At 46.3% G+C, this 144,179-nt stretch overlaps 1 long non-coding RNA gene across 1 annotated transcript; it reads left to right on the top strand.

Moving 5' to 3' along the window:
* Positions 1–71,283: 71,283 nt before the first annotated feature.
* LOC146775974 (uncharacterized) lies at positions 71,284–124,228 on the top strand. The gene is made up of 3 exons (XR_014972395.1): positions 71,284–71,380; positions 113,925–114,041; positions 120,600–124,228. It is a non-coding gene; the product is annotated as an uncharacterized LOC146775974 (long non-coding RNA).
* Positions 124,229–144,179: the final 19,951 nt, after the last annotated feature.

Genomic DNA, 144,179 nt, shown 5'->3' with positions numbered 1-144,179 from the left:
GACCATTAATGGACAGCGAGCCGAGGCCTTGCGTGACACAGGCGCCAGTGTGACGGCCGTCCGCTGTCACCTGGTGAAGCCCGAGCAGATCCTGCCGAACATTCTCTGCCCCGTCCGCTCGGCAGACAACTCTGAAAGTATGTGTCAAATGGCCTGCGTTCCATTCGAATGGGGAGGGGTCTCCGGCCTGTTGAAGGTGACGGTCCGAGACGATGCCCCCGTGGACTGCCTCCTGGGGAATGACCTCGAGAATTCCCCGTGGGCCACCGTTGAGAGAAGAGAGCACCTGGGGATGCTGGGCCTCCCGGACTGGGCCTGCATAACCACCCGGTCCATGGCCGCCCGTGCCGTCCCTCGATCAGAAGAACCAGAGTGGCCAGCACCTCCGCCCCCAGTCGCCCCAGTAGAAGACAACGACGAGGCCAGCCTCCCAGACCCGACGGCCGAAGGGGACGCGCAACCCCAGGACCTTCCTGACCTGGCTCAGTGGCGTCAAGAGGGGGGGCCCACCCAAGCACAGTTCCGCCAGGAACAAAAGACCTGTCCCTCCCTCGAGGGACTCCGCCAACAAGCCAGCGCCCAGAACGCAGGGGACTCCACCGGAACTCACTGGGTCTACTGGGATAACGACCTGCTATACAGCGAGCAAAGAATCGCCGAGCTGGGGGCCGGTCGAGTACTGGTGGTACCTCTCCGCTTCAGAGACTTTCTGCTCAACCTGGCCCACGATGTCCCCCTGGCTGGACACCTGGGCCAAGATAAAACGTACAGCCGCCTAGTGACCCACTTTTTCTGGCCGAAGATGAGGAACGACGTCCTGAACCACTGCCGATCTTGCCCCACATGCCAAGCCAGCGGGAAGAGTGGTCGGAAGCTGAAAGCCCCTCTGCAACCCTTCCCGGTGGTCACCACCCCGTTCGAGAGGGTGGGGATAGACATCGTGGGGCCTCTGGACCCCCGCACGGCACAAGGACACAGGTTCATCTTAGTACTGGTGGACCATGCCACCCGCTACCCCGAGGCGGTGCCCCTACGGACCGTGACAGCTCCGGTGGTTGGCCGGGCCCTAATGGGGATCTTTTCCCGGGTAGGCTTCCCCCGAGAAGTCGTCAGCGACCGAGGCACGAACTTTATATCCAAATACATGAAGTCTCTCTGGCAACAATGCGGGGTCACCTACAGATTCACGACCCCCTATCACCCCCAAGGGAACGGACTAGTGGAGCGTTTTAACCGCACCCTCAAGGGGATGATTGGGGGATTGGAAGAGCCCCTCCGTCGCCAGTGGGATGTACTACTCCCGTGCCTCCTCTTCGCCTACCGCGAAGTTCCCCAGAAGTCCCTCGGTTTTAGCCCTTTCGAACTCCTGTACGGGCACCCTGTGCGAGGACCCCTCAGCCTAGTAAAAGAAGGTTGGGAGATGGCCCCCCTAAAGACCCCTCCAGACGTCTTCAAATACCTCCTGGCCCTACGCAATCAGACCCGGCGCTTCAGAGAGATGGCCAAGGCGAACCTCGAGGCCAGCCAGGAGGACATGAAGAAGTGGTATGATCACAATGCCTCCTCCGTTGAGTTCGAGCCTGGACAACAAGTATGGGTGATGTCCCCCACCGAACCATGTGCCTTGCAAGATAAGTGGACGGGGCCCTTCAAAGTGGTCGAGCGCAAAAGCCCCGTCACTTACCTCATCGACCTGGGGACCTCCCGGAACCCCCTTCGGGTCCTCCACACCAACCGACTCAAACCACACTTTGTGCGCTCAGAACTCAGCCTCCTGATGGCTACGGACAGTGGGGCAGAGGAAGACTCCGAACCCCTCCTGGATCTTCTGAAGACTCGGGAGAATGACGGCTCCGTGGACGGGGTCCGGCTCTCTGACGCCCTTACTTCGGAGCAACGCCAGGGCTGCCGGAACCTCCTGCTGCAGTTCGCTACCCTGTTCTCCCTCACCCCCGGGGTCACCCCTTGGTGTTTGCACGACGTGGACACCGGGGACAGTCCCCCTGTCCGACACCGGGCCTACCGCGTACCAGATCGGGTACGGGCCTGCATACAGGAGGAGGTGGCCAAGATGCTCACAATCGGGGTCATCGAGCCCTTGGACAGTCCCTGGGCCAGTCCGGTTGTATTGGTCCCCAAAGCCGCTGCCCCCGGCACCGCACCTGAACTGAGATTCTGCGTCGACTACCGGGGCTTGAACGCTGTCACCCGGACCGACGCTCATCCGATCCCCCGAGCAGACGAGCTGATCGACCGGCTGGGGGCCGCCCGCTACCTCAGTATCTTCGACCTAACAGCGGGCTACTGGCAGATCGGCCTCACACCCAGGGCTCAGGAACGGTCAGCCTTCTCTACCCCCGATGGCCACTACCAATTCAAGGTCATGCCCTTCGGCATGAAGAATGCCCCCGCCACGTTTCAACGCCTCGTGAACCAGGTCTTGGCGGGGCTCGAAGAGTTCAGCGCTGCCTACCTGGACGATATCGCTGTATACAGCCGCCACTGGCCCGACCACCTCCGTCACCTCCAAGAGGTCCTGCAGGCCCTCCAGCGGGCCGGCCTCACAATTAAGGCCGGCAAGTGCCAAATTGGCCAAGGGTCTGTGACCTACCTTGGGCACCAAGTGGGAAGCGGGCTGGTGGCCCCGCTACAACTTAAGGTTGCTGCCATCCAGTCCTGGCAGCCCCCCGTCACCCAGACCGAGGTCCGAGCCTTCTTGGGGCTCACCGGCTACTACCGGCGGTTCGTGAAGGACTACGGCAGCATCGTGGGGCCCCTCACGGGTCTCACGTCCAAGAACCAACCGAAGCGGATTAACTGGACCCCCGATTGTCAAGCGGCCTTCGAGAAGCTGAAGGCCGCCCTGTGCACCGCCCCTGTGCTCCAGGCCCCCGATTACGGTCGGGAATTCGTGGTACAGACCGATGCCTCCGACCACGGCATCGGAGCCGTCCTTTCTCAGTTAAACCCCGAAGGTCATGACCAGCCGGTGGCCTTCATCAGTCGACGTCTCCTGGCCCGAGAACAGCGCTGGAGCACCATCGAGAGGGAGGCCTTCGCAGTGGTGTGGGCCCTCAAAAAGCTCCGGCCCTATCTCTTCGGTACCCACTTCCGGGTACAGACCGACCATCGACCCCTGCAGTGGCTGATGCAGATGCGGGGGGAGAACCCAAAACTCTTGCGCTGGTCCATTTCCCTGCAGGGAATGGACTTCACTGTAGAGCACCGACCAGGCCAAGACCACGCCAACGCGGATGGCCTGTCCCGCTTTTTCCGCCTCGACGAAGAGAGTCCCCAAGGAGATGGGTGACTCTCCCCGCCTTCAGCTGGGGGGGACGCATGTTGGACAGGCCACACGAAGGGCTTGCTCCCTCCCCGCACGACAGGGCCCGAGCTCCGGCCCACCAGGCATAATCCACGAGAAGCACCTGTACCCCCTCTCCGGACGGATCTTCTGCCCTCGGACCTCTACTCATCACGGGGCCCAGCCCCACCGGCTCCCCCGGCCGGTTCAAGCCGCCATCTTGGGCCCTGCACCACGAGGCCACGTGGCCTCGCCCCGACCCTAACCCCGGGCCTGGCCGGCCCCGACATCCCGGCACCACCATCCACCCGGGAGGTGAGCGGACCACTTGGCAGGTCAATAGGAGGACGAAGTGTCAAGAGCTCCTCCCCCGCCAGGTGCCGATCGCCTCCAGCCCCCCAGGCGCTGGCTCCACCCCCTGCTGGGTGTCTGGACACCTTCATCCCGGGCCCTCCGACCTCCAAGTGCGAGGGTCCGGACATCAAAGGGCGCCTGCCCTATAACTGGGGCAACTCCGGAGCAGGAAGGCAGTTGTATCCTGGAGTCGAGAGACACCGAGAGAACTCAGCCTTGACGGACTACTGGCGCTGCCGTAGCCCGCTCTTGTGAACCATCGTCCTGCCTGCTGGCGCTGCCGCGGCCCTCTACAACATCCATCCTCGTCGGGACCTGCTGGCGCTGCCGCGGCCCGTTGTAACGACCATCCTCACCGGGACCTGCTGGCGCTGCCGCGGACCGTACATCGACCATCTCTCCGGGACCTGCTGGCGCTGCCGCGGCCCGTTGCAACGACCATCCTCACCGGGACCTGCTGGCGCTGCCGCGGACCGTACATCGACCATCTTTCCGGGACCTGCTGGCGCTGCCGCGGCCCGTACCAACTAAGCTCGAGGATTGTGAGCTAACCATCATCTCTTCCAACCTACCTGACTGGTAGACAGACTGTCCCGCTACCCCTTTACCCTGCTTTGAGAGACTTGAATCGAGGGGACCCCTGAGTCCAGACCTCCTTGTACCATTCAACCGTACCTTAAGAAGTGCTTATAAAGAACACTGAACCTTATCCGTGTGTGGTATCTGTCTGTGGGGGGGAAGTTACTTGTCTGTACGATCGCTGGAGACGGCTCTCCCCGGAGACCTCTCCTCCTGACCCCGGCCGACCCTCCCGGTCCGTCTATCCTTTCTAACAGGGATTGACAAACTACTTTTGGTGGCAATGATTTCACCCATATAGGGATCTTTATTGAGGATGTAGTCAGGCAAAATTAATGTCCAATTTCCACAGTGTTATCTTAGTGATTGACTTTTAGAGAAGGATATAAAAAAGCAGCCACCAATTGCATATCAGTTCTCATGATGACACAGGACACCTAGGGAGCCCCACCAACAGAGCCACACTGCTGCAGAAACCAAGAAGGCATGGCACCCAGCTAGGATGATACCATACTTCTCACGTATTGCTTTACTGTGAGTGCAACAAGGGCCTACCCTGTCGCCAGCACACACTACAAATCATAGTGGCAATTCCCGAGCTGTGTATCCCACACCTGTTCAGTCTCAAAATGCCTTGGTCATCACAACACCAGGCTTTTGCCACATTTCTTCCCCTCTTCCAAGTTATTCACTGCCTTAGCAGAGTCTGGGATATCACAATTCACCCAACACCGAGGCTCCCATCTCAGAAGTATTGCTTCACAGTCTCTGATATGAGGATCAAGGCTGTAGGCAAGTAAAGAGGTGGCAGCAGAGGGCTAATTAATAGAGTTCTGAAATCTTCTAGACAAAGCGTGGAAATCCTCAAGTTAGTGCAATTCCAGAAGCAGCATTACCTGGTAGTCAGAGAGGTGAAACTTCATTGAGGCATGACCATTGTTGCATCCGGATAACAGTGGATTTCAGAGGAAGGGAAGAAATACCGCAACATCACATCCAATAGACAGTATTGTTTAGTACGAAGTTTGGACTTTGTATTTGTGGTGTAGGTGTAATTAGATATCCCATTTTTTTATTTTTTTATTTTGAAACAGAAAAAACAGTACAAAATAGAGCTTCAATTCCGCACCAAAAGGAACCCCCACCCCACGTCTGGAAGCCATGACAATATGTATTTGCATTACAACAAACAAATGATGGACGGAATGCTGACAATGCAGACATTCTCCCCCAGTCAAGAGATCTGGGTTAAATCCATCGTTCTTTTGCCCACTACGCCACCCCAGTTCAGACATGGCCATATGCAAATCAGTCTTGACCCTGTGCCTCATGGGAACAGTCCAGCCCGAACTGCCAAGCCATGTCTTCCCTGGACCGGAATCAAGCATCCTAGGACCGGTTTCTGGCTATCAGCCGTCATCAGCCAGGATAGCTTGACTCCAGTGGCGTAGTGAGCACGGGTCCCACGTCTGGGAATACCCATCCCACTTAGGGCGAAAAGCGTTACAACAAACAAATGATGGACGGAATGCTGACAATGCAGACATTCTCCCCCGGTCAAGAGATCTGGGTTAAATCCATTGTTCTTTTGCCCACTACGCCACCCCAGTTCAGACATGGCCATATGCAAATCAGTTTTGACCCTGTGCCTCATGGGAACAGTCCAGCCCGAACTGCCAAGCCATGTCTTCCCTGGACCGGAATCAAGCATCCTAGGACCGGTTTCTGGCTATCAGCCGTCATCAGCCAGGATAGCTTGGCTCCAGTGGCGCAGTGAGCACAGGTCCCACATCTGGGAATACCCATCCCACTTAGGGCGAAAAGCGTTACAACAAACAAATGATGGACGGAATGCTGACAATGCAGACATTCTCCCCCAGTCAAGAGATCTGGGTTAAATCCATCGTTCTTTTGCCCACTACGCCACCCCAGTTCAGACATGGCCATATGCAAATCAGTCTTGACCCTGTGCCTCATGGGAACAGTCCAGCCCGAACTGTCAAGCCATGTCTTCCCTGGACCGGAATCAAGCATCCTAGGACCGGTTTCTGGCTATCAGCCGTCATCAGCCAGGATAGCTTGACTCCAGTGGCGTAGTGAGCACGGGTCCCACGTCTGGGAATACCCATCCCACTTAGGGCGAAAAGCGTTACAACAAACAAATGATGGACGGAGTGCTGACAATGCAGACATTCTCCCCCAGTCAAGAGATCTGGGTTAAATCCATCGTTCTTTTGCCCACTACGCCACCCCAGTTCAGACATGGCCATATGCAAATCAGTCTTGACCCTGTGCCTCATGGGAACAGTCCAGCCCGAACTGCCAAGCCATGTCTTCCCTGGACCGGAATCAAGCATCCTAGGACCGGTTTCTGGCTATCAGCCGTCATCAGCCAGGATAGCTTGACTCCAGTGGCGTAGTGAGCACGGGTCCCACGTCTGGGAATACCCATCCCACTTAGGGCGAAAAGCGTTACAACAAACAAATGATGGACGGAATGCTGACAATGCAGACATTCGCCCCCAGTCAAGAGATCTGGGTTAAATCCATAGTTCTTTTGCCCACTACGCCACCCCAGTTCAGACATGGCCATATGCAAATCAGTCTTGACCCTGTGCCTCATGGGAACAGTCCAGCCCGAACTGCCAAGCCATGTCTTCCCTGGACATTTGTTTGTTGTAACACTTTTCGCCCTAAGTGGGATGGGTATTCCCAGACGTGGGACCCGTGCTCACTACGCCACTGGAGTCAAGCTATCCTGGCTGATGACGGCTGATAGCCAGAAACCGGTCCTAGGATGCTTGATTCCGGTCCAGGGAAGACATGGCTTGGCAGTTCGGTCTGGCCTGTTCCCATGAGGCACAGGGTCAAGACTGATTTGCATATGGCCATGTCTAAACTGGGGTGGTGTAGTGGGCAAAAGAACGATGGATTTAACCCAGATCTCTTGACTGGGGGAGAATGTCTGCATTGTCAGCATTCCGTCCATCATTTTTTTGTTGTAACGTAATATGTATTTGCAAGCAGTGGAATCACTGATCAAATTAACCAAAAATCGATAAACAACAGATAAGTATATAAGAAATAACAATGCGACACAGAAAAACTCATGGCCAAAAATAAAAGAGAGGAAAGGGATAGCAGGTCCAAGCGGATGGAAAACAAGCGACGGGCGAGTGAGAGGGCAGAAGGCAAAGAGAGAGGAGAAGAAGAGATGAAAGAGAGAAAAAAAAAAAGGATATCTCATTTTGACAGATCATTAAAGTATTAAAATGCCCCAAAACTATAGAATCAAAAACACAATGTTGTGTAAGTTTTTTTTTTTAGTTTTCTCCATAAACATTTGAAAGATATAATAATGTAAAAGGTTTTTGTGTAAACCATGTAACACAACTGTTCTGTCTAATGATGAATTGGTTTTATTGTATCACAATCGCTTAAACATTTGCAAACTGTCACCTAAGAAAGGAAAAGAACCAAGACTCGTTAACAAGTAATAAATGAAAATGAAAATGAATTGAAGCATCGCCTGAAATCAGTTGCATTGTCCTCCTCAGAGCAGGGTCTCTGGCTGATGACCAGCCTTAACCTCAATTGTGAACTATTGAACTAAAATAGCTTTTGAGCTATTACAAAGGTAAAACATTTATTTCAATTTCACTTGAAGTGCCCTAAGATATAAGTGTTTCAATATAAACCGGGTGCAGAATAGATTCTACACCATAATAAAAAACGAGTCACCTTTAGAATAAGTTTCTAATGTAATATTTTAAATGTCTTGATTTTGACATATTTCAGCTGAAATATATATCTGTCACAAATTCATTCTATAGGCACTAAGCACAAAAGACACAACACCATTTCAGCTTCAGTCTACATTAAACAGAGAATTGGCAGACAAATACAAGTGCACATAGATACTGATAATTAAATGTAATTAAAAAAACACCAATGAATTATTATATACACAGCTCAGGCTAAAACTTATTTTACACTGATGAAAAGTTGCACTGTGTAATGCTGGCACAGCAATTCATGGTAAATAACACATAACTGTACTAATCAAAGATGCCCAGAACATTGCATACTCTGTAAGATGGTTTATTGAACAGAGGTACAACACCACACCGCAGTCCTGCAAGCCACAAGTGTTCAGCCAACTGCTAGATCACGCCATAAAACAATCCTATGTCATAATGGAATACATAGATGTCATAATGAGCTGCAGCCCCAGTCTAGCTGAGACTGCCTAAGTACATTACAACACATCTTCCTACCTTATACAACATACAACCATAGCACAAAACTCAAATCAAAGATACACATTAAATCTCATAACTCTACAACATACATAACAAACACACAACATCTAACATATATCTACATTTCTCCAATAATAAAGAAACCCACTTTGAACACAAAGCAAACTAATTGCTAACTTATGTTAAAACAAAGCTAGTGGTGTTACTCAGACAATCATCCAAATAGCCTGGTGGCCTTCTCATACTTGCCTACCTCCTGGCTTGCACTATGCCCACTGTCTCATCTCCTCTTCCTATCACTGACGTATCTCATCTCTCCAGTAGACTAGCAGCTTCCTGAAACCTACTACCACTATATTTGCTGGTGAAATCCCTGTCATTCATCACCATGATGATAAGTCACAAAGATCTCCCGTCTCCATTGACCTTTCTTCCACACTTCCTTGTCTCTAGTACAGAGCCACACATCTGAGGTTCCATGTGTGACCATATTCTAATTCGTCCTAATTACCTCCAACAGCCTTAAGTCTAAAGGGCCCCCTGAATTTGATCAAACACGTTCCACTGCCACCATGCCTCACCTTCACCCAATCTCCCACTTCAATAAACCGTTTTTCCACATTTGCATCAGAACACACAATTGTCTGTCTCTAAAATAGAGGACCTGATTTTTTGTTGGCAGGAGGCGCCTGTCCATCAGGATGCTGAAAAACATTACATTCACCACACTGATGGACTTCTGCCCACCATATTGTGAGATCACCGCCAGCCCTGCAATAATATATGTGCCTTCAAAGAAACCACTGCAAAGGTGGGTCCTGTCAAGGCATGGAATGTTTCTTGTGTGGCCACCATGTTTGAAAGAGGGAGTTTGTTTTTGAAAAACAAAATTCTGTTGATTCTGACACCCTGGGGATTTTCTCCACGGTAGTGGGGTTCATTAGTATTCTTTATTGCTTGGGACTGCCAGGTGTTCCCCTTTTGGCCCTGAACAGTAAAAACAATACCTCAGACTGTCAACTATAAATAGGGTGGGCAGGTGGCCTGATGTTCTTACACTGATGTCCCCTACTTCATTTTGTTTTTTAAAACAAACTTTATTGGGTTTTGTCATAGAAATTGTGCAGCAGCAATGCAATCACGATCATTCAAATAAACCTGCAGTGGTCAAACCCCATTAAATGGTACTAGCATAACCCCAGCATTACATCCGCAAAGTGGTAAAACATCTGCTCCATATGGGGGGGAAACAGAGCGATGCAGGTGAGCTGCTATCCCAACATCCTACAGCACAGGTCTGCAGTTACTTGATGAGCGGTCTCATAGTAACTCACTCTCCCAGTTACCCCCTATCAAAACCCCTCAAAAAGACAAAAACTCCACACCCCCCTCCCCCAGGCATGTCGCTTGAGTATCCCCATCTATGTGTAAGAATTCTGGGCAGTGCTACATGGTACTTGACTTGCTGACCCCAATGGGAAAAATGCCATTGCTGAGTTACTCATCACCCTCATGCTCCTCTAGGTCGGCATAGGTCCCTGGGACTGGGCCGGGCCAGGTCACAGGGCAGGTTCTCACTCCCCAGTCCCCTGTTCCGCACTGGCAGGGGGGGCATCATCATCATCTCTTGGTTGCTTCATCATGTCTACAAGTGCCACCCAGACCCTCGCCCCGTCCAAGGTTTTGTCGCTCCCACTGCGATTGGCCATTGCCAGGCGTAGGGTCCCTTCACAGTCCGCCCACCTTATAAACTCCCTCAGCAATCTGGTCACTGTGGGTGCATTCTTCACTTTCCAATTTTTTTGTGATTTCTCTTTTAGCCAGCACCAACCCCAGGTCTATGGACTTGCTGGTAACCTTATTTCGGGAAATGTATGGGGAAACCAATGTAATAGACAGCACCTCGGTGCCCTCGCTACCTCCCGCTCCGTCACCTCTGTTAGGCTGGAGGTCACCTCCCGCCAAGAGCCCCCTAATGTCGGGCAGTCCCAGAACATATGCAGGAACCCTGCAGCCTCCAGGCCACACCTCGGGCAAGTAGACCGGGTCCCAAAGTATTCAGTAATCTTGCCTGGGGTAAGATACGCTCTATGAAGGATGAAGAACTGGATCAGCTGAAAGCACGTGTTTCTGGTGCACTTCCAAGCGCGTTCAAACAGCTCCTCCGATGGCTTCCCTGCTATGTCCTCCCCCAGGTCAGCCTCCCATTTCAGGCGCAAGGCCGTCAGGGGGCTCCGTGTCTCCCGCGTGATGCACCTATAGAGGCAAGTGACCGCCTTAAACGTCCCCGCAGCCATTACTATGTATTGCCCCGGCAGGGAAGTCGTTGGCTCCACCAAGCCCTACCGCCAATGTTTACGGTTGGCTGCCGTCAAAGCCGCGTGGAGGAGAAAATCCCCCCTCAGGAGGTCAAAGCGCTCTACCAAATCATTAAAAGGGAGCAGTGTATTGTCCTCAAATAGGTTTCCAATAGTGGATATCCCCACCTCTTCCCAATCCCTCAGTCGCTGACAGTCCCCTCCGTAGGGGAGGGACTCGCAGGCTGTCAGCGGGATCTCCAGAGCATACGGGGAGCGTATCCGTGCCCGTCCCAGGGACCTGTTCCAACAGCGGCACATCACCCACAGGTCTGAAGGGATCGCTCCCTCTCTCAGAGGGAGATGTAAAAACACCTTGGAAAGGTGCTGCAAGCTCGGGTCCGAGCCTCCGGGGAGTCGGATTCCGAAGGCGACCAGCCATCCACTTCGTGAACCACTGCAATTGTGCCACATGGTAGTAGGCCTCAAAATCCGAGACCGCCAACCCCCCCGCCCTAGGGCCCATCATAGTGGACAGCGCCACTCTCCTCTGACTAGAGCCCCATAGGAATCCCGTGATCAGGGTATTAAAATAGGCGAAAAGCCTACGCGGGATCCATATTGGGAGGGAACCAAAATAATAACGCAAGCGGGGCAGCGTGACCATTTTTAATAAGGCCACCCTACCTGCCAGTGACAATGGGAGGGAGCCCCAGAATTCAAAGTTGCCTTTGGCACTCCGCATTGCTCTCCCCACATTACCCTCCAGTAAGTCATTAGGGTCATGGTAGATTTTTACCCCTAGATAAGTCAGACACCTGTCCTCCCATCGCACCTCCTCCGTCGTCAGCGGTCCAGCTCTTTCCACCACGGCCAGGAAAAGGCATGATTTAGCCCAATTAACCTTTAGGCCTGAAACTCTGCCCAATCTGCCCAGTAATGCCTTAGCTCCCCTCAAAGCATCTCCAGCGTTAGCCAGGAACATCAAGAGGTCGTCCGCATACAGGGCGATGTATTGGGGCCGCCCCAGCGCTTCCAGTCCCTGATATGAACCTCCTAATCTAGCATGGACTGCCAAAGGCTCCACTGCCAGTGCAAACAAGAGGGGAGACAACGGGCATCCTTGTCTCGTCCCCCTGCCCACCAGACATGCATCCGAAATGATGCCTCCCGTCTTGACCCTAGCAGTGGAATTCTTATATAATAGTGCCGTCCAAGCTATGAACCCCTCGCCCAAACCGAACGCTCTCAGGACTCTTGTGGTAAATTTAAATTACCTAGACTTAATTTATGCGGTAAAGTTCAATAAGAATAACTCAGTAAAAATAAGAGGCAGAATCCGTGGTATTTGAGGTTTTAAAATGGGTTTATTCCTTACAAAGGAATTGGTTCGAACCAGGCAATCGGATTCCGTCACCACGAAGGTTCGGGAAGGGATAGAGCGCATACTTTATTGACAGGTTGTCATATATATAGTCAATGCATTACAGTAAAAGACATATGCAGAAGGCGTAACAGTTGAGAAGAGAGATAAGAATACACATACGTAATGAAAAAAGGCGTTACAATAGGCGTGCATGAGGGCGTGTACTAGAAACGTCATTATGATGATGACACAGGTGGGTGGATCCATAAGAGAATCCTGCAACGTCAGCAGAAATACATGGCAGAGATGCGCGCACGGCAGCATGACGTGTGATTGACGTGTAACTGGAGGGTGAAGGGGACTTGACATTTAGCCCTACATGAGGAGACAGAAGTCTGGGATGTCAGAACAACCTAATCCCAAATCGTATCTAATATCTTGTGTTTAAGGAACTTTATTATCTGGAAGGAAAGGTCTCTCAGGCAGAGGCTATCCTATACTGACTTCTAATGCGTGTATAAGCGTCTACGTGTCTACATGAGATGCGAGGGGGCATGGGCCTACCATGGCAACAGAAGCTATGAATTACTTGCACGGAGACAGTAAGGCCGGGCCCTTTGCTCTGTAGCTGGAAGGATGTTTACCTAAACTACTAGACAGGAATGTATTTCTCGAGGAGCGGAGCAGATAACTTGAAGGCTGAATGCAGTCTTGGCAGGCAACAGGCCGGGCCAGGCACCGTTAGCCGCGCAGGAAGTAAGACAAAGGTCATGGATACAGATGCAGGTCCAGGCTGGTGCATTCAGAGGCAGAAAGCAGGAAAAGCTCGATGGCAGAATTCAGGGCCTAACTTGCCAGAGCTGAAAAACGTGAAAAGTACACCATATAAAGACGGTGGCAAGGCATACTTAGGAACGGAATATTCGACCCATTCATGGTGGATCTGAAAGAGGACATGTTAACGTTGGACGCATATGTATTTGCGTCTTCATAGCTGGAAGTGGAGGGAACATACATGTACTTGTAGTATGTACACGGAGCCGTTGGGGTCTAAGATAGGGGACACAATTGATCATAAAAATTCATATTTCCTCATTCCCTCCTTGTCCCCTACGGACCCTTCATGAGATATCGATCCTCAGGAATCCATCAATCTGTTCATGTAACATCATTTGCTCTTCTTTCTTCTGCCGGGATTTTGAATGAGAACTTGAACGTGAACGTGGAATACATGATGTGGCACACAGGCCGCAAATCGCTGGTCCACATTGTAGACACAGGCAGCAACTGAATACTATGAGAAGGCCAATACCTAGGAAGGATAGGACTTTCCATCCCCAGGCTGACAACACGCTCCAGAACCAACCGGACCACGTCCAGGTGCCTGGATTCTGGTGTATCTGACTTGCAATCTTATGAAGACGAGTTATGGCTTTATATACTGATGGCGCGTTTTCTGGAATGAAAACACAGCAACTCGATCCGATGACTCTACAGGCTCCGCCCCTATCGGCCAGGATGACGTCAAGGACAAGACGATTTTGGAGAACAACAATCCGCATCGCAGACTGCTCCTCTGTTAAGTTGCCTAGGGCAGAGGTAGTTTCATTCACTACTGCTTCAAGGGTTCTGGTTAATCTGCGTATCAGTTTACTATTAGAGACAACACCTATGTAGGGAAAGAGACCTTTATTGAAGTCTGTGTATTGTTCCCATGCCGTTTCAGTGTAGTCGACAATCGGGAGATCTCTCTGGGGTCTATTGCGTACTAGATGGGTGTTTCTATGATAATCAGGAGGGGCTAGGAAAACAGGTGGCAGAAGGAATGCAATGTAACAGGTACCATCCCAATCTAGAGGTAAACGTATATATGCGGTGTGATCACAAATGAAGTAGGAATGACGGGAAGCTCTAAATGTAGACTTGCCTTGATCACTGAATTCGATCACAGTAGTACATTTACTATGACCCAGGTGTACTGAACCATTCTTTCTTACACATAATTCACCTTTGACTGGTAATACGGACATAGCAGGCAAGACTAGTGCAGCTTCGGATTCAACATTCAGAATCATGAGGTTAAGTGTAAAATTACCTAATCCATATACTTCATTTTCTAGGTCAGTTCCTGTCCTTTTGGGAAGTCCCTCCTTGTTAGGGTAGCAGGCTTTAAGCAATACTAAGTTCAGGTTTCCCCATACCCAGTTGCTCTGGTAAACTACGGTATTTGAATCTAAAGAATTAATCAAACTAAACCATGCACCACAGGAACCATTGTGTGTGAATGGATACGGAAAGAGGGGCAGAACTCCCTTGTATTTCTGATAGGGAGGGAGTCGGCCACATATCCAACAATTTGTAGCGTTGTTGGCCTGATGGGAGTGATGTAACATACTAATGAATGTGTTGCTGCGCAGCGCAAGTCTGTAGGGCAACTCATGTGGAGGTAATTCGCTAAAAGAGTGTTCGGCAGTAACATGGTAAGCAGAATGAGCACGCTTGAAAATAGGGTAGTATATGTGCAACAGTACACTTGCAGCAATAATCAGAAGATTTAGAAAAAACATAATCAACAATGTTACGATACAGTGACTATGAAGTGATTTACAATATGCACGTTTCTTGAGCTGTTTCTGTCTATCTCTCTCTCGATTTCGGTCTAGAGGATACATGTCAGAGACTAATTTAACCGATTCACCTAGGAGAGGACTTAAACAATCAAATTGTGTCATGATCGCACTCAGTACAGGCGCTGAGTGCCTCGCGCGCCTCACCCGGGGACGAAACGACCCGTGCGTCCACGGACTACATATCCCAGAAACCCTCCGGACATTCCCGAGCTTATGTAATCAGGTCACATGGCCAAACGCATAAAGGCTCGACCCGCTAACAGGCTGGCGCCGAATATTCCCGGATGTATCCAGTGACCTTCGGTACGCGTAGACGTACACTCGGCGAAGAAACCTCTACAACCCTTGACGACCCGAAACTCTCCGCCTCGGCTCTCCCGGAAACCTCACCCGCCCGGGGAACCGTGGACACCCAAGGCTGTTCCTGCCTTGCAAGTGTGCTCCTCCCATCCCGACTCCTCCGAGAGGGGGCACTGCAAGATCCTACTCCTCCCCAGCGGCTAGCCGTGGGCTCCTCCTGAGACCGCGCTCCCCGGCTCCCGGCTCCTCCGAGAGTTGCGAGTAGCAGCGCCGTGTCTCCACCACAGCCCACGGATCACAGGGCTGCACCTAGGCGGGTTACGCTCCTCTGCTTCGGGCTTCATCGGGAAGCATCGAGTGGTAGCGTTCCCGCTCTGCCCTCGGATTTCCGGGCCACAGAGAATACAGGGTGTCGCGCTCCTCGGCTCGCAAAACCTAAAGGAGCCTTGCAGTAGCAGCGCCGTCTAAGACACCCCCACCAGACCGCCTCAGAATAGAGGCGCAAACACCCAGCTGGGGGTCGGAACCTGAGGCCGTGCATCCAGCACTGCCTGAATTCCACCTCATTCCTTTGCCACAGAGAAGGAGCTACTTCCCTTCGCATACCCCAACAACAAGGCGGGAGGAGACGTCAGGTAAGCGAGTCACCCTCTAAAGAAGATCAGGGGAGACAACTAGCGTAGGCATTCACTCATTGTATGCTTATCTCATTTCAGATCTCCCTCCCAGCCGTCCCTATCCTTCCTTCCCTCGCTCACCTGCCCCCTCCGTCCGAGTGTGTTATACATCCTCCGGACTAGGGGCAGATGGGAGGTGGACCCTTATTAGCATCAGCGTCATCCTGAGGAGAAGAAACCAGCGGTTACACGACAGAATATTCGGCCCACGACTCATTATCCTCCTGATCACGCTGATCTAGCTATGGCCTCCTTAGACGACGTGTTGGTCGCTCTAGCCAACATGCAGGCGGAGTTAGCTGCTTCCCGGTCCGAAACGGCCGCCTTACACGCACGCATGGATCGTATGCAGAAGAACCCTTTCGATGAAGGAACCCCGTTTTCCCCGCAGACCCCGCAGGTAGTGGTAGAAGTACCCGCCCATGTTCCATTGGCTCCACCCGAACGTTTTCATGGGGACATACACAAGGTCCAAGTCTTCATGACGCAAGTCATGCTACACTTCCACTGCAAACCAAAACTCTTCATAACCAACCAGGCCCGGGTTGCCTTTCTGATATCCTACCTGGCAGGAGACGCGGCACAATGGGCCGTTCCGATAGTGCGTAGGGACGAAGCCTTGCTATACGATTGGGACGCCTTCCGCTGTGCGTTTGAAGGGACCTTCGATCGCCGAGCAGACACCTTTTCAGCTGACCGCGACCTCCTAACCCTCCGGCAAAAACCCAACGACTTCATAGGTTACCTCAACAGTTTTCGTCGGTTGGTGGCAGAAACCGACTGGCCTGAAACCAAGCAGTCGGCCATCTTCTACCAAGGGCTCACGGACGAGTTGAAGGACGTCATCGCCCAAATCGACCCGCAACCTCAGACCTGCTCTGCCATGGTCGAATTGGCTTCCCGGTTGGAGCATCGTCTCCGGGAAAGAAAAGGAGACCCGAAACGGAGGGACAAAATGCCGTCCGCCTTTGATAATCCCCGAGCTCCCGACCCAGCAGGTCCCCGATCGGATCCTATGGAGATCGGGACGGTTAGGGCCTCGCTGACTTTGAGCGAACGCGACCATCGCCGCAAACAGGGCCTCTGTTTATACTGTGGCAAAAAAGGCCACTTCCTGAGGGAATGTCCAGTCAGACCCAAGACGAACAAATCACGTCCCAGTCAAGCCGCTCTCACTACAGAAGAAGAAGGGGCCAAGGGAAACTACAAAGCTTGAAGGACCAGGGAGGGAAGCCTTCAAGCCCACACTTCATCCCTTCGATGGAATCCGCCCAAGCGCAAGAACCAGACCATTTCTTTATATCGCTGAAAGCGGTAATTAACCAACGAACACGAACCATCAGAGCCATGATAGACTCCGGAGCTACCGGATGCTTTCTGGATAAACTCGAAGCAGACCGACTAGGGATTCATTTAACGCCCAAGGAACCGCCCGAACTTGTTTTTGCGGTCGATGGGAAGGAACTGGAGTCGGGGCCCATACGATACGTCACCCCGTTTCTCTGGATAACCATCGGAACAGACCACGGCGAGTGGCTGCAGTTTAACATCATTCAAGCCCCGCGATGCAAGCTCATACTTGGGTTACCCTGGTTAAGAAGACATGAACCCACGATCGAATGGTCCACCAACACTGTCTCGTTCCGGTCCACGTTCTGTCGCCTTCACTGCATTCGCGAGGCCGACAACCTAGTCACCGGTCTGCCTACCGCTCAACATGTATCTACAGCCGCCGAGAAGGAGGTCCAGCTCCCGTCTTGGTATTCGTCATATCAAGAAGTGTTCAACGTGCAAAAGGCCGAAGAACTTCCCCCGCACCGAGAATTCGACTGCCGCATCGATTTAGTACCGGGTGCCATAGTCCCGTGTGGCAGAATCTACGCTCTCACCGGGCCAGAGACAAGCCACCTCAGAGAGTATCTGGACACCTACTTGAAGCTGGGGTTCATACGTCCCTCGCAGTCGCCGGCCGCCTCGCCACTTTTCTTTATCCCAAAGGCCAATGGCGAGCTGCGCTGTTGTATTGACTACCGCGCTCTCAACGCCTTAACGATCAAGAACAGATACCCCTTACCACTGATACCAGTGCTGTTGGAGCAGGTGCGCGAGGCGCACATTTACACCAAGTTGGACCTCAGAGGGGCGTATCATTTGGTGAGAATGAGAGAAGGCGACGAGTGGAAGACCGCATTCAAAACACGATTTGGACTCTTCGAGTACTTGGTGATGCCCTTTGGGCTTTGCAACGCCCCGGCAGCCTTCCAGTTCTTCCTCAACGAGGTGCTGCGGGAATTCCTGGATAGGTTTGTCGTGGTGTACATTGACGACATCCTGATCTTTTCCACCTCTCAGGAAGAGCACGTCGTTCATGTGGGGCTCGTGTTGCAAGCCTTGAGAGACCACCACCTATTTTGCAAGCTCACGAAGTGCGAATTCCATGTTACCACCGTGGAATTCCTCGGCGTCCACCTAACCCCCACCGGACAGGTGATGTCCACCCGTAAGGTACAAGCAGTGAAGCAATGGCCCAACCAAGGTCGGTCAAAGACATCCAGAGCTTCCTGGGCTTTTCGAACTTTTACCGCCGGTTCATTCATCACTTCTCCCATCTGGTCTCCCCTCTCACCAAACTGACGCGGAAGAACGTACCATTCCACTGGTCTTCCGATGCCCAAAACTCCTTTGATCAACTTAAGGAAGCCTTCACATCCGCTCCTATCCTGAGACATGCCAAACCCGACCTCCCCTTCATAGTGGAGACGGATGCGTCAGACATAGCGGTGGGAGCGATTCTCTCCCAACGACATCCGGATACCGGACACCTTCACCCGGTTGCATACATGTCTCGAAAGCTGAACACCGCCGAACAAAACTACCCTGTTTCCGAAAAGGAACTCCTCGCCATTCGGGAGGCCTTCCGGGAGTGGCGACACTGGCTGATGGGGGCCCAACATCAGGTCACTGTCTTCACAGACCACAGAAACCTCCAGTTCCTGAGGGAGGCTCGCCACCTCTCTCCCCGGGAGAGAAGATGGATGCTTTTCTTCGCCGAATACCACTTTGTCGTCACCTACCTGCCAGGCACGCTGAACAAGAAGGCCGATGCCTTGTCCCGACAAGACACGAACCGCACCCCCGCGGTGGAGCCACAGCAGGCTATCCTGTCCCCTGGACAAGTGATCGGAAGAACGGAATCTGAAACCTTCCTCAGCGAGGTAAAGCGAGGGGTCGCCTCGTTTTCATGGATCTCGTGGCTGAAAAGACACAAGGACTGGCGCCATCGGAACGGCATCCCCATGAGAGGCTCGCAAGTGCTGGTCCCCACGCTCAAGCTCCGGAAGCTTGTCTTCCATTGGTGTCATGAACTGCCCTGTGCCGGGCATCTGGGAGGCGCAAAAACCCTCGAAAAAATCCTTCGACACTTCTGGTGGCCCTCGGTCAGACCGGACGTTCTGACATGGGTCGCTCACTGTACCATCTGCTCCCGAATGAAAGTCGACCATCGCAAACCGCAAGGTCTCTTGCGTCCCCTGCCCACTCCCCGTACGCCCTGGGAGAGAATCTCGGTGGACTTCATCGTTGGATTGCCTAAAGACCAGAACTGTACAGCCATCGTGGTGGTGGTCGACTACCTTACGAAAATGGGACACTTCCTGGCATGTAAACAACTACCCACGGCCAGTGCCCTCGCAAGACTTCTGTTGGTCAACGTCGTCCGTCTCCACGGCCTTCCTCTTGGCATCGTCTCGGACCGGGGTTCTCAATTCACGGCAAGGTTCTGGAAGGTATGGTGTGCCGAACTAGGGATTCAATCCTCCTTATCCACCAGCTTCCACCCACAGACCGATGGACAGACCGAGAGACTCAATCAAACCCTGAAACAGTATCTCCGGTGCTACGTGGACCAGGCCTCCAACGCTTGGGTGGACTGGTTGTGGGTCGCTGAAGTGGCCTATAACGATTCCGTACACGCTTCCACACAACACACCCCGTTTTTTCTCTCATCAGGGTTCCATCCACGATTCACGCCTTTTTTGCTCCCTCACACTGATCTCACCGTACCAGACGTACAAGACAGGTTAACCTCCATACGTTCAACCCTCACGAAGGCGCGCGCGAACCTTAGGTCCGCAAAGGCGCGATACAAACACCAGGCCGACAAGCGGCGCAGGCCCGATCCGGTGTACCATAAGGGGGATAAGGTATGGCTGTCCACAAGGCACATCAAGTTTAAACATCCCAGCCCATTCAACCCAAAGTACATAGGCCCCTATCCAGTCGTGAAACACGTAAATCCTGTGGCTGTGCAATTGAAACTTCCGGCACGGTTACGTATCCACCCTGTGTTCCACGTCTCCTTGCTTAAACCCTCGCTCGGCCCAGTCCGTAGACTCCCTGCTCCTGTATGGGTCCACCATGAACGTGAATACGTGGTCCAACGGGTGTTGGACTCCAAGACGGTGCGTGGAAGGATCTGGTATCTCCTGGCCTGGAAGGGGTATGGACAGGAGGAGAACTCATGGGAACCGGCATCGTCGCTCCACGCAGACCGTCTGGTGGCTGCTTTCCATCGCCGATGTCCGGACAAACCCGGTCCGGAGCCTCGAACCCGCTGAGGGGTGAGAGGGGATATACTGTCATGATCGCACTCAGTACAGGCGCTGAGTGCCTCGCGCGCCTCACCCGGGGACGAAACGACCCATGCGTCCACGGACTACATATCCCAGAAACCCTCCGGACATTCCCGAGCTTATGTAATCAGGTCACATGGCCAAACGCATAAAGGCTCGACCCGCTAACAGGCTGGCGCCGAATATTCCCGGATGTATCCAGTGACCTTCGGTACGCGTAGACGTACACTCGGCGAAGAAACCTCTACAACCCTTGACGACCCGAAACTCTCCGCCTCGGCTCTCCCGGAAACCTCACCCGCCCGGGGAACCGTGGACACCCAAGGCTGTTCCTGCCTTGCAAGTGTGCTCCTCCCATCCCGACTCCTCCGAGAGGGGGCACTGCAAGATCCTACTCCTCCCCAGCGGCTAGCCGTGGGCTCCTCCTGAGACCGCGCTCCCCGGCTCCCGGCTCCTCCGAGAGTTGCGAGTAGCAGCGCCGTGTCTCCACCACAGCCCACGGATCACAGGGCTGCACCTAGGCGGGTTACGCTCCTCTGCTTCGGGCTTCATCGGGAAGCATCGAGTGGTAGCGTTCCCGCTCTGCCCTCGGATTTCCGGGCCACAGAGAATACAGGGTGTCGCGCTCCTCGGCTCGCAAAACCTAAAGGAGCCTTGCAGTAGCAGCACCGTCTAAGACACCCCCACCAGACCGCCTCAGAATAGAGGCGCAAACACCCAGCTGGGGGTCGGAACCTGAGGCCGTGCATCCAGCACTGCCTGAATTCCACCTCATTCCTTTGCCACAGAGAAGGAGCTACTTCCCTTCGCATACCCCAACAACAAGGCGGGAGGAGACGTCAGGTAAGCGAGTCACCCTCTAAAGAAGATCAGGGGAGACAACTAGCGTAGGCATTCACTCATTGTATGCTTATCTCATTTCAGATCTCCCTCCCAGCCGTCCCTATCCTTCCTTCCCTCGCTCACCTGCCCCCTCCGTCCGAGTGTGTTATACATCCTCCGGACTAGGGGCAGATGGGAGGTGGACCCTTATTAGCATCAGCGTCATCCTGAGGAGAAGAAACCAGCGGGTACACGACAAATTGTCTGACTTGCTAGACCTTAGTTTCAGTTTATATTCTTGGGCAGCAGTTTTCTCGACCAGGGGGAGTTTTGAATCAGTCTGTGGAGGAGGGTAGGGCTGAGAGTTCAAATCAGAAGGTAGTCCGTGAAATTTCTTGATATGGCTCGAGTGTAGCCAACCCTTGCGACCCTCAATCTTCACTGCTGTCCTCGTGGTCAGAAGTACTAATTTCGGCGTTTGCAAGCGAGGCTCCAGCGGGCTCCTCCTGTCGAAATTTCTTATGAAAACAAAATCTCCGGGAACCACTTCATGGGGCTTCACCTCGGTGTTGTCGGGAAAGGCTGCAGCTACCTGTGAACGGCAAGATTGTAGTGCAGACATCAAGGAAGCAAGGTAATCTGTCAGCATATTACAATCAACATCAGTGATTTTGCGAGGTATAGGCGTCCCCCACATATTTGGTGGCCTACCGAAGACCACCTCGTACGGGGATAGCCCTGTTCGAGAATGTGCTATCATTCTCATGTAAAAGAGTGCAACTGGTAAGGCTACTATCCAGTCGACGCCTTTCTCTGTACAGATTTTAGAAAGTCGAATTTTCAGAGTCTGATTATGACGCTCCACGAGACCTGCTGCCTCGGGATGCCGGACACAGTGGAATTTCCATTGATAGCCTAACAGGAGTGAAATGTGTTTCATTAGCTCGGATGAGAACGGTTGGCCGTTATCTGAATACACGATACGGGGCAATCAATACCGTGGGAAGAATTCACGAACCAGCTGCTTGGCAGTGGTCGGGGCAGTGTAATCTGAGACTGGATATGCTTCTGTCCAACGGGAAAGTGCGCATACAACTACGAGGACATATTTGAATCCTCGACAACGTTCCATTTGGATATAATCCATCTGGAGGACTTCAAAAGGGTGATCGGGAGGTTGAAATCCACCTTGTTCTACAGGAACGCCTTTACCTGGGTTGAACTGACAACAAATCATGCAAGTACGCACTTTCTGTTTGGCTGCAGCTCGTAAGTGTTTATTAAACCAAATGTTTTGAATACTGTCTAACATAGCTTTCTCTCCTAGATGCGCTGGACTATGTATTGTGTTAATGATAACTTGAACCATGGAGTCGGGGAGAAACCATGTAGATTTTCCCTTCGTCATCCATCCCTGATCTGTTTGGATCCCTCCTAGTTCAATCCATTTCTTGATTTCCTCTGGTGTAGCATGTGTCTGTATATCGATTACATCAAGGGCGGGATCCCTAACTGTCATGCAGTGTGTCGATGTCGGAACTATTGTCTTTGTCAAGTCAGTTGCATGAGTCCGATTCTGTGCTGTTTGCTTAGCTGTTCGGTCTGCTAGGTCGTTACCCTGGGAAATGATATCGGTAACTTTTGTATGGGCCTTGCACTTCATGATAGATATCGAAGTAGGCAGATGTATTGCATCTAACAGGGCTTGAATGAGGGGACCGTGTTGAATGTTGGCACCGTGAGAAGTCAAATAACCTCTCTCTCGCCAAAGGACTCCGAAGTCGTGTACAACTCCGTATGCATAACGTGAATCTGTGTATATGTTGACTCTTTTATTTTTGGCTTGAATACAGGCTTGTGTCAGAGCGATGAGCTCTGCTGCTTGAGCTGACAATGTGTCAATACAATTCGTTTCAATAACTTCGGTGTCTGTCGTGACTGCGTAAGCGGCCACTAACTCTCCTGTACTTGTTCTCATGCATGACCCATCCACATAAAGTGTCAGGTCCGGATCTGGTAATGGAATGTCTGTCAAGTCTTGTCTGGGTTTCGTCGTAATAGTAATGACTTCAATGCAATCATGTGCCAATGGGTCTGTTCCACTTAATGGCAAAAGTGTGGCAGGATTTAATGTACTACAGCGTCTGATTTCTATGTGTGGCTGGAACAATGTTAATTCGTAACCTGTCAGTCGTGCTATAGTCAAGTGCTGAGTCTGAGTTCGGTTTAAAAGAACTTCCACGGAATGTGGAACTTGCACTGTCAATTGATGTCCTAATACTATGGAATCGCTTTGTCTGATCGCTAAAGCTGTCGCTGCGACTGATTTCAGGCATGTAGGCAGAGCCTGGGCTACTGGATCTAATGTGCTAGAAAAGTAAGCACACGGTTTGTGTGAACCTGCTTGTTCCTGAGTGAGTACCGACAGGGCAGTACCTTCGCGTTCTGTAACAAAAAGTGTAAAAGGCTTACTGTAACATGGTGTCGCTAAAACAGGTGCTTGACATAAGGCTTTCTTTAAGTCTTCAAAAGCTTGTGTATGTGCCTGAGTCCAAGGGAGGACAGTCGAAGTCGCTGCCTCCTGGGTTGTCAACTGAATGAGTGGCTTTACTAGAAATGCATATTGGGGAATCCATTGTCTACAGTACGAAGTGAGACCTATGAAGGCCCGCACCTCCTTTTGTGTCTTGGGTGGTGGCATGTTTACAATTAACTGGATGCGGTCAGGTGTGAGCTGTCTCCCCCCCTTGAACAGCAAATGCCCAAGGTACACAACTTGCTGAACACAGAATTGCAGCTTCGAAGGGGACACCTTGTGCCCCTTGTCGGCCAGAAAATGTAAAACCGTCAGTGATGCTTTTTCACATTCCAGTTCGCTTCGGGCGGTGATCAGCAGATCATCGACATACTGAAGCAGGGTAGTGTTAACAGGCATGTGGATACTGTCAAGTTGTCTTTTCAGTGCTTGGCTATAGATGCTGGGGCTTTCTGTGAATCCTTGAGGTGCGCGTGCAAATTTGAAGCTTCGTCCATTTAAACAGAATCCGAACAAATATTGGCTTTCCGGATCAATTGGGACGCTAAAGAAGGCGTTCTTGAGGTCAATTACAGTAAAGAACGTTGCTTCTGAATCAATAGCTGTCAATAATGAAGAGATATCTGGAACCACGGGATACTGTGGTACAATGCATTTATTCAATTCGCGCAGATCAATAATTAATCGATAAACGGGCGGTGCATTTGGATCAGTTCGTTTAAGAATTGGAATAATAGGAGAATTACATACATTGGAGTCGGTTTCCACAACCACTCCTTGTGCAATGAGCTCGTCAATGATTTGCAGCAAAGCCACTACAGCATCTGGAGGTAACTTGTATTGTCGAATTCGTGGTAATACCACTCCTGCTTTGAGGGTGACTCGATATGGTGTAATATGCATACAACCTACATCAGTGGGGCCTTGTGCCCATAAATGTGCAGGGACATTCTGTAACCTGTGATCCATGTCTCTAAATACGTAGTGACCTTTAAAGTCACGCAAAAATAGTCGTACCCCTTCCGGGGAACAACATATTACAGCTCCTAGAGCTTTCAGTGTCTTTATACCTAACAAGTTTTCTGGGCATGATTTTGTTAGCAATAAATCTGTAGTCCGTGTCAATGGACCAACTGCAAGAGGAAGAGGTTGCGATACTTCATTAACAATAGGTTTTCCTGAAAATCCAAGGGAAACATTCTGTGAGCCTGAGAGGGGTGCCCCTGAAACCTCGTCGTGACTTATAGTTGTTCTGCTTGCCCCTGTATCAATTAGAAACTTTCTGTCTTTCCCTAATACTTGACTATGTACATAAGGACCCTCTTGATCTACGGGAACCTCAATAAGGGGTAAGCCAACTTCCCTCTCTAGGCTGTTTCATGTGTATCGCTGATAATCGGGATAGTCATTTTGTGCATACTGGTACATCTGTTGTGTCGTGTTTTGTGTTGCGGCAATAGGCTGTGACTGTGGTACCGCTACGGTCTGTTGTGAAGCTGACATAGGCTGTACATTCTGGGGTACTTGTTGTTGGATCTGATCCTGTCTAGGCGGACGCGGTCTCTCCTTGGTTTTACCCGTAGAGATATTGGGCCCGATTCACAGAACTAACTTAAGACAAAATCCTAAACTTACTACTTTTGGTATTCACAGAAGTTAGGATTTAGTCTTAAGTTTGTCTTAAGACAAACTTAAGACAGACTTAAGACAGACTTAAGACAAACTTAAGTTTGTCTTAAGTCTGTCTTAAGTTTGTCTTAAGTCTGTCTTAAGTCTGTCTTAAGCCTGTCTTAAGTTTGTCTTAAGACAAACTTAAGACTAAATCCTAACTTCTGTGAATACCAAAAGTAGTAAGTTTAGGATTTTGTCTTAAGTTAATTCTGTGAATCGGCCCCTTAATGTTTCAGAACTGCACAATCGTTTATATAATGACCTGGCTGTTTACAATAGTTGCATGTCCCTTTAACAGGAACCGCTGAATTACTGGACTGTGTCGCACCCTTTTTATGACTGTCAGCTGGAACTGACTGGGCGACGAGCATTTTCATTTTCGTGTCTTTCATACGTCTTTGTTCGTGTTCTTGTTCTTCTCTAATTCTATTCTGGTGGTACTGTAACATTTGTAACATTTGTGACGGGGTATTAGCCTGCCAAGAGCTCTCTACTTTCAATACTCTGTTCTTAACCTGTGGCAAGGAATTCTCGACTAATTTTGTTACAAAAAGATGTGGATATGAATCGCTACTTGCTTTCAGACCGCTATTAATACCAAAACATTTTTCAAATCGGGAATAAAAATCACTAGTGTCTTCATCGGGTTTCTGTTTGCAAGCTGAGATTGCTCCCCAGTCTTCCTTTTTCGTAGTTAATAAACGTGGCAATACTTGTACTAATAATCCTGGTAGCGCTTTAGTTTTGTCCCCAAGCCCTAGGCCTGCAGTTCGGGCATTTTCTTCGTTTTCTAATGCTGTCCAATCAATCTTTTGTTCTCCCACCTCCCATTCTTTTTCTTTGAGTTTCTCGTAAATACCGGCAGGCAATAATACTTTTAATATTTTCATAATGTCAGGATAGGTATAATCACCCATGAGTAACATGTCTTTTATTTCACGGTGAAAACCTGCTGGATCTCTGTCATGGCTGGGCACTAATTTTTTCATTTCCAATAGTTCTATTTTAGTTATAGGCGTGTACACAAACACGCGTCTAAAAGTATTATCATCATTTCTAACTGGGTGCACTTCGCGTAAGGGATTCTGTCTGTCTATGTAATACGTCTTTCTTTCCATGGAGGGAGCTGGATCAAGTTCTGGACACAGAAAGGCACTATATCTGTGCCGATATTCTAGAATTACTTTAATTAGATCGGTACCTAGACCTCTCCATTTATTCATGAGTAGTTCTATCAGTATATCAGGTAGGGGACCAGGATCGGAGTGTTGGCCTTTATATAATATAAGGAGGTGTTGTATCATGTATATACCAGCTAAACGCTGTTCGTCTGGTGAAAGATTCAAAAACGTATGTACTAGTGCGTCATCACTATATTTATCAGAACTGTCAGCCCATTGTACTGCTGACCTGGCTAATTCTTGTTCATCCATAGAATCGAGTACATGGTACCCCATTCGTTCTTGAAGTATTTTATCAGTAGCCTGAAATAAATGTTCAGGGGTCTTTGGATTCGACATGGCTGCTTGAAAAATTCTCTTACTTTCTGGACGTATCGGACGTATTGGATTATTAAAGGATCTTCCCTTACCTACGTAAGCTATCATTTCTCTAGCTGGTAGTTGTAATTGTCCTGTTGTCATTTCTAGGTGTTCCTCCTCCCCGGAGGATTCGGTCTTATCTGCATCTATTTCTCTTTCAGGACTTTCTCTTTCACATATTTGTTCTACTGTTTTTCTGATCCTTCGGTACATACTTTCTATACTATTCTGTTTATCATGTTTTCCGTCTGCTATATTCTGACCCCATTTGTTAAGTGCTTTCATTTCTTCCGGGTCTACACCTGGCCTATCTCTGTGTCTTATCAGGCAGTTTATGAAGAAGCGTAACAACAGTTTTTGCGTGTCCACTTTCTGGTATGCCATGGCCTCGCCAATACTTTCAGGACCTTGCCCTGTTTGGACAAAGTGATATATTTTGTCTAGATGATCAATCATTCCTGGTAGTATCATTAAATAGTTCGCAACTCGTCGTAGACGTACTGATGATAGCATCATTCTGTCGTCTTTACCGGGTACTGGATCATATCTACAATCTGTAAGAGGCTCTTTAAGTATGTCATAATTCGCTGTTTGAGGTGTACGTTGGTGTGCTAAATCCCTATAAGTCAATCGACGCGCTGATGGCGGCGTATGAAAACTTCCTGTCGCACCTCCTGAGGTGCTAGGTCCAAAAGGATTCGTTGGGTGTAAGGTAGGAAGAATAGGTGCAGGAAGAAGTGAAGGAACGGGCGGAAGGTTTGGGACGGACAGAGGAGTATGTTGCTGCAGAAGACTACGTGGTACATTCCTTTATGGAAGACCCAGTTGAGCCGACCATCCAGTCACTTTGGAACCTATCTCCCATCATAGGACACTACAAATGTGGATCCTGCAAAGCTTGTTCAACAACCATACAGACTAAAGAGTTTGTTTACAAACACCACACTATTACGCTGCGTGCCCAAACGAACTGCAATTCTACGAATGTTGTCTATGGGATCACGTGTCCTTGCGGTTTCCTGTACATCGGCCAAACACAGCAAAAAATAAAAGCAAGGGTCCTCCAACATCAGAGCAGGATCAGATGCCGTGTTGCAGGGGCGCCCTTGGTTGAACACTATGATTTACTGGGCCACAGTTCTGGCCAAATGCAATGGCTAGTCATTGAAAAAATCCAACTGGGTCCGAGAGGTGGTGACATTACCTCACTCCTTACTATGAGGGAATCCAAACTCATGATCCGTCTGGATACAATCAATAATGGCCTAAATGAACTCGATCCAAGTAATGCCCAATTAGCCTGCCTCAGTAGATAGGGTGGTTAGGCGATCTAACCAGCTGACTCATTACTATACTGTATATTACTTTAACATTCTTCTGAACATATTCCCGAGATGCTACCTCTTTCATTCTCTTCACCTGCTGTGTTCTAATAATTATAAGTGTCAATTGCTTTTGTCAATTTGAACCTTTTAATTTTAGTTTATTCGTAATGTTCATACAGCCCGTTTTGGACTTTTCATTATTTTTCAAAGTACCTTGACCTAAAATATTAACCAATGATGTTGCAATGTCTTATGTATCTCTATCTGATTTTAGGCGTAAATATTCGATCCAGTACACCTTTTTGTATCATGTACACTTTCTGACTTGTGAGCGCCCAGGAAGATGGGTTCTGTAAATTCAAATTGTATGCAGTTCTACGTTACGAGGGCTATTTGTTTGTTCTAAGAAATAATTATGTTTTTGGTGTCGATGCTTCGACCCCTTACTCCTTTATTCTTTAGTGTCTATTGAGTTTTTAACGCCGTTTCAACTCCACAGCAGGGACTGGAGAGACCTCTCGGATGTCTTTTTTCTATTACCCTCTTTTGCCAGCATCTAGCGGCTGCCCGCGCCGGTACGCAACGTGGCGGACGGCGTGCTTTTTCACGTCATATAATCACCCCCAGACGCGGCGCCTGTCTATCCACTACGGGTTGATTCAGCGCTTCCTCCGTGTGGCTCGGTAAGGCTCTCCCTCCTCCCTCTTTTGTTGAACTAGCCCTGGGTAACCTCGGTCCTCAGCGCCTGTTGTCTACGAGTTGGTTTCTGCCCTTCGGTTAACATTCTTGAATGCAGGACCATCCCGTTTTTCACATTAATGTTTCCACGCATTTAGTTCACAAGTTGAGAGTGTGTGATTTGATTTTGGAGGCTGTCAACTGTATGATATACAGGTCTAACTTCAGTAATTAATTTCTCCATCTCCTGACATGACCTGAGCCTCATGATTATTTAACCCTACTATATTATGAGTCATCACGGATGTTGTGAATTGGTTCCTTGAACCTGTTATCCTTTTCCTCAGTAGCGCTTTTAATACTTTATTGAAATGTTCTTTTGTAGAAGCTATAATCGAATGCGATTTATTCCACGCCTTTCACCGATGGTCCACTTCCACGGCTTAGACTGAGTTCCTAATTTGCTATCCTGAGACTTCTTCATTCAGTGAGTCATCAACTTTTTAGTCTGCTTTTTTCAGCTACATGATTAGCCTCCCCCTCACCCTGACACTTTATTTTCAGGTGTCTTCGTTCTCCACCCTGGGAGCCCTACTGCCCCGTTATTCGTGATTCAGCTAAGAATTCATTTAACGGTAACTATGGTGATTTCCTCCCATCAGTCCTATTTATGCTTGCTCTAGGACCCCAGAGTCGTTTTTAATCACTATTGTTTCATTATACAGGTGCCCTTCCCCACTCCCTTCACCCCTGCGACCCTGTCCTGATGAAGACCCCGTCAATAAGGAATCCAATTACCTATCCACCCTCTTGGGTTTAAGGGGTCGAAACGTCGACTTATCATCCATACCAGTACCTCAATAGTGTATTTTACACTGTGTTCTCTTTTATGTACATGGGTTTTCAAATGATCGCATGTCTCAATGAATTTATGTCAGTCTGAATATGTGGCATGACATATTTTGCCCAACCAATTAAGTTGTGATATTGTTTTGAATTGTTGTGTCACTTAACCCCCTCCTTTCTAAAAATATCACTATCTACACGTTACCCTTCCCCCCCCCCCCCCCTCCCTCCCTGGGCACTCTCTTGCACCTTATTTTGCTTAATTGGAATTGTTGTTGTATCTGAAATGACTTGATACCAGTGCAGAGTGTGATTAAACAACACTCACGCTTCCTTTTTGTTGATTCAATTTTTAAATTTATTCTATTCAGTGTGCTCTATATTTCATACACTCTGGGACCCCTTTCCCTATACTGCTGCAGAAGTGGGGGCAGATTATCTCGGGGTCGAGCGTCATTAGCAGGCGGTGTGCGTGGCGGCGGAGCATTAACATATTCGGGGGCTACATCGTCTAAATAGGAAGAAAGGAAAATGTCCTTTGCGGTCTTGGGGTGCAATTTAGTCGGAAGCAATGGAGGTGGCAGATCTTTCGGTACTTCCAGGGTGGCCTTAGGTAAACCCTCGGCCAGAAGCGGATACATACCATTCATAATAGTGTTTCGTTGTCTGTCTACTTGTTCTGCTTTTGCTTGGATACCTTCCTCAATTAATACGTTTTCTCGGGCTTTGTCTGAATCCTCCCTACTTTTCTCTTCTTTTCTGAGTGCTTTCTCTGTGCGTCTATGCGATTCTTTACGCCATAATTCAATGGCATCTTTCTGTGACTGTCTGGCTTTCTTTTTCCATAATGCTTCTTCTACTCTCATGATGCAATCTGCATCCCATGTCCCAGCAGCGGGCCATCTCTGATTCTCTGCTAAATCCTTGGTGTAGTCCACCCACAAATCGAGATATAATACGGCATCTAGGCCATGTTTATGGTACATAAAGTACCCTGGAGTGTCCCTAGGTGGAATGGGAACGGCTTCCTCGAGTATCCCTTTTCTAGTTTTTATCTGTCTTAATTTTGAGAATAACGGCATCTTAAACCTTGCTACCTGATTCTTACTCGGACTTGAACACAATTAATACAATAAACACAGTAATGAAGATCGAACAATCACTCATACCACAACATTTAAAACATATTAAAACATTTTAAAACGAACAATAATAATTAGAATAAAACTAGCTAACTGCATAATACTAGATATACTGCTAAACAGTACAGATACACTGCTAAAACAGTGCAGACCGGATCTGTGTACCCAAACCCGTCTTGACCGGCACAAACCAATGCGCACGTCTAGATGCGTCCCCAGCAACGGTACTCACCGGGAAGCACGGAACGGAACAGAAGGCCTCGGAAAGTCTGGACTGGACTAGACCAGACTGGACTCGACTCGACTCGTGACGTAGATACTTCGGAACTTCGGAATCTGGTGGGCCTCTGTATACCTCGGATCTTGCTCTCTCAGCTAGGCTCTGGTCGGGATCCTCCGCACTCCTCACCGCCTCGTCTGGGTGTTGATCGCAGCCTCAGTCACCTCCGTTGGCCTGAGGGAGGTACAGGAAATCCTGCGGGTACGCGTAGTTGTCCGTCCGGCTGTGGCAGGAGACCGGGTCTGCAACGCACCTCCGGCGCGTGGGGTGGGGGAGGTGTCCCTATTCGGGCGCCAATTATGTGGTAAATTTAAATTACCTAGACTTAATTTATGCGGTAAAGTTCAATAAGAATAACTCAGTAAAAATAAGAGGCAGAATCCGTGGTATTTGAGGTTTTAAAATGGGTTTATTCCTTACAAAGGAATTGGTTCGAACCAGGCAATCGGATTCCGTCACCACGAAGGTTCGGGAAGGGATAGAGCGCATACTTTATTGACAGGTTGTCATATATATAGTCAATGCATTACAGTAAAAGACATATGCAGAAGGCGTAACAGTTGAGAAGAGAGATAAGAATACACATACGTAATGAAAAAAGGCGTTACAATAGGCGTGCATGAGGGCGTGTACTAGAAACGTCATTATGATGATGACACAGGTGGGTGGATCCATAAGAGAATCCTGCAACGTCAGCAGAAATACATGGCAGAGATGCGCGCACGGCAGCATGACGTGTGATTGACGTGTAACTGGAGGGTGAAGGGGACTTGACATTTAGCCCTACATGAGGAGACAGAAGTCTGGGATGTCAGAACAACCTAATCCCAAATCGTATCTAATATCTTGTGTTTAAGGAACTGTATTATCTGGAAGGAAAGGTCTCTCAGGCAGAGGCTATCCTATACTGACTTCCAATGCGTGTATAAGCGTCTACGTGTCTACATGAGATGCGAGGGGGCATGGGCCTACCATGGCAACAGAAGCTACGTATTACTTGCACGGAGACAGTAAGGCCGGGCCCTTTGCTCTGTAGCTGGAAGGATGTTTACCTAAACTACTAGACAGGAATGTATTTCTCGAGGAGCGGAGCAGATAACTTGAAGGCTGAATGCAGTCTTGGCAGGCAACAGGCCGGGCCAGGCACCGTTAGCCGCGCAGGAAGTAAGACAAAGGTCATGGATACAGATGCAGGTCCAGGCTGGTGCATTCAGAGGCAGAAAGCAGGAAAAGCTCGATGGCAGAATTCAGGGCCTAACTTGCCAGAGCTGAAAAACGTGAAAAGTACACCATATAAAGACGGTGGCAAGGCATACTTAGGAACGGAATATTCGACCCATTCATGGTGGATCTGAAAGAGGACATGTTAACGTTGGACGCATATGTATTTGCGTCTTCATAGCTGGAAGTGGAGGGAACATACATGTACTTGTAGTATGTACACGGAGCCGTTGGGGTCTAAGATAGGGGACACAATTGATCATAAAAATTCATATTTCCTCACTCTAAAGAGATACGGCCACTCAAGAATGTCAAAGGCCTTCTCTAGGTCGATTGACAGTATACACGCTTACTCCTTGTAGTAGGTAGTCGCATCCAAAACACGCATGAGCCTGCATATGTTCATTGCCGTGTTCCGTTTTGGAATAAATCCCGCCTGGTCTCCATGTACCAGTGGGGGCATGTGGGCCAATAGGCGAGACGCCAACACACTGCTCAATATTTTATAATCCAAGTTGAGCATAGCCAGAGGCCTATACGCAGTGCGGTCCCATGCTGGTTCTCCTGGTTTCAGAAGCGGGATAATTACCGCCTCTCTCGTAGTGGATGGCAACTGCCCTTCACGGCGCACCCTATTGTATAGTGTGACCAAGTGGGGGCCCAGAACATCTACATACGTCGACGTGATCAGAGGCGTCCGCCTCAGAATGGGGCAGCCGCCATTTTAGGAGCCTCGGAGCTTGCCACTCCCGGGAGAAACGTCAGCGTTTTTTGCCCCTATAGTGGCGCTTCTCCTACTCACCCCGCACCAGCAAGGGCATCAGCACTTCCGGACACGGTTATGCAGGTAGGGGGTCACCTCAGGGATGCAGGATCATTACGAGTGGGGGGAAGCCACGGACGGAGTTCCGAGGTCCGCTTCCCCTCACATCAGCATCAAGCCATGCCCCCTGATGTCCCCTAATTCATCAGGTCATTGGTAAAAGTTTTCCAGCGGCAGTGCTGAGTGGCACGTACAACAGAAAGACAAAGAAGAATACATATGACAAGGCAAGTTTAAAGCAGACTGGCATGAGAAGTTCACAGATTTCAGAGAGTCCATGCACATAGTTGGTCACAAAAACATTCCAACCTTCACAGGAAATATACACACAGAAACACCTTTTTACCTACGTATACAAGTCCAAGTTTTAAATTCAGATGGTAATACATCTAATTGTGGTGACATGAAATTGAAAAAAATGTGTTTCTTAATATTTGAAATGTAGTTATTCCTCAAACTATAGATACATGGCATGCATTAAACGTTCTGCATGTCAATAAAGTTCTTGAAAGCATACATTGACTAAATTAAGTTTAATTTTCACAATAATCAGGTAAGTAATCATACACAAGTGTCTTAAGTAAGCCTGGGCGATGAACTCTGCTCCGTTCACGGAGTTTGCAGAGTTTCTTTGTAATCTGTGCTTCGTGGAGCTCACAGAGTTCTGAAAACTTTTCCTCGCTCGTGAATGGTAAGTTGCGAGCGAGCGTGAGTGAGGAAAATCCAATGCTAGACCACATCCCAGCGAGATTTCTCAACGCGGGCGGTCACGGATGGTCGCTACTGCTCGCATTGAGAAACATTCCGTTCAAGATAAGGAAGCTGCCGCTTGAATCGAACTTCTACTTGAACAGCAGAAAGAAACGTCTCCCTCTTGCACTGTGTGAGATGCTGTTTGCACTGATTTTACAGCACAGAACAAACACCCGGCACTAAAAATCAGTGCCAACGTCGCAATGTAACCCACTCCGCGGCTCACGGAACTCCGAATAACTTGGTGGAGATTTTTTGTCACTTCACGGAGTTCCACCTAGCACAACTCAACAAACTCCACCCAGCCTTAGTCTTAAGACAGTCACTATCTCTAAACAAACATTTATTCTCATGTTCTCAGGATTCCATGAACACTGTGAGTGTGTTCATTTTCGCAATCTGATTGGAGATGCATTTTGGAAGAGAATGGCTGTGAAATCTTTCCTCAAGAATGGAACACTACCTTTCTGAGCTTTCCAGGCTAGAGGACCACATATGTCACACATATGTGTATATCTCACAACACACATGGCTGCATCTCACAAACACACATAATTCAAGTAACATCTAAGATGGCCTCTCGCCGAATATCTGCTGCCTTCATTAGATCCAAGTTTGACGACATGGATTTGGTGAAGAAAATTATTTCTCATGCTTGAGTGCTGGCTATAATTAACAGCTATCACTGTATCACTGAAAAAATACATTGGTATTTATATTTTTTATATGGTGCATTATCATTTTGAATGTTCAAGCTTCTGTTGTATGCATCACATTTGCCTCCCATGGAAAAATAATCTTTTCATCTGTATTTGTGATCAGACTCACTAGCTTCTGAAGTTGTATACTATCTGTACTCTTTGTATTTATGGACACAAACACAGTCCTCATGGTTAGCAACCAAGGATGCACATATACTCTAGTGAGATACTGGGCAAAATCTCTGTATATTTCTCATAGATTCAGGCAACATCATTATGGTTTATACATATATATTAGCACTTTTCACGCCATTGTTATAGCTCACTTTAACACCCTGGATCTATTTACTGCATCTTCGCCAAATGTGTGCACACCGGTAACTATCACATTGGTAACATCTGTGACATAATGAGCATGCATCCATGTTTTCAGTGCTGTACAATATTCTAATCTGACACGCTTCATTTAGTTTTGGTTTCTTTCCTCTGTCTTAGAGAAGCTCCTGGCCATAATGTGTCTTTGAAAAAGAAGAATCGGCGAAATTCACGTTTAGTTATTCCTTTCTAGATGGAATTCATGAAAGTCAAATACTCAAGACTTAATCACCATAAACACTTGAGCAGTCTTGGAATAAATTATGTGGGATTTTTTAAGGTTGTTACAGCTCATTCTTTCTTGCAGCAGCATGACCAAATGGGCTGCAGTATAAAAAACAGAAAAGCTACAGAACCTCATAATAGCTACCAATGACACACCAACAACCCAGAGTCAGTTCCAGCAACTTTGTCTACCACAAACCCATTAGTTCAGCAGTGATTACAAAACTGACACCAAATCTTTTTAAACTTCGCTTCCAGGTGCAACCTTTACCATAAACCGTGACAGCCACTGGTTCTTTTAATCACTACAATGTTCGACTCCTGCAATCACTCAGAGATTGTGGTGGCTCTTACGGATGCCTTTTATTATGCTTTAAAAAAAACTTGACAGCAGAGACCTGCAGTTATAGGCTGATATTTCTCCATTGCTATCCTCCCTTTATTTAAGCGACTTACCAGAGCACTTTATTCAAGTAAAATATTCCCCTCTAAAACTGGCATTGAGTGACATACACATTTTAATGTACGCGGATGATATTGTGATCTTAGACCTTACATCAATAGGGCTCCTAAGAAACCTAATTGCACTAAGTAGCTATGCAGATGACAACTTCTTAACCCCCAATATCTCCAAAACTAAAATTTTACCCTTTAGGGGGAAAAAGCGACCATGACCTTTTAATTGGACATTGGGGGGAAAATTGTTAGAATCTGTCAAAGAATATACTTATCTTTGTCGCATTTTCTCCCAAACTCTACAGAATTATTCCCTCCTACATCATATAGGTTGTAAGGCAGAAGCCCATGTAGGAGCAATGCTGAAGTTGAACTCCTCTTCTGGGAATAGACATTTCCAACCTCTGTTGGTGGTCTATCGTATGAAAATTCCCCCCATCTTAACTTATGGTCTAGAGTATATACACATAAAAACCTGGAAATATGTAAAAACAAGAGAAGGAAATTCCTTATGAATTCGGCAAGAGTAAATCAAGCTGTCCCGGCTCAAGCATTATGCCTTGAACTCTCCCTATCCAGCATATACACAAGGACTATCTCGAATATGTTTAGATGGGCTTATCTTCTGCACGGTGACTCTAGTTCCTAAAGGCATAACTTAAAATTGGAAACTTTTAGAGAAGAGTCGTCATGGTACACTTTTAATAAGAATCTTAATGTAGTTTTTAATGCGTCTCATTGCACAGTAGCACTTTTACAATCCTGGACACCGGCACTCTTGAAGCTCTTTCTAGAAAATGTGGTTTCAATATTAAGCTTTGATCTGGACGTAGAGCATTGCACACAATTAAAACACTATAAAGAATACGCAAAATCTATAGTCTAAAAATCGCCAGAGAAATATGCAAATTTCTCATTAGATCATAGGGTTTGGCACTGTATTTTTCTGCTGAGGCTGGAAATCCTCCCTTTGAAAATGTATATAGTAAAGTGGAACAAATCTGAAAATACAACTGGGCTCTGTGATTTGTGATCTAATTCATGTTCTATCTGTTTGTCCTAACCCAACCCTAGTTGAAGCCAAGAGGAGGTATTTAAGGCCTATGAGTATTAGATGCAATGCTACATCTATACAAAACCTAATTAAGCTTTGTAAATCACTACCGGATGACCCTGCTTATTATCAATCGTATACATTTTTAAAGAGCTTTCTAAAGTTGTTTTAAAATTCATGAAGATAATGGTCTTAGGATCCCCTACTGGATAGTGGGATCTTTAATGAGTGGATCGAGGATTCCCTTGACACCGTTCTTCCCGTCAGAAAAACAGTACTAAAAAGAGCCCAGGAAACTGCTCCTTGGTACTCAGAAGAACTAAGGGAACTCAAACGTCAGTGTAGAAGGATGGAAAGGAAATGGCGCCTTGAATACTCCACCACTGACAAAGCCAGATACAAGGAAACCATAAAAGCATACAAACTTGGGATCACTAAAGCCCAATCCACCTACTACAATGGAAAAATTATTTCCGCCAGATCCAAGCCCAAAGAAATCTACCAAATCGTCAAAACCCTCTCCAAAATCTCCCCCCCTTCAGTGCCAGCCGATAACCCTATCGGCCGATGCAATGATCTAGCCGATTTCTTCCACCAAAAAATCAACAAAATATACTCCTCCTTCACCACCTCCGCATCCGACCCAATCATCAATGAGCCCCAGCTCTCAACAGATACTACCCCTCTGCGTCTAGCAACCATGAGTGACATCCCACCGTTAGACCTGGAATCGCTTCAAATTCTTGCACTTCAAATAAAGTCTGGCTCTCCCTCTGACCCAGCACCCCCCCTCACGATGACCATGGCTAGCCAAACAATTTTCCCCACCCTTTTAGAGCTACTGAACTGCTCCTTGGAAAAGGGAATAGTACCCCCATATGGAAAAAGGCCATGGTGAAAGCACTTTTAAAAAAGCCCAACCTCAACGTGAACGACGCTAACAACTATCATCCCATTTCTCTGTTACTCTGGGCAAGTAAAATACTGGAAAAGTATTTTAATCACCATCTAACCAAACACCTCGAAGAAAATCTCCTATTGGATGTCACCCAAACAGGATTCCGCCCAAAACATGGCACGGAAACAGCCCTCCTAGCCGTGGTAGAAGAATCAAGAAAGATCCGGATCGAGGGGGATCAGTGGCAGTGGTTCTCCTCGACCTCAGCACCGCATTCGACACGGTATGCCACAAAACTCTATTGCATCGACTTTTCGATCTTGGAGTCTCTGGAAATGCTCTTGCATGGTTAAGATCCTTCCTGAGTGGAAGAACCTTCCAGGTCTTCGCTGGCGACTCCTGCTCCACCAGCAAACCTCTGAGCTGCGGGGTGCCACAGGGCTCCTCCCTGAGCCCCACGCTGTTTAATGTCTACATGGGACCGCTGGCTGGGATCGTTCGTCAATATGGTATCAAGATCATATCATATGCGGACGATACCCAGCTCGTGGTCTCCCTGGCACAGAAGAACAGCAGGCTCCAACAAGTCAACATGGCATCCTGCATGGAAGAGATAAAAAGCTGGATGACGGCATCCTCTCTAAAACTGAATGGGGACAAAACCGAGATCCTGCTCCTCGGCCCCCCTTCCCCAACCACCATTGCACAGCTATGGCCCCCCAGCTTGGGCCCACCCCCATCTCCAAACGAGGACATCAAGAGTTTAGGAGTCTGGCTTGATAAATCCCTGACTCTTAATACCCAGGCAACCAAGACCTCAGCAACTTGCTTCGGATTGATCCGGATGCTGAAAAGAATCCTCCCTATCCTACCCCTCGAAGCCAAACAAATCGTCATTCAGGGCCTCATTCAATCTAGGCTTGATTTCAACAATGCCCTCTACCTAGGAGCACCAGAATATGTATTAGAAAAACTTCAACGGACCCAGAACTGTGCAGCCAGGACACTACTACAGATACCCCGCAAAGAATCAGTCAAGGCAGGGATTCGATCTCTCCATTGGCTCCCTGTCAGGGAAAGAATAAAATTCAAGGCCCTCTGTATCTCCCACCAAGCCTTCTACAGAGCTGGCCCCCAGATCAACCACCCCCTTCTCACTCCATACCACCCCGGCACACAGCTCCGATCATCTAACGCCTGCCTTGCCACAGTTCCCCGAATCAAAAGATCTAGGGCCGGAGGCAGGTCCTTCGAGCTCAACGATTCCAAGCTTTGGAACTCCCTTCCCCCCTCTTTAAGATCCAATCAGACTCTCTCCTCATTCCGCAAAGAACTAAAAACCCTCCTTTTCAGAAACTAAGCACCTCACCCCCTCCTCAGAGTACATTGCCCTCTACTCAGCGCTTGGACGCCCTCGGGCAGCAGCCGCGCTATACAAATCACCTTTTCATTTCATTCATTTCATTTCATTTCTTAAAGTTATAAATATTTAAAGTTTATATTATGAACTAAAACTTTTAAGTACAACCTGTCTTCTCAACTGACCTATTTAAGCTTTGGGAAACCTACTGGGTGAATTTGTCTGGTACTAACCTTATAAATATCTAATGAATTTTATTTTAAAAATTTTGGTGAAATGTTTTAACCTTTGAAATGCTAAAAGTTGATGTTATGGCTGTCACTATAAATGTATTAAAATTGTGTTTGTGTATTTGTTGACCTCAGTGGAGGTCTATATCAAATTTAAAATAAACAGTAAACAGAAACACTAAAAACTCCCTTCCTCTTGTGCTCAGTGGCATTTCCCTACACCCCTGTTTTCATTCGTCATGTGGCTTGTCATCAACCTTGTCAGTTTAGTCAATTGATGAGAATTATTTTATGTCTGGGGAGCACTTCTTCCTCTGGAAATTAGATGGACATTTTGTCATTGAAAACAAGCACACATTTTGCAGATCTGTTGTTTTGATTTATCAGTCACCCCTTGAGTGTCTTCGGTAGTTTTAGAAGATAGAGCCAAGTGACAGAAATCATACTACATGGTCCCCACTGCACTGCATTACTAAGCCACCCATTCTCTTTCTCAATTACTCCCTCCCCACCAGCACCTCATTCATTTGTGCCTATCTTGTGGAGTTTCAATTTGATGGCCATGTCAGGGAAGGATTACACAACATATATGATTTTAAAGTGAGTATGGACTTTCTTTGTCTCTACTTTAATGTTTTTCACAATTATTCATATTAACTTAAATGTTCTGATAAATGTAATTGGCCGAGCAATGATACAGATTTCTTTTATGTTTTTTATGTACTTGAAACACATGGTAAATTTCAAACCTTTAAAGTAGTTCAGGTAGAATTGACAGTGGCCTGATAAAATAGGTTAGTCACAAATCATCTGTATGATCTATACCCACATTGGCAAAGCCAACTGGCTGTTTCTCTAGAATGCAGAAATATTGGCTTTGCCAGTTGTTGTTTTTCATATGCACACATGCATGCACATGCGTCAAGACTCATGTACACCCATGGCTAGAAATCTTGAAATGGGTTCACTAATAAAGAATATCCTTTCAAGATGGCCACCTGTGTGCATGCATGCATGTAATATGACATGTGAATGATCTTGCAAAAAAACATAGGCCGCTTTTTTTGATTTACCAATCTAAAATAGCAGACAACCATGTTATACCGGTATATTAAAAAAATTAAAAAACATAAATCAAATCTGCCAAAGCTCAAAAAAAATAGTGAACTGGTAAACAAAAAAAATGATTGAACAAAAAAAATAGGTATGTGGCATGAGAAGCTTTAGGGAGGCAAGATGACAGCTTTTAAGAGATGAAAGAGCATGTGATCCAAAATATAGGGATCATGACGGGTGTCCGGAGAATCGGGCGGGGAGTGAGAAAGTAAAATAGAATGCACTGGGGGGTACAGGGGAAAAGATAAAGGAAAAATATGCACTTCCAAGAAGTGCTCCATAGAAAAGCAAAAATAGTCCCCTTAGGTATGTAGTTGAAGGAAATAACACATCTAAGCAAAATAAATTAAGACCGAAATGTTCCTGAGTGGGACAAGCACAATAATTGAAAGAAAACCCATCAAATCCATGGAAGGCAACTGAAATAGAGAACATAGTCATCTAATCATGGGCAAGAAGGTCACTGAAATCCAACTTCATGTGTATTGGAAACAATAGGTCTGGAAAAGAATCGGCTAAAGTTGTCTGTAGCCAAAACCTATAAAAGGATGGTTTCAATGTGAAGGGGGGGGGTCTGATTTTTAGCTTAGTTCTCCCACAGAAGTGTTTCTCTTTCACCCTAACCAATTTGTATAAAACTCTAACTTTTGCAGCTTAGAAAATGATTGTATTGAATGGAGAAATGACAACAACAAAAATCTACATGGCATTAAATAAACGTACATTTTTTTAATGTATCTATTTTTTAAATATTTTGGATCAATTAACGCGAAGTTGCAGATGTAATATATTAATAATATCAACACCTATTTGAAAATCAAAACGTTTTGTCACATAGAAAGTACTAAAAATGTTAAAGGTACAATATCTGATCCATAATTCCGTAATGAATGTTTGTATATTTTATAGCGTAAACATAGCCAAAAGGGAGAGGATCAATGTATATGGTCATTACAATGCTAAATATACAAGTATTATTTTCATGCATATGAATTTATTTTACATTACATTGGCTTGTATGCTTAACTTATGTCTTTTTATTTTATGTTTATTTACGGTTCTTTACTCGGATTTGGATGGATTTTAGGAGCCATGGCTGGGGGAGGTCTGCACGCCCCATAGTGCTGCTCACCAACATTGTTGTCAACATACTGGAAATCAATCTGAGGAGCAATATTGCCAAGTACTTTGTGAAGTCAGAGGTATTTTTCACATGTTTCAACATGAAAACTTTATAAGATCAAACCCCTGGGTGCAAAAATCTCCTATCAATTACATATGAATCAGCAGTCTACCCTCAAATCAATCAGGCCAGGCCACGATCTCTTGCAATAACACAAGGAACTGAAGCTTGGAGAAATCCTTCTAACAATGTTCAACGGGCTGAAACCATTCGGGATCACATCCCAACTGACTACTTCATGAAGTACTGGAGATGAAATATGTGAGGAAAAAAAAACAGTCTCAATTGAGGCCCTGTTTGGACAGTAGGAGCCATACACAGAGTAATTGTCATCTTCAGCTGCACTCTGATTGCACTCCCTATGTCATTGTGATCGAAGGCGTTCCACATTTGACAAACCGAAAGAGTGAAGACTGGTCTGATTTAAAACACAAGGCGGTCCATTTGCTCCTAACCAATTCTGGGTTCAAAGGTGATTTATCTGGGGAAATTCTTCTAGTACGGAGGGAAGGATGGGTTGGTTACCATCAAAAGGTAACAAAGGGGACTGTGTTGTAGTTAACTGAGAAAAAACGTCTTACAACACATAGCCTATCTAGTGAATAATTCAGACAGAGTTTGTGATCAACCTCTAGGCTACTTTGATAGGCCAATCCCTCCAAACACACAATCATGTGTCGATTCTTTATCAAATCCGCAACCACAGGGTTCCAATCCATCAGTTTGCAATGTTAAAACCAGGAATTGATTTGCTCATCTCAATAACTAAGAAGACATTGATTGACTCCCAATAGTAGCCCCTCTGGATAAGGTTCAGTCTTATTCACGTAGTAGCGCACTAACCATAAAGCAGGAACCCCCACAAGATTTATTTGTCCCTACTTTTGTACCATGGAGGCATCCTGACATTATAACCTTAGAATGTTTTTCTGTTTTTAGCTGGAGCCGCACCAAATTATCTAATCAAGATTGGTTGAATTTCATAAGATATTAAGATATTGTCCTTTTTCAAGAGACCTGGATAAAAGACACTTACTGTGTTGATGATTACCACACATTTTGTAACCCAGCAATTCCATCAGCAATGGGCAGGGCGAAGGGGGGGTTTAACCCCCTTAGTCAAGCGTTCACTTATGAAAGCCAAAGTAATCTGGTATAGTACCCATTTTCATGTCTTTTATACGTCTGTGCTGGGAGTTGTAGATATTGTGTTGATCAGTTTTTACTACAATATCTTTGATGCTACAATGACTGATGTAATAGATCAATTTGATGAGTTAATCGGAAAACCTTTTGCCTGGTGCACACATCAAATATTTTTTCTATCAGCAAGGGACTTTAAATCACTGTTTGCAAATACAGTGGCAAGTTGGTTTGTGGTTTTGTTGATATGAGTGGCGAGAACATTAATCACTTTGAGTATTCCCCTTATGAGGATGCTCAAAATAGGTTATTATATCAATATAATTTGGAGTTTGCATGTGTAGGAAAGTGCCCTATGTGCATGATCACCCCCCCATACTTTTTGCTCCAATGCTGATGGTTATGAATCTTAAAGAGCACTGGAGAGTGCTGCCCAAGCCCCAGTGCCAGTGCTCTCTCCCAAAAACTGGTACATGTAAATTGGTAACCCCGACTGGTAAGAAATGTAACCCTCTTATAAGTCCCTGGAAAATGGTACCCAGGGCTTGGGAGTTAAAGTGGTCACCAGGGCCTGAAGCACTGTTCGCATCACCCTGAGTGAGCCAAGTAAACAGATGACATCGATCTTGTCAATTCAGACTGTAGGAGCCCGTACTCGACTTTGACCTCACCATGTGTGGCAAGGTCAAAGCACTATTTTTAATACATGCCAGTCATCCCTAAGGAAGGCCTTCAGAGCCCAAGAAACAGGTTGTACTATACTAAAGGTTTGGACATATAAGTGCAAGCTTATATGTCATTAGAGTAACCGTTTCCGTTACAGATACATTTCGGCTGAATTACCTTTCCAATGTTTACCTGGGAAAACTGTGGCAGATGGGGTGCTTACTACACAGTTCGTCATTGCGAGATGTGTGGTAACAAAATTACTGAACAAATCAGTATTATTTGGTACTGCAGTAATCAGGATCTTTGTCATGCTTATGAATGACCAATAATTAATGTGATTCATGTAAATTATATTTCATAAAAATTCATTAACATGCTCTAGTAACAACTCTTGTCTGTTCCTTACATTTTTTATTAATACTTCGGCAGAATTTTCTATTAATGCAATATAAACCATCTGGGGCTGTATTATAGATTGAGCCCTTGGGGCGCAACAGGCATGTGTGCCCTCTTTGATCGCCCCTAGGGGACAATTGCATTACAGGAGGGGCTGCAGATGCTTGTGCTTCCCATTCTGTAACACTGATAGTAGTGACACACATGTAGTTCCAGCGTTATCATGAGAGGGAGTTCACTCATTTGCATGGGGGCATGGCTCCACGCAAATGGGAGAATCACTGTCCTTCTGCGCATGCACCACATTGCGGATGAGGGTCCAGAGGCAAACATGCTCCCATTACTATCGATAATGGCATTACTCCTAGTCCTACTCCCTCGCCTTCCTTCAGCACAAGTGAGCCCGGCCTCCCACCCAGACCTACCACCAGCCCATAAAAACTCTGCCCACCCCCACCTCCACCTGTACGTAAACAAGCCGAGCTAGCACTCAAATGTACCGCACCAGGAGGCAGGGAGGATCCTTGAAGGAAGGCGAGGGAGTAGGACTAGGAATAATGCCATTATCGATAGTAATGGATGCATTACTTTCCGTCCCTCCCTCGCCTTCCTTCAGCACAACTGAGGACATAGCAAGCATCAGAAAACAGAGATGGACAACTGAGTGATAAAGAACACCAAAATGTAATAACGTGCCCCCAAACACAGAAGATCAACATCCCTGGTCCTGCTTAGAGTACAAGACCCTCTGGCCCAGAACAGTATCCAAACGCTCCAGACTAGCAATCCGATAGTGACAGACAAACGTAGAGGGAGAAGACAAGGTCGCAGCCCTACAGATCTCCACCACAGAGGTACCCTGCAACTCAGCCACCGTAGCCACCATACTGTGAGTGGAAGACCTACGGGAAGACAGCAAAGTAACGGCCAAATGGTCAGGAACACCCAACACAGCTAAGCCCTGCCGCTCAACTGCCAGACCGTCAGGTGTAACCTCCGCACAGAGCACAGGGGAAGGGCCGGAAACTCCAAAGGGGACGGAACCACTGGAAGGACCCACTCCCGGTCGCAACACAACCCGGTCAGGAGAGGAAACCAATTCACCCGAGGCCAATGGAGAGCAACCAACAACACCTGAGCACAGTCCCTTCGGACCCGCCCCATGAAGGCCCGGAGCAGCGGAAAGGAGGGGAAGGCATACAGAAGACCCTGAGGCCAAGGAGAGGTCAAGCCGTCGACCACCAGAGCCCCAGGACACCGGCCCAGAGAGCAGAACCAAGCCACCTTGGCATTCCCTGGGTCCAAAAACAGGTCCACCACAGGGATGCCCAACGACCCACCAACTGGCCGAACACACTGGGAAGGAGAGAGAAGTCCCGGGATGAAGGACTGTCCCTTCTCAACAGATCCGCCTGTACATTGTCCACCCCCCCGAATGTAGAGAGCAGACAGACCTAGCATCCAGACCTGAGCCCACAGAAACATGTCGCTGGCAATCAAGTTCAAGGAACTGGACCTGGTCCCCCCCTGACGGTTGACATAGAACTTCACCACCAGATTGTCCGTCTGAACCAACACAACACCCAATGGCCTTGCAGAGAGTCCTGAAAGTGCACCAGGGCAAGCCCAATCGCCCTCAACTCCCGCCAGTTGGAGGATCTTTGTAAGTCCAGCAGGGACCAGCACCCCTGAACCTGATCCGACCGAGCCAAGCAGCCCACCTGGACTGGCTGGTGTCCGTAGTCACCACAAGCGGAGCCGGAGGAGCCAACAGAATCCCCGCCAGAAGGAGTCAGCTCACTGGAGGGGAGAAAGGGGGTCCCATGAACCCCCCAGACATCCCCTTGCAGGTGGGTGCAGCCACTCACTGCACCTGCCATCAAGATGATCTCTCTACCCTCTTCAAAGTGCAGGTGCCATCCTCCTGCACAAGCTGATACATGGAGGGGCTTTGAGGCAGTCACTCAGTATTTTACTTGAATGAGGTGCCCTGAAGGCAGCGTGAGTTCACGGCTGCCCTGAGATTAGCACATTCTTTGTCAGAGTGTGGCCTGTCCCCGTTTGCGCACCTTTTGAACGGTGTGCTGTAGCGCAAACAAGGAAAGTGCACTGTATGCGTAATACGGGCCCGTGGTGTACATTACCTGCACTCAGGTCATTGCAGTTCAAAGGAATGCCTTTATCAACTACCACCACAAAGCAGTGGACAGCATTTTGACCTATTTACAGCAATCGTATTGTTGCCCCAGCGGCTGCTATTTAGTTTGTTAAGCTAAAGCAACGCGTTTGCCGAATGCATTAGTTGCAGGATGACTCACGCCTCAGATATATTTGGAACGGTACCCTGATGCCATAATGTGGGAGTTTGCTAACTCAAATAAAGCGCCAATGCTATTCCTTAAGAGCGCCTGCAAAAGTAAATTAATATTTCAGCTTGGCAAAGGAATGACAGGCACCAACCCACATAGGGGGCGTGGTGCCTTTAGTGGCAGCAAGGGGCAGAACCAGGGTAGGAACTCTTCCGGGTTAAGTTACCCGGAAGAGCTTGAGCGTTGCAGACCCCCCCCCCCCCCCGGAAGTGCGTCAGGCGGCAGGAAACTGGCGGGGGGTTTAAAAACTTAGGGGGCGAGGTAGAACTCCCTCTTTGTCCTCTCGCCGCGTGGACGGCAACATCGGGCGTCGTGAAGTTACGGAATCGAGCAAGCGGTGCCGGAGCTGTCGACAAGGTGAGAGGGCCTCATTAGAGTAGTAGTTTTGAGAGTTAGAGTAATTAGGGAGAAATATTAGGCGTTATCGGGATCCTCGCCATACCGGCGGTAAATGAGCGTGCGGCGCAAAAGTCATGTTGGGGCGGGGACTTTGCTGAAGTCGTAGAGCGCCCGTTTTAGCATGCAGCGAGGTAGAGGACCGATGCCCAAATTCCCCAAGGTGCATCGTTCGCTTTAAGGAGGTTGCGTGCTCCGGTAGCTGGCAGACGCGCTGAGGGATAGGCACCGGTACGGGAAGACGCGCGGCGCACAAAGGTCGCGTTGAGAATGCTTCGGGTGGAAGACGCGCGGCGGATGGCATAACGGGCCAGGATCGGATATTTCATTGTGGCCGAGTACAGTTAATTCTCATTTGGGTTAAAGGAAAAATGCGCTGGGAATGCTTCCTGTGGGAGACGCGCGGCGGATGGCATAAAAGGCCAGGGCCGTGATATTTCATACCGGCATTTTGTAAAAAAATTTTAAAAAATAAAAAATAATAACAGCTGTTCTGAGCCAAAGGTCGTGCCGGCACATGGAGAACACATCGCGTTGACAAATTGTCTCCTCGAATGTCAATGAGGGGTGAGATTTTTAAAAGGAACGTATGTGCACAACTTCAGATTGCCAGCTAGCACATAGCTGATTTCAGATTGCGTATGTGGGACATTTTTCATAACCTTAGTGTAATTATGTGAAGGTTACAGATTCAATTCCCATTGAGGCTGTTCAGTTAGATCTCTGTTAGGAAGAACGATCAAACCAGGGGTGTACAGGGGAGAGTATCACAGCGCCGGTTGATGGGGCACTGCGGTATGGCGCTGTACAGCATTACAGCAAACGCACACTTAATCTGCGGGGCGCTGGCGAAAGATAGGACACAGCGTGCGCGGACGTAAGAGTTGGTTGATAAGAATAGTGATTAACAGGCCGCATCGTGGCAGAGAGTACCCTAGTGAGCCTTGGGTCAAATTTTGCAGGGGGGAAGGGGCAGCATCTAACTTTTATGTTTGTTTTATTTAAGTACAGAATGCCTCCAAAACGGGCCCAGAGGGCAAAGGCGCCTCGGCCAGCAAGGATGATTTCCGCTCTGTGGCAAAGCTCTGGGAGGTCGCAAAAAAAGGGGGCATCGACTGGGCGCTACGCACGTTGGCCGAGAAAGGAGAGGCGAGCGGGCAACAGGACGTTACACGGGCCAAACGGGCAAGGCGGACACCGGAGCGCTTCAAGGATGCCCACCAAGACAAACGCTCTAAAGTTATGGACTCTCAGACTGGTACCCAAGGTGAGGCAGGGTTGAGGGGGCAATCGGCCTTGGCCACGGACATGATACAGCCGACAGGCTCAGCTCCCTCAGCGCAACTGAACGGGACAACCACACAGGCTTCAGGAAATCCAACGTCCACCAATTTAGCGCAGGTGGTGAGCCCCCCAGTGATGCTGGGGCAAGGTGGGGGGGGGGCAGGGACAGCAACACCAGGTGCAACGGCGCAAATGGGGGCAGTAGGGCCCCCAACACCACAGGCTGCTCCCCCGGTGGTAGCACACCAGGGCAGTGGGATAGCCCAAGTGTGGGTCCAATCTGGAGGGGTGGCACAATCCCCAGTAGTAGTGGCGGCAACGTCCCAGGGACCAGCCAATAACAGCGGGGCATCAGGGCCGGTGGGCCCCATAGCAGCACCACCCCTTGCCTTGGGAACAGTATTAGCAGGGCAGCCCCTTCTCGCGAATAATCCGCTGATTTATGGTTCGGCATCTCTGGCGGTGGCCCTATCAGCGGGGATCACTTGGCATGTACCAGCGGAGACCCGGGAAAAAATATTCAGAGGGGAGTTCGTTGATGTCTTCGACCTGATCAATGCTGGGGTAATTCCGGGCAAAAGCAGGACAGGGAAGGAGGGGGAGCTGAAACAGAAGAGAGTGTGGGTGGACTGGACTATTAAGAATTGGGTCACTGGGTTCGCTATTTATGCGGCTATCATGGTCGAAAGGTATCCCCTAATGGCAGCTCAGTTAATCAGTTGCATTTCCATGATTCATGGGGCTGCTTCGGAATACCCAGGAACGGGTTGGTTGCAGTACGACAACAAGTTTAGGCAAATGAAAGCAGTCCACCCGGCAGTAGCTTGGGATCAGCGGGAGATAAACATTTGGCACTGGGTTTTTTATTCAACGGGGCCAGTTAGCAAGACGACTCAGCCCTTTCGGGTGACAGGGGGACGGGTGACAAAAAACAGGCCTGTTGGCAGTTCAATAAGAACGAGTGCAATAGGGGCACAGCATGCAAGTTCAAGCATTTATGTTCCTTCTGCAGGAAGCTGGGACACCCAGAAAGTAAGTGTTACAAAAAAATGGGAAGGCCACAAGAGCAGCCTACACAGAACCAACCCCAGACCAGGGGACGAGGTGCGCAAGCATCCTAAGACATTACCAACTCCCATAAAGCACCATGTATTGACACACCTTCTTAGTAAATACAACAAGATAGAAGAGGCTCAGTTCTTACATCAAGGTTTTAAATTTGGTTTTCGCATCCCATCCGATGCTACCCCATCTTCCACCCACCGCGCAATCAACGCTCAGTCCTACGAAACCTAGAGGTGGCTAGACAAAAGATTAAGAAGGAAGTGTCCTTAGGGAGGGTGGCAGGCCCCTTCCAGCAGCTGCCTAGGCATGACTTAGTCTGCTCACCCCTGGGTTTAGTACCTAAGAAAGAGGAAGGGAAATTCCGGTTGATCCACAACCTGTTAAGTCCCCCAGGGTTGTCAGTAAATGATAAACTTGACCCAGACTTATGCACGGTGCGTTACACTACCTTTGATGCGGCAATACAGAAGCTACAGGGGCTGGGAGAGGGAGCGTTGATGGCGAAATCAGACATTGAGGCGGCCTTTCGCCTCTTGCCAGTTCACCCAGAGGACACCAGGCTTTTGGGTTTCACCTTTGAAGGGGAGTTCTACATTGACTTATGCATGCCAATGGGTTGCTCTATAGCCTGCGCATTGTTTGAAACCTTCAGCAGATTTCTGGAATGGACAGTGAGAGAACTATTACCGTCAGCTGAGTTGGTGCATTATTTGGATGATTTCCTATTTCTTGGGCCGCCGGGTTCGTCGACTTGCAGGAAGGCCCTGCTGGGCTTCCAGCACCTGGCAGAAGCACTGGGGGTCCCCTTAGCTGCAGGAAAAACAGAGGGGCCGGCGACACGGTTAACTTTTCTTGGGATTGAAATTGACACAGAGGAGGGAGTGTGCAGACTCCCCCAAGAGAAAGTAGCATCTTTTGGGGCTGCAGTAGAGGCTTGTTTGACATCACGCAAAGTGACACTTCATCAATTGCAAATCCTGGTGGGGCAGCTTAATTTTGCACTCAGGGTGATACCTATGGGCCGTGTGTTTTCTAAGAGCATAGCGCGGGCAATGTCGGGTCTGAGGGCTAAGCACCATCACACCAGGCTTTCTGCTGAAGTCAGAACCGATTTGGGGATATGGAAGGAATTTTTGGTAGGCTTCAATGGAGCGGTCATTTGGCAACAACCCAGTCAGGCAAATGTGGAGTTAGAATTATTCACGGACGCGGCGGGCAGCGTAGGATTTGGAGCGGTCTTAGGGACCAGGTGGGGCATGCAACTTTGGCCGAGAGAGTGGGCGGTTTCAGGGCTCACCCGCAACATCACCTTTCTTAAGCTATTCCCAATCATTGTGGCAGTACATTTGTGGGGTGACATGTTAGAAAACAAACGCATTATATTTTGGTCTGATAGCATGTCGGCGGTTATGGCCATCAATAATCAGAGAGCTACTTGCCCCTGGGTCCTGCGCCTGCTGAAAGAATTAGTGCTAGGGTGTTTGCAGCGCAATGTATACTTTACAGCAAAACACGTGCCGGGGGTGGATAACTCAGTTGCTGATGCCCTGTCCCGTATTAAGGTGACAGAGTTCCGCGCCAGATGGCCTCATGCAGACAAACAGATGACGAACTTCCCGGAGGAGTTATGGAAGCTTGGTGCCCCACAGCTCCCGAGTTGATAACCGCGTCATTGGCCCCCAAGACTAAGAGTATGTATGAGAAGTCGTGGCAGGCATACTTGTCTACCATTGGGGGGTCAGACGCGATAGAAGGATTGTCACCACGAAGTGTTCTGGTATTCATAGTAAGTCAAGAAGAGGGCAGCAAATCACTGTCCATGGTGAGGAGGCAGCTATCAGCAATAGCCTTTTACGCAGGTCTGGGGGGGGTGGCAGATCCTACAAAAGACCCAAGAGTAAAAATGGCGATGAGAGGGTGGGAACGCCTGGTGCCAGCGATCAAAGACAATAGGAGACCGATTGATGCTAGCAGATTGTCCAACATCCTAGAAGTTTTACCGCGCATCTGCTTCTCACCGTACGAAACACATTTGCTGAGACTAGCGTACTCATTAGCTTTCTTTGGGGCTTTCAGGGTTTCAGAATTACTCCCCGGGTCAAAGTCAGATAAAGAGGGGGGCTTACGCCTGGAGGATGTGATCTTAACTAGGGATGCAATGCAGGTCAGAGTTCGGAGGTCCAAGACAGACCCGTTGGGCAAGGGGACGTGGGTCCAACTGGGAGCGGTGGTAGGGGCCAATTTCTGTCCGGTAACCCTGGCCCACGGGTTCTTCCAGATTAGACCGAGTGGGGTGGACCAGAGGGCGCTGGTGCATGCGGATGGTATCCCCCTTACTAGATTTCAATTTACCAGGATATGCAAGAGAGCTTTGGAAAATCTGGGGGTGGAGACGACACATTTCACGTCTCATTCATTCCGCATCGGGGCAGCCACAACGGCGGCAGCTTTGGGCCTTCCGGGTGACACGATTAAGAGGGTGGGATGATGGAAGTCGTCATGTTTTGAACGTTACGTACGCCCTCACCTCGCGTGAAGCCTGCCCCCCCCCCCTCCTCCCCTTTCCCCCCGGTGGCTGATTCTGTCTCTTTTGCAATTTTGATCCAGGTACCCCGGGTCAGAGAACACGGGTTTGTTGGTGCGGCTCTTCTTCAACAAAGCACGCGAAGGCAGAGGGCTGAAGGGTGTCGACCACCATTGGGTGGGGGTCAGCGGACAGCGTTTAGCAGGCATGCCAAAGAACTTGCGGGACGCCTTGACCAGGGGCAAGCCGGTTCCAGACATGCTGGTGATTCATTCAGGTGGCAATGAAATGATCCCAGCGGGAAGGAGGGGAGTTAAGGAAGCGATGTTCTCTACCCTGTCGGCAGTGAGGAACATGTTACGGGACGCAAAAATATTTTGGTCGGAGGTGATCCCACGCCAAGTATGGGCCAATGGGGCGCCGGCTAAACCAATTAATAAATCAGTGAAAAGGTTGAATCAGTCAGTGTAGGAGAGTAGGGTCTGCTTTCTATGTTCACCCCCACTTTTTGCTTTTCTTCACTGGTTTTCGACTTAGATGTGGCTGTGGGCCTGCTAATCAGACCCACAGCCCAGCTGTTCTCTCTCTAAACTAATACTATGTACTTTAGGTGCATAACCCAATTGGATAGGATCACCTTATTGGCCTCTGTACAGTGTACCTTAAGTACCCAGGGCTTAGGTGTACCCTAGGCCTACCAGGGGCTGCAGTATGTATTATGCCACCCCTGGCCTGGCCTTCCATTATGACACAACTGGCTGATCACTCAGCTGGGGCAAGGTCGTGTAATCACCCCTTGCTTAGGTGTAGTATTCCTATACCTACCTTATATATAGACACATGTGTACCTATCAGCCACTCCTATGGCAGGCCTTAACAATCCTGGAGGCAGAGTGCTTTGCAACATGTGAGATGGTGCTCTAGCATGAGCTGAGCCTGTCTGCAGCTTTCGGAACCATGTCCTTATAGCTGTTCTATGATATGGCCTACCATATACTCTTAAAGTACCTTATAATCTTAAACGGTTATGGTAACTATGGTTTGGCTGTATCAAAACATGTCGTGTAAGGTATCTAACACTTTGGAATAACACCCCCATACCATTTCTGGCAATGAGGATATTATTCCTCCCTTCTAGAGGGAGAAGACATGTTGAAACCTACTTACCCGGTTAAAGTTAACCAGAGCCCCAGCATCACAAAATGGATGCTGCTGCCACAGACACAAGTCTGACCTCCTGCTGCTGGGAGTCCTTCCAGTGAGGGAGGCCTGGACAATAGGTTTCCTGCCTCGGGAGGTGCGAGCACCACCCTAGACAGGATTTAGTGTATTGGGGCAGGGAGGGTTGAATGAAACGAGACACTGCCTGGGGCACACAAGGTGTCCCATGCATAGTCCAGTTCAAACCGGTGCTGGGGCACTCATGCCCCAGCTCTGGTGAGAAACTGGACAAAGGAAAGGGGGCGTAGCCACTCCCCTTCCTGGTCCCACCCATAGGAGGGACCTTGCAGGTAGCCCAGCCCACTAGCCCAGTATATTAGTAGCTAGTTGGGCCCTGCTAAATTAGATTAACCTGAATCTGCAACTTGAACAGAAACTCTGGACCTTCGACATTCGACCTCAGGAAGAAGACTGAAGAAATCTCCCTTGTGGCCAAGGAGTGACCACCCTGGGCAACCAGGCACCATCCAGCGACCGCTGCTTGCTTTGCGACTAAATCCTACGAGGGACGACTGCAGAGACTGACCAGCGCCAAGACTTCCAGACACCTCTGAACCAGATCCACATCTCCAGCGAAGCTGAGACCCGTGGAGGCGACGAGGGACGTGGGACCGGCGACTTGGGAAAAGTGGCTAGTAACTGACTAGCGCGACTTCTGAGGCTTCCTCGAGGCTGTGGAATTGAGAAGCCACACTCCCGAGCACCGTCTGCAAAGAAGACCAGCTCCCCACACTTCATGTGTTCTGCGTGGGGCCCTTCTGCACCTGTGTTGCTCGACGTGTTGTCCGGTTGCTGGCCCGTTGGCTAGTAGCCTCTGCGACGACGAACCTTTACTTTCAACTTGCTGGTCCGGCTCCTCCAGACTGGCACCCGCTCCTCTGTGAAAGAGAAGCACCCCAGACCTTCCTGGTCTGTACCAGAAGCAAGTCCTCCATCCTCCATCCTGCATGGGTTCCGCTTGCCAAGGCTTGTTGGGTCCTGACTCGACTTCGACACCGCCGACAGCAAGAGCCTTCGTGGGACAGCTCACCTCCTGGTCGTCCTCGACGTCTCCTGGTACCCATGGCTGCTGCGACTAGCTTCACCTCTTCACCTGCATCTTCACAACATCGCCTGGTTCCTTCCTGGTTCCTTCCCGGCTCCTGGCTGGTGACCTAGACTCTGCCCCTTCTGCTTGCAGGTTCCTTCCTTCTTGATCCCCACCTTGGGATCCACCGGACACTCTTCACTGACTGCCTGTCAGCAACTTTCCTTCAGGCATCCATAGAAGTCCACGACGAAACCCGACGCAAGTTCACACCTATGCACCCGCAGCCCGTGGGCTAGGTAACTTGGGTACTTCGGTGCTCACAAGGGTATTGACTATCCTAGGGTCTAGTTTCCGAGTCTCGACTTTCTAGCTATACCAGAAGTGTCCTAAAACTGCGTATTTCTAACTGCTAGTGATTCTATCGACTTTTACGCATTACGCGGGAGTGTTTCCACTCTGCACCTGAATCCCGTGGGCCTCCCACTTCCTAACTGTTGGTAGTATAGTGTAGCCCCAGCGATTCCCTAGGCCTAGGCCTATCCTGTGTTTGTGACAGTGGTCCTTATACCACTTACTTAGTATATGGTTTGCGTGGCCCCTAGGGCCTAACTGTATTACTTACCTGTGTGACTTAATGTATGCTTAAATAAGACCGTGTTGTACTTACCTCGAATCTCATAAAGAGTGCTGAGGGTTTGCCTAGAATAAATACATTACATTTTTATATATATCAGCTGTGGTGTCCTTTCATTTGGTATTCAAGGGATTACATATGGTATAACAGATGGCTTCACATGCCATTCAGAGTTTAGCCTAAGACTGCTCTTGTCCATGCTACCACTAGGATAGCTGGTCTATAAGGTTGACTTTACAACCAATCACCATAGGGGGTTGTTTGGACTGATACAAGGTGTACACTAGAATTAGTGACATCATATATCAGGCCAACTTCTCACATTGGTGAGCAGCGGTTGGGATCTGAGCTTGCTGTTGTAATACCATTGTAATCTTGAGATAATAAATTGAAAGATCACAAAAGATATTATTTAGGTACATATAACATAGATTATAAATACTTAAGTCCTACTGGACTTAGTTGTTGTAGGTTGAAGGGCCTAGCACACCCTGACTACAACTACTAGAGAGGTTGAGTAGATACAACTAGTGTAGGTAGGTGCACACACCACACCCTCACTAGATCATGTCTCTGAGAGGAGATCAAGGTGATTCTCTCCCAGGAGGGGTAGATCTTAGAAAGATCCCCTCTAGATATGATACCCTAACTTTTCAGGAGATGAGACAATTGTGTACCTCTAGAAAGTTAAAACAGGGTGCAAACCCTACCCTCATTCAGCTAGTAGAGATCCTAGAGGAGTATGAAGCTCTTAGGGCCTCCCAGGCTAGTACCCTAGGTACAGGTGAGGGTCTACCCACTACAGATGAGTCAGATGAGACCACAGATGAGGAGGTAGACAGCCAGGTCGAAGTAGGAAGACTTATCCAGGCTAACTTAAGCTTGCATGGGAGTCTGAATAGGGTCCCCCCATACAGACCCCCAAGTGGGCTTAACCAGAGAAACAGGAGAGACAGATCCCCTTCAAGGAAATCCATCCACTCCCATGTCTCTAACGTCTCCAATGCCTCTTCTCACAGGGGAATGACTTCCCCACACAGAAAAGAGCATGAAGCCAGAATGAGGGAAGCTAATCTAAGGATTAAGAGGGAAGAACTTGCCCTTGCCCAGGAGAAGCTTGCTCTGGCTAGAGAGCAGAAGTTAAGTGGGTTAGAACCCACTGGTGGCAGCAATATCCCTAAGGATAGAGACAGGACCTATGATAATAGAAACCTGAGCAAGATTGTCCCTTCCCCACAAGTGTGGGGATGACATCCACAAATGGATAACTGCTTTGGAGAGAGCTTGCAAAGTACAGCAGGTACCTCAAAGTCAGTGGGCAGCTATCTTGTGGCTCTCCTTCTCTGAGAAAGGTAGAGACAAGATCCTCACAGTTAGTGATGAGAATGCAGACAATTACACTGTCCTGAAGAGTGCTCTGATTGATGGGTTTGGCCTAACCACTGAACAATACAGTTTGTTGTTCAGGGATACCCAGAAGACACAGACTCAGGACTGGACTGACTTTGTAGATTGTGCCACTAAGGCTCTGGAAGGCTGGTTATTGGGTAGTAAGGTTAAGGACTACACAGGATTGTATAATTTGATCATGAGAGAACAAATCCTTAATAACTGTCAAAACCAGTTGTTGCATCAACACTTGATTGACTCTGACCTAACTTCTCCCCAGGAATTGGGAAGGAAGGCAGATAGGTGGGTCAGGACTAGAGTTAAGCAGAAAAAACAGAACCAGGGCGGTGATCAGAAAAAGGCAGACCAGAAGGGTAATGATCAGAAACAAAAAGACCAGAAGTCTTTACCAGGCCCCCAAAAGGCTCAGGGGGAGGGTGGTTCCAAAAAGGATAAGAAGAAAGATGGCCAAAAGAAACCATGGTGTAACTATTGTAAGTCCAACTCACATTGGTTTAGGGAGTGCACCAAAAAGGATAAGCCCCCAGCCACCATTGCCCCTAAGGCCACTGTACCCCCTAGTCCAGCTGTAAGTGGTGGTTCCCAGCAAAAGGGTGTAGTAGGGTTAACCCTGGGAACTGAGGAGGGTCCTGGCCTAGTCAGGATACCTACTCAGGCTGTTCTAATCTGTGATGGGGACATAGCTTTGTCCTCTACTGTAGGCCCCAGTAACCTGGGCAAGTACAGACAGACTCCTTTTATCAATGATAGAATGGCTCAGGCCTACAGGGACACTGGGGCTAGTGTCACAATGGTGACACCTGCCTTTGTGGACCCTGGACAGATCATGCTAGGTGAGAACTACCTAGTGACCAACGCTAGCAATGCCACTACCTCCCATAGTGTGGCAATTGTTAACTTCTCCTGGGGAGGGGTAACTGGCCTCAAGAAAGTTGTGGTAAGTTCAGACCTTCCTGTAGAGTGTCTGTTAGGAAATGATCTTGAAACTTCAGTTTGGTCTGAAGTGGAGTATAGTACCCATGCAGAAATGCTTGGGATAGATGCACATGTCCTTGCTGTGACCAGGTCACAGGCCAAAAAGTGTAACACTGAACAAGTGCTGGATCCTGGGACAATGGACCAGACACAATCCAAGAGAAAGAGCAGTAGGGTAAAGGCTGTGCCTTCCCCCCTGCCTCACGTGGTGGATCAGCCCTCCCAGGAGGATGATTCTGAGAGCCCTGAAGGAACTGTCCTGGAAGAACTGGAACCTGATCAGGTTGAGTTTCTTGGGACAGGGGGACCTTCAAGGGCAGATCTGAGGCAGGCTCAATTAGACTGCCCCTCTCTTGAACCCCTCAGAAAGCAGGCTGCTGCTGAGGCTGCAGGGAATGCTCAAGGTACCCATCGAGTGTATTGGGATGAAGGGCTACTGTACTCAGAGGCTAGAGACCCCAAGCCTGGTGCGTCCAGGAGGTTGGTAATACCCTTGAGTTTCAGAGGCTTCCTTCTTACCTTGGCCCATGATATTCCCCTTGCAGGACACTTAGGCCAGAACAAGACTTGGGACAGGCTTGTCCCTCACTTTCACTGGCCTCACATGTCAGAAGATACCAAGGAGTTTTGTCGCTCCTGTGTCACCTGCCAAGCCAGTGGCAAATCAGGTGGCACCACAAAGGCCCCCCTCATACCACTACCAGTGGTGGGGGTTCACTTTGAGAGAGTGGAGATAGACATTGTAGGACCAATAGACCCCCCTACAGCATCTGGGCACTAATTTATACTGATGATAGTGGACCATGCCACCAGGTATCCAGAAGCTATTCCCCTGAGGACCACAACAGCCCCTGTTGTGGCAAGAGCCCTACGTGGAGTCTTCTCCAGAGTGGGTTTTCCAAAGGAGGTGGTGTCTGACAGAGGTGCCAACTTCATGTCAGGATATTTGACTGTAAGGTGGAAGGAATGTGGTGTCAACTACAAGTTCACTACACCCTATCACCCACAGTGCAATGGGCTTGTGGAGAGATTCAACAAGACCCTAAAAGGGATGATAAAAGGTTTACCAATACAAGCTTAGGCGAAGATGGGACATCCTTTTACCCTGCCTTCTGTTTGCTTACAGAGAGGTCCCACAAAAGGGGGTTGGCTACAGCCCTTTTGAGCTTTTGTTTGGGCATCCTGTAAGAGGACCCCTATGTTTAGTAAGGGAAGGATGGGAGAGACCTCTCAGACAACCCAAACTTGATATAGTGGAGTATGTACTTGGTCTCCGCTCCAGGATGGCAGAGTATATGAAGAAGGCTTCTAAAAACCTTGAGGCAAGCCAAGAACTCCAAAAAGCTTGGCATGACCAAAAGGCTGTGCTGACTGTGTACCAGCCAGGGCAGAAAGTGTGGGTGTTGGAGCCAGTGGCCCCATTAGCACTCCAAGACAAATGGTCTGGACCCCACACTATTGTTGAGAAGAAGGGAGAAGTCACCTACTTGGTGGACCTTGGGACTCCCAGAAGCCCCCACAGGGTGCTTCATGTCAACAGATTGAAGGCATATGTTGACAGGGCAGACATGGGCTTACTCATGGCTACAGATGAGGGGCAGGAGGAAGAGAGTGACCCTCTCCCAGACCTGTTGACTCAGAACCCTGATGATGGCTCAGTTGATGGTGTGGTATTTTCTGACAGCCTCACTGTCCATCAGCAACAGGACTGCAGGCAAGTTCTGCAATCCTACAGACATATGTTCTCTCTGACCCCAAGTCAGACAAACTGGTGCACCCATGAGGTGGACACTGGTGACAGTCTGCCTGTGAAGAGTAAAATCTACAGGCAACCTGACCATGTCAGGGACTGCATAAAAGTTGAGGTACAAAAGATGTTGGAGCTGGGAGTCATTGAACCTTCAGAGAGCCATTGGGCTAGTCCTGTAGTTCTTGTGCCAAAACCTCACACCCAAGATGGTAAGAGAGAGATGAGGTTTTGCGTGGACTACAGAGGTCTCAATGCTGTCACTAGGACAGATGCCCACCCAATACCTAGGGCAGATGAGCTCATTGACAGACTGGCAGCTCCTAAGTTTTTGAGCACATTGGACCTGACAGCAGGCTACTGGCAAATCAGACTAGCTGAGAATGCAAAGGCCAAAACTGCTTTCTCGACCCCAGGAGGACATTATCAATTTGTGGTAATGCCCTTTGGTTTGAAGAATGCACCTGCCACTTTCCAAAGGTTGGTGAATCAAGTCCTTATGGGCCTGGATGACTACTGTGCAGCTTATCTTGATGATATTGCTGTCTTTAGCTCCACCTGGGAGGATCACCTGGTCCACCTGAGGAATGTTTTAGAGGCCCTGCAAAAGGCAGGCCTCACTATCAAGGCCACTAAGTGCCAGATAGGGCAGAGCAAGGTTGTATACCTGGGCCACCTAGTCGGTGGGGGTCAGGTTCAACCACTGGAGAGCAAGATCCAGACCATAAAGGACTGGACTCCTCCAACTACCCAGACTCAGGTCAGAGCTTTCTTGGGCCTGACTGGGTACTACAGAAAGTTTGTTAAGAACTATGGGTCCATTGTGACACCACTTAATGACTTGACCTCTAAGAAGATCCAGCGAGGGAGGCCTGGACAATAGGTTTCCTGCCTCTGGAGGTGCGAGCACCACCCTAGACAGGATTTAGTGTATTGGGGCAGGGAGGGTTGAATGAAACGAGACACTGCCTGGGGCACACAAGGTGTCCCATGCATAGTCCAGTTCAAACCGGTGCTGGGGCACTCCAGCCCCAGCTATGGCGCGAAACTGGACAAAGGAAAGGGGGCGTAGCCACTCCCTTTCCTGGTCCCACCCATAGGAGGGACCTTGCAGGTAGCCCAGCCCACTAGCCCAGCATATTAGTAGCTAGTTGGGCCCTGCTAAATTAGATTAACCTGAATCTGCAACTTGAACAGAAACTCTGGACCTTCGACATTCGACCTCAGGAAGAAGACTGAAGAAATCTCCCTTGTGGCCAAGGAGTGACCACCCTGAGCAACCAGGCACCATCCAGCGACCACTGCTTGCTTTGCGACTGAATCCTACGAGGGACGACTGCAGAGACTGACCAGCGCCGAGACTTCCAGACACCTCTGAACCAGATCCACATCTCCAGCAAAGCTGAGACCCGTGGAGGCGACGAGGGACGTGGGACCGGCGACTTGGGAAAAGTGGCTAGTAACTGACTAGCGCAACTTCTGAGGCTTCCTTGAGGCTGTGCTTGGGGAATTGAGAAGCCCCACTCCCGAGCACCGTCTGCAAAGAAGACCAGCTCCCCACACTTCACGTGTTCTGCGTGGGGCCCTTCTGCACCTGTGTTGCTCGACGTGTTGTCCGGTTGCTGGCCCGTTGGCTAGTAGCCTCTGCGACGACGAACCTTTACTTTCAACTTACTGGTCCGGCTCCTCCAGACTGGCACCCGCTCCTCTGTGAAAGAGAAGCACCCCAGACCTTCCTGGTCTGCACCAGAAGCAAGTCCTCCAGCGCGAGACGATTCCTGCTCGTTGCCCGAACCCTATGATCTCATTGTGGAGTGACTTACCCGTCATCCACACATCCCAACGGATTTTACCCGCCATTTCTGTCTCTGCCGTAATTTTGAGCCAGAGACCACTTGTTGTTCTTTCTGCGCCTACGTGTCAGATCCGAAGTTCCTAATTTACCCTACATACCGCGGTCGTTACGGTGACATCCTCACCCTTCTCCACCATTTGATCCTACGACCTGGTTACGTTTCCAGCTTTATTCCTTTCAGCCCTGAAGAGTCACGGGTTGTTTCCCGTTGACGAAACACGTGTCGGCTGGTTGTTCTCATGTTCCCTTTTCATTTGAAGATACGCACTATTAAATCTACAAAGACATTTCTGGTGTAGACCTCCTTCGTACTTTGACCATACCCTTCGGTCTCACTACATTGTGTTTATTCTTAACGTGTGCGCAGAACCTGTTTCCAAGTCCTCCATCCTGCGTGGGTTCCGCTTGCCAAGGCTTGTTGGGTCCTGACTCGACTTCGACGCCGCCGACAGCAAGAGCCTTTGTGGGACAGCTCACCTCCTGGTCCTGGTCGTCCTTGACGTCTCCTGGTACCCGTGGCTGCTGCGACAAGCTTCACCTCTTCACCTGCATCTTCACGACATCGCCTGGTTCCTTCCCGGCTCCTGGCTGGTGACCTAGACTCTGTCCCTTCTGCTTGCAGGTTCCTTCCTTCTTGATCCCCACCTTGGGATCCACCGGACACTCTTCACTGACTGCCTGTCAGCAACTTTCCTTCAGGCATCCATAGAAGTCCATGACGAAACCCGACACAAGTTCACACCTATGCACCCGCAGCCCGTGGGCTAGGTAACTTGGGTACTTCGGTGCTCACAAGGGTATTGACTATCCTAGGGTCTAGTTTCCGAGTCTCGACTTTCTAGCTATACTAGAAGTGTCCTAAAACTGCTTATTTCTAACTGCTAGTGATTCTATCGACTTTTACGCATTACGCGTGAGTGTTTCCACTCTGCACCTGAATCCCGTGGGCCTCCCACTTCCTAACTGTTGGTAGTATAGTGTAGCCCCAGCGATTCCCTAGGCCTAGGCCTATCCTGTGTTCGTGACAGTGGTCCTTATACCACTTACTTAGTATATGGTTTGCGTGGCCCCTAGGGCCTAACTGTATTACTTACCTGTGTGACTTAATGTATGCTTAAATAAGACTGTGTTGTACTTACCTCGAATCTCATAAAGAGTGCTGAGGGTTTGCCTAGTATAAATACATTCTATTTTTATATATATCTGCTGTGGTGTCCTTTCATTTGGTATTCAAGGGATTACATATGGTATAACCGCTGGCTTCACATGCCATTCAGAGTTTAGCCTAAGACTGCTCTTGTCCATGCTACCACTAGGATAGCTGGTCTATAAGGTTGACTTTACAGCCAATCACCATAAGGGTTGTTTGGACTGATACAAGGTGTACACTAGAATTAGTGACATCATATATCAGGCCAACTTCTCACAGTCAGTGGCCGAAATCCTGAAGAAATCTAGAATCAGTGCCATTAGGCACAAACTAATACAGGTGACAAGTCCGGGACTGTACGCACCCGATGGGGTGCACCTATCACAGGCAGGGATGGAGTTGTTTGTACACACCATCTTGGGGGCCCTTGCGGTGGAAGTAGAAGGAATAAGGGGGGGGAGGGTGAGTCCGCCAGGGAGCGCCTCGCCCTGTGGCGGGGTCCTGGACAAGAGATATGTCAGGGACTCCGGTTGGCGGCGGCTGCTTGGCCCCAGAACAGGGCGCGCAACCTATTGTGGGCTCCGGGCTGGCGGGAGAGGGGGCTGACCTGCTGGTGGCCCTGGACTCTCTGGCCCTACCCAGGAAGCCGGTGCTAGTTCTCAGCAGGGATGAAACTACCTGCGGCTCTGTTGGCCGGTGGGCGGTCAGCACTAAAGAGAGCAGGGTATCTGAGCGGCGCCACCCGCACCTAGGGGCGTGGCGCCCTTAGTGGCATCCCGAGCGGGAGCCAGCTTAAGATGTCGTCGAGGGGGACATGTAGGAGACAGCCAGCGAGGTAGAAGAGGTAGAAGGGGAGGCGTGCCCATGCGAGCACAACGTCATCGGAAGAGGCAGGGTCGTCCTCCCCTCCTCTTGGGGTATAAAACTTTGGGAACAGCAGAATTAACCCTCTTTGTCCTCTCCAAGCAGCTCCGGCGGCAGCGGACCAGCGATGAGTTAGGATGGTAGCTGGGTCGCTGCACGTGGCAGCAAGGAGAGGGCCGCACAGCATAGTCTCTTGGTGAGTCGATAGAATATGTCTGTGGGTATTTACGGGAAAATTCTCACGGAGCACCAGCATCGGCACACGTACAGAAGTGGGATATTCGTTATAGCGCTAAACTATTCTCTGCTTCTCTTTACTTCGAGGAAATGGTGCGCCAAACAGAACGCCAGTGGCAGAGGACTCATGGCTTGGACGTTGACTGGCAGGCTCTAAGGAGGCAGGTCGAAATAGCTCAGTTGGGAGAGCCATAGACGGAAGATCTGAAGGTCCCTGGTTCGATCCCGGGCTTCGGCAGATGCTGTGTTTCGAGTTGTGCAGCGGGGCTATCCAGGTGAGGGGGCCTCACGCGTAGTTTGGAGTGAAGGAAGCTCAATTCATGGGTAATTTTCGGCGTTTTCAATTGCTTTTAAACTAATTGCGATATAAACTATTTACTTATAGAGGGGATTTAGAGCGAGTAACATACAGTAGAATTAGATATAACGGCTCAACAAGAATGTTATAGAGTACAGCAAGATGATGCTGATACCTATCAATTGACATCCCCTAGATCAGGTTGTATGGTCAGTTTTTACCGTGTCACTCAGGGCTATATGGAAAGCATATGTTCATCGCTGCAAAGTGGCCTCATACCATTGATGACACCTAGAGAAAGTCTTGGAGTGTTAGCTAACTACACGTTCCATAAGGGCACCAACAGTTTTATAATTAGCCTAAGTTATTTGTACATCAAAGTTGACAGACGGTTACGCATATTGGTAAAATGCACGTTTGTTGAAATTAAAATGCGGTCAGCCTTGCTGGAAAAAGAAATAAGACTAACAATGAGGCCGCTGCAGGCCTTCCTGCTCTAGCATCGCGCCAGAATCGCAGTACTGAAATGCGGTGGGAGCGGCGGTAGAGTAGAAGCCGCTGCGATATACGGGGGGCACGCCCTCTTTTTATGGAGTGGTGGCATGGTGTCGCGCAACAGTTTGCAAAATGTAAGGTGGAACTCTAGCAGTTTAGGAGGCCGTCCCCGTATGATAGGGGCATGGGCAATACCATTACATACATTCGCGGGATAACGAGGCCGCTGCAAGAGGCGGGGCTGCGCCCGTACATGGGTGGCAGAGGTAAAGGCGGCTCGCGCACCACCCAGTATACTTTTTGAGAAAGGCGGGGGAGGAGGAGTACCAGTGACGTAGCCTGCAGCAAGGCTGCAGTAATGCAACTAAAGTGCAGTAAATAATTTGGGGGGTTCACAATACAATGGTGTAGGGTATCATATTCATGGCTGTTTTTTCTTTTTATTTTACTTTCATGTCGGCGATACCGGGGAGGTGCACCACGCCGGGAGGGTGGCAGAATGGTATCCGGACGTCGACCTGTTTGGCCAGCCTACAGCTGTGGCGCGAAGCAGGGTGACAACTTCCGTAACACCATCAAGGTGTCAGCTGCCATGGTAAAAGGCTCTGAGACCGAGGATTCAGTGCGGTTTGTATCGCAATAGGCAAGCTGTAGGTTACCTGTATGTTAGCAGGATTGTGAGGCTGGTTGAGTGGCATTTTCCGAGGTTTGGTGGTGAGGTCCGCATTTCTTTGTCATTCAGACGGGCCGTGGTTTTTCACCCTTCCTTTTAATCAACTCTTTAGAGCGGGTGAAAACCAGGTAAGGCCCGTCATGGTTGGCCAGCACTGGGTAAATTCCCCCAAAAATTGATGCATTGCGTGGCGAACGAAACATGATCAAACTTGCCGACGGAATAGGACATCTAGGTAGGCCATCACTGGAGTTTTCAACTGCGTTTCCCCCAGTTAGCCTCAGCCAAATGAACCCAGATTACAGCTCCCAGAGTGCACTAGGCCCTTAAAGGAGTCCCTAGGAGTGGGCAGTGGTGTCTCTAAGGAAGGTCCCTAATGGCATTAATTGTTGCTCTCCATAATGCTTAGAGGGCTGACACTGGGAACGGATGTAATCAGCTTATGGGGTAAACCACATTGGCTGATCTGCCTGTGGAACAATACGGAGGGCAAGCGAGGGGAACAATACTACGGAAGGCAGGCAGGGCAGGGCCTGGCTCACTGCATTGGGGGACACAGCCTGGGGAGAAGGAGTAGTGCGCCAGGGGAGGCAGGGGAAGTCCTCGACGAGCAGTGCTTCTGAGCCAAAAAGGGGAAACTCGGGGGCTCGGCACCAGCACGAAGGCATGGTCCATTACTGTTGCACAACCAACCTGAATGTTTTCCATTTCTTGACCAGTTTATTCAAGTTCTTCAAACTTCGTAGGGGTCCTGCTGCTCGAAGTGGTTTTTTCATAATAGAGTTTTGTGCCTTCTTGGGCAGGAGAAGCACATCTTTTCACTTTGCTTAGTAAAACGGGAAAGGGATGCTTTGGTGAATGTCTCGGGTATAAAATCTATACCGGCCACTTAAGCTTATGAATACGTACAATTTCAAGAGCACCGAGTTCGAAAATGATGAAATCCAGTAGAGGGTTCCAAAAACAATATTAAAAAACAATATTGTCCTTGTCATGAAGGGCCATGTTCAGACTGTTAAAGACTGCGGAAGGGTCGTGTGCTGCGGCAACAGGCAGAGATACCCCCTGACGCCCCTCCTTTTTTGTGGCCTCGCCTTGTGAACTAGGATTACGGGCATGTACGTTTACTGCGTAAGACTCTCACTATAAGGACCACAATACTTGCTGCGAAGTTAATAAGAGGCCCCTGACATTAGTGTTGGGCAATTAAGCCACTTTAGAGGCGGTCGAGTGTACGGCCATCAGGGAGCCCCATAAAACATGTCATGGTCTGTCATGGCTCTAAGAGCACGGACAGGAGCAGGAAAATATTTAGGGGGTATATCTCGAAACAGGCATCAGAATCATAATTATAGGGTTACAAGTCTTTAACGAGCCGGGAATGGCACCTTTTTATTAGGCATGTTCAGCGTGGTCGCTATACCAAGGTCTCCCTATATACCAGCTGTATGTGATTATTGACATAACCCCGATGTACGTCAGTACAGCATTTGGTTTTGCGTTACAGCGAGTTACATTAGCCTGCAAGGGAGGAGTACTTGCCACAAGAACAGCACATTGAGACGGTCCCGAATCATTCCGAGATGCGATGCATTTTCCTTATGTGTAATCCCGGCTTGTCCTTGGATGGAAAGGAAACAATTTAGCCCCATTGTCATTTGATGCTTTGGCAGAAGCATTAGGGCCTTCAGGATTCTGGCAATCGTGCATTTTGTGTTCCAACTTTTGGTGCTCGGTCAGGGCAGCAAGTTAGGGGCGGGTGTGGTCTGTAGCGCACCGGGTATCCTGTTCCACCCACGTCCGGGAATAGTCGAGTGGTTAAGCAAAAGAAGGCAAGTAACCACTGGCCTTATGTCGTTAGGTGGCTACGATCAGTGGGGACATTCTTCCGTAAACATGGACATGTGTACACAGGTGCCTTTAAAAGATAGGGGCCCTATCTTTGATGAGTATGCCTTAATGGAGGGGGTCGTTAACCTGCACCTCCATTGGATTCCAGCATCACTTGGGGCACGTGGCAGCAGTGAGTGCACAGCGGGGAGCAATACTTCAAACAACTGTGCTGCTGCATTGGGAGACCATCTTGAAGGTGTTTGCTCCATCTCCCCTGGCAGACAACGGACAATAATGGAAATCTTGTGAAATAAACTCTCCGCTTCATGGGGCCAGGAGCCAGTTGCCCTTGCCAGCGGGGCACACCCTCGGTAGGAAGCAAGCATATTGCTCACATTGGTGAGCGGTTTGGGATAGATTAGTGGGAGTCTTGGATTAAGGGAACCAAATTAGTTAAGATCTATATGATGGAAAACGAGGAGAAAGGGACTAGGCGTTCCGCAAGATACTGCGCATCGTGACTCTCCATCAGGTGCATTGATTATTCACGCTGGTATCGCAGCGACTGTGGGTATAGTTAATTCTGGCCTGGCCAGTTAAGCATCGCGCAAACGTCATGCTGACCTAGACCTAGCTAGCATCCATCCCCTGCTCCCTTCAGCCCCATATCTAGTGGCAGGGCAGGCTCTTAAGACCGGGGCAGTCACATAGCTGGTTATGCTAACGGGCAGAGATAGACCAAATGATAGGGCAGGGTTGCTTAAGCTGGCTTGCGGGGAAAGCCTTTTCACGCAGCATAGGTATACCCGGCTGCCGTTTGAAGAACGCGTGTGAGGGGACAGGGTTGCACAGTCCTGCATATGTGCAAAGTTTCTTAGTGGTCGGGGAGGTCAATCCCCAGTTAGTTCACGATCATCTAATACGTTTTGTGGGGGGGGGCATTGTCGTCATTTATTAGAGGACCCATGTGGTAAGGAATAGGAGGTTGGGTTTAGTAGTGAATATTAGGTTTAGGTGTGGGAGGATACCCTACAGCCCGATCCGTGATAAGAACATCACATGGAGGGCATAGCAGAGACTTTAGAAAGGCCCCAGGCTGGCTCCTAGCATTCGATGCAATAACAGGGTTGGGTATGTGGTGGTTTGTACAAGTGGTACTGTCATGTGATGGTGGGCCCTGGTGGAGGTGGGAGGTACAGCCTGCCGGTTTTACCTCAAGGGCTATTTATGTCAGGCAATCGGCGTTATAAGTATACCAGGGCGGTCAGAAGCCCGGTAGCTGGGGGATACCACTAATCAAGAAGCTAAACAGGGAATGATCATACCACCATGTCCCATATGGATTATGTTGGATCGGCCCCCTTGTTTGGTCCGGCGGAGGGGTTTTTTGCCCCTCAGCAATGGTTGTGGAGAAGGCAATAGGGAGATATAATTTACGGGCCTCACCGCAAGGAGTTATCAGACACTCTGCATGGCATTCGCCGCAAGGATTTATCAGGCACTCTGCATTGCAGTATCATTGGGCGGTCAGATAATCTGTAACCTGGGAGGATCATGAAACAGGTAGATGTCCAGGTTTTTTGAGGCTCATTGAGAGATTAGGGAGGGGGGATGCCCTAGGCAGACAGGTCATCCTGGTTTGGGGCATTGACAGGCCATCGGCACAGTTCTGCCCGGTTGGGCTGATGGATAAGTGGTGAACCATAGGTGGCCAATCTGATACCAGAACAGAGGCATGGTTGAGGGCACCGGTGAGGGGTCCAGTCGGAGTAGTCGAAGACCGACTGGCTGGGGCCGGAGTCTTGTCAGCACTACCTGGGTTACCCTGGAGTCCCCCGGTAGGATGGAAGCTGTTGGGGGTTTGGCCACAGCATAAGCACCATGACGGACGTTGTGTTAAGCGGGTCCTAGGATGCGCTGGTGGGGGGCCTAGTAGTTGCCATCAGCCGGTAAGTAGCGGGTGGTTGGTAAGAGCGGAGGCTGACCCGCAGGCAGCACCGGTTTCCTGATCATACCCGAACAAGTGAGTGCTGTAGAGGCGGCACCCAAGCAGTTAAGCTCGTTATGATTTGGGGGAGGGCGAGGCCGCCAGTAAGCTCCTCGCCCTGTGGCGGGGTCCCAGGCAAGAAAATGGTGTGGACTTCCTTTTTGCCATGGACTGGCTGACCCTGGACAGGGCAAGCTTTCATTGTGGGGCTCTGGGCTGGCGGGAGGGGGGACTGACCTGCTGGTGGTCCTGGACTCTCCTGCCCTACCCAGGATGCCGGTGTGTAAGTCTAAGAACATTTGAGGGGGTATACCCCGGTACGGTGGGGCCAAGGCGGAAGCAGTGCCCCGGTGGTAGTGCCTCTCTCTGGAAGGAGGACTAGCACGGAAAGTTACAACTGAAACAGTGCAAGTTGGGGCCTGCTGGCACAACAAGCACAGGGGGCCAGGACGAAGAGATATGGCCATGATTGGATAGTAAATAAGATTGTGTATATCTTTGCCTTGCAAAAATGGTCAAGTACCTTAATCAAAATGAATAAAGGATTAACTACACTGCTTTAAGATTTAATAAAGACTACGCGGTGAACAACAACAACCTGCCTCATGTCTTTATGTGGCCACATGTTTTGGAGAGGGTAAGGGCGACTCGCTCAGTGTATGCACACTATGAGCGGCGCCACCCGCACCTAGGGGCGTGGCGCCCTTAGTGGCATCCCGAGCGGGAGCCAGCTTAAGATGTCGTCGAGGCATGTAGGAGACAGCCAGCGAGGTAGATGAGGTAGAAGGGGAGGCGTGCCCATGCGAGCACAACGTCATCGGAAGAGGCAGGGTCGTCCTCCCCTCCTCTTGGGGTATAAAACTTTGGGAACAGCAGAATTAACCCTCTTTGTCCTCTCCAAGCAGCTCCGGCGGCTGCGGACCAGCGATGAGTTATCCACCCACCCATCCCTACAAATAAGGACGAGCATGGCGGGGTCCCAGGCAAGAAAAGGGTGTGGACTTCTTTTTTGCCATGGACTGGCTGACCCTGGACAGGGCAAGCTTTCATTGTGAGGCTCTGGGCTGGCGGGAGGGGGGACTGACCTGCTGGTGGTCCTGGACACTCCTCCCGTCCCAGGATGCCGGTGTGTAAGTCTAAGAACATTTGAGGGGGTATACCCCGGTACGGTGGGGCCAAGGCGGAAGCAGTGCCCCGGTGGTAGTGCCTCTCTCTGGAAGGAGGACTAGCACGGAAAGTTACAACTGAAACAGTGCAAGTTGGGGCCTGCTGGCACAACAAGCACAGGGGGCCAGGACGAAGAGATATGGCCATGATTGGATAGTAAATAAGATTGTGTATATCTTTGGCTTGCAAAAATGGTCAAGTACCTTAATCAAAATGAATAAAGGATCAACTACACTGCTTTAAGATTTAATAAAGACTACGCGGTGAACGACAACAACCTGCCTCATGTCTTTATGTGGCCACATGTTTTGGAGAGGGTAAGGGCGACTCGCTCAGTGTATGCACACTATTGGTTGGGGCCTGCTGGCACATCCCGCAGCAAACGCCCTGTGGAGAGTCAAATGTAAATACAAATGTAGAGATGAAAATATATAACCGGATATCTTATTGGCGTGCTGTGGTGTATTGAATAAAGCAATAATACAGTTGGTGAAGAGATTAACAGTGATTGAGCCAAAGTTTAAAATGGCGGTAGCATGTTTACAAATTAATAAAGACTACGCTGTGAAGACCAAATACAGCCTAGCGTGTTTTACTGGGGATATTCTACACGGCAAGGGTGGGGGAAGGATAAAGTTGTGGTGAATTTCACAGTGTCTGCCAACTATGACAGGCACCAACCCACATAGGGGGCGTGGTCCCTTTAGTGGCAGCAAGGGGCAGAACCAGGGTAGGAACTCTTCCGGGTTAAGTTACCGGGAAGAGCTTGAGCGTTGCGGACCCCCATCCCGCAAGTGCGTCAGGCGTCAGGAAACTGGCGGGGGTTTAAAAACTCAGGGGGTGAGGTAGAACCCCCTCTTTGTCCTCTCGTTGCGTGGCCGGCAACATCGGGCGTCTTGAAGTTACCCACCCACCCATCCCTAAGCTCAGAGTTTGGTTAGGCGGGGTCCTGGACAAGAGATATGTCAGGGACTCCGGTTGGCGGCGGCTGCTTGGCCCCAGAACAAAGACTACGCTGTGAAGGCCATATACAGCCTGGCGTGTTTTACTGGGGATATTCTACACGGCAAGGGTGGGGGAAGGATGAAGTTGTGGTGAATTGCACAGTGTCTGACAACTATTACAGATACTGAAATCAATATCATTCTACTACACTAGCAAGAACACAGGATTTCCAAGGAAATTGAAACATTAAAAAATAATTTTCGTTTGTCATCATCTGCTGTCTGATTTACATAGAATTGTGCTACCGAAGTCGCAGAGGTTGTCTGCAGTGGTGATTGTTTTCTCTCTTGTAAACAATATAACTACTTTTGAAAAGTCTCTATTAGCCCCATTTCGATGCTGTTGTATTCCTGATAAAAAGAGATGCCACTTCCCATTAGCGTTAAAATAAACTGTCTAAAACTAATTGAGACCATTTTAATTGAAACGGTGGTTTTCTTGCATCGAGCTACTCTTTATTATTTTCAATAAATAAATATTTGATGAATGCATTACTAATAAAGAAAGAATAAAAACGCAAAATGAAAGAAATCCAAATCGTGTGTGACCTTTACTTTTATAGCACGGACTATGCTGTCCCAGTAGAACTGCAGGTGACCCTCCCTGTCAAACAGACGTGCTTCATGCTGTGTGCCACAAAGTAGTGCAATAAATATGTCAGTCGTTATTTGGAGGTAGTTATAAACGTGAATTGCACCAAAAAATGACATAGTTTTCCACAGGCCACTTGTGTGAATTGAGCTGATGGTGACTTGGTTGAAACATGATTTGCTGTTCACAGTGAAGACAGCTTCTCTCTAGGATTAAAATAACTTTGAAAGCGTCTTGATAGCTCAATGCATGCGAAATCTGATAAATCGTTGCTGTCATAACGGACATCAAATGTTCTTTAAAAAGCCCAAAAAGTGTACAAAATATTACTTGGGTCCTGCTTAAAGGGATGCACTCGCCCAGCGTGACTGTAGGGTCACGTCTCCTGAACTGTTGTTGTCGTTTTTAGATCAAGCTAATAATGCGCGCATGCGCTGCTAGCAAGACCTGCTGTCGTCAATGATCCGACTTTTTCCCACCTGCTACTTACCACTTACTTACCATTGGTTCCTTCTTCTTTTCTGCCTCCCAATTGGTTGGATTTGCCGATATGTCACTTCCCTTCAATGCTGTGGCACACCGGTAAAGTACAGTTTACCTCCGCTTTGTTATTTTTTTAGCTGTTGCGAGGAAGAACTTTTTGTTAAAAAAAGAAATTGTTCACTTTCCGCCGTTGCTCGTCGGTGTTTGTAATTTAGTATTTGCTGCCCGCCGTCGCCGCTGCTGGTCAGTGCTTGCTTGTTTTTTCATCCTCTCCATGCTTTGTATTCCCTTCCCCAGCCTCCTTTTCTTTCTGGACACGCACACTCTCTCTAGCCTTTTTCGTGCTCTCTTCATCTCTTTTATTCCTTTTCACATCTCTCCTCCCTACTCCCCAGCACCATCTGCACTTTCTTCTGGAATGATCCACAACACAAAAACGTCTGGAACTCGCCAGCCTCGGAACAGCACCTAGAAGCCGAGTCACTTGTCAAGACTGCGCTGGGCAAAAACAATGTCAAATATAAACTTTCGCTATGTTGACAACACCAAGCGTGCTGCTAATAGTGAACTGTATAGAGAGTGTATATTTTCGATTCCTTTTATTTCTAAACACCGCCATCGATAAATAAATTATCTTGCTTTTAGAAATGAATTGAACCTACAGCTGTTCAACCTCCAGATATGTGTGTGTTCGGGAGAGGGGTGGGCCTGGCTTTTCAGAGAGGCCTCTTTGAGCCTCGAGCCTTTACTCTGTATTTCAATTATTCGGAGATGAAAGGAGGTCGGCCTCTTTCATCAGATGCTGGACCCTTCCTATTTTCTTGGGGTGACTTCTGCTGCTGTGGTCAGCCCACGTCAGCTTTGTGAAGGTGTGCTCTGTGTCAATCAATTCCTCTCACACCCCCCTTCCAGCAGCTCCTCAACCAGGAATTTCACCCCGAATAATACAGCACCTTTACCACAAATTAAATTGTGCACGTTCTGTTAAAGGAAACCTCAGTTTATAGAATACCTTCTGAAATGTCAGAACATGTATGGTTTTGGCAACAGCTTGGAATCTTAGCTTGGTGTCTCTTCTTATACAATCTAAAAATCCTACATGGATATGCATGACTTTATTGAAAGTAAACTGCTTGTTATATCAGGTAATTTCTTCAAGCACAAATCAGCGTGCAATCCAGTTTAACTCCAATGTAGTGTCAACTTTGTACTATATTATTTCTGCACACAAGCATGCGTGTCAATAGTACTTTAGCACAACACATATTCGTGCTTTATGTCCAAACTTTTTTAAATGTTTTTTTAAAGTTGACAGTGCTTGTTTGTTGAACTCGTACCTGAATACACTCGCACACAATCGGGCATATCAGCAAGCTGGCGTTAAAAAATTATCGCCGCTTTTGCGTCCGTGTTCGGACGAAAAGCGGCGATAATTTTATCGCCTTATCTGCAAGGTCACGCTATCACGTGAAACCTTGCCTTATCTCAATTTCCCTTAACGCCCATCTTTGCATCGCTAATGAGATGCAAAGTGGGCGTTCCTTTCCAGGATAACGGGAGAAATGTCGCTAAGCAACACTTCTCCTATTATCAAGCCTCATGCAAAGTAGCATAGTAACAGGAAAAGTAGTGATAACCTCTGTTATCGCTACTTTCCTTACGCCTGCTTTGAAACTGACTTAGCCATGATATCCTATGGAAGGCGGATATCATGGATAAGTATGTGAGGCCCTATCAGCAAGCTATCGCCAAACTTCGTGGGATTATCGCTGGGTTTCCAGCGATAATCACACGTTTGGCAGTTAGCGCTAGGACTTTTATCGCTTTTGAGAAAAGCGTTGCTAATAGCACTCTATCTCAGCGATAAAAATCCACGCTAGCCGGCGATAATTATCCTAGCGTTAAGTGTGCTTAGCGATAATTATCGCCGGTTGTTGCTGATATGCCCCAATGTTCGTGAATGACTGAATATCGCACAGTTTTCGTGAGCAATACCACTAAAAGATCCTGTAATTGACAACATCAATGATCTATGTCATTTAACTAGATCGAATAAAGTTTTATTGATTGATTATTGACAACATCCATTCATCCGACAGTACTTCAAATACAACTCTCTAATGCAATATTAGCCGACATTTTCATTATTTTATAATCGCACATATGAGTCACCCATCATGTCACACTTTATGGCAGATTATTTTCTCCAAGTTCCACGTCGCACTTCTCAAAATTCTTAAATCGGTTTTTGTGGGGAAAAAAATGAACACAGAATTCTGCCCACTAATTGACATTTGTATGGTGTGTTTGCCATTCTTATGTTAATTTGTGGTGTTCTAATGGTAGCCAGTATGCTTGTGTGCTAAGGGACTTTCTAAGGCTATTGTGTAGCAAGTAGTCTGTTTTTGCCTTTGTTAACACCATAGGCAGCTGGTTATGTGTTTTGTTCCCTGTACCCTAGTGACACTCGCCTCTACTGTACCTGTAATCTTGGCACATTCATGTTTTTCCATTCAGCAAGTAACTGTTTTCTTGGAAAACTGCATTTTATGTCCTCATTCACAAATTGTACCTATCAGATGTGCTTCTTATTTTTTTATTGGTTGACCTGCTGCGCTGTGAGATGTATTCCACCACCCGCTCCACACCAGTGGATTGTGTACAGTGATCTTCTGAGCCGAATTGTAGTTTGTTTACTACTTATTGTACTTCATGCTTGGTCTGCTATGTTTGGACAGCATAAGGTTTTTTTCAGGATTTGGTGAACACTACATTTCCTGCAGCCTACTAATGACCTGCGCCTGTTTTTGTTCCTTCAAATCGTTATTAATAATTCATGTGACTGATTGCCTTATATTGAAATTTCAAGTTGGGAACTATTTATGCCATAATTTGTTATCATTTGGAAAAATTGTTTTTTTGTAGCCCTTGGTCTCAAATTAATATAAGTTGCTAGTTGTAAAACAGCAGGTCAAATCATCTGTGTTTTCCCTCCTTTAGACTAACCCTGGGCGTAGTTTGCGTAGTAGTGCTACGCGTAGCTACGCAAAGGGCACTTCTCACTACTTGAGATACGCGTAGCACTATGCGAACTGCGCTTGTCCGCACTGTGCAATCATTGAAATTGCATCTTGCACAGTGCGAGCTGTCGTTTTCTGCCACTCGAGTAGATTTTTACTCGAGCGGCAGCTTTCTCAACGCGGACTGGTAGTTTCTCATCATGAGCGGTCGTGAGCATACGCGACCGCTCGCAATGAGAAACCTGACGTCCCCGCGTTGAGAATCTCACCGGGATGTTTATTTTCCACGCTCGCAATCCTGAACCTGATGTTGCTGATCGCGAACGAGGAAAAAGTCTTGCCGGGATGTCATTTTGCTCGCTCGCGGTCGCCAACTTGACGTTGAGGACCGCGAGCGAGCAGAAAATGCCAACTATGCTATGTGTTTTTGCACTGTGCTACGTGCAATTCAAGTAGCGCGAAGTAGCACAAACTAGGAGAGCGTAGCGTAGTTGTCCGCCCAGGGTTACTTTAGACATGCCAAGAGTAGTTTTTTCTAACAAAGTAAGAGGCCTTGTGACTCCTTCTTCAATTCTCAATGTATGCCCTCTCAAAGGGTAGTTTCCTTTTTTAGGCCGAGCCTGGGCTGCGCATGTGCTGCTCTGCCAGGCATGCTGTATTTGAGTATGGACCTGAAGCTCCGCCCACTCTCCGTCCTTATTTTTCATTGTCTTGTGTCATTGTGCTTGGTAAATGCTGGCTTCTGATTCGTTAATAGGCTTGTTAGTCCCTCATTACTACCGCATTGTCTTCATATATAACCTCTCATGAGGACTGGGCCTTTTACTTCGGTTGTTACACTGTACGTCTTATTTAGTTTGTAAACACTATTTTTTTCAATGCGTTTCTCCTACTGCAGGCGCGACATGCTTTCCTGCAATTTTCAGCGTGCCATGCGCGCTTTCACTTTCCAAGCAGCCCGGGACAATGGCGGCCGAGGCCTGCCATTTACATGAGTTTGAGCTATTGGCATTGTAAATGACAATACCTTTTATTTATGTGTTATTTATCAAAACAGATCATTAAAAAGCATTGTCTTTTACAGTGCCAATAGCTTAAACTCTCATAAATGCTAGACCTATTGCATTGCGAATGCTTGTTTTATGAGCCACCAGCCAGTGGCATAGCAAGGGTGGGTGGTCCGCCTCAGGCGGCACGAATTTTGGGCCGGCAGCCTTCACACTCCCTCCCGCTCTTTCATTCGGCAATGCCAAAACTGCCTTCAACCCTCCCCCCCGCCCAGTTTTTCAAACACCTGCCACGGGCACCAACAGCAGCAACTGCCACAGGCAGCACAAGGGCTAGCTACACCACTGCCACCAGCTTCACAGAATGGGAAGTAAGTCTTGCCATAGTCAGGTTACAGACATGGTTCAATAATCTACAGTGTTATTCTGCAAACTTGCTCCTAACTAGCCCAGTGGAATGCCAACCACCACAGGGTATCCGGGTAATATTCTGAATCAATAATACTTTGTAGCTTAGCATAAGTAGAGACATTACTGCTATGACAAAAGCAAAAAGTACAATAACTACTGCCATATGTGCACCTAAATAAATAACTAAAACTGTCTGAAAGTGAAAAACAAAACTTACGGCTAGTTTGCAGCAATTCCATAACCTTTCTAAATCTGATTTTGCGTCAGGTAGCAAATAATAACAGAAATGTCACAAATCTAGTATCACGGGCCAGTCTCTATGCAAATTGTAATGTGAGCACCTGCTCACCTTATCTAAGCAATAACTGGAGATGCTGGAGAGTATTTGTATGACTGAACTTGTGCTAGGAGCGCCTAGCCCATGTTTATTGCTCAGAGATTTATATAGCGCAAACTTGACTCAAAGCTATTAGAGCATTTTACATGAGCATCAGTTGCGTTACATAAGGGCACATTCATTTTTGTTAGGCACTGGGAGATTAAGTAATTTGTTATAATCAAAAAGAGAGAGGCGAACTAGAGAGGCTAGTCCGTTTCCCCAGTTTATGTGTTAGTAATCAATGAGAACTAGCTCTGGTTTAAATTGTTTGTATGTCTGCGGGTGGAAAAAAAAACATTAGGTTTTTTATGAAGGCCCTCACCCACCAACCTAGTTGGTGGCATGCTTCATCATTGGGCCCCACCCGAGGTACCGAGTGTACCTCAGGTGTGCTTCGACGCCAGATTACTGCGGAGCGGGTTTTTTGGTTCGTGAGGGTGCTGTTAGTGTGCTCTGAGTGAGGTTTAAAATACTGTCCTGGGTGTCCCAAAGACTGTTTTAATGGTGGGCCCCAGGCAGTCGATAAAAACAAAGGCTGTGGGATGTGCACGGTAGGCTTATGGCCTCCGACGTCCTGTGCGGTGAACTAGTTTCAGCCAGGCATTTTCTTCTACTGGCTTTCGTCAGGACCTTATATGTGTGGGGTGTTACAGGGGTAGTTATGAGTTTGTCAGTGCCCTGTGTGTAAAGCACACGCTACGGTGCTTATATGTGCAAGAGGTGTTTCCTCTCGGGTTGTACCTGTAGGGAGTAAAAAAAGGGGAGAGGGACAGACATAAGATTTAAGTAAAGGCTCCTAGAAGTGGGCTAAAAGCTTTTAGTGAGGCGGTGCTAGGTGCCTAGAGGTGACCACGGACAAAGCGGTAGTGTTAGCGTCAGTGGCGGGTGGTGAAAAAGTGGCCAGTCTCACAATATGCGTTATTGTGTGTGAAATTAGGCCGATATACTGTAACCAATGTTGGTGAAAACAGTAAAGTGGAGTTGCTTACACCTGATTGTAGCGAACAACTCAGCATGGAGCTCAGCCGGGGGCCAGGACCATGTGCACTCTAAATTGGGGGAAGAAAAGGAAAACCGCTGTTGGGGGAGGGGGGTAGTATGCACCCAACAAGGTAACGGTAAAAGGATGCACACACAGACACGGCCGAGGGCAGCATGAAAGGTGGCTGTACCGTTAGCTTGGTCGAGTACAGGTACTTACTGCGCGATGTCGCTGGACCCTCAATGAACCTGTTGTCCGCGCAGAGGCTCCGTAAGAAATGAGCTTCAATGTAGAAAGCGCTTAAATACCTGTGGAAAGCGCCAGGTGTTGCTTGTTAGCTGTGTCAGGTGTTCTGGCCTGGGCACGAGTGACGGGGCGTATTCCGCTTCCTGTTGTCTCGAAGAGGTGCCTGTAGTAGAGGAAATGGAAGAAAGACTCGCATGCAGGTGTATGTAGCGCTCTCTCTATTAATTTCCATGGTGCAATTGGATGTCTAAGTTGCTAACATGCCTGTGCAAATGTGCGGTTATTTAGGGGAGTGCCAACCCAATTGGGGGAGTCGCGCTCCATCTGTGCACTGTAATGGGAGGACACCATCTCTATTTAAATGGAAGTGGCAACCAGGCGGGGCTAAGTAGGTAACGTACGTTAATGTGCAGAGATGTTATTGCATATTGGTCCTGCAAAAAATAATATTAAGGGTGATGAACCTACTATGTGGTGTATGTAGGGAAGGACCTGTGAGTGAGAAGGTCGCCACCTGGATGTTTGAGCCAGTATGACGCCCAGAGGACGTTTGGTGTTGGGACATGGTCATCCCGTGCCCTAGGCGGGCCCTGTTGATGAGGTGGCACTCAGGAGAGTGGAAATGATCTGTCAGGTGTTGGGGGCCTCATCTGCTGAGGCTGTTCCATGGAATATTATCATTGACTCCCTCTGTGTGGGTGGACAATCTGTAGATCCAGCGTTGTTCTTTGGACAGTAGCTGCTTCTCGTTTTCTGTAGGGTGGGCAGGGATCTGTTCAATGACCGTCCATCTGAGGTCATTGGTGGTATGTCCAAACCTAATTAAGTGGTCTGTGAGTTTTCTGATAGTCTTCTTGCACCAAATCGTACTTCTGTGTTCAGTGATTCTGGTGCGTATTTTTCTCGTGGTCATACCCACGTAACGAAGCTGGCATGGGCATTCAATCAAGTACACTAGATTGGTTGAATTGCAGTTCATGTGCTTACGCTGGTGCCATGTTTTTCCTGTTTCCAGGTCGAGGGTTTTGGTATGTGTCGTGAGGTGGCAGATACTGCAGTCGCCACAGGGGTAGTGACCTATAACTTTAGGGAGGTTCCACACTTGGTAAAGTGTGGGGTTGGTGATGGTTTCCGTGGTTCTCGGCCGCGTAGAGATGAGTTGATCCCGTAGGCTGTTGGATTTTTTATAGGCAAAAAGGGGCAGGTCCCAATCTCGTTTGCCCGTGTTGATGATTCTCCAATTTTTCTTGATGATTTTGGCCACTATATTGGAGATAGGGTTGTACATGGTGACACAATTCAATGGTGTTATTGTTTTTTGACGGGTTGGTGTTTCCAGGAGGGCGTCTCTATTCTGGTTCTTTGCCCGTTTATTCGTCCTGTTGATGATCCTTGTTGGATAACCCCGTTGTTGTAATCTGTGGGAGAGGTCTGTGGCCTGTGTGTTGTAGTCTTCCTTATTGCTGCAATTGCGCCTTATGCGTAGAAATTGGCCATAGGGCAGGTTCTCCCTTAGTGGTCGTGGGTGGAAACTATCAAAGGCCAGTAGTGATTTCCTTGCCGTGGGTTTATAATACGTGGTGGTTGACAGTTTACCATTGGCGGCCTTGATCAGTAAGGTCCAGGAAAGGTAACTGGTCTTTGCTGCTGGTGTACGTGAAGCGTAGGTGAGGATCACATGTGTTGAGCCAGGTCTGGAAGTTCTTTAAGGATTCCTCCGAGCCTTCCCATATCATGAGGACGTCATCAATGTATCGACGCCAGAATAGTATTGATTCCGTGTATGGGTTGTTGGGCTCGAGGATGTGTGACTGTTCCAGGTGGTAGACGTATAGTCCCGCCACGCTGGGAGCAAAAATACTGCCCATGGACGTTCCATTTGTCTGGAGATAGTATGTGCCCTCAAATTCAAAAAAGTTTTCTTTTAATGCCAGTCTGGCGCAGTCTAGGACAAATTCTCTTGGTGTAGTGTGTTCCCATTGTGAGTTGGTCAGAGTTTCTTCAAAGACCTTGAGGGTGTCGTCTTGAGGCAGGCTTGTGTACAGGCTTTCAATATCTAGTCCCACAAGTAACTGGGTTGTGGGTTTAAAATCCAGGTCTTGAAGGAGGGACAGAAGATGTTTGGTGTCCTTGATGTAAGTGGTTGCAGCTTGTACTAGAGGGTTAAGGAAAAAGTCACAAAACCTAGAGAGGGGCTCTAGGAGTGAGTTGCAGCCTGAGACAGTCGGACGTCCCGGGGGTGGTCTTGTTTCCTTGTGTACCTTCGGTACTGTGTAAAAATACGGTATCCGGGCTTGTGTGTTGCAGAGGAAGGTGGCCTCCTGTTTGGAGATGTGGTTATTGTTTGCAGCTGTAGTCACCAAGTTGGTGATTGTAAGTTTGAGTTGATTGGAAGGGTCGCTGTCAAGGCGTCTGTAATTGCGGTCGTCTTGGAGGAGTCTCTGGCACTCTGCTCGGTAAGCCTGGGTGTCCTGAATCACAATCCCTCCGCCTTTGTCGGTGGGTTTGATGGTAATGTTGTCGTTGTCTCGGAGGGTTTTCAGAGCTGCCCATTCTTTTTTAGATAGGTTGTTGTAAGTCATCGTTTGGTTGGTTTTCTCTACTTCATTGTAGACGGCCTGCTCGAAGGCAATGATTTCTGCCGGTATACTACAAGGTGGAGGCATGAATGTTGATTTAGGTCGTAGACCCGTCTCATTGGTTTCCCTTGTGTCATTGTTGGTGTCCTGTCTTTCAAAAAAGGCGCGGAGCTTCAGCTTTCGGAAGAACTCAGCTAGTTCAGTGTGTAGGAGGAATTTGTCAACTCTTTTGGTAGGGACAAAGGAGAGGCCTTTATTCAGTACTTTTTCTTCAGTAGTGGTTAAATCTATGGAGGATAGGTTGAAGACCAGGGAAGGTGTGTCTAATTCCCTGGTTAGCGGCTGGTGCTCGGTTGTTGTTCCTTGCCCTTGTTGCGGGTGTTGGCGCTGACCGGTCCGTCTTCCTCTGTCCAGTGTACATGGGGTGTCTGTTGTGTATTTCTTCTGCGGCCTCTTATTCGGCCGCCCTGCCCTAAAAACGGCGGTCTGTAGGGTTGGCCATAGAAGTTCTGGGGTGCTTGGTGGTACAGGGGTGGCCATCCGAAGTAAGGGTTCTGTTGCGGGTGGTTGAACAACGGGGGTCCATAGGCCTGACTGGGCTGTGGTTGTCTTCCCCATGGTTGTTGCCAGCGACGGCCCCGGCCTCTGTTTCCTTGTTGTTTTACAGATCCTGAGCTGGAGTCGCTGGACATTGAGGTGTTGTCCCCCGATGAATCTGAGTCTCTGTCTTAGAGGGGAAACATAATCATTCGCTGTGTAAGGGTAAATTTTTGAGTAATTGAATTTCTTTAAATCTTTATCAAATTTTTCTATCTTTGCTTGGGTCAAGTACTCTTTATACTCATTCAGTTCTTTATTAGATTCTTCCAGTTTCTTTTTGAACGAGGTTATGGTAGTTTTGAAATGTGATTCGGTGGCCTGTATATCGATGATCATTGCGTCCGAAAGGCGTTTGGCAGTTTTGATTATGAGGACCAACCAGTCGCTTGTGCAGTGCCAAGCTATCTGTGCCCAGTCCTTCCTAAATCTGGCATCATCTAGGAAGATCCTGGGCACATTGGTGACTAGCAGACCTTTAGGTGCGCTGTTTGTTCGTAGGTATTGAGTTAGGATCTCTCCATGTAGAATGGTCCTGATCTTGTTCCTTTTCTTTTCTGTGAGTGCGTCCCAGTCGGTGGTTTGAGCTATGGTCTGGGCGATGTTAATGTCCAGTGTGAATGGCGGATCAGCGAGGAGTTCGCTGATCTCAGTTTCAGAGAACGTGAGGCCAGGGTTTTCGGCCATGTTCTAGAAAATCTATCACAGCTGTGCGCTGTCAAGGAAATGTTATCATCAAAAAGAGAGAGGCTAGTCCGTTTCCCCAGTTTATGTGTTAGTAATCAATGAGATTAAGTGATTTGCCAAGAATCACAGGATGTTGAGGGTCGTTGCCGAGACCGCCCCGGTTCCCCAGATTTGAGATCGACCACCCTAGCTCTTAGGCCACATCCTCTCTCCCATATGTTCACACATATGAGCTGAATGTTAAAAACATGTGTACTCCAAGACTCTACCAATGACAGTTACACGCCGTAATCAAGACGTGTCCCCTACAGGTTGGATCTCATGGTTGATAGTCCTCAAGGCCTTTTATGATTCAACCATTGGCCAAAGACCTGATAGGTCAGCAAAAATATAGAAGCTAAAGACAGAATCAGTCACTTAGAATGCCAATAGAAGGAATCATATGATCAAATTGACAAATTAGACGACCAGTGTTACACCAGGATCTGCAATTTATCAATAAAAATGGAAGAACATTACTGCCACATCTTATCTTCATAGTAAAAAAAACAACCAAGGAGGGACACAACATTCTCTGAGAATCTGAAACACAGAGTACACTAAATCCCTAATTTCAAATTGTTCTGTGATGCTATCTTGGGTCCTCTTGTCACAAAAGCCAAAAGCCTGGAAAACCACCTCAGAGCAAGAAATCTAGCAATCCTTTTCCTCAAACCAAGAAAAACAAGGTACAGACCACTTGCAGATAACAAACCTGTCCTACTTGCAGCAACCCAGTCCCAAACTGCTCCCTATCAGGACCTCACCCAATTCATGATTCTATGGACATCCTACTTGCCACAAACACTGTTGCCTGTATGAGCAATCAGAAACCATTTCATAATGTCAGGTATATTCACTGCCCTGAAAAACTCATTCATCAATCTGATCATAAAGATGATTAAATATTCATCCAGCAGACCAAGCTCCAATGACTCAAGAACACTGATTGAAAGGGTGACCTTCATTCAGATCTCATATTTTTTGAAGACAAAATCTTACTCTGCATCCACCAAACTAGCGTCCTCTCTGGTAGAGAGTAAGGCAATCCAGACTGATTTCTATCTGGACTGACCGAAAGACCAGAGTAAACAGAACTGGAGATTTTACCATGCTACCTCTGATCCTGTCTGAAGACTTAGGATTTAGCATTCTGGGAACCATCCTTTTCTAGATCTCTCCCTGACGCTTTTGCAGATAAAGAATCATCTGACTCTCCCTTTAGCATCAACTCCTTTATACAATAACTCTTAGATGCCCGAGTCTTCCATCATCCTTTCACTCTTTGATGCCCACTTCAAACGTTTAATAGACCTCAAGCGGTCTTTCAACTTAATCTGCTCCAGTTATGTCAATGACACAAACAACATCATTAAGAAAAATTTGAACTGAGCAAACAGACTCTACCTACTTGCATTACTCTGTGTACTGTGGAGAATGGAAAGAATATAAAATGCAGCAGTGTTATAAATGGGGGTCTCTATTTGGCAGTGGTTTGTACCCTGTCCAAGTAGAGACCCTTATTCTGGTCAGGGTAAGGGAATTACACAGCTAAAATAATCCATCCTCACCACCATGGTAGCTTGGCACAAGCAGTGAGGCTTATCTCAGAAGCAATGTGTAAAGCATTTACACATATAAATACACTGTAACACAATGAAAACACTACAAAATGACACCACACCAGTTCAGAACAATAACCAATATTTATCTGAGTAAAACAAGACCAAAAGATATCACTTTTAAAAGGTTCAAAATAGTTCAGTAAATAGGAAACTATAGATGCATCTCTTTGATCACAAAGCACCTGAGATGGGTCAAAATCAAAGACGAAAACAGGCACAGGGGAGATGAGGCACCAGAAATACAACGTGATGCATAATTTCCCTACTGCCAGGTGAGGTGATGCATCGATCTCCGGACATGCAGCCTCACTTCCCTACTGCTGGAAAACGTTGATAAAGAACTTAGTGCACAGGGGTGATGCGTCAGAAATCCAGACACGCTGGGTCGATGTGGCGGCACAGGCACTGTGTCGATTTCCCAGCCACCAAGCAGGTGATGCGTCGATTTCTTCAGCCGCAGAGCAGGGTTTGCTTTGGAGCCAGACCGGGTGCCATGGATGTGAGTGACACAGTGCTTGGGACTTGGGCTGTGGCACTTTCAGCCACATGGCAGGCACTGCATTGATTCTTCAGCCGCACCAAGGTGATGCGTTGGTTGGTGATGCTGCATTGGGAAAAACAGGCGCTGACAGTCAATGCGTGATTTTTCTTGGTTCTTTTGGAGCAATGCCACCTCCAAATCCCAGAACTGGCACAATGTGGCAAGTCAGAACTCCCAGCAGAAGAGTTCAGGGGCTGCAGATGAAGTCTTTGATGGCCCTGAGATGTCTTAACAGGAGGCAAGCACACACAAGCCCTTGGAGAACCTTGACAAGCAGGATGTAGAAAACAAAGCCCTGTCCTTTCATTGCCCAAAACAGAAGCAGCAAGCAACAGGCAAACACAGAAAAGCACACAGCAAAGTGTTTGTCCCTTCTGACTGCTTCTCCAGCTCTTCTTATTGGCAAAATGTCCTCCTAGTCCAGAAGTGTTCTGAAGTTATGGTGCCACAGCTCCAGTACTCATACCAGTTTCTGCCTTTGAAGTGGGCAAACTTCACCGGAAAGTCTTTGTAGTGCACAAGACCCTGCCTATGTATGAGCTGGCTCCAAACACACTACAGCAGGCATGGAGACAGCTTTATGTGAGGACAGGCACACCCCTATGCAGGTGTCAGTGACAACTCCTCCCACCGCTCTAGCTCAGGAAGACCCATCAGCTGGTGATGGGCCATTGGGATATTCAGGGCACACCTCAGCTCCCTTTATGTAAGTGTCTGAAGTGAATGCACATACAGCCCAACTGTCACCCTCCCTCAAACGTGGATTCCACAGGCAGGCAGTGGCTAAGAATGGTAAAGCAAGAAAATGCCCACTTTCTAAAAGGGGCGTTTTCAAACATGCAATTTAAAAACCAACTTCACCGAAATATGTAATTTTAAATTGAGTTCAGGGACCCTAAACTCCAAATCTTTATCTCTTACCAATTGTAAGCTACACTTGTAAGAGGTTAAAAGGCAGCTCCAATGATAACCTATGGGAGAGAGAGTCCTTGAAATAGTGGAAAGGGAAATTAGCAGTACTTCACTATCAGGAAATGTAAAACACTCCAGTACATGTCTTACCTTTTGATTACACTGCACCCTGCTCATGGGGTTACCTTGGGCCTACCTTGGGGTGCCTTACATGTAGTAAAAGAGAAGGTTTGGGCTTGGCAAGTGGGTGAACTTGACAGGTCTATGTGGCAGTTTAAAACTGCACCCACAGACACTGCAGTGGCAGGCCTGAGACATGTTTGCAGGAATACTCATATGGGTGGCACAATCAGTGCTTCAGGCCCATTAGTAGCATTTGATTTACAGGCTCTGGGCACACACAGTGTAGGGTCTTACCAGTAAATCAAATATGCCAATCAGGGATAACCACTTTTAATCACAATTTACACAGGGAGCACTTGCCCTTTAGCACAAATCAGCAATGGTAAAGTGCCCAGATTTCTAAAACCAGCAAAAAGTAAATGTGGCACACAGTCAAAACAGGAGGTCCGAAGCAAAAAAGACAGGGGAAAAACACTCCAAAGATGCCAGATCTAACAAACAGTCATACAATTACTATACTTAGCCACAAGTTCTAGATGGAAATACTCTATTCCTTGAAGGCACTCATCATTGTCCATACAGCCATCTACAGCAAAAGACCAACCTTCATTCAATTGAAGTTTCACATATACAATCAGGATAGAACTATTCTCTTACCTCTTCTCCACAGGAGCACCATCCGTCTCACGACCAGCACCGACAACTCCCTGACCACCGCCGAACACCTGCATTTCCAGATCCACACCAACCCGAACACCACCCTCAGAGGCACCCTGATCTACCGACCCCCTGGACCACGCACACAATTCGGCGAGGACATCGCCGACTTCGTCAGCCCGCATGCCCTCCCCTCCGCTGACTACATCCTCCTGGGAGACCTCAACTTCCATCTGGAGAACAACAACGACCGCAACACCAGCACCCTGCTCGACAACCTCGCCAACCTGGGACTCAAGCAACTGGTGTCCACCCCCACCCACCTCGCCGGACACACACTCGACGCTGTCTTCTCATCCAGCAAGGACATCGACTTCAGCCACGCCACAGAGCTTCAATGGACGGACCACAGCTGCGTCCACTTCACCTTCAAGAAAACAACGACCCACCACCACCAGCAACAGGCCGCCCGCAGAAGCTGGAACAAGATCACAGCAGACCAGCTCGCCACCTCCCTGAGCCAGCACCCTCCTGCCAGCTCAGCGAACCCCAGCCAGGCCGCCGACAACCTCACGAAGTGGATCAGCAACTGCGCGGACGAACTCGCCCCACTGAGGACCCCGCCCAGCAGACCCGGCAGCAAGAAAGCCCCATGGTTCACCGACGAACTCAAGAGCTCCAAGAAGAACTGCCGAGCCCTCGAGAAAGTCTGGAGAAGGGAACCGACACCGGACAACAGGACCTCCTTCAAACTTGCCACCCGGAAACACCACCAGCTGATCCGCGCCGCCAAGAAAACAGCATTCAAGGACCGGTTGGACAACAACGCACACAACTGCAAGGAACTCTTCAACATCGTCAAAGAGCTTTCCAACCCCAGCGCAGGAAACAACGACATCACCCCATCGCAAGACCTCTGCAACTCCCTGGCTTCATACTTCCACAACAAGATCACGGACATACACAACAGCTTCAACAACCAACCAACGCGCACCATGACCGAACAACCACCCCCCACCACCACCCTCCACGCCTGGACCCCGATCAGCACCGAAGACACCATCCGCACGATGAACTCCATCCACTCCGGATCACCGACCGACCCCTGCCCTCACCACGTCTTCAACAAGGCCGACGCTGTCATCGCACCCCACCTGCGTGACATCATCAACACATCCTTCGACACCACCATCTTCCCCGAGAGCTGGAAACACGCCGAACTCAGCGCTCTACTCAAGAAACCAACAGCGGACCCCACCGACCTCAAGAATTACCGCCCCATCTCGCTCCTCCCGTTTCCAGCCAAAGTCATCGAGAAGACCGTCAACAAGCAGATGGCCGCTTTCCTCGAGACGAACGGATCCCTCGACCCCTCACAGTCCGGCTTCCGAGCCAACCACAGCACCGAGACCGCCCTCATCGCCGCCACCGATGACATCCGAGCCCTGATGGACAACGGAGAAACAGCGGCCCTCATCCTCCTGGACCTCTCCGCGGCATTCGACACGGTCTGCCACCGCACCCTAGTACGGCGCCTCAGCAACGTCGGAATCCAGGACAAGGCGCTGGAATGGATCATCTCCTTCCTCGACGGGAGAACACAGAGAGTCCGCCTACCACCGTACAAGTCAGAGGCCACCGAAGTCATCTGCGGCGTCCCCCAAGGATCATCTCTGAGCCCCACCCTCTTCAACGTCTACATGAGCCCCCTCGCGGCCATCGTACGCAAACACAACCTCAGCATAATCTCCTACGCCGACGACACCCAGCTGATCCTCTCCCTGACCAACGACCCCGCCGCCGCCAGAGCCAACCTGCACGAAGGGATGAAAGAGGTAGCCGAGTGGATGACGACCAGCCGCCTGAAACTGAACTCGGACAAGACGGAGGTCCTCATCCTGGGCTCCTCTCCCTCCGCCTGGGACGACTCCTGGTGGCCTCCCGCCCTGGGCACCGCACCCAAACCGACAGACCATGCACGCAACCTGGGCTTCATCCTGGACTCCTCCCTCTCCATGACCAGGCAAGTCAACAACGTCTCCTCGGCATGCTTCAACATCCTACGCATGCTACGGAAGATCTTCTGGTGGATCCCCACCGAGACTAGGAAGACCGTCACCCAGGCCCTCGTCACCAGCCGACTGGACTACGGCAACGCCCTCTACGCCGGTACCACCGCCAAACTCCAGAAGAGACTCCAGCGGATCCAGAACGCCTCAGCCAGACTCATCCTCGACATCCCACGAACCAGCCACATCTCCGGACATCTGAGAGACCTTCACTGGCTCCCCGTCAACAAAAGAATCACCTTCCGCCTCCTCACCCACGCACACAAAGCCCTACACGACCAAGGCCCGAGCTACCTCAACAGCCGGATCAACTTCTACGCTCCCAAACGCCACCTCCGATCAGCCAACCACGCCCTCGCCGCCGTCCCCCGCATCCGAAGAGCGACTACAGGAGGAAGGTCCTTCTCCTACCTGGCCGCCAAGACCTGGAACTCCCTCCCGACCGACCTGCGCCTGACCCAAGACCACCTCTCCTTCAGGAAGAAGCTGAAGACCTGGCTGTTCGAGCAGTAGCGGCTCCCCCCCCCCCAGCGCCTTGAGACCCTACGGGTATGTAGCGCGCTTTATAAGTGTCACTGATTGATTGATTGATTCTCTCCACTTAACACTCAAATTAAGCACCAAGACCACTCTATAAGGGCATGCTTTGGGGAGTCAGCTACAGTACCACAGCTTTTCCAAAAAGGCCAAACTTCCAACCACAGACTTCTAACAGTGACATGCCGTCTCAAATATACAGCAACAACTAGTGCAGTAAACATCCCCCAACTCTTTCTCCCCAATTGAAATCCAGGTTGAGGCTGGGTAACCAATTTATGCATAAGGTCAGTTTGAATTTGGTACATGGATCAGATCGCGACATTTATGTTAAGTTCATTTTGCCCTGGTGTCCAAATGATGTTCATGCACTAGTGTCAGTCCAGTTTACCCCTTCATAATAGATTTGACATTCTCTCCTCTTTGGAAGATATCGATTGACTTACCCCTGTAGCGGGACCTGCAGCACATAGTAGGCCATCAGAGACCAACAAGCCTAGTTCTGAATTGGCTACTACACCTCTGATGGAGCCTCTTCGGAATGATAAAAGGCCTAGTGTAACCGCAGAGGGGAATGTTATTTCTCAAGGTACGAGGTCACTTAGTGACACCCAGCAAGGTAGAGCTACAGCTGAGGATCATCTTGTATCTGGTTCAAATAAGCAGGGTTCTCTATCACCCATCGAAAATACTTATCCTGCATATTTTACAAACACTACCGTTTCCCATATCGACGACCTTAATGTGGATAGTGGTCACCCCGAGTCTGCAACTAAGGGTGATCTCCGGTCTAGCCTGCTGAATGTTCTTTCATGGTATGTGGCTGGTCTAGCTCCCAAACTATCTAATGCAGACTGGCTTAAATGTATCTATGATTTTGACATTTTATGTTTGCAGGAAACCTGGGCAGTTGAAACGTTACACATTAATGGGTTCAAAACATGTTGTACTCCGGCTGTGCCCTCCAGTCATGGGAGGAATAAGGGCGGCTTTTGTATTTTCATATCCCACAAATTGAATGCAAGTATGGTGGACCTGGTGGCATCTAACATTTATCATCAGATACTAAAAATTGACATTGATAAATCTCACTGCACTGTTATTGCAAATTTTTATAATAACATCCCAGCCCTTTTGGTGGGGGGAGTTATTATGCAGTTGCAGGAGGACCTGGACATTATTTATAGGAACACAGAGAAAGATCTCTGCCATAATCTGGGGAGTAGACTTTAATGTGGGCCCACATACCTTTGCGGATGGGGGACACTGTGTTCTATCCTTAGAAGAGGATAGAGACATCTCTCACTTTGTGCATAAACCTGTTGGGGAGTTGCTAAACACAGTTAAATATTCAATGGATTTGGGTTTGTAAATGACCTCTGCTCCCCAGCCACTTTATTTAGCAGCACCTTTAATGATCGAGGGATGTCTTCCATTATTGATTTCTTTTTAACATCTAACAGATACACCAATAGATTATATAATTTGAAAACTCATTTGGTACCCTTCAGTGATCATTTTCCTATTAACTTCACTCTAGACTTGCCGTCTGGAGTGCTATCTACCAGATCTATGTCCGCCGAGCCCCTCCAAGATATTGCCATTATTAGACAAAATGGTTACACGATTAGATGGGCCGGGGTGGACACCTTGCAATTAACTAAGCTACTTCTAACACAGTATAATTCGGACTTTTTAACGTGTCTAAATGAGATGCATCGGATATAAATATCTGCAATTCATATCATAATATCTCATTAGCTATCCAAAATAATTTGACAATAAAATCTAAAGCACCCCCAAGGGTAAGCTAGGCTGGTTTGATTCGCAGTGCAGCAAGTCACATGCTGCTCTTAAATCTTTGTTGCACGAGTCGAGGAGGGACCAAGAAGCAATTAAAAGGGCCAGGGTGGCGTGCAAGTTGTCCATCAAAAAACGTAAAGAGGCCATTAAATTAGAACTGTGGCAGGCCCTTAAGCAAGCATCTGCCTTAAAGGATAAGAAAGGATTTTGGAAGGCAGTAAGTGCCCCTTTTTTGTCCCCCAAAAATACACCTAGTTTCGTAAATGCAATGGGGAAGACAAATGGGTGTCACACTTTTCATGCTTATACTGTAATAATGCTACCCCCATTATTTGTGAGGAACCTAGCCCAGGTCCCGAAGGCTATCTCCCAATTTGCATCAATTTTAATGTGGTTGAGGTGATGCTGGCTATTAAAACAAGAGTAGGTGAAAAAGTTCCAGGCCCAGACAGTTTACCAGTGGACCTTTATAAATCTTGCCCTTTGCTTTGAGGCCCACTTTTAACCCTTGTCCTAAGGACCGGTTGCACACATGGCTTTACCTCAACTTGGGTAGAGTCCAACCTTGTCCCTATCTTCAAGAAAGGTGACAGAAATGACCCGGCCTGTTATAGACTGATTTCTTTACTGGACTCCCGAGTGAAAGTGGCCGGGCGCGTTGATTTAAATAGACTGTTGTCATGAGTGGAGGACTAAGGCATCATATCAGAGGTCCAGTACGGATTTTGCTAAAGCCTAGGCACTGTGGAGCTGGGCCTGAACCTGAGTCTCATACTGGGGAGACATTGACTGACCTGTGAGCGCGAGCTCTGTCCTGCGAGGTCCTTCCTGTTGGGCTGTTTGTTCTGCTGCTGCACCTCGCGGAACCCGCTCCGCGGGTCCCGCTTCGCCCGTGTGCCTGGGCGCATCGTTGCTGATTCCTGACAGGGGAGCTGCCTGAATCTCGGGGAGCAGGGCTGCGAGCGCCAGGTGAGGATCAGGGACTCCATTGCCCAGGAGTCCCTGTGCTGCCATCATTTCCTGCACCTGGACGCTCTCCCTGCTGGCCACGCCCCCTAAGCACAGCTGAAAAGAGCCTGCTTGTCCCTAGCTTTTTGGGAGACATTGACTGACCTGTGAGCGCGAGCTCTGTCCTGCGAGGTCCTTCCTGTTGGGCTGTTTGTTCTGCTGCTGCACCTCGCGGAACCCGCTCCGCGGGTCCCGCTTCGCCCGTGTGCCTGGGCGCATCGTTGCTGATTCCTGACAGGGGAGCTGCCTGAATCTCGGAGAGCAGGGCTGCGAGCGCCAGGTGAGGATCAGGGACTCCATTGCCCAGGAGTCCCTGTGCTGCCATCATTTCCTGCACCTGGACGCTCTCCCTGCTGGCCACGCCCCCTAAGCACAGCTGAAAAGAGCCTGCTTGTCCCTAGCTCTTTGGGAGACATTGACTGACCTGTGAGCACGAGCTCTGTCCTGCGAGGTCCTTCCTGTTGGGCTGTTTGTTCTGCTGCTGCACCTCGCGGAACCCGCTCCGCGGGTCCCGCTTCGCCCGTGTGCCTGGGCGCATCGTTGCTGATTCCTGACAGGGGAGCTGCCTGAATCTCGGGGAGCAGGGCTGCGAGCGCCAGGTGAGGATCAGGGACTCCATTGCCCAGGAGTCCCTGTGCTGCCATCCTTTCCTGCACCTGGACGCTCTCCCTGCTGGCCACGCCCCCTAAGCACAGCTGAAAAGAGCCTGCTTGTCCCTAGCTCTTTGGGAGACATTGACTGACCTGTGAGCGCGAGCTCTGTCCTGCGAGGTCCTTCCTGTTGGGCTGTTTGTTCTGCTGCTGCACCTCGCGGAACCCGCTCCGCGGGTCCCGCTTCGCCCGTGTGCCTGGGCGCATCGTTGCTGATTCCTGACAAGGGAGCTGCCTGAATCTCGGGGAGCAGGGCTGCGAGCGCCAGGTGAGGATCAGGGACTCCATTGCCCAGGAGTCCCTGTGCTGCCATCATTTCCTGCACCTGGACGCTCTCCCTGCTGGCCACGCCCCCTAAGCACAGCTGAAAAGAGCCTGCTTGTCCCTAGCTCTTTGGGAGACATTGACTGACCTGTGAGCGCGAGCTCTGTCCTGCGAGGTCCTTCCTGTTGGGCTGTTTGTTCTGCTGCTGCACCTCGCGGAACCCGCTCCGCGGGTCCCGCTTCGCCCGTGTGCCTGGGCGCATCGTTGCTGATTCCTGACAGGGGAGCTGCCTGAATCTCGGGGAGCAGGGCTGCGAGCGCCAGGTGAGGATCAGGGACTCCATTGCCCAGGAGTCCCTGTGCTGCCATCATTTCCTGCACCTGGACGCTCTCCCTGCTGGCCACGCCCCCTAAGCACAGCTGAAAAGAGCCTGCTTGTCCCTAGCTCTTTGGGAGACATTGACTGACCTGTGAGCGCGAGCTCTGTCCTGCGAGGTCCTTCCTGTTGGGCTGTTTGTTCTGCTGCTGCACCTCGCGGAACCCGCTCCGCGGGTCCCGCTTCGCCCGTGTGCCTGGGCGCATCGTTGCTGATTCCTGACAGGGGAGCTGCCTGAATCTCGGGGAGCAGGGCTGCGAGCGCCAGGTGAGGATCAGGGACTCCATTGCCCAGGAGTCCCTGTGCTGCCATCATTTCCTGCACCTGGACGCTCTCCCTGCTTGCCACGCCCCCTAAGCACCCTCCCCCTATATCAGGTGCAGCTTCTTCCGCGGCGCAGGAGCGCGCGGGAGGGCGCCGGGAGAAGCCCGGGACAAGGGCGGGACCGTCTGTGGCCGTCCGGGGCCGAAGGTGGCCGGGCTGGGCCTACCCTCTTGGATTGTGCTTCCGATCCCTGGTCTCTTACACTCGGTGGAGCCGCCCGCCGAGTTTAATTTATTGTGAACATTATGCCGTCCCCTGCAAGGGAGAGCACCCCACTAAAACCGGGTGGAGCAAAGAATAGGACTCTAGAGAATTATTTCTCCCGGGCAGTGGGGGAGGGGGACAAAGAGTGTAATCTGTCCAGGTTAAGGGCAGAACGGAGACGCTCAATAGATAATATGAAAAACACGCCCCTCGGAGACCAACTTATTTTACCAAGGGAGGAGTTGTCCCGAATTGATGATGTCCCACTATTGCTGAGGGATTGCACTAACATATCACCAGTTGAAGCCTTGAGTATAGCCCCAGAAATTAGTTTTAGCCCCCCAAGGGTGACCATTGATTTAGTGTCCCAACCCCCTCCGGCCCCTCCAGCCTCGAAGATTAGGAAAACTAAATCTAAGCCAACTAACACACAAGTAGCCTTTGGACCTCCTCCAAATAAACGCAGGAGGAAATCGAGGGGAGTTCAAGGAAAGAGCAAACCCAAGGTTCCACACTCGGATTTTAGGAAGTTTTTAAAAAAAACCCACATTAGTAGAGAAACCATTGGTCGATTTACACCCTAAACCCATTGCTCATGAGGATCCAGCTCCTATTATGATAAAAGACACAGGAGTTGGTATTGCTAATATTCCCTTGTCTGTTGTCCCGCTGGGAAACCTAGAATTTTTGCTAAGGTCCCTGTTATTACCGATCAGCGAGAGTATTAAAAAGATTGAGATCAGACTAACCATTTTAGAGGCCACATTGGGCAGTCTGAAAACTCCAGCTGGCAGACAGGGAAGGCAATCAGAGTCCACTCCCTCCACTGTAGCCCCTAAGCAGTCGGCAAATAGTGTCGCCAATCCAGTCCCTCCACAAGCTGTGAATGTGGCACCCTCGCAACAACCCACAAGGCCAAAGCCTGCAACAGCTAAGCCCCCTAACACCAATATGCCCAACCCTCCTTTAGGATCTGTACACCCGGCACAGCCGGTAGACAAGAGCACCCCGACCCCTTTAATGAAGCTCACCCTGAGACCACGCAGACCCAATTTACCTCCAGAGACCAATGCTTTTACTGTCGTTATGGCAGGTGTCCCCCCACTTGAGGAAGGTGAAACGGAGGATTTTTGTGCCCTAAAAAGTAGGGTAATCAAGTGGTTAAACATAAATAGACCCCTCCCGACACATTTTAATAACGAAATTATAATGGTAAGAAGGGTACCATGGGTGGGAAGAACACAAAAATCTATTAAAGGGGACTGCATACTGGTGAGTTTTAGGGACACAGGAACGGTGTCCCATATATGTCAAGGGAAAAACAGATCTAGGGAATCCACCATCCAAACCCTCCATGTGTCGTTCTTTTTTCCCATCATCCCAGTCCTATCTCAGCAACCCCAAACTCATGACAACTGGGAGAGGGTTGGCAGGAGGGGGAGTCACCAGGCCTTTAACCCTAGGCCGTTTTTTGGCCGACCTGAACAACCCTTTTTTTCCTATAACCGGTTCCATTGCCTAAATGGCCTTGAAGGGGTCGATTGACAGACAGACAATGCCCCCCAGGGTTGTATAGAAATTGGAGGTACGGTAGAAAGACTGGAGGAGCAAAGATCCAAGGCTCAGCAAATCCTGGTGGTTGGTGAGGGGGAACCAAACTGCGTTGTGCCAAAGGAAATAGTTGTAGACAAGACAGGAGGGGGACATGGGCAGGGAATGCAAAGATCAATGTGGGAAAGAAGACCAAGGGCCCAGGGGGGTGCTGAATGGAGTGGAGAGGGTGTGAGACTTATGTCATGGAATATAGCGGGTATAGCGGGTAAATTCAACAATAAGGAATGGGTGGACTTCATTAGAACATTTCACATTATATGTGTACAGGAGACATGGGCTGTGGAGAATAACTACCATCTGCAGGGGTACAAGTGTTTTTTTGTTCCCGCCCGAAAATCTAGCTCAGGGAGAGCAATGGGCGGTTTGTCCATCTATGTAGATTTAGACCTGCCAGGCACCTGGTCCTTTCCAGACTGGTTCTCATATGGGATACAGGCGGTTCGGTTCCAGGGAAAGGGGTTACGTTTCTCTGTTTTTAACATATATAGCACCGAGTTAGAAAATAGCCACACCCCGGTATTAACTGAACTCGACCAAAGGTTAGGAAAAGAAATCATATCCCAGAATAAGGGACCGTCTGGTGGACTGCTTGTGGTGGGGGATTTTAATTGTCACCTTTGTCCGGTACTGGTCAAAAAGAACACAGATTGGGCGCAATGCCCAATTGAGAAGGGACCGCATTTTTCTCACTCGCCTACTGGGTCGGCTCTTAGGTTGCTTCGGCTTAAGTACGACCTAGAGCACACCATTAATATGGTAGACCCACAGTCGGATGGTACACTCCCACCAACTTTTAAGGGCAGGGGCTGCTCGTCTATTATAGATTATATTCTGGTCTCGAGATCCCTGGTTAATAAAGTAGTCAGTGTAGGGATAGACTGGAACACTTTCAGCGACCATAACCCGCTTGTTTTAATGCTCGCATATAGGGCGGGTATTGGCTCCAATGCCCATCGTTCAATCGTGGAGAGGGTCACCGATCAAGGCAGGAGACTGAAATGGTCCAAAATAGATGGGGCAAAGTTCTATAAAAACCTGAGCGATAAGGGTCTGCTGGCCATAAATGAATGTTTGGATCTGGAAGTCCAGGGACCAAGGTTATTAGAAGCATTTAACCACATTGCCAACCTGATAGACGGATTACTAAGGTCCAGTGCGCCCACGCGTAATCTGGTCAATCCCCGGTGGTTTGATAAAGATTGTTCCAAGGCACTGAGGGAACTGAAATGCTCCCTTAAGTCAAAACCACGAGATCCACAAGTAATCAGGGCATGCAGAGAAAAATATAAAAAAGAGACCAAAAGGAGGAAACTCACCCTGCAGGCAGAAGCTTGGGCAGATCTGAGAGAGGCAGGGGAAAGAAGGGACCTAGCGGGGTTCTGGAGAATCATCAATAAACCGACCTTTCAAGAAAATGATTCTCCGGAGATAGGGGCTAACATCCTCCCGGAGCAGTGGGTCACACACTTTAGGAGCCTGTATAACCATGAATCGGGTCCCCACGTAGAGTCATCAGTAACCCCAAGTCAGGCTCCTCCGGTAGTATTTACCCTTAAGGAGATCACGGCAGGGATGGAGAGTCCAACTAAGAATAAAGCCCCGGGCCCAGATGGAATTCCCCCTGACCTTTTTCTTAGTAATATAGATCTTTGGGCCCCACTGATGACCAGGGTCCTAAACACTGCTATCACCTGCGGTCTCCCTCCATCATGGTCTAAAGCGATCATTGTGCCAATCTTTAAAAAGGGCAACAAGGACGACCCCAAGTGTTATCGGCCTATTTCCCTGATTGACGTCTCGGCTAAACTTCTGGGAAGGGCACTCCTGAACAGATTGTCCGAGTGGACCGAAGAGAACAACATCTTCTCGGACACTCAATATGGGTTCAGGTCAGGGAGGTCCACCAGCGACCAATGCCTGAACCTATATATGCTGACTGCCAAATATACTCTGGCCAGTAAGGAACCCATTTATATGGGATTCATGGACCTGGCAGCAGCATTCGATCACGTCAACAGAGGGAAGTTGTGGGACATGATGGCAGGGATGGGGATCGAGAGCGGCCTAATTACCATACTAAGAGAGCTGCATAGCGACACCACGGCTAGAGTTAGATTTAACAGGGAGGGAGGTTTGACGGACTCCTTTCCATGCAAAAGTGGAGTCAGACAAGGTTGTATTCTTGCCCCTTTTTTGTTCTCCCTTTACATTAATAATTTGGAACAGTTTCTTTTGGGCTTAAAGGCAGATTCCCCAAGGGTTGGGACGCGGCAAATCCCTGTCCTGCTTTACGCAGACGACGCGGTCTTGCTGGCGCGTACACCACGAAGCCTACAGATTCTGATAGATGGGTTCGTCAAGTTTATGAGCGATCTGGACTTATCTGTCAACCTAAGCAAATCTTACGTGCTCCTGGCAGGCAAAAAACCTTCCTCAAAATTTTCTTACACAATAGGCTCCCATTGTTTAGAGGAGGTTAAAACGTTCTCCTATCTCGGAGTAACCTTTGATGGTGCTCTTCAATTTAACTCCTTGGTGGAAGAGCGCTGTAACAAAATGATTGCCTCTAACGGGGCAATAGCCGGATATGGCAGGAGGTTGGGCAGATGGAGTCCGGAACAGGTGATGAACCTGTACGGCTCCATAACATGCGCTAAAGTAAGCTATGGGGCAGAAGTTTGGGGCTTCGTGAATACCTCTAGAATTGACCAGGAAGAGAACAAACATCTGAAATCTATCCTGAGGGTACCACCCACCACTGCTGGACTCATAGCTCACAGGGAGCTAGGGAGGCCATATCTGGTCGATTTGTTAAAACTTAGGCCAATTGTGGCGTGGCTAAAAATCTGGGTAAATCCAGACGCGCATCTAAGTAGAAAAATCTTACTGGACTGCCTAGGTAGGACCCACTGCATGCGCATCCCATGGCTCAAATATGTGAGAAACACTCTTGAGGAACTAGGGTTTGGAAACCTCTTCAAGAACCCCACCACCATTTCAGCACAGCACAAGAAACAAGTAGGGGAAATTTTCCTAGAGCGGAAAACCCAATGCCGTGCTCTGGCTGAAGGGGGAAAAAAAAGTCAATAAGGGCTCATACTTTGGTGAAGAGTGTGGAGGGTATGGAGCCCTACCTGTATCTTGTACACAATACACAGGACAGATTTCTTATGTGCCGTTTCAGACTGAGCCTACTTCCTTTTATGTTGGCCTCGCCAGCAGGTTTTACCATGTCAATCGAGCAGAAGGGACCCTGCGGCTGCGACAATCGGTCTCCGCAGGACTCCCTTCATTTTACTTTGCTCTGTCCCTATTATTCAATGCCCAGGCGTAGATTCCTAGTAGACATCCTAAAAAAGGCCCACCTGGAACATGCCAGAGATGCACTAATCTACTTGCAAAAAGCTTCTGACCCGCTAACCTTGTGTTGTGTTATGAATTTTATCAAGGTTGCGGTCCGACTAAGGAAGATGAGGGGAGAGGATTAAAAGACTTGTGACTCCCTGTTTTAAATTTACAGCCTTGTATGTTAGTATTTTATTGTTATTTATGCACAAGGATCTTGACTAATATTTAATGCCGTTTTATCTATGTATATGTATGTGTGCTTTTATGGTGTTTTTTAATCACCGAATAAAGATTCTTGAAAATTGAAAAATTGAGTCTCATACTGGGAAAATACACCCGGGCAAAAAAAGGGAGTCTCTTTATGTGCTTTGCTGACTTGAGTTTGGCTTTTGACTGTGTCAATCACCAGAAACTTTGGCATATTCTAGAGGATATGGGGGTGAAAACTCAACTAATTAATTTTTTAAAACAGTCTTATTTAGAGGCACGGGCAAGGGTTCACTATGGCAGAATCGGTGAGCTCAGTGACAGCTTTCCTATTGGCAAGGGGGTAACACAGGGGTGTGTCTTGGCCCCCCTTCTCTTTACCCTCTATATTAACAGTCTTGGTGATATCCTATCCAAGGACTGCCAGGATTTACCCAGGATTGGCAAGAGGTCAATTGGTACGCTGCTATATGCTGATGATGCAGTCTTGTTTGCCCCACTCCAATTGGCCTACAAAGAATAGTGACACGTTTTGCTTCCTTTATGTCAAATCTTGATCTAAAAGTCAACATCTCTAAAACATTTATTATGAAATGAAGCAAGCCCAGCGTAAAGTGTCATGAAATTTTTATAAATGGTGAAAAACTTAACTTCACTGACCACTTTTTATATCTGGGAAATGTATTCGATCAAAGGGGTTCCTGGTCTAAAGCTGTTAATTGTAGAAAATTGCTTTTTGCAAAAGCAATCAGTGCTTTAATAAACTTCTCCCGGAAACTGGGAAAGCGCCCTATTGATGACCTGCTGGTAATCTATAAAGCTAAATATGTCTGAGTCGCTCTGTATGGAGCTGGCATCTGGGGACATGTAAATGTGGAACCTATTCAGCAAGTTGAGAACGGGTTCCTGAGGTATCTCCTAGTTGTGCCAAATGGCACAGCTACGTATACCTGCCATGCTGAGTTGGGGCTGCCGTACCTGTCCAACCTTATTAAAATCCAGCCGATCTTGTTGTGGCATAGGGTATGGACAAGTGCGACCACAGGTCTCAATCGGAATGTTATAAAGGACTGCCTGAACCTTCATCAGGTAAAATGCATTCCCTGGCTTGCCTACAACAAAAATGTTTATCAATCTGCGTTCTTTGATAATCCCGAGACCCTGTCCTGTCTCACGAGAAGGGACTTGAAGGCATTATGTTTAAATCACTTATAGTCTATCAGGCTACCCTCTAATATTATGAAACCATCGTTTCGGGCCAATCAATTGCTTTTGACTAAGGCGGGGATACAACCTTATTTATTATTTATCCATGGTAATTATGATAGGTTATTATTGACGCGTTTACGCCTCAGCAACTTTCATGATCTAGTTACCTTTCCCCAGCCAAATGATTAGTCACGCCCTCTCTGCCCGTGGCCCTGTGATGACACTGCAGCACAGTCAACAATCCACATCATATTTCTCTGCAAATTTTACACCTCACTCAGGAAAAGGTGGATTTTGCCTCATTTGAAACTGCAAAGCATGAGACTCTGTCGAGCTGCTTTCCTTAAGTTGTCGTTTCTGGATTGATGACATTGTTACTGACCACATTGCAAAATATCTGAAAGGGGTGGTCAGAACCAGGAAAACAATGCAAGGCCCGATTTCATTTTAACTGATTACTATTTTACTCATGCTAGGGTTGTATATTGTATATTTTTTTTGTGTTGAAATTTTTTATTGAGTTTTATAGGACAAATACATCAGAGCATAAACAACAATAAATAAAGAGAAAATAAATCCATGTTGAGAGAAACAATGCAAAAGGATACTGATGAATAAATATGATATAAATATGCATTTAAATAAATAAATACTAGTTGAAGTAATAATTGGGTCAAGGCATAGAATGATACATAATAAAGAAATAACCTATAAGGAAAAGAAAAGGGAAGAAACCTAGACAATAAAAGTGCAGAAAGTATAAATAAATAGAACGAAGAAAAAGTAATTAGATAAAGACAGAAGAACGCCTCAACGGATAAAGCAAAGGATAGAGAAAGCAAAGAAAAGAGATAAACAAAGGACAAGAGAAGGCAAAAGCTGATTAATGTGCTTGGATAAAAGTGGAAGCAGGGGATTCAGCAGCATTTGATTTAATAAATGGAGACCAAATTCGGAGAAAGGTGTCAGCTTGGTCCTGAAGATTATAAATTGTGCGTTCATGTGAGGCTGTCTGGATCATCGCTACCAACCAATCTTCCTGAGAAGGAGGTAAAGATGATTTCCAATGACGCAGGATAAATATTTTGGCAGTAGCAAGTGAGGTATGAAAAAGGCGGAGTTGTGGTTTCGAGAGCTTTGGGGAGTGACGCAAATCATGCAAGAGAATGTTAGTTGGTGTGAGTGGCAATTTTAGGGGCATAGTGGAATTCAAAGTAGTACCAATGTAAGCCCAATAAGATTGGATACTAGGACATTCACAAATGATATGAGTAATATCACAACCTGGATTGGTACATCTCCAGCAGTTAGAATGGGAGAGAAGACCAGCTTTGTGTAATTTGACTGGAGACCAATGCCAATCATGTAGTATTTTGAAAAGACAAAATTTGAGCCTTGATTCACGGGCTCCCTTGTTTAAATTCTCTAGAATCAAATCCCATTCAGTATCGGAAAAGGAAATTGAGAGGCGAGATTGCCATTTACGCTGAAGATCGTGTGAAAGAGATTTAGAAAAAAGATGAGACGAAAATTTTTTGTATATACCAGAAGTAACACCTTTAAATTTCCCCCAAATGTGCAAATAGTATAAAATAGGGGAGTCTTGCAGTAGCCACGGCGATGACCCCATATGGGTCTTCAGACACTGCTGGAGCTGAAGGTATTTAGAAGAATGATGTAGGGGAAGATCGAATTCTACCCTAAGCTGAGAGAATGGCTTAAAATCCCCATCATGCAGAAGTTGATCCGGATAGAGGATACCTGCAGCTCGCCATTCAGGCCAGGATAACATACGACCATTGATACGAATGCCCGAATTATTCCATAGGGGAGCCTTGATATGAATTCTTGGATTTGAGCCTAACAACCTATGACTTCTCTGCCAGGATTTATGCATGGCAGATAATATCGGATTTTTCGGGTCGAGACGACTGGTGCCACTACCATACAGAGGAGTAAGATTCGATTCCGAGGATAGAAGATATCGTTCTATTTGAACCCATTGTGGCAAGTCTTTGATACCAGGTAAAAAATATGAGAGTTGGGAAATATGTAACGCCAAAGAGTAGTGTTCAATGGATGGAAGGCCAATTCCACCAGATAACTGATGAGCCTTCAACTTAGTTATAGCAAGGCGAGGCTTAGCATTACCCCAAATGAAAGTTTTAATCTGGGCATCTACTGACCGGAGTAAGGATAAGGGAATCTGTAGGGGAAGCATACCCAGAATGTATATAAATCTCGGAAGAGTAACCATTTTAACAGCCTGGGTTCTACCCCAAAGAGAAAGACCCAAAGCCTTCCATTTATCAGAATCCCGTTGCATTTGGGAGATAAGAGGAGACAAATTATCTGCAACCATATCTTGTAGCCCTTTATTAACTAGGACACTCAAGTATTTAAGGCGTGAAGGCTGCCAGTGAAAAGGAAATCCAAAAATGGCTGCTTTTGTGGTACCGTTAGAAATAGGTAAAGCCTCACTCTTGTCCCAATTAATCTTGTAACCTGAAAAGGAAGAGAAATCATTAATAATTTGAAGAAGAGAAGGGATCGACCGAGGAAGATGAGTAAGGGTGAGTAAAATGTCCTCAGCATACAGGTATATTTTGGAATGTCCAATTGGGAGGGGAATACCAGAAACCTCATCAGATTGACGAATGGTAGCAGCCAAAGGCTCCATAGCCAAAAGAAACAGAAGGGGGGATAATGGACAACCTTGGCGTGTCCCTCTCTTAATCGTAAAGGTGTCAGACAGAAACCCACCACAATTCACTTGAGCAGAAGGATGATTGTAAAGTAAGCGTACTTTATCAATAAATTTCGTACCTAAGCCAAATCTATCCATGACCGTGAAGAGATAATTCCATTCGATGCGATCGAACACTTTTTCTGCGTCAAGTGAAAGGGCTAACGCATCATCTGTAAGATGTTGAGCCGACCACAGTGCATGGGCCAGAGAACGCAAATGGTTCCGGGAAGAGCGTCCCGGTACAAAGCCTACTTGGGAATGATGTATCAAGGAAGGCAAGACTTTACACAAACGAGACGCAAGGATACTAGCCAGGATTTTAATATCAGAGTTCAACAAAGAAATGGGACGATAACTGCTGCAAAGCTGGGGATCTTTACCTGGCTTCGGTAGCACAACAATAATAGCTTTGTTAGAAAGGGGGCCTAATGAAGATGCATTATCCGCCTCCTGGAATGCGGCATGTAGAGTGTCAATAATATTGTGACCTGCCCATCGATAAAATTCAGGAGGAAATCCATCCTCTCCAGGGGCCTTGTGGTAGGGCAGGGCAGCGACCGCACTGGAAACCTCATCCCTAGTGATTTCACCCTCAAGAATGGCTTTGCCATCCGCTGAGAGAGAAGGAAGATGCACCTTTGCAAGAAATGCTGTCATCTTATCCGAATCCATTCGATTATCAGAAGTATAAAGGGATTCGTAAAAGGAGGCGAACTCATTGGCAATATCTTGAGGCTTTGTGCACAAGTGTCCTTGCGCAGATCTGATGGCCGGAATGGCCATAGATGCCTCCCTCTGACGCAACTGCGCGGCTAATAACCTTCCCGCCTTTTCCCCTTGCTCGTAATGTCGACCATTCATTTTCTATAAAGCGTATTCTGCTTCAGATGTAAAAAGACTGTTTAAGGCCATTCGGGCTTGTTCGAGCAGTTTACGATTTTGTAAGGACGGAGAAGTGATGTACAGGCGAGAATAGGTTTGTATGTCATGTTCGAGCTCAACTTGTCTCCTTGCATTTTGCTTATTAGCGATTGCTGCATCACGCATTAATTGTCCCCTTAAAGTAGCCTTAGCTGCAGCCCAAAGAGTCCTGCTGGAGGTCACGGACCCCTGATTAGTAGAAAGATAAGTTTGAAGGTGTGATTGCAGTTGGGATTTACCAACAGGAGTCCTGTGGCGCTGAATATTCATTCGCCAGGGCTTACGTCCAGGACTAGAAAGTCCCAGCTCAAGGGAAAGGAGAACCGGAGAGTGGTCAGACAATGCCGCTTCCAGAATGCAGGAATCTGTGACCAACTTAACTGTGTTATGTGAGATGAGGAAGTAGTCAAGACGAGAAAACGTACCATGAGCCGATGAAAAGAAAGTATAGTCCTTATCCGTTGGATGGCTGAAACGCCAATGGTCAACCAACCCGATGTCTGAGATGATGTCACCTAACAAAGCTCTATCTGACGCATTGCCCCTGTCTAATGGGCCAGTTTTATCTAGAATGGAATCTTGCGTCACATTCCAGTCTCCACCAATCAAATATTGCGATGCATTAATTTCGAGCAACAAGCGGGATAATTGAAGAAAGAATGTTTTTTTGGTACCCGTAGGGGCATATACAGACCCTACACAAATGTGAGACTCACCAATTTTAAGTTTAGCAAATACATAGCGGCCATTTACATCTGACCATGTTTTAGAGACAGTGACCGGAAGGGATTTACGAAGGAGAATTGCAACTCCACACTTGCGGAGGGGACCTGCGTCCGTGGATTCATCTTGTTGAATGCTGCTATGTATAACCTTGCCCACCCAATCTCTACAAAGTTTGTCTGATTCTAGAGCATCCAAATGGGTCTCCTGAAGCAAGGCTACATCTACATGCTTAGTCTGAAGGTAGGAGAGAACTTTCTTCCGTTTTATGTAATGGGTGAGACCGTGTACATTCCAAGTAATTGCATTAAGAGAATGTGTTTTTGCCATATTAGAACAATGCAAATATCAGAAACAGGAGAATGAAGCACAAAACAACGTGTTGAACCAAACAAAAGAAAAAAGAAAAAGAAATGACAAAAAGAAGGGGAAACAGAAATAAAATAAATGGAAACGATACTCTGATTTAATTGGGATGCATGAAGGAGACAATAAGAAGAATAATGAAGAAAGGAGATGAGATTTAGAGAAGTGATACAATAATAAGGAAAACTATGAAATATTGAATAGTAGCAAGGAAAGATCAAGAGACCGTAAACTGTTACCCGCGGGTCTGGGCGCACTAAAGCACCGCCACGGGAAAAGACCCCACAGAAAAAGAGAAAGGATTAGGAGAGTAATAATGATATAGAAGGAAAGCCCAGCAAAGCATTGTGAAAAGAACATAAGTACGATAGAAGGGTAGAAAGAGCAAAAATAGAGATTAAGAAGCAGCATTACTTAAAAGGAGGAATCTAGTAATAATTAGATGTAAAGTAACCTAAGAGCATAAGGCATACAATGCGTGTATAAATAAGCATAGACCAACATGCAAGCGTGCAAGTAGAGTAATAAAACTGTAATCAAACCATTAGGCGCCAAGGCACCCAAGTAAATGCAGAATCATTAAGAAATATATAAGCAATAAATTATAACATGAACAGCAATGAATACAGGGAGAAGAAAGAGTAATATTATTAGGCAGAGAAATAACAAAAAGCAGAGTGAAAGAGAAAAGAAATAAAGTAGAGGACTAGTAAGAAAGAGATAAAAAAGGGCAAACAGACATTATAAGAACAGCAAAGCATGTCAAAAATGCGGTAAGTAATTAACAATAGAAATAAGACTCTCAAGGAAAAGGCGTCTACAATTAACTGCCAATTGGATTAAAGATAACAACTTTCAGGAGTGAAAGAATTATTCAGTCCGCATCTGAAGGAGTTTTAAGAGGAGAACGTGACTTGTCTCTCTGCAAATCTTGTGAGAACGTAGCGGCCGAAACCGATTGTATTGCAGATTTCCTATCTTCTTGTGAGCGATGAAGTCGTTCAAGATCCCTACCCCGAAGTCGAGGGCTACTAGGAGGGCGCCTGTTGCGATCTGACAATGGAGTAGAAGACTTAGAGGGTGATTGGGACTGAACTTGCTGTGAAGATGTAGTGAGAACCTCCATCTCTTGAGGGTGAAGACAGTCCAGAAATTGCTGAAGATGCTCTGGGTCAAAAAAGTCCTTAGAGACTCCATCTTTGGTAACGCGAAAGCGTGCAGGGTCAAATAGGCCATACTTGATGCCTAATTGACGTAATTGAGGTCGCATGGAGAGAAAGGCTTTCCGCCGCTCATTAGTTTCCTTGGAGAAATCAGCTGCCATAAAAATGCGATGACCTTCAAAGGAGAAGGAGGCTTGAAGCCGAGCAGCAGACAGTATTTGTCTTGTTTGTTCATGTCGAAGAAAACAGGCAATAATCGGTCGTGGACGCGCAGCAGAATCACCACGTGGAGGGCCAATTCTATGAGCCCGCTGTATCTCCAGAGGTGGATTGAAAGAAATGCCAGTCAGCTTTGGGAGTATACGACACAGAAATACACTGGAACTCTGCCCTTCAATGCGCTCTGGAAAGCCAAAAAAACGGATGTTGTCCCTCCTACTTCTGTCTTCCAAATCAATGAGTTTACTATGGAAGAGTAAAAGGTCCCGGTCTTGATTTGGAAGAGATTCCAATCGATTCTCCACTGCCAGAACTCTAGAATCAAGGGATTCAAACTTCGTATGAAAGCTGGTGATTTCTGTCTTAATTGATTTAGTCTCCTCAGCTAATGATGTAATTGTAAGGTTCATGTCATCTAATCGACGACTAACCTCGGATATTTCGTGCAGAATACGTTGCAAAGTTGCCGCCGACGCCTGCCCACCATTAGAGGCCGAAGCCTGAGGTGAAGCGGAAGGAGAGGAGACATTGCCTTTTGTTGGCATATTGGTGGACTGCTTGAGAGCTTCTGCAAAAAGAAGTGGTTTAGAAGCCTTGTTTCCTTGCTTAGGAGCAGACATTTGAGGAGAATGTTTGATAAAAACTTTGAAAATACGTAAAGACGTCTTGCTGTTAGGAAATGCTTATATGTAATTGCAAAAAAAAAAAATACCGTGAAGTTCCAAGACATGCAAAAGTAATACAATTAATAACTGTATATGTATGATATTAATAAGCTAAAAGGAGCTTATATCGCATTTCTAGACACTAAAATGTAAAAGTACATCGTATAGAGGAGAAATCACTGCTTAGTGACCCCCAAAAACCATGAGTACAGTGTCATTACATTTGTGAATATAATATCTACTGCCGCTATATTCAAAGGCACGTAAATAGAACTGAGATAAAATGAAACAGCATATGCGCGCTTATGGCGATAATAAACACAGTTACATTTACAGCGAAATAAACAAGGCTGCAGAATGAAAGGTAATCATGGTCCATATCAAAGCAGAGAATACACAGCCTGACTGAAAAGGTTGACAAGGGCACTATAATGGCATTGGAAGAAGGCACACTCTTATGTGAGACATACAGACTGCGCTAAAGAAAGCCATGAAGCACCAACTGTAACCAAAGTCAAAAGGCGCAAAACTGCAACTGTAGCAAAGGTGAGACAACTCCTGAAAAGGCAAAAAAGTTCAGCTTGGAAGTTCAGTTTAGTGTGATGAGTCATAAATTTACTTGCTAACCTGATGAGGCGTACATTATAGAAGGAAGTAATCCTACCAGTAGCAGAGCGTCAACACGTCAAGAATCCTGACTCCTGTCAGGCGATATTCCTGAAAGAAATATTGCAGCAGGCAAATTGAAAGAGGTGCGGCTTCATGAGGAGGCAGATACTCATCAGGAGCAACAAAGGCGTGTCTTCATGAGGAAGGCGCTCGACAACAGAAACGAAGGCGCGGCCTCATGAGGAGGCGGGCGCCCGTCGTCAGCAACGAAGGCGCGGCCTCATGAGGAAGCAAGCACTCTTCAGCAGCAACAGAGGCGCGGCCTCATAGGGGGCAGGCGCTCTTCGTGAGCAACAGAGGCGCGGCTTGAGGAGGAAGAAGAGGCAGCCTGAGGAAATACGTCAGGCAGGCTTCGCCGGACATGCAGCTCCACACAACCCCGTCATCGAGACGGTCAGTACCAGGGAGACTTCGCCGTCACATCGCTGAAAACACGCCCAAATCGTGCCCACCACCTTCTGGCTGCCGCAGGGCATGAGAAAAGGACTCCAAAGCTGATATGAAGTGAGAAAGTTCCGTTAAGGGTCCATCCCGCGACGGAGCTCACTCGTCAGGCGGCCATCTTCCTGCGTGGCCAGACCACGCCCCCTGTATATTGTATATTGATGTGAGACTATGGTATTGATAGTAACATTCTAACCTATGCTATACCAATAGATCACTTCGGAATTTTTTTATCGGCTGTTATTGCATTTTAAAGTTTTATATTGCTGTATGTATGTCGTTTTTGAAATGTTTTGTGCTTTTATGATTACATATATTTTAATCGAATAAAGCGTATCTTGACTTGACATACACGTAAGATATTCTGCATTTTATTTCTCTTCAATTTGTAACTTAAAGTGATTGGCATTATGTCAATAAAGTTCCCCTAGCAATAAAGTCAATAATAATACAATGACCATAGGCCTTGACTGCTACCGGCAACTTCTTTACAAGGTCAACTGGAATACTGTAGAGTTTAGAAACATGTGTATGCCTTCTTGAGATAATAAGTTTGCACTCACTTGTGTCCCTGACACTGATGAAACTTGGAATTGATTGACATTTTTCTCTTAAGCTTACGGAAACACCTCAATGTGAAATGCATAATCTTATTATGGTATAGGCAATATTTAAACTGCTGACTCATGTTATTATCATTTCAACACACACCTTTAATGCACTCTGTTTGGCAGTTTGAGTCAGATGTGTTTAAGCCCCTTTAACCAGTCAGACTGGAGAAATGAATACGTGACTCTTTCTTCCTCTATTCCATTCTAAAGATAATTATTCCGAAGAATAATGCTGTTTATTACAAATGTGGAGTTTACTAGAGCTGGTTCTCTTGAGCTAAGCCATCATTTTGATCCAGATGAAGGCCCAGTTAAAATATGAAACCTTCTTCACCTATGACCATTAAGCAGCCTCTCCACTTAACCATTTGAACTGGTTTGGATATGCAAGAATTCCATGGTCCACCCATTAATGGTCAAAGGACTCCTCCTTAGTGATAGACCATTTGTTAAATAGTCTAGTAATCTATGTTTTAAAGAGAGAACGGCGAATGCCTATTATATCAAAAATGATTTATCAAGATGTTTACTTTGTCCTCTGTGGCCGGCAATGGTCTTGGTCTAAATGAGAAGGCTGTATCTCATAACTTTTATTATTTACTTCTTAATATTTTTATTTCAGATAGTTTACATCTAACTGTTGTACTTATGTAACTCTTCTCTTTCTTAATACATCCTTTCTTCCTTCATCCCTTGTGCTTCCCCTTTTTCCTGTTGGTGATAACCCCCTTTACCTTTTTTCTGGTTACTTTCTCTATTTACTTTTCTTATATTGACATTTTGAATGTTTCTAATATTGAGAGTAAAAAATGTTGACCAATAAATCAGGAACTAAAATAACGATTCAGGTAAGAAAAAAAATTGCAGTGAAATCTGGATCAAAAATATCTGAAATCTCCAGTGCTCTTCAGCAAATCTGCTGTATGGAGTCAACAGACTGCAGTGTTCTATCAGAGGCTGTATGGCTTGGCTCTTGTTCAGAAGTTTCTGAAAAATTCTGTGATTTGTGAAAGCAATGTTCCCTTTAATCTGCATGAATAATGTGTGAGGAAGGTGCCCTTAGCTTTTAAAGTCCTCTGATGTGAAAGTGAATAAGAGACATGCCCTAAAATGGGAAGCTGCTGTGAGAATGAGAAATACAATGTGAGCATATTAATACGTTTGTTTTTAGTGCCTCGCTCCGTGAGACCTCTTCAGATATACATCTGCCTAAGACTATGCAGATTGTCTTTGAAATTAAATTAAAACGGAAACTGTGACTAAGGTATCAATATTTGTTATAATGGTAGTATTCTGTAAAATGTCAATATGAGCTTTAGGGAGTCATTTTGTGAAGCAGCAGTGTGTAGGAGACCTGCTTTTCTCTGTGGACAGACCAGATTTGTCACATTTTGCTGGACCCTATATTTTTTCTGGATTTAGATCTCTGTACGCCTTACACCTACTAAGTAGGGTGGGCGATAACTCTGTTCACCGGTGGAGTTTTTCCCACTCTGCATTCTGCTTGAAACACAGAGTTCTGGCAAAACTCTGCCAACCGTCGTGTGTCAGAGTTTTTTCTCGCGCCTGGCTTGCCAATGTTAAGTTGGTGAGTGCAAGTGAGAATTTGCATCGCCTAGCATGATTTTCAGGCACTAGAACGCCTCCCAGCGTGTTTTCTCAATGCGGGCGGTGACAGCAAGACGCGACTGTTCATGTTGAGAAAGCTTCCACTTGAGTAGAAAATCTACTTGAGCAGCAGGAAGAAGCAGTACCCTCTGGTGTACTGCATGGTGCCTTTTGCACTGATTTTACAGTGTGGAACAAGCTCCCAGCACTAAAAATCATCATGAGAAGTGCAACGTGCCGAAACATTACTCAGGTCAAGTGATCCATTCTCATTTGATTTTGAATACTAATGCAAGGAAGCTGAATGGGTCACAATCCCTTCTTTCTCCCTCCTTTTAATTTAATATATATATTACCATGTCCCTACAGTGACAAGAATCAAAAAGCAATTTTCACTGTAGAAGGCCTAGCTGTACTATGTAGATAATCAAAGTGCAAATTAAAATACTAATACTGTATCTTGGGAATGGTACCAGATAGGAAATTAATTAAAAACGATGTTTTAGTGATTACTAGAAATCCATTTTAATGGTGAAGTTGGAGTTTTAATAAATATGGAAAGATACCTTTTTAAGGTTACCTTTTCCCTGCCTGGATTTCATGGAGGCTAATTTGCATTGTCTCTCTGGCTTCTCCTAGCCTTAAACATGTGTGTTAAAGGAGTCCCAAGCAAAAATAGGCTGGCCTAAATGAGCACAGATACCTCGCTTGAACTCTACAGAATGTGTTGGGTAGGGGCTGTATGCATCCTTTTTACTACAGTTTTGAATACTGTTTGAGTGTCAAATCCTGACAGGTCTGCTGGGTTCGCATATAACACTTGGGGCACACTTGAAATGGAGACAGCGTGATGGCAAAAAAAGTCTTGTGTATCCACTCTGATTGTTTCAGGATCCTGCTTTTGACCTGCACGACTTCTGCCACTGGGTTTCCCTGCGGTCCAGGGGTTAAAGAAGTCTACTACCATGTTAGATTGGGACTTAGAAAAATAAGACAGAAGATAAAATCTTTAACTGTTGGGAACCCACTCAATTTATCTGATCTGTGTTCCATCAGGGTCTGTCTGAAATTGTGCCTCTTGTTTTAAAATTAGGTTTGCGATTTTTATTGCATTTCAATTTGACTTTAATATTGTTTTGGTACTACATATTTTCTTTAAACATTGCCATAAGGTATGCCTGTATGCTCTGTGCCATAGCTACCAGGGGGTTGATATCAAGTTAATTTTGTTCCTTTGAGGGTTTACCCTGACAAGGATCGTGATGAACCAATTTCTTACATATTGCATTTGTTTCTATTATATAAAATTACAAGGCGGCTGCAGACTTGGAAGAATATAAGCCACAACTGCATACACTGGCTGCTACTCTCAACAGTGCCAATTCCTCCCACTTTCAGATCCTCATCAGCTCTTTTGAGCCACCTCTTTAGAGACTTGCATGGGCCATTATCACAATTCGTTCAACTCCAAATCCACCTGCTACTGTCCCAAACCTATGAACCTATTTCTCACTGAAAAGCAAAACCATTAGGAAAACTCAGAACATGTTATTCTCTGCTCCTTTCCTCTCCCCTTTACAAACCCACACATCCTGAAAACGGCGAAACTTCTCTCTCATAGTTCACTAAATCGTCAGCTGGTCTCACTCCTATAAGCAAACTACAAATCCATCATGCACAATACCTAATCCTTTTAGGTCTCTGACCACTAAATAGTTATCACTTAGTTCAAATGTCATTTTTCCCTTACCTCTCTTTGCAACAATTATCCTTCTCACGTGCATTCCCCACTTGCTTTAAATAAATAGTGGTATTATCTCTATTAAAAAAATGCTAATATTGGCCCGTCCTCTCCAACTTTCCCCCCAGTATCTCAAATTTCCTTATTTTCAAAAACATTATAAAGATTAACCTTCAACCACTTTTCACCATACCTATTCTCTAACAGCCGGATTGACTCCCTAAAACCAGGCTTGTGTGCACTCTGTTTCAGTGAAACTGCTATACCAAGTGTTTACTTTCATTTCCATTGTTCATCACAACCTCCTCTTCAGGCCTCATTCTACAAGACCAGTGGTTCATAACCTGTGCTCCAAAAACCCCTGGTGTCCACAAAACCTATTCAGGGTGTCAGCAACTATATAGGAAATTAAATAATATGAAGCTTAATAAGGTATATAAAAATAAAGAAGCACAATTTATAATTTAACAATTTAAAACATTCTAAAAGTGTGATAGAATTTGAAATTGGAGGTTAAAAATTAAGTTGGTATCCTTATATTGATTTATTTAAGCAGTGCAAGTAAAGGAAACAGAATATTGTATGGATGATGGTGGCCTAAATTGAAGCACAGTCAAAAAGGGAGCATGCATTTGGACAAAAAAAGACAGAATGATAGCTTAAAGTTTAGCAATTGAAGTCAAATTTAGATAAGTTCGAACTTGCATGCCTACCCACGCCCAAATACCCTCAGGGACATTCAAGGCTGGAACACATGAGACTGTAAGGTATATTCCAGGAGCTTTAGACATCCCCATACCCTCATTTCACGTAACAACTGAGAAGATCCACACTTTGGGAGGGACACAGAGACCAAACACTGAAACACAGGCCCATCAAACCTTGCTTACAGACCTGGCTAGTCATGAACGCCAGTTATGGGGAGGAGTGCAGAGTCCCATGCCTGTCCACTGTCAGTGCATAACAATTTCAGCAACTAGAGCGGTAACCATTGAGACCGGATGTACTCAATTTTGAGGTGCCCGCTCCAGGGAGAGCTGGAGACCCTTGTGAGATTGCGAACTGTTGATGCACAGTCCGCTATAAAAGGCCACACCCATCTAACTCATGTGCCTGTTATTAAGAATTTCCTGCAGAAGTGGTTGCATCACAGAGAGTACCAGTGGTCTTCTTGATACAACGCAAGATCTGATGACCTGCTTCTTCTGACACGAGGTTCAGCAGCTTTCTTCTAAAGCTGGAATATGCAAAGACAAAAGACAACAGTATTCGTTTCTCCAGACAGCCACTAGCATGCATGTGTGCAGCACAGCAAAAACACTTATTTTCCCTGGGAGGGCTCTCCTACCACCTCTTCACTCATATTAGAACTTGAGCTGTGTTATGCGTTCAGTTGAAAAAGACTTCTCTGAGGTGTGACAGAAAATAACACAAAGGCGATTAAGCGAATTGGAAAATCACAGGAGTGTTAATAGTGCATTGTACATAAACAGTGTCCCATAACCTATGGGAGTTAATAAAGTAAGATGAACCCACTAAATCCAGAGATATTACACAATTGAGAGATCGCATGGAAGGAGAGGAAATCCTTGACTTAAACCTCTCCTTTAGAACTAAACATTCTTCATACATGGTATGTGGCAAGAGGGGGAGGGGCACTTTTCTAGGTAGTTAGTGATCCCGGGTTTTAAATAACCCAACTCTCTCTCCTTTCAGGGGTTCCTTTTCCACATTTCATCAATTCTGGCTAGTTAGAAGGTGGGAATTGAGTGGTAAAGCCCAGACATTGCTAAATACTCATGAGTGCGTTATATATCAATGGGAATACCCAATAGGCTACCAGACCTGGGTTTCAAATGCAGTACAGTAAAGAAATGATCAAGTAGAACTAATTGCTTAGAACAAAAGTCAAACAAATCAACACATTCACAATACCTAATTTTGGATATCCCAATTGCAAGTTTATGCAATTTATTAGAATTAAAGTAATGATTTGTAAACGTGGCAACACAGTTGCTTTCTCATCGCAAATGAAACTAAAAACATTTACAAAGTTTAGTGCTCTGGTTATGGGGAGTAGGGGATGGAGTGTGGAAGTGATTATAGTGAAAATATGGGGGTAGTGGACAAGGACAGGGTAGTGTGACATATATACATCATCATCATATGTTGGTGCTGATCCGGCCTTTTGAAAAGGTCAGTTGTTCCACAGCAAAAACATAGCACTTTATGAACACTGTCACATTGATTACATTTGTCCTGGCTTGTGTACAGGTTGAAGTCGACGTTTCGACCCCTTTGGGTATGCTAGGTTGGTTCAGCCTTAGGGTGGGGTCTTCATCAGGACTAGTGGGACAAGGGGCACCTAAAGGTTAACGGATAACTTGTGTTAAGTTAAGATCAGGGTTACAGGAATAGTGAATGCATTAACAATGGGGTAGGAATTTTACCTAATTAAACATCCGACGTGTTCGTTAAAAGCAGATAAATGGAGTAGGGTGGGTCAAGGAGAGCAAGGATAGTTAAAAGAACTTCATACACATTGATATTTATTTATTTGATTTCTTTTGAATGTTTTATATAGCGCGAACAAGACCCTTGCGGGTATCACAGCGCTTTACAGTGTAAATAAAAAGAACAGAACAAGCACAGGGTATAAGAATATGTCTCATACCAGAAAAGCATTGTATATACACAACAAGCATAGAGTAATAGAAATATTTTTTCTACAAATCAAGAATCCTATAAAAGGTAATATACATGGATCAAGTAAATTTAGACATAAAAAGGGTTTTCACTTCTTTTTTTAAAGATGCAGTAGAGGGGTTCAGTCTGGTTTCTGGGGGCTGTGCAGTCCAAGTCCTGGGCGCCATCCCCGAGAAGGAGCGGTTGAATGTTGTCTTCTTGGAAAATCTTTGTGGTTTCAGTAAAAGGTTACCAGAGCTCCTGGAGGCTCTGTTGCCACATGAAGGCACCAATTTCTGTGTCAGGTAACTCTGGGTGTTGAGATGTTGTGGCTTTATGCGTCATACATGCAATTTTTAGTTGAATTCTGGCTTCGAAAGGTAGCCAGTTAAGGGATCTGAGGTCGGGGAGATATGGCAGTTTCTTTTAGATCCTCTGATGAGTCTGGCTGCTGCATTGATTGAGGCTCTTAGCGGGCCGTCAACGCTTTGGGAAGACGACAGAGAGAGACACTTCCATATTTTGCTATTGGGATAACTAGTGCTTGAACTGCCAGTTTGAAGTCATTTGCAGGTAGGAAGGGTTTTAGTTTTCTCAAGGTGTTCATCTGAAATTTAGCTCCTTTTGTTGCTGCGCTATTTTGTTGCTTGACTCCTTACAGCTCTAGAACACTGTCCACTGAATAGCCAAATCAGTATTCTTGACTGACACTGAGAGCAGAATGTATAATGCAACCAGATCGATAGAAGACATCGCAGAGGAAATCTTTGTTTCTCCTTCTAATCCCATTCCCTTTCCCCCCTTAGGTGGTTGACTGATTCCTATGTCACCTTTTGGTATTGGGTCCGGTTAACCTAGGTGTGGAGTTGGGAGCGAAACTCGGTGACCTCATCTCGCCTCTACAAGGTCACAAACCTTAAAAGGTTAGTGCATCATACCTTGACACTAACCTTCCAATTATACTTAGAATTAAAAACAAATCTATATTTGGTTGTTAATTGATTAAAATGTTCCAATATTTGTTTATTTGTGTGATGCATACTTGTTTCTATGATTTTGTGTATTGTTTTGAGATTCAAATAAATCCTAAATATTGCTCAGAATTGCTAACTTCCAATAATAACTCAGTGGCAGTACTCAGGTTCCAGCAGTGCATCAGAGGGGGCCCGCAGAAGTCCATATGTTAGGAACTACTGTACCAGACCTTTAAGCAGCCTTTGATAGAGTAGATCACCATACATTACTTTCCTCCCTCCAAGCACTTGGCATCACTGGCTTAGCTCAAACATTGAATACTTCCTACCTCTTTAACTACTCCTACAGAGTTAGCGTGGACTAAAAGACATCTATACATACTCCTATTCCCCCGGATTCCCCACAAGGATTAATTTGTGGGCCTATTCTTTTCTTTCAATATTTCATTTCCCTTGGAGATATACTTTTCTGCTTTGGATTATCATAACACCTCTATGCTGAGTCTCCTTTCCAAACTTAACATCTGGCCTCATAAGCCAAGAATCTTGGTTAGATTTACAAAGTTGCTCATGCAGTGCAGCAACCAAAGTTGTTGTGCTTCATGAGATGGAGAGCAGGACAGGGCCATATCTACAGCTACCTTGCGCCACACATCTCCATGTCTGAAATAGGAATACTCTTCCGGTATTAAATACTATGCCTAGACAATCCTTAACACATTTGCAACTTTGGACGTGTGCTGTACAGTGCAGCACACATGCAAAGTCAGAAAGGTTTGGATAAATTAGAGCATTTCTCGAAGTTAACACCAACCTCACGGAGGTGATATTTTTGGGTGAAAATCCTGTCTACTATTCCAAGATAGGCTATGCATCACAAACCATGGATGGTTACATGGGGATGCCCATATACCCCCTATGGAATTCCCTTCTTACACAAAGTAATATTCCTTACTTTCAGGGATTTATCTAGAGCAACACTTGTAAATTCCGAATAAATATTTTGCACCTTCATGATGTAAATGTGGCACAAAATGTTAGTAAGTCTGCCCCTTGGTGTTTGGCTCAGCCCTGCTAAGAAAATGGAAGCCTTCATCGCCAATTCAACCATCTCAGCACACTTTCAATGACTTAACATATGAAATATCTGCTCACTGATTATGTTTACCACTGAGAAATCCCTCATCAGCTTACTAATTTTCAGCAATCTAGAATACTGCAATAGCCTCCTGGTGACCCTACATAACTACACTCCATTATTTAAGGTTTTAAAAATCAAACACTTTATTTAAATCTTCTCAGGCACATCTCCACCTCCACCCATAACCCCAAATAAGATGCAAAAAACAGCATTATATACATTACCAAATCTTGGTAACCTACCAATCTTGCCCTTGTGTATCTTGCTGATACCATATTATGTTATGCAACATCGCACAAACTTCAATTTACTAATCAGGACTTTCTGAGTACACCTAAACCAGTATGTCTCTCTTCCAAATGTATGTCTTTTGTATGGTAGCTGCATTCCATACACAGCCTTATCATCTGTCATTCAATTTTCTAGCTTGCTTCAGAGCTTCAAAATCTCACTGAAAGAACCGTGTATATGTATATTTTCTGCCTGCTATGATCTAGATAATTCCATTGCTAGATCATGGCTGTAATGGACTCATGCTATATGTTGCCCTTGCCAATGAAATGAAGACATTCCGGTATTTGATAATGAACAATCTGTTAAATTCACTTTCTATCTAAATAATATAATCTTCCTTGATTTATGTACTGTCACGGTCTATGTAGAACATTTCCAATAGAAAATGTATGTTGCTGTCATTAAAAAAAATACATTTACAAAGTTGCCCCCCCTGAAATTAAATGCATATCCCTCAGTTTCCGAGGGGCTATCTACGTGGGTAAACATACAGAAGAAGTAAACAGCAACCATAATGTACTCATAAATGTGCATAAAACTTGCAGAAGACACAGAAAAAATCAGGAGGGCACATTTAAGACTATTTCTTACAAAACTATTTTGAAGTATGCATGAAATAAAAAATATCTTTCTCTGAGTAATAAGTTGTGCATTAGGTGTCTCCACGATATATGAAGCATTGACTGAGAAAAAGGCAAAATTACAGGCCTCAGTGGACTTCTCAAAAGCACAGCTAAATATGCAGATATTCAGCCTAAGTCAAGCTGTGGAAAGGATTTTACATAATAAAGTGTAAATCCAGCGTCTCTGTTAGGCAGACTGGAATACTCTAGCTGGACGAGCAAGATAATTCGGGCAGTCAATATGTTTTTTTTTTTTTTATTGAGAGTTTGCCTGGTGTACATGGTAATCCAATCAGTCATTACAAATAACCAATAATAGAATATATACACATTCTTCTACAACCATACTAATTAAGAAAAAAAAGAATTACATAACACAAAATCAGAAAATAACCACAACATAAGTCATCAGTTTGAACTTCTCCAGCTATCAAGAGGAGCCCACATATTTTTACCCATTTCCCTTATTTTTTCCCCCTTTTGATCATATAGGCAAGACTCAATATTATGATATTGAGGGCAGTCAATATGTTGTTATAAGACAACATCACAGAAGCCCTGAATAGATGTTTAAGGGCCATATTTAGAGTTTGTTGAACAGCATGCTTTACAAAAAGTATGAAGAAGAACCCTGTCCACAAATCTCACGGTTCCCCTGCTATATTTAGATATTTAGAGTTGATGATCTGTCATGCTGTCATTAAAGGAGCACACAATGGCTCTGCCAGGGGAAACTTTAGACTGCCAGCCCAACTCAAATTTGGTTACCAGTCAGTGGACATCAAACTCCCTTACTTTTTGAGGAGAGATGTTCCAATATAATTATTTCCTGGAAATCTGCTGGTGCAAACCCAGTAGCTGCCGGAATCCAGGCAAAGTGGTAGTGTGGAGGTAGGAAGGGGGTGTACTGGGGATGGCGGCCGAAAAAACAATTTAAAAAGTACCTGCCGCATCGCTGGTTTTCAGCTCATCTCTGGCTCCAGTCCAAGCTCCAGGCTGCAGGCAAAGGCTCCCGAACCCCCTGCAGCCAATCTTGATGCTGCTCTCATGCTGCTGACAGCAGCAGGCAGCATGAGAGCAGTGTCAGGAGTGGCCTGAGTGCCCTCCATGTGCGCTCCCAGGAGACTGGGAGCCTGTGCCTGCTGTATCCAATCTGGCAACGCAGCTCGGATTGTAGACAGCTTCAGTGCGCATGTGGTTTGGATGTCCTAAGGTGGCCGGCCAAACCCACATGCCCACTGAAGGCAGTGTGTGCAACCGATCCCCTCAGTGTCTGTCATCCCCAATGGCCCTGCAACTAAAGACTTAGCTGGCAAATAAAATAAAACAATAATAGTCCTGGTTTTATTATCGTTTTATCTTAATTTTATTATTTAGGATGCTGGCAGGGGGATACGCTTCTCCGCCATAATGGAAGCCGCTGCTGTCCAAACCAGGAAACAGATTTAATGGCCCACCGCCTGCTAGGAAAAACTCCATCTTTCAAAAATAAATACTTTGCTGTGGTCACCATTGAACAAGTTGCCAACACACCAACTCTGATGAAGGCACAGTGATCTTTGTACCTAGTACAGATCTCTAAATATGGCAAGCTTTACTCTGCCAGGGCAGCAATGTAGATCACTCAGCGGACCAAGTGGAATAGAGTATAGACTGTCATACCTAAAATCAGGCCCTAAGATGGTCAAAAGATAATGAACATTGAACATCTATTTGTTAAGAAAACCTGTGGTTTAGATGAAGTAACATATTTAGAAAATGTAATAAACACGAAAACCATTGACCAAACATGAAAATAAAAAGGATGATTATGTATTATACCTGAAAGAAACCGGGTGGAAATTATTAGCAATTCAAAACAAAGTATGTAAAGACATGAAAAGTGGGTTCTTGCTCGGGTAATATCCTTCCCAGATAGGATTGTGCGCTGCTATTTGGCCACACAAAAAGAAGTAAAAAATAAATATGTGTAAGTAAATATGACAAAGACACAAAAATCCATGTGTATTGAAATCAAAAATATGTTAATGTAAATCAAGCTCCTATGACTCTGACCAGCTTGTGTTTCGCCCCACCAAGGTTTTGTCAAAGTTAAACATTAATAACAAATGAGCAAAAGCAGGTAAATGTGAAGATCAATGACATTTAGAATCAAAAATAGCTTCACTTCTGTATTCGTGAGTTCACAAAGGATTCCTGATCAGTGTCGATGTTTAACTACTGCATAAGTGTCTGCTATAAATGTTGTGACTCACCAGAGGTGATGCATTTGCCCCTGTTCGTAGGAGTACTACAGAGAGTGCAGATTTACTAATTTCGTTTGTGCATTGTGCAGTGTTGTCTTGGTTATGTAAATTACTCTAGAACAATACCAAGGTATAATAATAAGAGAAGTAACCTGCGCACATAAAGGACAGAACAAGATGAATGCCCTTTGAAAGGTTTAAATTAAATGCTAAATATGCCAACATTTAAGTATTAGCTCCATGTATGTGCCTCTTTTGCAAGAAACTATCGACTTTAGTAATGTAGACATGCCAACATCACTAAACACTGAGGACACTTGTCACAGGTGCTTTTGTACACACATCTTAGTTGTGTTAATAGTTACAGTCACCTGCTACCTTTCTGTGTGCCATCTCTCAGGATGCGAGAAATCCTAATATGACAGGAAAGTAGTAGTTTCCACACTTGACAAACCCACAGCCAAATCCACAATATTATCATGGAGATAAACAGTTGTCCAGGGAAAGGTTGAACGGGATAAGAGAGAGAAACAGAGACACTGAATATCATCTTCCACCTGATTGCACAGCTGTACTTCATTTGTACTACAGGAACATCAATATTTGAAAAGTAGACATGAGCTTTAGTATAACTATAGTTTACACATTGAGGTTTTAACTTGAAGTTTTGTGTATGATATACCTGCTGAATTTCTCTGTATTTTAATTCTCTATATGCAAGAAAATTACATTTTTTGTTTGATCATCCCCATTTTGTCTGGATTGATGCTGATTGTTTTGTGACTCTGTGCACAGAGACTCTGCCAATCAGACCCCAAAGCATGTGCTCTGACCCCTAAAACCTGTTGAGGTTAGTTGAACTTCAAAGAGTCAAAATAACCCCTTTCGACAGGCCTAAACTTTCTTTTCACATATTAGTAAGTCACCCCTAATAGGCCTTAAATGTGCAAAGGGCAGCGCCATGAAATTTAAAACTAGGACATGTAAAAGTTTAATTTTAACTGTAGCAGGGTTAGTTGTTCCATGGGAAAGCATTGGGAGTTAATATTAAAATTACATATTACACAGTTATCTCCACCTAGGAACCAGCTACAAAGTTCATCCTTGAACTTTTAAAAATATGTATTACTATTCCAATCAATTGGTAAGTTTGGATTTGTAATACAATTTTTATAAATGGTACTTTTAAAAAGTCACTTTTAACCTGCTTTAGAAGACCATTTGCACAAGCTCCCAACTGTCTCCCAGGAGCCGACTAGTTCCTTGATGAGGTGTGAATTGGCTCCCAGGGTGAGACAAAGGCTTAGGTGTGTGGAGAGTTTAACCTTCCCTTGACAGAATGAGCTGGGGGTTTGCCCAGCTCCTTGCATATTGTTAAAGAATGCCTACCTTGTCACTGGCAGATGTAGCTCACACCTGGGCCTGCCTCTCTATTGGCCAGCTAGCCAGCCAGACTCCTATCCCAGTGGAAGAGGTGCTGCCCCAGAACTAGATTTGAGAGAGCACACAGGATGGATTACTTATTTCCTGGATCTCACCTCCAGAGTGGGTTCAGAAGCTCTCCAAGAGGGAACACAATTTCTGCCATGCTGGATTTAAGTAGAGAGGGACACTCTGGGATTGTGTGCAGTAGGGCACACAGAAAGCGCTGCAGAGGTGAGTAGGGTTGCCCCAGGGAACATTTTCTCTAGTGGTTGGTGGGGCAGGAGTCCCCCCCCCCCACCCACAAGATACTGTGAGGCACAAATGTGTACCTGTGGCACTGGTAATTGCCTGCACATGCTGGTGAAGCCTGTTGAGACCTGTGAAGAGAATCCTAAGGGCTGGACCTGACCTCACTTGTACCCAGGACAAAGAAATGCCAAAGGCCAGTTTAATGATCTCCTGTTAAGCTGCAGGGACACAAAAGCTGTAAGAGGCCAGCTTTCCTGGAAGAGCTCAGCTGACCAGTTTCAACTAGATCTGCCCTGGACCCTTTTGGGACTTCTGTGAAGGGAGTCCTGATCTCCAAGTGCTGCTCCTGAGGCCCTGAAACCCTTTGCTTGTGTCAGATTGTACTCCTCCTACCTAACCCTAAGCGCTGGGACTTAGAAATGTATTGGTGAATTTCTGTCTGGAGAACTGCATTACCAGCTGTTCTGCTGAGGGTGCATTGCTGGTGGGCATGACTTCACTGCAGCTTCTGCTTCATTCTTCTCCGCAGCAATTCGGATTCAGCAGCCTGACCGACCGGCATCGACAATGTCAAACCTTCTTTGGCTACAGCCTGCAGCCTTTCCCGTCTGAGGAAATCTGACTTCCAGAAATGAGTCTAAGTGTGAAAGTAGAAATCTTAACTGGGCCCAACACCGAGCAGAATCCGATCAACATCGATGACTGTTCTTTGGCACAAACTCCACACTTTTCCTGCTCTGAGCTTTTCCTGCATTAACTGAGACCTCATCCTCCGTGAGCCTCTCACCAGCAAGCCCATCTTCGGATCCAGCCTGCAGCCTTTTCCACTGGGAAATCCACCTTCCTGAAAATTTTCTAATTCCGAAGGTATTTCTGTGGCTGGTACCAACATGGTCCTCACATCCGAACCATGCTCTGTTGTAGTCAACCTCAAACCTTATATTTATCTAGAGTGACCAGTTGCCCGCAGTTGGTGCTCTGCACTTTTCGGCACTATTTTTATTTAAAACTTTAAAAAGGAATTTCTTCAATTCCATTTTTTTGATATTTTTCATTTTGCTATCCTTTAGTTAATTGGATTATTATTTATTTTTTATAAATTGGAATGGGATTGTTTTATGTTGTGTTCTTACTTTCTAACTGTTTTGGAACTTCTAAATACTATATTCGTTTTCTTAAGTTAAGACTGTCTGCTCTGTGCCATAGCTACCAGAGGTTGAGGTTAGTGTTAAACCTTTTCTGGACCTAGCACAAATAGTGACATCACTACTTGTGGTGCCTACCTTCCACCCTAACTAATGATGTACTTTCTCATGCTACTATAATTTGAAACATCTATAATAATTTGAATCTCAGTCTTTCGTCTGAGCTGAAATACAATTAAGTTTTGCTATAGTAAATGAGTAGCAATCAAGATTAAGATATGTTTGGTTGTTAGCAAGAGCTACCTTCATTATTAGAAAATACAATTTTGTGCATGATTTGCATTTGTAGTGACAAATGGATAACTGCAAAATGCAAGCATTCGTTAGTGTTGCATGTGTAGTTTCTATGCTAGATCATGTATGTATTTGCTATCTTTGATGTCAGTTTACCACACAACAATACTTCTGTGCTAATGCACTTCATATGAAGTTTGCAATAGGTCATCACCCCCATGGCTAGTTCATTATGAAATAACCAGTTCAACAGAGTTCTTAATCCTAATGCATGAATCTTGGCAAACAAATCAGTGCTGTAGAACTTGTAATCCCAATTTACAACTCTTTGGGAAGTAAACAAGTGCTAAGAGATTGTAATCCTTATGAGTGACTCCTTTTGAAACGACAATCGCATGTCTAGTCCTTGCAAGATACTCCTCTTGTTTCAAAATATCCTTTGCTGACCTGATACATGACAAGATCCCAACAAGTCCCAACGCAGCAACTAATCATCACAATTGCCAAGCAAGAGTGTTATGGACTAAAATAAAGTTATACTGTATGATTTAAAGATGGTCACCACCTTCAGCAAATCTTGTGAGAGTTCAATCGGCTCATGGATTCCTGGGTGTTTACACAGGTGTTTCATGAAATCTGTCTTTCTAAAACACGAGCCTTCTGTCCAGGCAGCTCTCACACCCTGCTCATACTTCTATCCTACAGACTTCCTCTCCTGCAGACATGCACACTCATAAGCCTCGGAGTACGGTGTCACATGGGTAAAGCATGCAATGGTAATTCTGTGCCACAACCTGACACCTTATCATGTCTACTTAATATATCAATAGCTCAGTCAAAAGCCAGTAGTAATCTTTAAATGCTTTCTGTATTCCTAAAAAGTTAGAAATTTACTCTAAATATAGTCATACATCAATAGGAGTACATTTCTGACATTGAAGCCTTTGTGAATTGGGGCCAAATATCATAATGTAAGTAAATAGGGCCTGAGATAAAGATAGATGGGAAGGCCAGAGATAACCAATGGCCCTGGAGTGATCTATGTACCTTCACAGGAACTGCCACTGTGACTCCTGTGAAAGCACTTAAAGTTTGGTGGGCTGTGCCATTTTTCAGGAAGCCGCTCACCAAATGTTTTTGTTTTTTGTTTTTATACAGCAACCTCCAAAATGGGAGTTTGTTTTTGAAAGCCAAATTACTAATGACCCTAACAATTGGAAGATTTCTTAAATTTAGCGGTGCGCTTAGAAATCAAAATAATAGATAAAAAATTCAATTTTAATTGTCCAATTTTCTTAGCTTCTTTATTTTATATTCCAGAAAGTTTCCTCATTTTCAATATTTATATTCCAGTTTTTACGGCCACAGCTACCTCGTTCTGTTCACCACAGTTAACCTTATCAGGGCATCCCAAATTTACTGATACTGGTCCTTTAATCATATAAAAAATGCCAAATTCCATCTTCCTTGTTTTACTATCCTAAGAGATTATACCGCAATTAGGAATGTCTTTGCTGTGTGCCATTTACGTGTCGAGTATCTGTCTTGATGTAGGACATGGACTCGGGTGTCTGAGATGTGATTGGTCTAATTCTGAATGTGAGGATTTAGGCATTACCATGCACTTTTGAAATTGTTAATTGAGGTATCATTATTATAATTTTGCTTAATAGGTGCACCGCTAGATTTATTAAATTCTGTTATTTGTATCACGGAACTGTCCATGAGCGGCGTACAATAATGGGGTGTGCACCAGTTATACTTTTAGGGACAAAAAAATGTGGGAGGTGCGAGTTACTTTACCTGCCACTTTTAGTAGTTATTAAAACATTTGGGAAAGTTTTCGCGGGGGTGTGGAAGTCGTTGTTAATTGTTTTTGTTTGAGACAGCATCTCCAAAAGTAGGCTAGCGTTCCAATGTTTATACACCAATGGCCCGCAATACATCAGGCCATGGTTTAGGATTCCAATGGTGGACCAGTAGGAACACCACCTCTGGAAACTTGACAGTCCACCTGACTCATAATAGAGTGGGTGGACTGACAGTTTAGCAGACAAGTTACTCTGCCACATTTGTGACAGAGTACTCTCTTTGCCAAAGTCTAAATCATGCCCTAAGTATTGATAATAATGTCTTCTAGGTATTTTTTGTACTGTTCCATTTTATATATTTGTATACATGCGATCTGTGACTCCTCCAGCTTGACATGAAATAACACAACCATGACAACATCTATCAGTACTTTATTATTAATATATCGCAGTAGAGTCTCAATGCAAGTGTATGGATTATGATTTTTTTGCCTGGGAGACAATTTAATTATGGCAGAATAATTAGAGTAACTTTGGTTATTTCAAATTACTCTTTTACATTTAACCCTATTTTCTTAGCGCAGTATGCACCCATTTGTCCATTGTGGATGTGAGAGTGTATTTTGTGTAATTATGCTTCACAAATTCCTTGAGTTACACCCAGCCCTGAATTTCGACAGATCTCATGATTTTCTCTGTCAACTGACAGAAGTCTGATTATTTATATTAGAGCTTCTTTCTGCATTTGTTTAGGACATTGTACAATTGTTTATAGACTGTGGTCACTGGGTCTTATCTTATGTTTTATTTTTGTGATCTAAACTGTTAATACAGTTTTAGGAGTGAATACATTCTATTATACAGACATTTGTACATTTTTAATGATGTAAATCCTTTGCAATAAATATTTCTACAAGACAAAACATGACTATCTCTTCATAATATGAGTGTCCATAAGTATTTAATGAGCTCCCATCTTGGGCTAAAGTTTGCTTGAATTCCAAAATGGTAGGGGACACTGGATGAACATTACTCATGATCATAAAGCTTCACAGATTACCATTGTCTTTGGCAAAAGTAAAAAATATACATCAATCCCAACATATAATTGGTACTTGATTTAATGAAGAATTATATTTAACTGAATAGCCCAAATATTTTGTCTAAACAGCTGAATTCTATCCATCTCCAGACAGTCTTTTAGAATGTGGCACCTCAAAATGACTGTCATCAACGCTTGTCCCATTGATAGAGTCTACATTACACATGCAACCTGCTCACCTCTGCAGTCCTTGAATACTAATTGAACTGGATCACTCCATTGTACAGCATCCGTGCCACAGCAATGAGCCTGTATGCTGTTAGTTATTTGTGCAGCAACCACACCACTGCGGCATTTGATTTTATCACTTTGAGGGACAAACATGGTCAGTTGTCTAATCGGAGCATTCCTTTCCCTCCTGCTGCTCCATATTTTCCACTTATAGCAAAACATGGTAAGTTATTCACATTGCTGGATTCATCTGCAGGCGAGTAAGGACGGGTTTCAAGGAAACAGTCAATTCCCTCAGTTATCAGCGATACTATTAATAGTAATCTGTTTTGTAGAAAATGTTGCCCTGTGTGGTTTTTGAATGCTTTATAGAGAAACAAAAAACACTAGGGTGAAACTAAATGCATCTTGATTAGAATGGGTAGTTCTTTACTGAACGATTTGAGGGATAAGCCATGTTGTCCCTGCCCTTAAGCATCACACTAAGGCCTATGAATCTAATCGAAGATGTGATTTTTTGTATTCATGGAGTATTGCCCTAGAGATACCATAAAGCGTTACTATTAACAGGTCAAGTTAAATCCAATTACATTTATAAAGCAACATAAACCATTAGCTGCTCAGGCGCCAGCTCTTCTGGGGTGGGCAACTTCCACATTATAATAGGGAGGCATGACCTAAAAGAGAAAGATCTTCAATCTATTCTGAAAATTCACAAATTAAACTGGTCGCTTGCCTTAGCCCAAATGGTAGTTATTCTGCTTATTCTGTTATTGGCTGCTTTAGGACCACTTTAACCATCAGGGATCACAAATCCCAAGTGGTGCCGCAGCGGTCTTGAGATCTCATTATGCTTGACGGGCCACTGCGGCCTCACCAAACATATTACGAGTTTCCTCATAGCACACTTTTCATGGCGGTGCGACCGCCATTAAAAGTGTGGTGGTGAGGTGGTGAGGAAACAAAGGGGGCCCTACAGGGCCCCCTGGTGCCTCTTACCATGTGGATGTACACAGGGGTGCACAGTCTGTGCCGTGCAGGTACTGACTTTGACGTTTCCATTTCATAGGCACCACAATGTGAATGCCAAAAACAGCCTACCAGACAGGAGAAAACGCCTAATCTGACATTCGGTTCAAACAGGGTTTGGCAGTGCAGGAGCGGGGCGGTCTTGCTCCCACACTACCAAACTCATAATAAGTCCCATAGGCTTAAAATCAAAACTGTATCAAATAGTCATAGTATACATTACAGCACCTATGTACTGTATATGCCTCTGTATGGACATATACATTCTGTAAATCAATAGGAACAAATCTGAGAACTTAATCTACAGCTAAATGTGAAACTTGCGAGATGGCAGAAACTAGAAAGTCGAACAGGGATATAGGCTTGGCATAAGGCTGGGCCATTAGATGGATAAGAGCAGACAGCAAGTTCTCATAGTGAGAAGCACGGGTCAACGAATGACAACACCAACAGTTGTATAAGTATTCTCCTAAAAGGAAAGTAGATCAACTAAGCTCTAATCCTTGATGCATCACCCTATGTCCAGACGTGGGTCCGGTGCTCACTACACGTGTGACTGGGGGTGAATGTTTGCATTGTCCAGCATTCCACCCATCGCTTATTTCTTTTGCATATGTCGCCCTAAGTGGAAAGGGTATGCCCAGACGTGGGTCTCATGCTCACTGCACCACTGGATTCAATCTAGCCTGCCTGATGAAGGGTGATGCCCTGAAACCGGTCCCAGGATGCTTGTTTCCGATCCAGGGAGGACCTGGCTTGGCAGTTCGGGCTGGACTGTTCCCACAAGGAGCAGGGTCAAGACTGATTTGCATATGGCTAGGTCCAAACTGGGGTGGTGTGGTGAGCAAAAGAATGATTGATTAAACCCGTATCCTTGTGACTGGGGTAGAATGTTTGCATTGTCCAGCATTCCAGCCATCAATTATTTCTTTTGCATTAGATGGATAAGAGCAGACAGCAAGTTCTCATAGTGAGAAGCACAGGTAAACGACTGACAACGCCAACAGTTGTATAAGCAATCAAGTTGGGCAGCATTCTCCTAAAAGGAAAGTAGATCAACTAAACTCTAATCCTTGATGCATCACCCTAAAATAAAGAGCAAAGTATTTTCATAAACAACCTTTGTTGAAATTCCAATAAGCAATTTTCCGATATGTAATTACTGACTGGCCAGCTCATTTGGCATCAGGACTCTATACAGAGCTGTCATGTGTTCAATTAAATATCTACATTACTGTGAGAGGTTTGTGAATTTCAATCCAGTATATGTCTCAGTATGAAACATGTAGGCGCAGTGTAAGCGTACCCATTCTCAAGCATTACATGCATTTGTCTACATCTGTTCACTGATTCAGGCATAAATCCTCAGAACCAGTCAATATTACCAACTGGTTGTTAATCGAATAAATTGCCTTCTTGCAAGAGGCAAACCTTAGCATTTTTGTGAACCACATCTTCAATATCGGCACACTTGCAAAGAAACTGTGTTGTAAGATACAGATTATAGCTACTGCCAATGAGTTTGCTAGGCACCTATAGATTTTGTGTTCAGCTCAAGTATGTCCATCATATCATGCAGAATAGCCAGGTGAGCAAAAAGGGTTATAGGTGAGCTATAATGTTCAATAGTAGGAGTCGCTAAATTCCATCATACATTTACCATTTCATTATAAGTTAGTAATAATAAATTTGTAATTTATAGAGTTGTAGCGGGTTGCTAGGTTTGTAGGGGTAGAGGGTGGGAAGTTAAGTAATAGGTAATTAACAATTAATTATCCATTATTATTAAATTTAATTGATTATTAATGATGTAAATTGTGGAATATTTACATTTTTTAGTTATATTTTAGTTTTTGGGCTGCTGGGTTTGTAAAGGTATAGAGTGGGAAGGAGATAAATAATAAGTAATTAGCAATTAATGTAATTTTCTTTTTTTAATTCATTATCAATTATGTAAAATGTGTAATAATTACATTTTTGGTTATATTTTAGGTTTGTAGAGGTATAGGGTGGGAAGTTGATTAAGTAATAATGAATGGACAATTAATGTATTATTACTTATTTAATCATTTTTATTTATGTACACTTTGTAATAGCTTTATATTTTAGTTATATTTTAGGTGTGGTGTGGCAGGTTTATACGGTTATAGTTTGGGAAGTTAATTAAGTAATAAATAAATAGTAATAAAAAAAAATCATAATCATGTAATTTGTTCAATTGCTATATCTATCTATCTATTCTATCTATCTATCTATCTATCTATCTATCTATCTATCTATCTATCTATCTATCTATCTATCTATCTATCTATCTATCTATCTATCTATCTATCTATCTATCTACTGAAAAAACCATAGGTTTCAGGCACGTTATAGTTAGGAATTAGCATTTAAAAAACCTTAGAAATTCACTGAAGAAACCATAGGTTTCAGGGGCATTATAGTTAGCTGGACTTTTCACTCGTACAAAACCATTGAAATTCGCCCGCAATGCACTGCTGATGACGTCACATATTACATCACTCATGACATGGTCAGTGACATCACTCATGATATCACTGATGACATCTCAAATGACATCACTGATGACATCATCCAGTGAATGTGTGTTTTTCTGAAAATTACATATGTTTTATATATGTATATCTCAAGGTCGATGGAAGAATACATGGGTATATAAGCTTCTAAATGGATGATTTGTTTTTGAAAAATTGATTGTATAACTGACTGATTAAGTGTATCTTAGTGAATACATGGCTTAGTGAGTAATGTTTAAATATGTAAATATCTGTATCAGTCAGTGCTTAATTTGTAAAATATGAAGTCCAGGTGCTCAAATTTTTGTAGGAGGCCACACCCACTTATTTAATTGGCTCAGCCTACATCCCCAACTGGAACTGAAAGCGAAATGTAATAGCAACTGAATTCCTACCTTGGTAATATGATGGTTGACTTGAAACACGTGTTGGTTTTCCAGCTCCTTGGGAAAGATATCTTAATAACATCATGGCAACACCGCAAAAGAGACTGGATGTCATGACTTTTGGAACCGAGCATAATGAACCTTTCTGACCATGAAAGTCCTGACTCTAAGGCTGTGCTGAAATGACTACTTCTGTTGGATGTTGTGTCTCCCCAGTCTGGATTTTCAAATAACACTCTAAACTGCCCGGACCCGTCTTGTAGTAAAAGACAATTCCACACCTTACCCACTTCTCAATTCTTTTGCTCTGAGAATTTGATGAATTCACCACTAATATGTTTACAGTTTGTTGCCAAAGGATAAATGACATGATGGAGTTCAGAGGATCAAGCCCAATATGAATGCATCTATCACATGAAGAATATATTGGACCCTGCTAGATGCACATTATGCACCTCTCTGGCATATGCACAACCTGTAACTGATTTATGTACATCATTCAATCCTGTCATATGCCCAATATAGACATTTAAAACCTCTGATTATATGCATGTATCAGGTCTCCAAAATGTGCATATAACATAGGCTCATGTAAAATGCATAGTGAAAAATATGTCTAGAGTATACAATGCAGACCCTTAATATGCACAGTATGTGATGCTGTGGTATCTGAAAATGGTACTTTTCAAAGGTGCAAATTACTCAGGCATTACTGCAAAAATAAAGTTCTGTAAACTGCACATGCCCGAGTCAGAAATGTCCATCTTTGCAGGCTACTTTTTGGACCACTCACCTTGTATTCACATAGCCCCAGTGCTCACTCTGCACTTATACAAGCACAGTGCTCATCCTACAGTCTTGAAGGCGCACCACCCAGCCTGTAGTCATACAGGTGTGGTAAATAATTTAATTACCGGGACTTAATTTGATACAGAAACATAATAAAATAGCTCAGTAAATAAGAGGCAGAATCCGTGGTATTAGAGGTTCGGAATGGGCTTTATTCCAATGGTCGATTATAATCGGTTGCTCCAGGTTCCATCACCACGAAGGTTCAGGAAGTGAAGTACATACGTTATTGACAATCAATTACTTTTATACAATAGGCATTACAGTGAGGCCAATACAAGAGGCGTAACAATTGATAGTGGTGATAATATATTCATACGTAGCAAAAATAGGCGTAACTGGGAGTGATTAAAAAAACGTCATCAGATGTGATGTCATAAGAGGGTGGTTACATGAAAGAATTTCGCAATGTCAGCAGAAATACTTGGCAGATATGCGCGCGCAGCAGCATGACGTGTAATTGACGTGCAACTAGGGGGTGAAGGGGACTTGACATTTAGCTCTACATGTGGCGACAGAAGTCTGGAGGGTCAAGTCAACCTAATCCCAAATCATATCTAACATCCTATGTTTAAAGAACTAAGTTATCCAAAAGAGAGGTCTCTTAGAGTAGAATCTTATTCTATACTGACTATACTGACTGTTAGTGCGTGTACAAGCGTCTAAGTGTCTACATTAGATGCGAGGGCGGAATCTTCCATAGTAACAGGGCTATGAATTACTTGCATGAAGACAGAGAAGTCGGGCCTTTGCTTGGTAGCTGGAAGAATGTTTACTTAAGCTACTAGACAGGAATGCATTGGGCAGGGAGCGGAGCAGATAATTTTCGAAGGTGAAATACAGTTCTTGGCAGGCAGCAAGCTGATGTCAGGCTTCGTGAGCCGCGCAGAGAATGAGACAAAGTTCATGGTCACAGATGCAGGCTCAGACTGGAGCTTTCAGAGACAGAAAGCAAGAAAAGCTTGATGACAGAATCAGGGCCTACTTGCCTGGACTGTAAAATGGCATAAGTGAACCATATAAAGGCGGTGGCCTTTTGTACTTATGAATGGAATATCCAGCCTATTCATGGCGGATCTGAAAGAGGACATGTTAACGGTGGACGCACATGTATTTGCGTCTTCATAACTGGAACTGGAGGGAACATACATGTACTTGTCACATGTACATAGAACCGTTGGGGTCCAAGATAGGGGACATAACTGACCAGAAAAATCCATATTTCCACATTCCCTCCTTGTCCCCTACTTGCCCGTCAAGAGATATCAATCTTCATTAATCCATTGATCTGTTCATATAGCATCATTTGTTCTTCTTTCTTCTTCCGGGATCTTGAATGAAAATCTTGATGTGGAATGCACGATGTGGCACACAGACCACAAATCGCTGGTCCACATTGTAGACATAGACAGCAACTGAATAGTATGAGAAGGCCAATACCTAGGAAAGATAGGACTCTCCATCCCCAGGCTGATAACACGCTCCAAAACCAACCGGACCAAGTCCAGGTGCCTGGATTCTGGTGTATCTGGTTTACAATCTTATGAAGGCGAGTTATGGCTTTATATACAGATGGTGAATTTTCTGGTATGAAAATGCAACAGCTTGATCCGATGACCCTACAAGCTCCGCCCCTATCGGCCAGGATGACGTCAAGGACAAGACGATTTTGAAGCACAACAATCCGCATAGCAGACTGCTCTTCTGTTAAATTGCCTAAGGCGGAAATAGTTTCGTTCACTACTGCTTCAAGGGTTCTAGTTAATCTACGTATCAGCTTACTATTAGTAACGGTACCTATATAGGGAAAGAGACCTTTATTGAAATCTGTGTATTTTTCCCATGCTGTTTCAGTGTAATCGACTATTGGGAGATCTCTCCTTTCTCTATTGTGTACTAAATGAGTATTTCTGTGATAATCAGGAGGAGCTAGAAAAACAGGTGGCAAAAGGAATCCAATGTAGCAGGTACCATCCCAATCTAGAGGCAAACGTACATATGCCGTCTGACCACATATAAAATAGGAATGGCGGGAAGCTCTAAATGTAGACTTGCCTTGATCACTAAATTCTACTACAGTGGTGCATCTACTATGGCCCATATGTATGGAACCATTCTTTCTTACACATAATTCACCTTTTACTGGAAATATTGACATAGCGGGCAAAATTGGAGTAGCTTCGGATTCGACATTTAGGATCATAAGATTAAGCGTAAAATTACCTAATCCATATACTTCATTTTCTAGATCAGTTCCTGTTCTTTTGGGAAATCCCTCCTTGTTAGGATAGCAGACCTTAAGTAAAACTAAATTCAAATTTCCCCATACCCAGTTATCTTGATAAACTGCAGAATTCGAATCCAGAGAATTAATTAAGCTAAACCATGCTCCACAGGAGCCGTTGTGTGTGAACGGGTATGGAAAAAGAGGTAGAATTCCTTTATAGTTCTGGTAGGGAGGGAGTCGGCCACATATCCAACAATTTGTAGCATTGCTAACCTGATGGGAATGATGTAACATACTAATAAAAGTGTTATTGCGCAGCGCAAATCTGTATGACAATTCAAGCGGAGGTAATTCACTAAAAGAATGTTCAGCAGTAACATTGTAAACATGTCTAGAAATAGGATAATATATGTGCAACAATATACTTGCAGTAATTATTAAAAGACTTGAGAAAAACAAAATGAATAACGTCACTATACAATGACTACGCAGAGATTTACAGTACGCCTGTCGTTTCAACATTTTTCGAGTGCTTTCTCTGTTCAGGTCCAAGGGATACATGTCCGAGACAATTCAACTGCTTCACCTTGGAGAGGACTTAAACAATCAAATTGCTCGACTCATTGGGCCTGAGCTTTAATTTATAAAGTTCGGAATCACTTTTTTCCACAAAATGAAGTTTTGAGTCAATGGGTGAAGACACACAAGGTGTGGTATTCACATCTGATTTTAGTCCATGAAATTTCTTGATATGACTTGAATGAATCCATCCTTTTCTGCCTTCGATCTTCACGGCTGTTCTTGTGGTGAGCAACACCAGCTTTCGATCAAAGTTCCTCACGAGGACCAGGTCTCCCGGAACCACGTCATGGGGTTTCACCTCAGTGTTGTCAGGAAAAGCTGCGGCTACCTGTGAACGACAAGATTGTAGTGCAGCCATCAAGGAAGCCAAATAATCTGTCAGCATGTTACAGTCAATATCAGTTATTTTGCGTGGTATAGGCGTCCCCCACATATTTGGTGGTCTGCCGAAGATCACTTCATACGGGGATAGCCCTGTTCGAGAGTGTGCTACCATTCTTGTGTAAAAGAGTGCAACTGGTAATGCTACTACCCAGTCGACACCTTTTTCTCTGCATATTTTGGATAATCTTATTTTCAGAGTCTGATTATGTCTTTCTACGAGACCTGCTGCTTCGGGGTGTCGGACACAGTGGAATTTCCACTGATAGCCTAACAAAAGTGAAACGTGTTTCATTAATTCAGATGAGAACGGCTGGCCGTTATCTGAGTGAACAACACGTGGTAAACCGTATCGTGGGAAGAATTCTCGAACCAACTGTTTGGCAGTAGTCGGGGCAGTGTAATCTGAAACCGGGTATGCCTCCGTCCAACGGGAAAGAGCACACACAACTACGAGAACATATTTAAATCCTCTACATCGTTCCATCTGGATATAATCCATCTGGAGGACCTCAAAAGGATGATCAGGAGGATGAAATCCACCTTGTTCTACGGGAACGCTTTTTCCTGGGTTGAACTGACAACAGATCATACAGGTACGAACTTTTTGTTTCGCTGCTGCTCGTAAATGCTTGTTGAACCAAATATGTTGAATGCTGTCTAGCATAGCTTTCTCTCCTAGATGCGCTGGACTATGGATAGTGTTAATAATGACTTGGACCATTGAATCAGGAAGGAACCACACAGACTTTTCCTTCATCAACCATCCTTGATCCGTTTGGATCCCTCCTAATTCAGTCCATTTCTTTATTTCTTCTGATGTAGCATGTGTCTGTATATCAATTACATCAAGAGTAGGATCTTTAACCGTCATACAATGTGTTGGCGTCTGGACTATTGTCTTTGTCATGTCGGATGTTTGAGTTTGGGCAGTCTGTTTAGCTGTTCTGTCAGCTAAATCATTGCCTTGAGAAATGATATCAGTAACTTTCGTATGTGCTTTGCATTTCATAATCGATATTGCAATGGGTAAATGTATTGCATCTAATAAGGCGTGAATGAGGGGTCCGTGCTGAATGTGGGCACCGTGAGAAGTTAAATAACCTCTCTCTCGCCACAGCACGCCGAAGTCATGTACGACTCCGAATGCATAACGTGAATCAGTGTATATGTTGACTTTTTTATTTGTGGCTTGAATACAGGCTTGTGTCAGAGCGACGAGCTCTGCTGCTTGAGCGGACAAGGTATTTATGCAATTTGTTTCAATAATTTCAGTGTCTGTTGTGACTGCGTAAGCGGCCACTAGTTCTCCTGTACCTTTTCTCATACATGAACCATCTACATACAACGTCAGGTCTGGGTCTGACAACGGGACATCGGTTAAATCTTGTCTGGGTTTCGTCGTTATTGTAATAACTTCAATACAATCATGTGCTAGTGGGTCTGTTCCATTTATAGGTAAAAGTGTGGCAGGATTCAATGTGTTACAACGTCTGATTTCTATATGTGGCTGAAACAATGTTAGTTCATACCCTGTAAGTCTTGCTATAGTCAAATGTTGTGTTTGCGTTCGATTCACAAGAACCTCCACTGCATGTGGTACTTGTACTGTCAATGGATGTCCTAACACTATGGCATCGCTTTGTCTTATTGCTAAAGCGGTCGCTGCCACTGATTTCAGGCACGCAGGCAGAGCCTGAGCTACGGGATCTAATGTACTAGAAAAATAAGCACATGGTTTGTGTGCTCCTGCTTGTTCTTGTGTGAGTACTGACAAGGCAGTACCTTCGCGTTCTGTAATAAAGAGTGTAAACTGTTTACTGTAACATGGTGTTGCTAAAACAGGTGCTTGACATAAAGCTTTCTTTAAGCTTTCAAAAGCTTGTGTATGTTCCTGAGTCCAAGGGAGAACAGTCGATGTGGCTGCCTCCTGTGTTGTCAACTGAATGAGTGGTTTTGCTAGAAATGCATACTGAGGGATCCACTGCCTACAATATGAAGTGAGGCCTATGAAAGCCCGTACCTCCTTTTGTGTCTTGGGTATTGGCATGTTAGCTATTAACTGAATGCGATCTGGTGTAAGCTGCCTTCCCTCCTTGGACAGCGAGTGTCCAAGATAAACAACTCGCTGGACACAGAATTGCAGCTTAGAAGGGGACACCTTGTGCCCCTTTTCGGCTAGAAATTGTAAAACTGTCAGTGATGCTTTCTCACATTCGGGTTCGCTTCTAGCGGTGATCAGCAGATCATCGACATATTGAAGCAAGGCAGTGTTAACTGGCATGTGAATACTGTCGAGTTCTCGTTTCAGTGCTTGGCTATAGATGCTGGGGCTTTCTGTAAATCCTTGAGGTGCGCGTGAGAGTTTGAAGCTACGTCCATTTAAACTAAATCCGAACAAATATTGGCTTTCCGGATCTATTGGGACGCTGAAAAAGGCATTTTTGAGATCAATTACAGTAAAGAATGTTGCTTCGGAATCAATAGCTGTCAGTAATGATGAGATATCGGGGACCACAGGGAATTGTGGCACAATACACTTGTTTAATTCGCGCAGATCTATAACCAATCGATATACTGGCGGGGCCTTCGGATCTGTTCGTTTGAGAATCGGAATTATCGGTGAATTACATACATTGGAGTCTGTTTCTACAACCACTCCTTGGGCAATGAGCTCGTCAATGATTTGTAGTAAAGCCACTACAGCATCTGGTGGTAACTTGTATTGTCGCATTCGTGGTAGTACCACTCCTGCCTTTAGTGTAACTCGATATGGTGTAATATTCATGCAACCAACATCAGTAGGGCCTTGTGCCCATAGATGGGTAGGTAAAGTCTGCAATCGGGGATCCATGTCTCTAGACACATAATGACCTTTAAAATCACGTAAAAACAGTCTTACTCCTTCCGGAGAACAACATATTATAGCTCCTAGAGCTTTCAATGTCTTTATTCCTAACAGGTTTTCTGGACATGATTTAGTAAGCAATAAATCTGTAGTTCGGGTCAAAGGTCCTATCGTAAGTGAAAGAGGTTGTGACACTTCATTAACAATAGGTTTTCCTGAAAAACCAAGGGAAATATTCTGTGAGCCTGAGAGGGGTGCCCCTGGAACTTCACTACGTTTTATAGTTGTTCGACTTGCCCCTGTATCGAGTAAAAATTTTCTGTCTTGGCCTAATAATTCACTATGTACATAAGGTCCTTCTTGATCTACAGGGATCTCGATAAGGGGTAAGTCAACTTCCCTCTCTAGGCTGGTTCATGCATATCGTTGATAATCAGGATAGTCATACTGTGCGGTCTGGTACAGTTGTCGTGTCGTGGTTTGCGTGGCAGCAACAGGCAGCGCTGGTGCAGCTGGCACAAACTGTATAGTCTGTTGTGGAGCTGGCATGGACTGTGCATGCTGCAAGGCTCCTTGTTCATTCTGATCCTGTCTAAGTGGCCGTGGTCTTTCTTTTGTGATACCTGTGGCGATATTACGCTTCAGGACTGGACAATCGTGTACATGATGACCTAGTTGTTTACAATAGTTGCATGTCCCTTTTACAGGTCCTGCTAAATCGCCAGAATGTGTCGTACCCTTTTTATGTCCTTCAGCGGGAACTGTTTGGGAGACTAGCATTTTCATTTTCGTGTCTTTCATGCGTCTTTGTTCATGATCTTGTTCCTCTCTAATTCTATTGTGATGATACTGTAACATTTGTAACATTTGTGATGGAGTGTTACCTTGCCAGGTACTCTCGAATTTTAATACTCTATTCTTCACTTGGGGCAAGGAATTTTCAACTAATTTTGTCACAAACAGATGTGGGTAGGACTCGCTACTTGCTTTTATACCACTATTTATACCAAAACATTTTTCGAATCGGGCATAGAAATCACTAGTGTCTTCATCTTGCTTTTGTTTACAGGCTGAAATTGCACCCCAGTCTTCCTTTTTCGTAGTTAATAAACGTGGCAGTACCTGGACTAATAAACCTGGCAGTGCTTTAGTTTTGTCCCCAAGCCCCGAACCTGGACCTCGGGCCTTTTCTTCATTTTCTAATGCTGTCCAATCTATCTTTTGGTCTCCTACCTCCCACTCTTTTTCCTTGAGTTTTTCATAAATGCCAGCAGGCATTAATACCTTTAATATTGTCATAATGTCGGGATAGGTATACTCTCCCATGAGTAACATGTCTTTAATTTCTCGGTGGAAACCCGCTGGGTCTTTGTCATGACTGGGTACCACTTTCTTCATTTCTAACAATTCTATTTTCGATATGGGCGTATATACATATACACGTTTAAACTCATTGTCCTCGCCCTTTATTGGGTGCACTTCTCGTAAGGGATTCTGTCTGCCCATGTAATACGTGGTTCTTTCCTTGATGGGCAGTGAGACATGTTCTGGGTATATAAAAAGAATGTACTGCTTTCTTGATTCTAGTATCTCTTTAATTAACTTAGTACCTGAACCTCTCCATCTATTCTTGAGTAATTCGGTCAATATATCAGGTAAGGGACCCGGATCTGAATGTTGGCTTTTATATAGTATAAGAAGTTGTTGAATCATATAAATCCCAGCTAAACGCTGTTCATCTGGGGTGAGATTCAAAAATGTGTGTGCTACTGTATCATCACTATACTTCCCGGGACTGTCAACCCAATGGACAGCTGACCTGGCTAATTCTTGTTCATCCATAGAATCGAGAAAATGATAACCCCTTTGTTCTCGGAGTAATTTATCAGCTGCTTGGAATGAATGCTCGTTAGACCTTATATTTATTATTGGTGTTTGAAAATTCCTGTTATTTTCTAGACCTATCGGATGTATCGGATCAGTAAGACATCTAGTACTATTACGAGATCTTCCTCTACCTACATAGGCTATAGTTTCTGACTGTCCTGTGGGCAGTCCTGATGCTTCTTCCTCGCTTCGTTCGAACTGGTCTACCGCTAATCTTTCTTCGTGTAGGCGTTCTATTTCTTTACGGATCTTTCGGCACATGGCTATTATACAGTTTTGCTTATCATGTCTCCCTTCTGATATATTCTGGCTCCATCTGGTAAGAATCTGCATTGCTTCCGGGTCTACCCCCGGTCGGTCTTGATTTCTGATCACACAATTTATGAGGAAACGTAACAGTTCCCCCTGTATCTCCACTTTCTGGTATTCCATAGCTCTGTTAATACATTCAGAATCTTGCCCTGTTTGGACAAAATGATATATATTATCTAGATGCATAGTCATTCCTGGTAACTTCCCTAAATACACCGCGGCTCGTCTGATACGTAATGATGCCAGGGTCATTTCGTCCTCTTTTCCGGGCATAGGGTCATATCTACAATCTATAAGAAGTTCCTTAAGCGTACGGGCATTTATGAGTTTGGGGGTACGTGAATGTGCTGACTCTTGAAAAGTAAGTTTATTTATTCTAGGTGGCGTAGAAAAGATATTGGTAGCACCTCCGGTAGCCCCGTCTGGAGTATCGGGTGTGAAAGGATTCGTTGAACGTGATACAGCAACTATAGGTGTGGATACAGCTATAGAAGTAGCTGTAGGAACAGATGCAGAAACAGATGTGCTTGCCGGAACTTGTGTCAGAACCTGTTGCTGTAGGGATACAGGTACTGGATCTTGGCGTTGAACCTCCCTGGCAAGCGGTCTCTGTGGGGCGGGATTAGCATACTCGGGAGCTGCGTCATCTAAATATGAGGAAAGGAAAACATCTTCTGCTGTTCTAGGATGCCCCTTAGGATGTACCTTTATTGGAAATAATGGGGGTGGCAAGTCTTTTGGTATCCCCGCAGTAGCCTTAGGTAATCCCTCGGCCAGAAGGGGATACATACCCTTCATAAGGGCATGTCTTTGTCTGTCTACTTGTTCTGATTTTACTCGTGTACCTTCTTCAATTAATAGATTTTCTTGAACTTTATTTGAATTCTCTTTACTCTTCTCTTCCTGTCTACGTGCTTTTTCTGTGCGTCTATACGATTCTTTACGCCATAATTCAATGGCGTCCTTCTGTGATTGTCTAGCTTTCTTTTTCCATAACTCTTCCTCTACTTTCACGATGCACTCTGCATCCCAGGTCCCAGCTGCGGGCCACCTCTGACTTTCTGGTAATTCCTTAGTGTAGTCTACCCATAAATCAAGAAATAATATAGCGTCTAAGCCATGTTTATGATACATGAAGTACCCTGGAGTGTCCCTAGGAGGAATAGGAACAGCTTCTTCGAGTACCCCTTTTCTTGTTGTGATCTGTCTTAATTTCGAAAAGAGCGGCATATTGAAAACTGATCTGATACTTGATTTTGAACAAACTTAATGAGAACTGATCTGATACTAGATTTTGAACAAACTTAATACAATAAACACAATAATGAACAGTCATTCATACCACAATATACCGAACGTATTTAAAACATTTAACATTTAACATTTAACTGAGCAACGATGATCTAAGAAAAATTTAATCACTAAACATAATACTCGACTTGAACTGAATTATTCTGAATTTATATACTTGATATACTAGATATACTGCTAAACAGTACAGATACACTGCTGAAATAGTGCAGACCGGATTTGTGTACCCAAACCCGTCTGGACCGGCACAACTTATGTGCACGCCAGAACGCCTCCCCAGTAATGGTACTCACCGGGTAGCTCGGAACGGAAGGCCTCGGAGACTGAACTGAACTTGAACCGGACTGGACTCGACTCGAACACTTCGGACACTGGACTCGACTTCGGACTTCGGAAAACTGGTGGGCCTCTGTATACCTCGGATCTTGCTCTCTCAGCTAGGCTCTGGTCGGGATACTTCGCACTTCTCACCGCCTCGTCTGGGTGTTGATCGCAGCCTCAGTCGCCCCCGCTTGACCGGAGGGAGATACAGGAAATCCTGCTGGTACGCGTTGTTGTCCGTCCAGCTGTGGCAGGAGACCGGGCCTGCAACGCACCACCGGCGCGTGAGATGAGAAAGTGTCCCTGTTCGGGCGCCATTCATGTGGTAAATAATTTAATTACCGGGACTTAATTTGATACAGAAACATAATAAAATAGCTCAGTAAATAAGAGGCAGAATCCGTGGTATTAGAGGTTCGGAATGGGCTTTATTCCAATGGTCGATTATAATCGGTTGCTCCAGGTTCCATCACCACGAAGGTTCAGGAAGTGAAGTACATACGTTATTGACAATCAATTACTTTTATACAATAGGCATTACAGTGAGGCCAATACAAGAGGCGTAACAATTGATAGTGGTGATAATATATTCATACGTAGCAAAAATAGGCGTAACTGGGAGTGATTAAAAAAACGTCATCAGATGTGATGTCATAAGAGGGTGGTTACATGAAAGAATTTCGCAATGTCAGCAGAAATACTTGGCAGATATGCGCGCGCAGCAGCATGACGTGTAATTGACGTGCAACTAGGGGGTGAAGGGGACTTGACATTTAGCTCTACATGTGGCGACAGAAGTCTGGAGGGTCAAGTCAACCTAATCCCAAATCATATCTAACATCCTATGTTTAAAGAACTAAGTTATCCAAAAGAGAGGTCTCTTAGAGTAGAATCTTATTCTATACTGACTATACTGACTGTTAGTGCGTGTACAAGCGTCTAAGTGTCTACATTAGATGCGAGGGCGGAATCTTCCATAGTAACAGGGCTATGAATTACTTGCATGAAGACAGAGAAGTCGGGCCTTTGCTTGGTAGCTGGAAGAATGTTTACTTAAGCTACTAGACAGGAATGCATTGGGCAGGGAGCGGAGCAGATAATTTTCGAAGGTGAAATACAGTTCTTGGCAGGCAGCAAGCTGATGTCAGGCTTCGTGAGCCGCGCAGAGAATGAGACAAAGTTCATGGTCACAGATGCAGGCTCAGACTGGAGCTTTCAGAGACAGAAAGCAAGAAAAGCTTGATGACAGAATCAGGGCCTACTTGCCTGGACTGTAAAATGGCATAAGTGAACCATATAAAGGCGGTGGCCTTTTGTACTTATGAATGGAATATCCAGCCTATTCATGGCGGATCTGAAAGAGGACATGTTAACGGTGGACGCACATGTATTTGCGTCTTCATAACTGGAACTGGAGGGAACATACATGTACTTGTCACATGTACATAGAACCGTTGGGGTCCAAGATAGGGGACATAACTGACCAGAAAAATCCATATTTCCACACAGGCACATCACTCACCCAGTGCTCACCCTGCACTCATACAGGCACAGTGTTCATCCTGCACACATACAGGCACAGTCCTCCACCTGCACTTATACAGGGACAGTCCTCACCCTGCACTCATACAGGCACAGTGCTCACCCTGCACTCATACAGGCACAGTGCTCACCGTGCACTCATACAGGCACAGTGTTCATCCTGCACTCATACAGGCACGGTGTTCATCCTGCACACATACAGGCACAGTCCTCCACCTGCACTCATACAGGCACAGTCCTCACCCTGCACTCATACAGGCACAGTCCTCACCCTGCACTCATACAGGCACAGTGCTCACCCTGCACTCATACAGGCACACCGCTCACCCTGCACTCATACAGGCACAGTGCTTACCCTGCACTCATACAGGCACACCCCTCACCCTGTACATATACACACACATCACTCACCCTGCACATTTACAGGCAAACTGCTCACCCTGCACTCATACAGGCACACTGCTCACCCTGCACACATACAGGCATCCGCTCACCCTGCACTCATACAGGCATACTGTTCACCCTGCACTCATACAGCTCATCATGCATTCATACAGGCACAGTGTTCACCCTGAACAGATACACATACACCTACCACACACCACTCACTCTGCACACATACAGGCAAACCACTCACCCTGCACTCATACAGGCACAGTGCTCACCGTGCACTCATACAGCTCACCATGCATTCATACAGGCACACTGCTCACCCTGCACTCATACAGGCACAGTGTTCACCCTGCACTCATACTGGCACAGTGCTCACCTGGCATTTTAAGAGGCACACCGCTCATCCTACACTCATGCAGGCACACCACTCAGCATGCGTACAGGCACACCACTCAGCCTGCAGTCATGCAGGCACATCACACACCCTGCACTCACACAGCCACATGAGTCAAACTGCACTCATACAGGCACACCACTCACCCTGCACTCATACAGGCACACCACTCACTTTGCACTCATACAGGCACACCACTCATCCTGCACTCATACATGTACACCACTCACTCAGAACTCATACAAGCACACCACTCACCCTGCACTCATACAAGCACACCACTCACCCAACACTCATACAGGCACACCACTCACCCTGCACTCATACAAGCACACCGCTCACCCTGCACTCATACAGGCACACAGGTCAATCTGCACTCATACAGGCACACTGGTCACATACTATACTATACAATGACAGGTCATACCATACAGCACTATGGAATGACAGGCCATTGCATACCACACCACAATACAACATACCACTAAAAAACATTGACAAAGCTAATAGATCCCACATGCGCAAGACCTATGGGCGTCAGTTCCTCTCAGTTACAGTGCTTTGACTCATGGAAGCTGAAAGGCCTGAGACCATCTAGGCAAGGGGGCTGCTGTGATAGAATTAATGGTGCTCAAATTCACTGTCACATTTCATTTTCTTGCCAATTCCCTTGTGGAAAAAGATTAAAAATAAAATGAATGTATGTCTTGACCGGTCAGGATGCTTTTTGAACCTACCCCGTTTTCATTGCCACACATTAACCACCCCAATTTATGGCTTCAAGGAGTAAAGTTTTTTCAATTTCAATTTCAGCACTGGTTAAACTGTTGTTATATTGTCCAGAGCGAGCAGCTTTTCGGGCTCTGCCTTTATTTATTTTTGACAAATTTGACAACTTTTGCACTTTGCAAAATTGTTTTTTTCGGCAGACAATAACGAGTTTTGGTCAGAATAGTTTACCTCTAAAATGTTGTTTGTGACAACCATTTCTGAAACAAAACAACCTTTTGTTACAGATTTATTTGATTTATTTATTTGAAAGGTTTTATATAGCGCTGGCTAGACCCGGAGGTATCAGAGCGCTTTACATGAGAATAGATATTTACAGATGTATATATATATATTATACAGATATTTTCTCCTACAGTTTTTAATATAAGCAGTGTATTTCTCCACAACTGGGTTAAAGTTCTCTTGCACTTTTGTGGCTCTGGCGGGAGCACACATCAGCAGCTAGAGCTAGGTGACCCCACTGCCCCCCCGCCCCTAAATGACAACCCTGCCCACCCCCACTTATTTAATGCTTGTAAACAAAGGTTCCCCTCGCTCACCCCAGACTCCCAGTCGGTGCAGTGCTTCACCCCCTCAACTCACCATCAGCATCCACGGCCTCCAGGTCCTTCCACCTTTGTAGCGCCTCCCTCAGCACTAGGGTCATGTAGTGCCCCCTGCGGGCTTTCGGGCATCGGCCTTAGCACCTGTGCCTTCTGCTCCGGTTGAGTTTCAGTCTCTTTGGGGAGAGGGCTGGCTGGTCCCGGGGATCGGGTCCAGGGCCCCTCAGCACAGCCTTGCAGTTCGCAGACTCGCAGTACTCCGTGCCTCATAGTGAAGGCCACGCCGGGAACTGACAGTGAAAACAGTCCCGGAGAGTCAGGTGGGAGCTGCCGCCCCACCCCAGCTGCCATGGCGGCCCCGGAGAAAGGAGCAGAGCTCGGGCAGCCAAGGGGCCTCGGATTGGAAGGGACCAGAACCGGGGGTCCACGAGGGATCCAGTTTTGTCACCATCCTGATAACACAACGCTGCCTTCTACACTGGGCGGCTGCTTCACTAATAGTAAATAAAAGAAAAAAAAACATGGAGTTACTTTCATGAAAGGCTCCGTGGTGGTGTTTAGTTTCAGGCAGCACGTAACCTGAAATTTGTTTTTTAGCACTGTGCAAGTGGATGCAGCTGCGCATATGTCAGCCTGGGCGAGAGAGTACACAGTGCTAAAAAAAACTAATTTCAGGTTACATGCCGCCCAGTGCAGTAGACCCGGCCCTGAGAAATAAGTGCCGGTGCTTAGCACCGGAAAGCACCGGCACAAATTAAGCACTGGTATCAGTCTCTCACTTTGTGTATAAGTGGCTGCATGGGTTGGTGAGTAGCTACATGAGTGTCTATATAGGTTATTAGTTGTTTTTTTGAGTATCAGTATGAGTGTCTGAGTGTCTGTATGGTTCGGTGGGGGGTATTGCGTAGTGCATAGGTGCATGAATGAGTGACTCACTGTTTGTATGTGTTGAAGACAGCATGTGTGCAGGATTGTATGGGTGGATGAGTGTGTGCATGGGTGTGTTAGTGAGTGAATGACTGTCTCAATAGTGTCTTTATGAGTAACTACATATGTTTTAAACTAGTATATGTGACTTGGTGTATATAAGTGAGTATATGTGAGAGTGAGAGATTGGAAGAGATCCTGTATGAATAAGTATGTGTTTCTATAAGTGATTGTTTAAAAGACTAAGTATGTGTAAGTTTCTGTAGAAGTAAGTGTGGTGGTGTGTGTATAACTGTATATGCAAGTAAATGGATGTTTGATTCTTT

This window comes from Triturus cristatus, chromosome 12 (genome assembly GCF_964204655.1).
Source record: "Triturus cristatus chromosome 12, aTriCri1.1, whole genome shotgun sequence".
In the NCBI taxonomy this organism is placed as follows: Eukaryota; Metazoa; Chordata; class Amphibia; order Caudata; family Salamandridae; genus Triturus; species Triturus cristatus.
The sequence above is the reverse complement of the archived record's forward strand: the minus strand, read 5'-3'. Positions and strand labels throughout refer to the sequence as shown.